Source organism: Spermophilus citellus (assembly GCF_964194105.1).
Source record: "Spermophilus citellus genome assembly, chromosome: 10".
NCBI classification, from domain to species: domain Eukaryota; kingdom Metazoa; phylum Chordata; class Mammalia; order Rodentia; family Sciuridae; genus Spermophilus; species Spermophilus citellus.
Genome location: NC_138197.1, coordinates 61,089,766 through 61,233,944, shown reverse-complemented (window position 1 = coordinate 61,233,944; position 144,179 = coordinate 61,089,766). Strand labels below are relative to the sequence as shown.

General features: G+C 36.4%; 4 protein-coding genes across 4 annotated transcripts; all 4 read right to left on the bottom strand.

Moving 5' to 3' along the window:
* Positions 1-69,973: 69,973 nt before the first annotated feature.
* LOC308658216 (apomucin-like) lies at positions 69,974-80,475 on the bottom strand (the record flags this gene model as incomplete). Its single annotated transcript, XM_081310815.1, has 14 exons — positions 69,974-70,169; positions 70,700-70,808; positions 71,349-71,388; positions 72,484-72,594; positions 73,962-73,999; positions 74,188-74,344; positions 74,433-74,464; positions 75,996-76,025; positions 77,625-77,672; positions 77,847-77,900; positions 78,152-78,205; positions 78,321-78,371; positions 79,934-79,981; positions 80,382-80,475. 14 exons carry the CDS (start codon positions 80,473-80,475, stop codon positions 69,974-69,976), a joined length of 1,062 nt encoding a protein of 353 aa, XP_081166941.1.
* A 90-nt stretch (positions 80,476-80,565) lies between these two features.
* Positions 80,566-116,467, bottom strand: MUC22 (mucin 22; the record flags this gene model as incomplete). Its single annotated transcript, XM_081310814.1, has 43 exons — positions 80,566-80,621; positions 80,924-80,974; positions 81,104-81,154; positions 81,400-81,447; positions 81,934-81,987; positions 82,564-82,614; positions 82,756-82,809; positions 83,038-83,082; positions 83,214-83,267; positions 83,737-83,790; positions 84,187-84,234; positions 84,823-84,876; positions 85,455-85,508; positions 85,753-85,785; positions 87,105-87,158; positions 88,727-88,780; positions 88,911-88,964; positions 89,430-89,483; positions 89,907-89,951; positions 90,972-91,025; positions 91,144-91,197; positions 91,651-91,704; positions 91,846-91,899; positions 92,623-92,676; positions 93,292-93,345; positions 93,552-93,596; positions 97,004-97,030; positions 100,052-100,126; positions 100,657-101,499; positions 104,116-104,178; positions 106,189-106,275; positions 107,306-107,371; positions 107,823-107,918; positions 110,239-110,310; positions 110,536-110,634; positions 110,956-111,030; positions 113,477-113,575; positions 113,887-113,961; positions 114,789-114,866; positions 115,090-115,176; positions 115,813-115,878; positions 116,078-116,176; positions 116,347-116,467. 43 exons carry the CDS (start codon positions 116,465-116,467, stop codon positions 80,566-80,568), a joined length of 3,465 nt encoding a protein of 1,154 aa, XP_081166940.1.
* A 1,855-nt stretch (positions 116,468-118,322) lies between these two features.
* Positions 118,323-134,415, bottom strand: MUC21 (mucin 21, cell surface associated; the record flags this gene model as incomplete). Its single annotated transcript, XM_081310813.1, has 12 exons — positions 118,323-118,378; positions 118,671-118,769; positions 119,083-119,157; positions 120,350-120,412; positions 121,044-121,109; positions 121,309-121,407; positions 121,578-121,673; positions 123,828-123,902; positions 125,096-125,182; positions 125,948-126,013; positions 131,411-131,509; positions 134,340-134,415. The coding sequence occupies 12 exons, from the start codon at positions 134,413-134,415 to the stop codon at positions 118,323-118,325; spliced, it is 957 nt and encodes a 318-aa protein (XP_081166939.1).
* A 1,743-nt stretch (positions 134,416-136,158) lies between these two features.
* Positions 136,159-143,127, bottom strand: LOC308658213 (uncharacterized protein; the record flags this gene model as incomplete). Its single annotated transcript, XM_081310812.1, has 9 exons — positions 136,159-136,304; positions 136,876-136,920; positions 137,130-137,228; positions 137,462-137,551; positions 137,773-137,859; positions 138,423-138,488; positions 138,674-138,772; positions 138,946-139,038; positions 143,100-143,127. 9 exons carry the CDS (start codon positions 143,125-143,127, stop codon positions 136,159-136,161), a joined length of 753 nt encoding a protein of 250 aa, XP_081166938.1.
* Positions 143,128-144,179: the final 1,052 nt, after the last annotated feature.

Below are 144,179 nucleotides of genomic sequence, written 5' to 3'. Positions count from 1 at the left end.
TACTCTAATTCATCAAATTCTTGCCTCAATGGTTTCTCCATATCTTTGTCAACTCACTTGTGTTCTTCTTCAATCCCTTCTCCATTTTACAAACACATCTTAAAACTTCTCCCTGCTGTTGGTAAGTCCCAGTATCCTTCATAAGACTCTAAGGACCTTGTGCAAACCCTCCACTACCTAACTCTGCAGCTTCATCTGAATGTCATTCTTTCTGTCTCCACTCCAGCCCACTGGACATCAAGTGATTCCTTGTACTAATATGCATATCATCTTCTAACTGAGTGACTTTCACATCCTCTTTCCTCTGTCTGAAATGTTGGTCTCTCCTGTTTGCATATCTGATTTCTATTCAGTCTTCAGATCTCAGCTTCATTCCCTAGCAAACCCTCTGCTCTGTGTAAAGGATGTATTTCCATAATTCTTCATAGTACTCATAGTACAACTCTTCATGTAATGTCTTCACCTTCCTGTAGCCTGTGAGGACAACAATATGATTATTTCAGTTACTAGTCACATGGTGTTAGTGCATAGCTAATTAAATGATAATTATTAATTAGATGAATTATCAAATGAAGAACAATACATGTAAAGAATTAAAGAAACTAAAAGGTATTTTTGCCTGAACAGAAGTGAAGGGCAGAAAAGTTTTCAGGAGGAATTATGTTTCAGATGAGTCTCAAAAAATAAGTAGAAGCTTATCAGGTAGAAAAACCTAGTGAAATATTCTCAAATATGGGTCTAGTATGAGCAAAAATGCTGAAGCAAATGAGTGTTTGGCGAATGAGTTCTTCATGACTAGAGTGAATGATGGATGGGGAAGTGACTGCAGTGACTATGGGTAAAGCTAATTAAGGTTCAGAATATTAAAGGCTTTTATGCAGCCTAAGTAGTTCAGTTCTAACAGGGGAACAGACAATCATGATGATTAAGAAAATGACACAGGTATTACTACATTACTATTGAGAGACCCTGATATAGCAACATACCTTTTCTGAGTCAGAATGGTGTCAAATGAATTAATTCAGTTTCAAATATATGTCTTCCTCATTACTTATTTACCTTACTGTAAGATTCTAAGTTTAAAATTGATATCTTTTTAGGAAAGAAAACCCTTTTTTTTTTTTTTTGACAATACTGAGGATTGCACCCAGGGCCTCATGCATACTAGGCAAGTGCTCTATCACTGAGATACATCCCCTGCCCTATCTATTATTTTTACTTACATAAATTTGCAACTTTTTTCCCAAAGATATCCCATTATTATTATTTATTTCTAAAGGGTAGGATTTGTTCAAACGAGAAGAGACAGTACTCCTGCAGGATGAGAGGGTACCCGCTAGGGTCCCATTATTGAGTGGAACTTTCATGCTGAATTTATAAACTTGAAATGTTTCCAATAAATATAAATACCAAATGGAAAAATCCAATGATGCCTTAAGTACATCTGGAAAATAATCATTGTTTAATATATTTAAATGGGGGCAAAATTAAAAGGGACTCATGCAAGAAGAAACAACTCTTTGCTGCCATCTGGTGACAACCCATTTTGTCACCAGACCATTTCTTTGGGTTCTTACTTCCAAAACCCTATGAGGTAATTGGCCCACAAAAGTAAGTGAATCCATGAGAGTCTTATCCAACTGGTAAAAAGATTCTTAGACTGCTAAAGTATTTAAAAATTTCAGTGGTTCTACTACCCATTTAATAACTAGCAGAATTATAGTCAGATTAATAAGATAAGAAAGATAGAAGGAACTCCTCTTCCTGATTGTTTAAACCCAGAACTCCTTAGAAACTGCCCTTGGTCCATTTTCTCAAAGTATTCCCCTATACAAATAAATTAGACTCTTGAATAATTAATCAACTATTTCATTTTAATAAATGGCTGAGATAAAGTAACAAACATAAGAGACATGGGAACTTAACATCATAGTAGAGTAACAGAGATGAAAAAAGAAAATGAGACAAACAACGCTTGAACATTTTAATAGTTTTAGAGGAAGCAAGGGTTGGGAAGAATATTAGCATGCCTGCTTTATCAGGAGTGGTCAGGAAAGGGCTCATGAGGACATAGCACTGATATTGAAACCTAAATCAAGATAATGTGCTAGTCATGTAGACATTTGGAATGAGTGTATTCTAAAGACAAACATAACAGGTGCAAAAGCAGTAAAATAGGACAGAATATGGAGCATTCAGTACATAGAGGACTTTAGAGAGCTGAGGCTGGAGTGTTTTGGGGCAAGAGAATAAAAGATGAAATTAAGCTGAGATAATGCAGAGCCTTCACATCACTGAAAGGACTTTGATTCTGTTCTGAGCTCAATGAATAAACATTGGAAATCTTTAATCAAACGAATAACAATGCAATTTACATTTTAAGTTTACTAAGTGCTGCCAAACAATGTTACGAGGCAATAGGAACGAAAGTTTAAGAAAAGCATGTGTTAGCAAATAAACACTGTGCTATAGAAAATAGTGTTGGTACCTTGTACATTGTGATGGCAGCTGCTTTCCAAAGAAATGAGCAGACTCAAGAAATAATTTAGAAATAAAAAGCAAATAATATGCCCCACAACCCTGTGGCCAGGCAACCCAGAGAGAGGCCTATACGGAGAAGCATCCCACACCTTCCCCGTGCTGGGGGTTCCTTATTCACCAAAGCGTGGCTCCACAGTCCAACATCAGGGTACATATAGGCTTGGGGCTGCCGCCTCCATGAAACTGGGATTTCGCTGCTTCTATCAAGGGATAAGAATAAGGACCTGGTAAGATGTCAGCAAGGTCCCTGTGGGCCTGGCTGAACCAGAGTTCTCTACTAGGGGTGCTAACAGTTATCCTGTTGCTGAGGTAACAGGGAGTCTTGCATGGAGTTGCCTCTCTCTTGTTTCTCATACTAACAGCCAACTTCTTATGATTACCCTCTCACTAGTAATATAATCTAATACCTCCGTATTCTCACATCCTAACTCATAAACATCTCAGCAAACCCCTTCTACCATTAGGAACTGTAAACCAGTATGCAAACCTATTGACTATATGATAGAAGATAACAGAACTCATAATTTCTGATTATAGTGACAAAACTGTAAATGTAAAAATAGAAGCTATTTGATCTATGGTTGTGCATTGGGTACATTGATTGCTGTAATATTCATCTCCCCCTTAAAGGTGAGATATTGGTAACCTGCTGGGACACTATAACACAATAGGGCAGAAGATGTAATACCTTGGATCTACACTGCAAGAAAGGAAGACACATAGACATCATGAAAAAACAAGGGAGAAAAGTGCCCCAAACAAACCAAGATACTGCAAAAATAGAAGTAAAGTAGATGAAATATCAGAAAAGGAGTTCAGAATATACATAAATAAAGAGATCTGGAAATTTAATAATGACCTATGTGAGCAGATACAGGCACAAATCAATCACTCCAACAAAGAGATAAGAGAACAAATTCAGGCAACCATTGATCACACCAAAGAGATAAGAGAGCAAATACAGGTAGCAAGAGATAACTTCAAGAAAGAGATAAATATTCTGAAAACCAACAAACAGAAATCCGTGAAATGAAGGAAACAATAAACCAAATAAAAAAGTCAATAGAAAGCATCACCTATTAGATGCAGAGTCTCTGGTTTAATTTCTAGATCCTTGATCTACTTTGAGTTGAGTTTTGTGTGTGGTGAGAGATAAGGGTATAATTTCATTTTGTTGCATTTGGATTTCTAGTTTTCCTGGCACCATTTGTTGAAAAGTCTATCTTTTCTCCAATGCATGTTTTTGGCACCTTGTCTAACATAAGATAATTGTAACTTTGTGGGTTCATCATCTCTAGCAATTATAGAAATGCAAATCAAAACTACTCTAAGATACCATCTCACTCCTGTCAGAATGGCAGCTATGATGAAGACAAACAACAATAAGTGTTGTCGAGGATGTGGGGGAAAAGGGACAATCATACACTGCTGGTGGGACTGCAAATTGGTGCAGCCAATATGAAAAGCAGTAATATGGAGATTTCTTGGAAAACTGGGAATGGAACCACCATTTGATCCAGCTATCCCTCTCCTCAGTCTACACCCAAGGGGTGTAAAAACAGTATACTACAGGGACACAGCCACATTATTGTTTATAGCAGCACAATTCACAATAGCTAAACTGTGGAACCAACCTAGATGACTTAAATAGATGAATGAATTTAAAAAAATGTGGCATATATACAGAGTGGAAAATTACTCAGCAATAAAAAATAAATAAAATCATGGTATTTGCAGGAAAATGGATGGAGTAGAGAAGATAATGCTAAGTGAAGTTAGCCAATCCCAAAAACCCAAATGCCAAATGTTTTCTCTGAGATAAGGAGGCTGATTCATAGTGGGGTAGGGATAGGGAGAATGGAAGGAATAGACAAACTCTAGATATGACAGAGGGGTTGGAGGGGAAGGAAAGTGGCATGGGGTAGGAAATTATGGTGGAGTGTGATGGACATTATTATCCAAAGTAAATGTATGAAGACACAAATTGTTGTGAATATAATTTGTACACAGAGATATGAAAAATATGTGTAATAAGAATTATAATGCATTCTGCTGTCATATATAAATAAAAAAATTTTAAAAGTTGGTTCTTTGAAAAAATAAATAAAATTGATAAAACATTAGCCATGCTAATGAAGGGAAGGAGAGAGAAAATGCAAATTACTAACATCCATGATGAAAAAGGAAATATCATGATGGACACTACACAAATACAGAAGATGATTAGAAATTATTTTGAAAATTTGCACTCCAATAAAATAAAAAGTATTGAAGGCATTGACAAATTTCTAGAGGAATATTATATGCCCAAACTAAATCAGGATGATATACACAATTTAAGCAGATCAATTTCAAGCAAGGAAATAGAGGATGCCATCAGAAGCCTACCAACAAAGAAGAAGATAGATACACAACTGAGTTCTACAAGACCTTTAAAGAAGAAATAACAGCAATACTCCTCAAACTATTTCATGAAATAGAAAAAGAGGGAACACTTACAAACACATTCTAGGAGGCCAATATAATCTTAATTCCAAAACCAGGCAAAGACACATCAAAGAAAGAGAACTTCAGGCTGATATCCCTAATGAGTATAGATGCAAAAATTCTCAATAAAATCCTGGCCAATCAAATACAAAAACATATCAAAAAGATAGTGCACTATGATGAAGTAGGGTTCATCCCAGGGATGCAAGGTTGGTTCAACATATGGAAATTAATAATTGTAATTAATCACATCAATAGACTCAAAGGTAAAAAACATATGATCATCTCAATAGATGCAGAGAAAAATTTGACAAAATACGGCACCCTTTCATGTTCAAAATACTAGAAAATCTAGGGATATTGGGAACATATGTCAACATCATAAAAGCTATCTATGCTAAGCCCCAGGCCAACATTATTCTAAATGGAGAAAAATTGAAAGCATTCCCTCTAAAATTTAGAACAAGACAGGGATGCCCTCTTTCACCACTTGTATTTTACATAGTTCTTAAAACTCTAGTCAGAGCAATTAGACAGATGAAAGAAATTAAAGAGATACAGACAGGAAAAGACGAGGTCAAATTATCACTATTTGCCAACAATATGATTCTATACTTAGAAGACCCATAAAATTCCACCAGAAATCTTCTAGAACTAATAAATAAATTTAGCAAAGTAGCAGGATATAAAATCAATATCCATAAATCAAAGGCCTTTCTGTACATCAGTGACAATACTCAGAAATGGAAATTAGGAAAACCACCCCATTTATAATAGCCTCAACAGAAAAATAAAATACTTGGGAATCAATTTAATGAAAGAGATGAAAGACCTCTTCAATGAAAGCTACATAACACTAAATAAAAAAAATTAAAGAAGATCTTAGAAGATGGAAAGATCTACCTTGTTCTTGAATAGGCAGAATTAATATTGTCAAAATGACCATACTACCAAAAGAACTATACAGATTCAATGCAATCCCAATCAAAATACCAGTGACATTCCTCATAGAAATAGAAAAAGCAATCATGAAATTCATCTGGAAAAATAAGAGATCCAGAATACCCAAAGCAATCCTTAGCAAGAAGAGATCTTAAACTATACTACAGAGCAATCAATAGTAAGAAAACTAGCATGGTATTGACACCAAAATAGACTGGTAGTTCAATGGTACAGAATAGAGGACACAGAGACTAACCCACAAAATTACACTTATCTCATATTAGCAAAGGCACCAAAAACGTATATTGGAGAAAAGATAGGCTCTTCGATAATTGGTGCTGAGAAAACATATAACAAAATTAAATTAAACCTTTATTTCTCACCATGCACAAAACTCAACTCAAAGTGGATGAAGGACCTAGGAATTAAACCAGAGACCTTACGCCTAATAGACCTTACACCATGATGTCAGATTAGGCCCCAGCTTCCTTAATAAGACTCCTATAGCACAAGAATTAAAACCAAGAATCAATAAATGGGATGGATTTAAACTAAAAAGCTTCTTCTCAGCAAAAGAAACAATCAGTGAGATGAATAGAAAACCTGCAAAATGGGAGCAAATCTTTATCACAAGCACATCAGATAGAGCACCAAACTCTCTAAGATATATAAAGCACTCAAAAACCTTAACACCAAAAAAAAAAAAAGAAAACAAATAACTCAATCAATAGGCCAAGGAACTGAACAGACATGTCTCAGGAGAAGATATACAATCAATCAACAAATATATGAAAAAAATGTTCAACATCTCTAGCAATTAGAGAAATGCAGATCAAAACTATCTAAGATTTTACTTCACTATTATCAGAAAGGCAGCTATGAAGAACACAAACAACAACAAGTGTTGGTGAGAATGTGGGGGAAAAAACACACTCATACATTGCTGGTGGGTCTGCAAATTGGTGTAGCCAATATGGAAAGCAGTATAGAGAATCCTTGGAAAACTTGGAATTGAACCACCATTTGACCCAGTTATCGCACTCCTTGGTTTATACCCAAAGGACTTAAAAACAGTATATTACAGGGATACAGCCACATCAATGTTTATAGCATCACAATTCACAATAGCTAAATTTTGGAACTAATCCAGATGTCCTTTAGTGCTGTCTGTGTCCAGCACAAACAGCTAACTCAAGGTCACTCAGGAGAAATTCCCAAGGCGTTAGAAATAATAACACAGACACAATTTACCTTTAAACCAAGCTCAGGGACAGCTCCTCTGCCCTCGGCCTCAAGCTCTCCAAATGAGGGAGCGAGGAACTACACAAGAAGCTGGTGACAGAGAGCAAGCATGCTTTGGAGTGAGCTTTTATTAGGGGAATCTAAATTCCTAAGAAATCCCATCCAATAAAGGTCAAGGTGGGGGCAGGGTTACAAGGACAGGTGAGATGATTGATCCCTGGGGATGTGGAGAGACACGCCCCTCCACGAAGACACAGTCACTGGCACCCTAGAAGACGGGGCTATCCAGCAGTGTGATCGCTGGATGCCACTCCATTCAGCAGGGGAGTCAGACATGGTCACATGCTAGATCGGCCTCCCACACTTCAGTAGATGAATGGATAGGGAAACTTTGGTGTGTATACACAATGGAATATTACTCAGCAATAAAAGAGAATAAGATTATTGCATTTTCAGATAAATGGATGGACTTAGAGAATATAATGCTAAGCTAAGTGAAGTAAGCCAATCCCCAAAAACCAAATGCCGAATGTTCTCTTTGGTATAAGGATGCTGACTCACATCAATATTTAAATAGGACAAAGGGAAGGGAGGGGAACAGAGGTAGCATGAGAGTAAGAATGATGGTGGAATGAGTTAGACATCATTACCCTAAGTACATGTATAAAGACATGAATGGTGTGACTCTACTTTATGTGTAACCAGCGCCTTGAAAAATTGTGCTATGTAAGTTTAATATAAAACAAATTGTATTCTGTCATCATATATAACAAATTAGAATAAATAAATAATTTAAATTTTAAAAAGTCAGTTTGACCTGCTCCATATTAAACATCTAGCAAAAATAGTTAAAACCAAAACACAGGCATTCCTGGGCATTTAAAATATATATATATATATATAATTAAATGTAACTTAAGATATACATTTGTGTTAGCCTCCCAAATAAGTAAAATTAGAGGCTATAAAAGAGAGATTCTAAGAAGGAATGCCTAATAACTATCAATTGAAACTGCCTAGTCAGAAGTTTTTAGTCAGTTTAAGGCCTACAGATCTTCCTAATATCCTACACAAATAGGATTAATATTTGCTAACATCATTATCTATCCCTAAGTAACAGAAATAAAGGGTTTTCTACTCGACACAGAGGTCATACCAGTAGAAAGGTTATACAAGATCAGATGACATTAACAGCTTACCTACATTTTATGGGGATGGACATCTGTAACATTAAAAGTTAAATGTTGTTTACATTCTTGATAACTCTGGCGATGTTAAAGATTTACGTTCCCAAATAAAGGGGGCTTGTCCATTCCAGTCTTATTATGGGGATAAATTCTCAGCCCTCACACCTCCTGGTGAGAGGTAATATATTGCCTTCTATCATCTTCATGGTATACACTTTCAAGTTCCAGATGCTGCAATATTTATTTTGTACTCATGCCTTTTTGTTTTTTTTTTTTCATAGAAGCATCCATACCCAGATGACTTTACAACTTGTTCTTCCCCAACACCTCACTTTGCCCCTTCTCTGCTCCAAAGCTGCCAGAGTGGTTGTTGCCCCTTTTCCTTACAGCAGTAAGGAGATCCTCAAATTTGAGGGGGAGGGAAATGAAGCCAGAATTAGAAGGCAGACAGTACAGATTGATAAATTGAGTCAGGTGGGATCAAGGAGGCCAGTTTTGAGTGAGTCTGAGAAGTTGGAGACTGTCCCCTGAGGAATTGAAATGTTAATTCCTTCAGAGCCCTTCCTTCACCCTTATCAAGAACCTGCCCCTGCTCCATGCTGGTACTAAGGTAACCATCCCAGGAATTGCCCCTCCCTACAGGGAACTACAAGTTTGTTAATTAATGCTCCATCCTGACCTTTCCCCTTCAGCTCACATGTTTCCCACCTTTTGGCCATCACACTGAGCATTTCCAAGGCCCAGTCAGATAGGCAGGAAGGAGAGAGATAAGGGGAAGAGGCAGGAGAACAAAGGAAGCTGGGACATGCCACAGTCCAGCTGGGCAGAATAACTGGGAGGTGACAAGCAACTTGAAGGTTGAAGTGGGAACTGCTGTATTGTGGGGAAACTCAGCAGGAACTGAGCGGGAACTCAAGGTAGCGGGCACTCAAGGTAGCAGGAGCCGCCTTATTGCAAAACAGCAGAGGTATATATACCTAACTGGTTACACACAGCTTGACTCAATTAGCATCATCCAGTTACGGCAATCAGCCAATAAGGAATATCCATCAACTTAATGGCTCGGTAGCGTTGCTTCACAAATCACTCCTCCACCATCTTGACTTGATTTGCAGTCCCCAACAAGGACATATCAAAAGGGCAGAACACTTTACTTCTTGGGTACCAGGATACCAGTTATGGCCCCCCTTCTCCCTCCCAGGAGAAGTCTATGCTACTCCCTTTTAAATAAAACCTGATTTATATGCTGTTTTTTGAATCTGAATTTTTAAATTTATATATGACAGCAGAATGTGTTACAATTCTTATTACATATATAGAGCATAATTTTTCATATCTCTTGTTCTATACACAGTATATTCACACCAATTTGTGTCTTCATACATGTACGTTGGATAGGAATGATCATCATATTCCACCATCATTAATTATCCCATGCCCTCTCTCTTCCCCTCAACCCCTCTGCCCTATCTAGAATTCATCTATTCTTCCCATGCTCCTGCTCCCTATCCCACTATGAATCAGCCTCCTTATATCAAAGAAAACATTCGGCTTTAGGTTTTGTGGGATTGGCTAACTTCACTTAGCATTATCTTCTCTAACTCCAAATAGTAAAGAACTTACTTATGTGAGCAAAAGGAGGATGTTTTCATATAGAATAGCTTTGCCATCTACTGAGGTGAAGAAGAATTGAGGAGAAAGATGAGTTGGAAAATGCAAGATTTTGGTTTTGAAGTCTGTATCTTTAAGGCACTCTAGTGGAGATGCCAGGTAGGCAGAAACCAGTTAGTTTGCTATTTAGATGGGACATCTGAACAGGAAACATAGATTTAGTAATGATCTATATAAAGATGTTATTTTAATCCAATATAACTAAAACATCATGTAGGGTGAGTATACAGCAAAACAAGACAAAGCAAAAAAGGCTGACTATAGTTATCATATCCAGTTAGATGTTCTTCACAGTTGTTTTTCCTTGTCCCCCACCCATATAGCATTCCAGCCATGTTCTTCCTAAAGTTCCCAGCCCTCTATCAAACTGCAATTTCTATCCCAGTTTGCAGGTTCAACCTTTGGCCTACTATAGTCAGGAAATTATCAGTAGACATTTCAAGTGAACTGGATTTACTTTTGCAACCAGAGTCTTGAACCTAAGCATTCTGGCTTCTGACTGGGAGCAACAAAGCTTAAGTCTGCTTCACCAGCTTGAGTGGCCTGAGATTTCCATGAAAGAAGTTCCATGAAAAATTAAACTTCTCAGGTCCCGTTCTTTGAAGTTGGTTTTCATTTGTTTGTTTGGTTTTGTTTTGTGGTGTTGGGATTGAACCCAGGGCTTTGGCATGCTAGGCAAGCACCCCACCTCAGAGCCACATTCCCAGCCCAAAAGTATTCATTTTAGAAAATAGGAATTTGTTAACAAAAATAAATTAGTGGCATGAAATCTGTGTACTGATTTTAATTTATACCAGTTTACTAATATTTTTTCTAAAAATTAATATCTCCATTACTCTGAAAACAAATACAATTTCTAATTTTATGTTTTTGTATTAGAGATTGAATCCAGGATCACTTTACCTCTGAGCTACATCCCCAGCCCTTTTTATTTTTCATTTTGAGACAGGTTCTTGCTACGTTGCTGAAACTGGCCTTGAACTTGTGATTATCCTGCCTTAGCCTCCCAAGTTGCTCTAATTACAGGCATGCACCACTGCACCCAATTTCTACACCTTAAACTAGAATAATATGGAAAAGAGAAGCTTATTGTTGCAGAGATCACATAGAAAAGAATGGTGGTCTTTTTTTTTTCATTGTCCTCAGGCTGCTTTAGGAAATGATTTCTCAAATTAATTTTGAGTTTTGAAACATTTAGTTGGTGCTGTCAACTGGAGAAATTGATACTAGAAATTGTAAGTTGTCCTGCTGTGTTACTCTAAGAAGTTCTGATTCAAACAACAATTAAGATGAGAGGGGTTAAGTTTAAATGTACATTGAGTTTGTGATACAAAATCCTCATGGACTGTGATTTTTAAACGAAGTGGACCTGACTTCTAAAGCCCTTTGTTCTCTAGCTGGGATAGTGGCACATCTTAGTCTCCTTCTTTTCTGACCGAAACTTAAGTGAAAGAAAAAGTAATCTTAACTAGAAAATATTTTTTTCAATACCAAGGGCTACATTAAATTTCCCAAACTGATCTTGAACTTGGGATCCTCCTGCCTCAGCCTCCTGAATTACAGGTTTGCACCACCACTCCCAGTTTATCTTTCTTTTCTAATGACATTTATTTATATGCTAGTGAAGTTTCTCTTCTGCTCAAATGAGTACTGATAAGTTGGTTTAAAACATTTTGTTTTCAAGTAGCTAAACAATTATTTGCAGCTGAGAAAGCTGAAAGTCACAATGACCTACATGAACGAAAGGAAAATTCATGGAAGTCTTTCAAGGACTCTTCCTTTATGGCTTTGGAAGATATGAGAGTGAAAGTATTGTTTTCTTTGGTTTAACACAAAGCTTGTTTATTATTTCAGGAAAATAAAATAAAATCCTACTAATTTCCACAGTGTGAGCAAATGGCCACAATATAACCAAATGGCACAAAAACAGAAAGAATGACACAGTAAGCCAGAACTAGGTGGAGGAGAGCAGGTGTGTGGAGGCCATGGTACCCAGGCAGGTTTGACTTCAACAAGCACTCCTGCTAAGTCGCACAACTTTGGCATTTCACTTAATCTTTTTGAGCTTGGGAGCACATCTGTTGGGTGTTACATCTGGTTCTTGAGTATTATTATGATGAATATAAACTATTTGGCATGTATGTAATAGATATTCCATAAATGGTATTAGGCGAATGATTTCCTGCTCAGCCTATGTGGGTAAAATGAGCTAAGGATCACTGCAAAGATGTGTCTTTCTACCTTTCAAAGGCAGTCTTTTCATGATTGTGTTTTGTGCTTCTACATAAGAAAGATTTACTACCAGTTCACTTTGAACCACTAAGCCATGACCCAGTTTCTTAAAGGCAGATGGCAAAGCCACTTCCGGTGGGCAGATGGGCCTATTGATTATCAGTTCCATGAAAACATCAGGCTTGAAAGATATCCTGAGGTCCAGCAAATGCACCAAAAAGATAGAAGAATGTCTTTGATATTGGTCTGGGTATTAGGGAAGCAAAAAACTGTCAGAAAGACATGTGTAGCTTATATACTCACACAGTATTGAGGGCATGAAATAGAGCATTCAGAGGAAGCCAAGTTGCCTTCATTTGCGCTAGGGATATTCAAGAAGCTTCATCAACTAACCCTTTTTGTGTGAGATTGCAGCAATGCTTCTGAGTACCAGATGTGCTTGCCCTGAAAGGAAATGGAAAAACTGGACACATTCATATTCATTAATTAGGTAATATCAAAGTTAATTTATAAAAGCAACTATTTTTTGGAGTCACACTGGCAGCAAACATTCAAGAAAAACATTACCGCGATGGGAAAAATTTCAGGGATTATTTTCCCTTTGAAATAAATATTAATTACATTGAAAATAATAATGACCCTTAAATCTAACACCATGAATAGAAAAGCATATCTATTTCTCAAACCTTGCATTTAAATTTCAAGAGAAGATCTAACTTTAAAAGTTGTGGCTACAAAATAGAAGTCAATAAAGCAAAGAAATCTTTGATAGTCGTATATCCTAGAAATAGAACTAATTACCTCAGAAGTTGTGATCTCCCTACCTCTGGATCCTAAATGTATCTAACACAACATAGAGGGTATTAGAATTAGCTCCCTATGGGTAGCTAATAAGCCCACTAATAAGGCAATCCTTGATTTATCTTTCTGTAGGTTGTACTTCATAGTCTTTATTCTTTTTAGGCATCATAAAAATATAGGTATTACTTCCAGTCTTAAGAATAGGAAACAAGAGTTACAGAGATGTTATTAGCATCTAGGTCGAAATCCAAGCTTGCTAAATCTAAAACATTATGATTTTTGAACTCTTTGAGATACAAACTAGCACATAACTATTAGTAATAAACCACTATATATAGGGCATTATTTTAGGCAAACTACAACTTGTTTCAATGAGTAAACTACAATTTATTTCAATGAGTAAACATTAAATACGAAACTCAACACATAATTAATCTATGTGGACATTACCATTCACCTACTCAATATATATTTCTATTTAAAACCAAAGTCCCCATTTTATCTAGGGGTGAAATACTTCCCCATGTTCTCTGGTATTTATGAAAAACCAGATAACCCAATTACAACTACAGATTTATAAATGGAAGTGTACTTGAATCATTGGGTGAAGGAAAATTCACCCAATAAAAATGATAACTTTAAAAAAATTATTTGTGCTTTTTAGATATATGTGACAGTAGAGTATATTTTGACATGTTATACATACATGGAATATAACTTCCCATTCTTGAAGCTGTCTGTACATGATGTGGAGTTACACTGTTTGAGCACTCATATATGGACATAGGAAAGTTATATCCAATTCATTCAACTGTCTTTCCTATTAAAAATGATAACTTTTAATTTAGATTTATATTATAAAAGCAAGTCATACTATTTGAAAAAATAGAGGTATACAAAAATAAAACTAAATTAATCAGAAGTCCTATTAAAAGGTAACCATTGGTTGTCTCTTAGTATATAATTTGTTAGTGTTTTGTACATATGCACAAAAACTCTTTAAAAATAACTTTATAAAAATGATACAAAGTATATATACTTCTCGGCTACTGCTTTTTCTAGTTAATACAAACATTTTATGCCACTGACAGTTCTTGTATGAGATTACATAAATGGCTCCAATATATGCCCTTGTATAATCATAGGCACTCATAACTCTAAGAATGGGAATCTCATGGGAAGGGCAGGAAAGCAGACAGGTGGAATGGTCCTGGGTCCTTAATGAGTACCCTCATCTCCTGTATCAATCACGGATTACTGAATTTCGGACACTCTTTTACATGTGAAAAGTATGCTATTAATTTTAGGATGTTATTAGCTATCTGTACATTATACTGAACTCTATCCCTAAGATGAGTAAGAAATAAGTTGTTGAAGCTAACAAAGAAGAGTTGGTGTTCCAATGATGCAGAAAATTTGTTTTTATCACATCACTCAGTAGATGTGATAATGCAAATAGAAATCATAATTTCTATTACACCCTCAATGCTTGATTTGACAATCAATTTTGCTGAAAGGCAGTCTGTTATACTTCTCCAGCACATTTTCTTTTCTTCTAAATAAAAATAAGACAGTGAAAAATCATAGATTTTGAAAAACAATGTTTCAGTATACACTAGGAATATCTTTAGGCCAAAGAAACTCATCAATATACATAAAAAATCATTAAATATGATATATTATTAATAAGAAAGGGTTACTTTTGGTTTGGTAGCCTCTGTTTAGAAAGTAAGGAAAGATATAAATCAGTTTAGAAAGGTATTACTTGCAAAACATCAACTCAACCTCCAATTTTCTATTAAAAACTGTCTTTTTTACTATTAAAAACATGTAGAGTTTTGCTAAAATGGCGAGAATGAGTTACAAACTGAAAGCAGACTCTGAAGACATGTCATTAGAATGATGAGAGATGTGGTGAGCTCAATTGAAATAATAAAAACAGTGTAGAATTCAATCAATTAGTTAATAGATTAATTAAATTATATAAAGTAAAGATAAGTTTTCATACATGAGCGAATTAGGCAAGTCACCACTTGAACATAGTGGATACATGTTTGCAAAACTAATCATATGTAAAAACTATGCATGCGGACTGGCATTGCAAAGAATCATAAAAAGGGCCCATTGACTTGAAAACAAGCAGTCTCCATTCACGTCTTTGTCTTAATTCACAGACTGATAGGCAATTATGTCAGTAAAATTAATCTTCTTGAGACTAAAAAGAAATATATAACCAATTGTGTGGGAGACCATATTTTCGAACTCTAGAAGGATTTATAGTTAAGAAATGGTTGAAATTAATAAAGTGATAAAATTAATGTAAGTCATCATATGAACATTTTAATGTTAAGTATGGAAATAACTTGAAGTTTTATTAATCTTAGTGACTTTAAACTGAAAAGTTTAAAGAATTGGATTTAGTTGTTATCAGAATTGTAATGATTATAAAAACCTGATTTAATATATCTCTAATTTAACTTTTTTTTAGATGTATTAGAGTTTTTTTTAAAGACCTTTATTATTAGGATTGTCCATTTGTTCTCTTGGGCATTTGAAATTCTTAAAGAAGATAATTTTTTCTCTGATTTACTGAGTGTAAGAGGCAGAATAATGCCCTCCAAAAACATCTATTTCCTCATCCTTGGAACTTTTAAGTATATTATCATATATGTCAAAAGGGATCTTAAAGATGTGTTTAGTCTTCAAATGGGGAGATTATCTTGCATTATCTGCATGCATCCAATATTATTACAAATGAGAGCAGGAAGCAGCAGTCAGAGAAGGAATTGTGGTATTGGAAGTAAACATGAGAGTGCTTCAGGGCAATGAGCCAAAGATTTCAGGTAGCCTCTAGAAGCTGGAAAAGACAAGAAAAGTGATTCTCTCCTGGAGGCTCTATAAGTAATAAAACCTGCTGACACTAGTTTGATCCTAGTTCAGCAATCTTCATTCTGGACAGGAAACTAATACATTGAGGCATAATTTACCAATCATAATATTTACTAATTTTAAGTTTACAATGAAATTATTTTACTAAAATTACAGTGTCACACAATCATAACCCAAATAAAATAAAACTGCAATCTATAATATTTCTTGGACATTTACAGTCTTTCTTTATATCAGTTTTTCATTGTGAGTTTAGAGTGGTTTAGAGTCACTTATTAATCTTCAGTTCTTACAATCAGAAGTCTAAAATGAGTCTTTGAAGACTAAATTCAAGATGTTGACAGGGTTGTTTCCCCTCTGAAAACTCTAAGGGAACAAATGTTACTTTTATAATAAAAAAAGAGAATATAAAAAAAGCAACCCATTAGAAAGCTCCCACTGTTTTGCCCTATTTTAATACAAGTTCAGTATATTAGACAAAGGGGAATGAAGGGAAGGGAGGAGGAAAGGAATAGGAAAGACAGTAAAATAAATGAGACATAACTCTTCTACATTCATATGTGACTACACCAACAGTGAAACTCCACTTTATCTTCGACCACAAGAATGGGATTCTAATTAGAATAAATTATACTCTATGTATTTATATGTTATAATACACCCTACTATCGTGTATATCTAAAAAGAACAAGTACAAATATTTTTAAAACATTAGGCCATTTTAATTTTAACTTTTATAATTTGAATATTGATTTAAATTCTGTGATAACTAAGTAATTTTTTCTATGTGGAAAAAGCTCCACTCAAATATTAAAAACAGACAACCCACTAATGCTGTTAATCAAACATATTGTTTTTAGACTTACATTTGAGAGTTTAGCATATTTTGGAGTAATGACACCTGTTGAATGAAAAGTGGGTTTAGTACCTTCACCTAGAGTACTGAGATTGGGACCACATTGACGAAGTGGCATTGGAACAGCAAACCCCCAACAGAAACCCACCTGGCACGGTGTATCAATGTCCTTTCATCAATCACCTTTACTATTTCCACTAATTTTCTTCATGTTCTACCTTCCAGCACACCTTCCAATAGTCATATCTTAATATGGGTGCACCTCTGCAGTGGACCTCTCTTCTCTTGCAAAAAGGACTTTTTAAAGCCCTCCTATCTTAGACCTAAAAAAACGTGTTCAAAAAGAGAACAATGTTCACAGTGGCAAGGGTCGGTGACAGGCCTAAGGCTATTCTGAAAAGCAGGGCAGAAGTCTCTGAGAGAACTGTTCCTTTCATTGTGGAGACTTTTTTGGCAAAACTAATTTTATAAACTTACATGAAAATTGATATGCTATGCTTGATATGCTGAGAATCAGACAAACGTGTTCAAATGCTAAGAAATAATAATAATATGCTGAAAAGGAAGCAATTACATAAAATTCAATGTGGGGGGCTGGGGATGTGGCTCAAGTGGTAGCGCGCTCGCCTGGCATGCGTGCGGCCTGGGTTCGATCCTCAGCACCACATACCAACAAAGATGTTGTGTCCGCCGAGAACTAAAAAAAAAATAAACATTAAAAAAATTCTCTCTCTCTCTCTCTCTCTCTCTCTCTCTCTCTCTCCCCCCCTCTCTCACTCTCTCTAAAAAAAAAAAAAAAAAAATTCAACTGGCATGCGTGCGGCCCGGGTTCGATCCTCAGCACCACATACCAACAAAGATGTTGTGTCCGCCGAGAACTAAAAAATAAATATTAAAAATTCTCTCTCCTCTCTCTCTCTCTCTCTCTCTCTCTCTCTCTCTCTCTCTCTCTCTCCTCTCTCACTCTCTCTAAAAAAAAATTCAATGTGGGATTCTGGGAGATCTTAAGCTACTATTTTACCCTTAGAAGCAAGAATTTAGATATGAATCTTAAAAAACAGTAGTGTGTACTAATGGAATTTATATATATGAAATTCTTCAGAATCAGAATATTATGTAAGTGTAGGATACAATGTGCTTGCACTATTTAAGGTACCTGGTCAACTCTATATGCTTTCTATAGAGTAAGAGCATTTTAATTGTAGCACTTCTCCCAGCAGCTACAATTCCTCCAGGAATCCTGAAGATTAATTTAGGTGATGATTTTTCTACATTTTGTCATTTTCCTGCTGAACTTCCTGTGCAAAAAGTCCCTAGCAATCTCAAAGCCCCCAAATAAATGCATCACTTAGACAAATGATGATACTTCCTTGTATATTCAGTATTTCTTTTTGTCAGTGATCAATTGTAAGCTTCTGGAAAAAACACAGTTATATTTGTGATTGTCTGCTTAGGACACAAAACTCAGATATAAATATTCAATAGTTATAATTAAAGGAACACAATATCTCACACTTGAATATCATAACTATACTATTAAGGGATAATACATATAGATATATATGTTTTATATTTATACATACATATATATTCATACACACACACACACACACACACACACACACACACACACATATGGATAGTGTCTATTTTTCTTCTAAAAAAATTTGCCAAAACTTGACCCAAAAAATTTTCAACTCTAACCTGAACTTTTCCAGAGTTTAGTTTGGTAGTCCTAACTGTAATTTCCAAGTCAAAGTTAATTATTTTAGGGTTTAGGGTATATTAATGTTAGAATTTTAAATTAGCATTCTTAAACCCCTCTGTTTAATATCCATCATAAAATAATTTTAATAATACAGTTGTTTACCTGACTTGGGATATGAGGAGGTGGTGGGCAATATTGGAAAGTGAACTGTGTACTCTTATAAAAATAATCATGACAGTTACTCTTTTACTTCAGTTTCCTCTCCTATCAATTCTAGGGCATTATTCATCTTTGAATCCCTGTCACACAGCAGAAAACCAGCATATAACTGTAGAATGAAAATAAAATAAAATTTTAGTACTTTTTCATGAGCAAACTGTGATTTTTGGATAAATTACCTAATATTTCTTTACCTGTAAATTACCAGAAAATTTGACAAATTGTTCCCATAAGGTCCCTTTCAGACCAAGAATTCTATAAATACAAGTGCTTATATATTCAAATTCCATGCCCTATTACAGACTTTTCATGATGATATCATTCTTATTTCACAAGAATTCTAACTTTTTTTTTTAACGGATTGTGCCAGAGATAACATTAGAACAGCCATCTGTCCCTGGAACTGATTTACTTTGACATGACAAGGCCATTGTGTCAGCCTCTCAGGAGTGATTGCCTATGTGATATAGTTGAGGCCTGCCACTTTTCTTTAATGTAATAACATTTTATTAAAAGCTCTTTGAAAACCTGCAAAAAACAGTATTATAGGTTTCTGAATATTAGTAGGATAAAAGATCATCATAGGGATATCTCTAAAATACCCATGGTTGAATAATCAAAATGATTTTAAGATAAAAAGAGGACATAAAAGAGAGATCAAAAACCTACATAATTCATCCCCTATTTTGATGTGAACAATTTTAATGAAATTATTTTCACTAATATGCTATCAGGCTGTCCAGGGAAATCCATAAATCCCTAAAACTAGATTTAATTTATATTATAAACCCCCTAATTGGATTTCAAATTTTAAAAATACTTATCTTATCAGATAGTGATACTGGGGAAATATTATCCAGATTTAGAAAAATTTGACCACTCCATGTTGCCCCTGATCTATTATCCACCCTTTCCTTAATTCTCCCATTTTCCACATTGTTTTAGTCATCTTTTTTTCTGCTTTGACCAAAAGACCTGACAAGAACAATTTTAGAGGAGGAAAAGTTTATTTGGCGCTCATGGTTTCAGAGATCTCAACTCATAGACAATCAGCTCCACAACATGGCACCAGGAAGCAGAAAGAGACTAAACTCTGCTCATGAAGTATACACCCAAAAGGCATACTGCCAATGACCCATTTCCTCCAGCCACATCCTACCTGCCTACAGTTACCACCCAGTTAATCCCTACCAGAGGATTAATACACTGATGAGGTTAAAGCTCTCTCGTAATCTGATCATTTCACCTCTATTTTTTTCATTATCTCTCCCATGAATGTACACTTCATATCCAAACCATGATGTACATTAAGCATGTTTCTATGTGTAAATACCTGGGAACTGTTCAGAGACTAGCATGTTATCTCAACTCAGCAATAATCAAGTAAATAACTAGCTGTGTAATCCCTGAAACACCCACTGAACATGGTAGGAGAGTCTGGTTATTGAAGGAATTGATCATTTAAGAACCATTAGAACTAATGATCAGTTAGTAATCAGGAGCTACAGATTTCTTTATTAGCTTTGTGCACTATATACTTTTTTATTTTTTAAATTTCCAATAAGTTAAGGAGAAATAAAGATAAAAAGAAATGATCTACATCTGATGTAGGGTGTGTTGGCACAAACCTATAATACCAGTGACTCTAGAGGTTGGGACAGGAGGATCAAAAGTTCAGCAATTTAGAGAGGCTCTTTTTGTTTGTAAAATAAAATAAAAGAACTGATGATATAGCTCAGTGGTAAAGTATGCCTTTGCGTTCAATCCCCAGTACCTTAGGGAAAAAAAATGAAATTTAAAACTAACAATAAAAAATGAGATGGATATAATTTAAATGATTACCCCAATTTGAGACTAGTGAAAAGTAGGCATTTCTGCTTTGGAGACACACATATGAAATAGATTTGGGGTCTTCTACAGTAAGTAATGTGCCGTTTAACAAAGCAGATTAATTCTAATCATATTCTAATGTTGGCATTTCTTTTCCAAAAGTGGAAATAATATAGTGGCAGAGAGTTCAATCTAGGACAACATAAAATAGAGGGAGAGTTACAGTTTTTCGTCAAAGTATTTTTTTTCTTTTTTTGATTCTAAAAATTTTGACACATTTTAATGCTAATTTTTAGAATATCTTGAACCAAAAAGTTGTCTAGAGAACAAAGATTCCAAAGAGAGATATATTCACATAGTTAAGATTATTTTAAACTACCTGTATGTTAATCAAGAAACATATTATAATTACATGTCTATGCTACTAAAATAAATGTTACACCTGGAATGTACCAACTCAGTTTGACATTATGTAATTAAAAACCAAAGCACTCACCTGCGATCATCCAGAGTGAATGAACCAAACATAATTTTATATTTCATTTTGCTTTGCCTTGCAACATTTATATGAGTTGTGAGTAGAAATCGTGAATTCTAGCTTGACATCTTATGCTCAGCAAGCTATTTTTCTAGACAGGATAGCCATCTTCCATCAGCAAGAAGTCTTTGACCATCATCAATAACTATGGCATCAAAGCCTACAGTGAGATGTATTATAATTGGACATGAAAGTGGAAAGCAACTAGAAGAAAACATAGGGAAAGGAGCTCTTTGACTCTGGTCTGGTCAGTGATTTTTTTTAGGCTATGATCCCTACAGTGTTGGGAACAAAAGCAAAAGCAGACAAATAGGATTGCATGAAACTGAAAACCTCCTGCACAACAAAGGAAACCATCAGCAGGTGAAGAGACTGCCTATAGAACTAACAAAATATTTGCAAACCAGGCATCTGATGAGAAATTGATATCCAAAATATATAAGGAAAACAAATAATACAATAGCAAGAAAATAAACAATCTACCTAAAAATTGGACAAAAGACTTGAATAAACATTTCTCAAAAGAAGGCATAGTAACCACCCATTGGTATGTGAAAGTATGTTCAGAAGCACTAATCATCAGGGAAATGCAAATCAGAAACACAATGAGGCATCATCTCACACCTGTTAGAATGACTGTCCTCAAGAGAAGCAGTGTTGACAAGGACAGGGCTGGTGGAAATGCAAATTGGTATAGAAATGATTTAAAACAGCATAGAGGGTGCTCAAAAATTTAAAAATAGTTCCACTTTCATGTCCAATTATAATGCAGCAATCCTATTTCTGGCTATATATCCAAGTAATTGAAAGCAAGATCTCAAAGATATCTGCACTCTCATGTTCACTGCAATAGTCAGACTATGGAAATGACCTGAAAGTTCATCAATGGGTAAATGGATGAAGAAATCATAGTACACATATGCAAAATACTCTCACTCTGCTATAGCTAGACTCAATCCATAGGTGATCTCATCCACTACCACAGATCCAGATTACCTTAGTTCATGAATGATTCTCTAATGTGCATTTCCAGTACTAACTGTGTCCTAAAATTCAGACTCATTATGACATCTTCATTTGGTTGTTAAATAGGCAACTTAAAATTAATATATGCAATCTTTACCACAGCCTTAAAAAAGGAAATCCTGTCATTTGTGAAACATGGATGAAGCTGGAGGACATAATGCTAAATGAAATAAGTCAGGCACACAAAGATAAAAACTGTATGATCTCACATGTAGAATACAAAAATCAAACAGAGTAGCAGAGAGTAGATGGTGGTTGCCTGGAGCTGGGAAAGGGTCAAGAGGGGAAGTGAGGAAATGTTGGTCAAAGGATGCAAATTTGCACGTGGATAGGAGGAATAAGTACTGGAGTTCTATTGTATAGCATGCTGTCCACAGTTAATAATGATGTTTCACATGCTTGAAAATTGCTAAGAGAATAGATCTTAAAGTTACTCACCACCAAAAAAGAAGGATGCAAGGCAATGGATATATTCATTAGTGTGATTTAATCATTTCACAACATAGTTACACACCAAAATTTTAGTATTTACCATAAAGATATCTCTTTTTTTTTTCAATGTTATCTTAATGTACTGGGAAGGGGTTTTAAACCAACTTGTTAAGCTCACTTCCCACCAAAAGAAAAATAAGGAGAATTAAAGGAAGGATTAAGGTATTAAAATTTTTATCATATTTAATATTCTTTCTACCCTGTATTTTCATATTTCTCTGGGGATACTCTCTTCAAATTAGGTGACTTTAATAAAGCAAGTGACATTTTTGTCAGTAAAAGTAATATTTTCATGAATATTGATATTATTTCCAGGGGAACCCACTGTTCATTTTAAGAGGTTTAATGGCCCTTATGGCTAATTAATTTCTTTCTCAAAATCTTCCTTTTGTTAAAAAAATCAGTTTTCTCTAAAGGACTAAATTAGTTTAATTTTTTATCTCTTCAAGGGAGGTTTGATAAAACAATATTTTTAAAAATAATTACCCTCAATGTTTAGTATATATTTAACCTCTTAAAATCTCTTTTTTTATTAATAAAATTTCTTTAAATCAAATTTAGTACATCTGATGGAAATTACAGAGACTGATTTTGGAGGTAGAGGGACAGTTCAGAGTTTTAAAGGAAAAATCAGGTTTACTATATGCTTTTTAGTTACTCTTTGGAAGAGGGAGATGAGAAAGTTGATATCTCAAAGTTCTTTTCATTATTGTATTCCTAATTATTAAATATGGGTTCATAATGTAGCAATGCTTAGAGAAACAGTGATCAAGTAGCATTCCAGTGATTGAATTTACAGGGCCATTCAAGGCATTTGTGAAGGCACACAGTGGATGCTTAGAGATTCCTCCTGTCTCACAGGGCCCTCTTTCTCTACTTGTTGGGATGCCTTGGGGGCTAACCTCTCACGCTGCTATAGCTAGACTCTATCCATAGGTGATCTCATCCACTACCATAGATCCAGATTACCCTAGTTCATGAATGATTCTCTAATGTGCATTTCCAGTACTAACTGTGTCCTAAAATTCAGACTCATTATGACATCTTCATTTGGTTGCTAAACAGGCAACTTAAAATTAATATATGCAATCTTTACCACAAATTCCTCTTCCAATGCTTCCTATCCCAGAAAATGGATCCATCCAATGATTAAGGACCAAAGCCTTAGAATCAACTGTGCTTTTAGTATCCCATCCTGGCCAGATCTTACTGCCTCTTGCCTCTGATACCACCACAACCAACATCCACTTTTGCCTAAATTACTCAATCTCCAAATGATCCATTTCCCTACTTTATTTTCTGTAGTTCTCATGCAAAGGATTAAAGGATTACTGGTAATTCTTTTAAATCTAATCTAACCTTGTCAATCTCCTATTCTCAACACTCCTTTAGAGGAAAAAAAAAAAAAAAAAAAATATATATATATATATATATATATATATATATATATATATATATATAGAGAGAGAGAGAGAGAGAGAGAGAGAGAGAGAGAGAGAGAGAGAGAGGAAATCTATTCAATGCCTTCTAAATCCTATATGACCAGAACCCTGGCTTTTTCCTGACTTCATTTCCAGACATTTTCCTCCCAGTCATTCCTTTAGTTAACCTAGGTACTTGTGTAAACCTCAATGGTATCCCCAACACATCACCTTTGAACTCGGTTTTACTCAGTTTTCTTTTTCTTTTATATCTTTGTTGTTATTGTTGTTGTACTGGAGACTGAATCCAAGTGCTCTCAACCACTGAGCCACATCACCAACCCTTTTTTATTTTCTATTTTGAGACAGGGTCTCACTAAGTTTCTTAGTGCCTCACTAAGTTATCACACCTGTCCTGGAACTTGGGATCCTCCTGTCTCAGCCTCTCGAGTCCTTGGGATTACAGGTATGCATCATCACCTCCAGCTTGAACTCAGTTTTCATTGCCTGGAATCTTTCCCTTCCTCAACCTCAGATATTTATAAGGCATCTCCCTCATTTTTTTTTCATGTCCAGATTCAAAATCACTTTCCCAAAGAGACTTCATGGAAAGCTCAATCTAAAACAGCCTTTTCCTCAGCCCTCTCAAATCCATCTGTCCCCTTTCCCTGCCTTTTCTTTATTGCTCCTATTACAACCCAATATTGGGTTAAAATATTTCATTTGCTTAATTCATTATCATCTGTACCCTCGAGGTACAGACTTTAAAAAAATTAATCATGAATACTCAGAATAGTGCCTCATACATAATGGGAACTCAATAAATATTTGTTGAAGGAATCGATGAGTTTCTCTAGAATCCAGACTTCTACACTATAACATTAGCCCACACAGATAAAGTGGACCTTCTCAAACCACCAATCTATGAGATTTCAGGAGCATGTATGATAAAGTTTACTGAACACCCAAATCTCCATGAAGTCTCCTTTTGACATATATAGCAAAATTTATATACTCAAAGCAGGGAGATGGCAACAGAAGTGGGGGGGGGGGCAGAAGTGCCCACTTTGAAAGAACAGATATAAAATTTGCTAAGTAACTAAAGTAGTTACTTTTCATGGAAGAAAACTCTGCCAGTGATTTCTAGCTTTACAGTTGCGTTGGCAGGAATATTTTATGTGAGACTACTGTTTTAAGATACCTGAAATCCTTTGTTTTGGTACTAAAATCTCCAAGTTGTGGTTATATTATAGTTTCCCAAGAAGTCTGCTTATGATAAGAAACTACTAATCATGTGAAGTTTGATTATGAAAGTTCCTCTGAAGTTGATTATTTCCAAAATCAGATGGTATTTTTAGAATGTCACAGGAAGATGATGAAAGCACCATCTGAGAAGCCCTAGATGTCCTGAAGAGATCTTGGTGGAACCAGTATGTGTACATGATCACAATACTGCCCCTGAGGTAGTGTCAGACTTCCCTTATTATCACAGGACACAGAGCCTTGAGAACATACAAATCCATAAATAAAGTGCTTACTTGGTTTTAACAGTCCACCCTATTCACAACTTTGCTTCTCTTAATGATAATGAGCTGGGATGTTGGATCATTACTTGAGTTCTGTGGGGCAAGGCTGGAGTTGGAATGCATAGTATTTGGGCTGGGGGGGGTGTGTGTGTGTGCGCTGCAGTGGGTAGAACTAAGGAAGTTCTGAGGACAGGCCTTCCAGGATGAGAGTGAAATTGCATACTCAGCATGAATCTGTAGTCCCTATGCTGCAGGATACAGACCATGAACTTGAATAACATCTGAATTTCCAGGAAAGGTCCCAAGTGGCTAATTGGACCTACATTCAACAGGGAATCTGGTAGTTATTTGCTAAGTGAAGATCACACACAAACTCTGTGTTCCTGGAAGAACCACAATCTGAATTTTGTAGCCTTGCCAAGAAATGCTTCTGTTTTTATTGCCAAGATAAACAGCCTTGGAAAAGTCCCATTTCTCCATCTGCAGTCAAATTTAAACATCAACCAATCAGGACTGAGTGCACTTGCATCCTCAGTTGCCTAGTGAATGGGAGTGGGAACCTGGACAGGTACTGTAAGCTAGCCCCTCTCTCCAGGCACCTTTGTTGTGTAGGAAAGTCTGCATTTCTCTGCTTTGCAAACTGCTTGTTACACTGAAACCTCTCATTTTGTCTTAAAAATTTTCCTAATGAACTTTTGCTAATGAGGGTAATAAAAAAACAAAAACTGAAAATCTGAGCAACAAGACTCAGAGTGGAGGACAGAGGCAGACCTGAACATGTTTCTTGGGTCCATGAATGTGTAGACCTCGTTATGGGGTGCTGCCCATCTTGCCCATGAGTAATAATAGAGGAACAATGCCAATAACAGAGGCACTGAAGTGGCTTCTCGTACTTCCTCCTAAAGATGCAGGTCTTTACAGAACTTTAAAACCAATGTCAGTGTAAGTACATCTGTATTAAGAAACCCTGACATAAATCCGACCATCTTTCTAATAGTTTGTGTGCTTACTTTTGTTTATTCTACCACCTTTATATATTATAATATTGATTACTGAAGAATATTTTCACTGTATTAACAAACTGCTATTTTAGACATGTTCTTGTCAATTTCTTACTGATCAGATCTAACCCTCTTTTCTTAATAATTGCATCCCATGTACATATTCTTTCTTGCAAGACAGTCTAATGCTTCCTTCTTACGTCTTTATGGTCTTGTCCGGTTTGAGAAATCTAATGACCACATTTGGTTTTGTTATGGGCCAGGCTAAATGGTAATTGACCAAACAGACTCCATTTTGTCCTAAGAGTCTGATGTCATGTAAGAAATGCTTCTCCCATGAGAAAACTCCACTTCTGCCATCCCGATCCTGCTTAGCACACCCTGCTTAGAAACACAAATGTGTCTTCTCTTCTTATACAATATAAAATTGTTGTCTTTTTAGTTCCCATTTTTCTTGGATGATGTACCCTGTCAGAAAATGATTGTCTAGACCTTAATAACCCATTCTTTAACTTGTACTCAATTAGGATTGTTTTGACCTACTTCCCCCTCTGCTTCTGATTTTAGATCTCATGATGTTTGTTTATGGTTTTGAAACATAACAATAGCCACTTATGATTAATGTACTGACATGTTTTATTTGTGGTATAAAAGGTGTGCTTTAACCCCTAGAAAGGATCAAAGAGTGTAGACTTGCAGCCTGCCCTTGGCCTGCAGACTGGTGAATAAAGATGACTCTTGTTTCTGCTTTATGATCAACTCAGTGATTTATTGCCATCTCTCCATAGCAGTTTCAGCAGTGCTTTTTGATTAAAGGCAAGAGAGCTTATGGTAAATTATTGTTGGCCCCAGTTCTCCACTCTTTAAGTAAAAATATGTAATCCATTTTTATATCTCTCCCACAAAAGACAAGACTAATTCCCTAACCCTGGAGTTAGGACTTGGCCATGGAATCTCCCTTGGTCGGTGCATTAGCAGACTCCACACGGGTTATGGTTCTCTCTCGTGCCTTCCTCTTCTATGTCTATAGATCCAAGTGATTTCAGCTGATTGGCAACCTTAATCTATCTGCAGCCTTAATTTCCCCTTTGCCATGTGTCTTGACATATTCACAGGTTCCAGGTTTTAGGATATGGACATCTTTGGGAAACTTTTATTTTGCCTCCTGTTATGACTTAGACATGAGGTGTCCCCCAAAGCTCATAGATGTGACAATGCAAGAATTTCCAAGGTGAAATTAAGAAATTCTGAGGGTTTTAACATAAGAGTGGGTTAACTCACTGATGAATTAATTGGGTTGTTACTGTGGGCAGGTAAAGTGTGGCTATAAAGGTAGTCACTGGGGATGTCCCTTTGGGGTTTATATTTTGTCCCTGGAAAATGGAGCTCTCTCTCCCTCTCTGATGCTGGTTACCATGTCCTGAGCTGTTTTTCTCCACCCTTCTTCCATAATGTTCTGCCTCATCTTGGGTCCAGAGCCATAGAGTTGGCCAACTGCGGACTGAGACCTCTAAAATCATGAGCCTAAAAATCCTTTCCTCCTCTAAGTTGTTCTTGTCAGGTCTTCTGATCACCTTCTTCTGATGTAAAACACCTACAATAATATATAAAACTGTATTATATCCTTAGGACAGATGCATTTTGGAATTCATAATTTTCAGGATTTATTAATATCCTCAGTGATTTTTGCAATAGCTTCCCGTATTCTGCACATTAATCTTTTCACAGGAAATACATGAATATTCACCCCAAGTGAGATAAACAAAGACTATAAATAATTTCATGTCAGTTAAGGTCAGGTGTTGTCATCAGATGAGTTCAGTGCAGGTCAGAATTTTGTTGCCAAATGAGATGTTGAAAAAAACCTTGGGTTTTGAACTTTGGAGATTATAGAAGCACAAATAATGTGTGTATGCATTAAAACATGGTTAGAAATTTAAAAGTAGCTTTTAAAATATCCCTTAGTATTGATCTCAGGCTTACTAGGATTTATTTTTATTTTTTTAATTATAGATGGATAAATAACTTTAATTATTTATTTTTATATGGTGATGAGGATCAAACCCAGTGCCTCACATGCAAGAGGCAAGCACTCTACCACTGAGCCACAACCCCAGACCTTCTTCTCTTAAATTTCAAATAAATGTGCCTCAAAATCTGAATGCTGCTCCAATGAATCTATAGGTAGGTTTTTGTCTGTTTTGAACTTTCAAAGAAATGGAATTATATTGAGTATACTTTTTTGTGTCTGGCTTACTTGCCTTAATATTATTTTTTATAACATGCTTCTGCATTATTATAATGTAGTTGTAGGGTTTTTTCCTTTTCATTGCTTTCTGTAGTATATTTTGTAAACCCACCATAGCTTGATTATGTATTCTAGTGCTGATAAAAATTTAAGTTGTTTACATTTAGGAGCCATTAAAGTTAACACACCTATGAACATTCTTGAGATATGTACATTTCTGATGGACACATACCTAGGAGTGGAATTTCTGGGCCATGGAGTTGCTGGTGCTCAGTGTTAGTGGATACTACCAAGTGGCTTTCCAAAACTATCAAAATTCATGCATCACCTGCATGACCAAGAAGTGGATAAGTAAAAATATAAAATAAATAAGAAATTCTGTTATTTTCTTCAGAAGAGTGCAAGATTCTAACAAACTTATGTTTCAGGCCTGTCTTTACCACCAACCCACTAACCTCCTAGGGCTGAGTTTCCCTGTTTTAAAATTAGGTTGGAATGGATAAATATGTAATGGTGAGGGCTGCGAATCAAGTCAAGATGGCGCCTGGCATTTTGCCAGGAGGAGTGGTTTGTGAGGCAACACTACAGAGCCATTAAGATGGTGGGGATTCCTTATTGGCTGATTGCTGTAACTGGATGATGCTAATTGAGTCAAGCTGTGTGTGATCAGTTAGGTATATATACCTCTGCTGTTCCGCAAAAAAGCAGTTCCCGCTTCAACCTTCAAGTTGCTTGTCACCTCCCGGTTATTTGGCCCAGCTGGACTTCGGCAATGGAAGATCCTTCCAAATTCTGAGTCTATGAGAAACAGTGGAGCAAAAAGTTCTGCAAAGTCCACACTCCAGCAGCTCCCTTTCACATCACCATACAGCACCTGCTTCTGTGGCCTGAGACCCAAATGTAGTATCTTGTGGGCTGTTTTGTTATTTTTGGTGTCAATTCCCCGACCCAAGTTTCCTTGGCTTTGCTAGCTAGTACTGAGATTTTGAGGCACATGCATTTGAAGTTTAAGAAAATAAGCCAGAGATCAAGACTAAGGGATATTGAGATGAATTTTTAAAGTAGAAGTGCCTTTAAATCCAACAGAGCAGAGAGGTTCTCAAATGGATAGGGGTAACTGTAAACTGCTGAAAGTAGCACCGGCAAGCTGACTAAAATATGTTATTGGGTTTGATCATGACAGTTCATTCATCTTGGAAAGAGTAGTTTGCCTCCAGTAGAAACAGTCTGAAATCATGTTATCTGAAACCACAAGTCCTCAAACCTTAAAGATATAATATACTGACCATATATATATACCAGTCCCCCATATATTTGAATTTTTTATAAATTTTATGATTAAGCAACCAAGCAAGTACTTATTTGTGCACCAGAATTTGAAAATAATGTTTTACCCTAGAACTTCAAGGAAAAAAAAGAATAAGATGATAACTTGGAGGGAATATACAGTTGAGTCTTTTTCTACTTTATTCATTCATTCATTCATTCATTCATTCATTCATTCACTAATCAACTCATAACCATTGATTAAGCAACCTTCATGGTAAGAGATGTATGTAAAACTACATCTAGCAAAGGTCAGTGGGGATTGTCAAATATGCATGTATATAACTTACGAGTGTCATAAACTTGCTGAGTATAGTTGCTGCCTTGGTATCCAGTTTAGGCCTGATGTGAAACCCAGCATTATCCTATCACTTGTGATTAAAGATACAGCCCACTTGTTCCTCATCTCACTGACTCAATACCCAACACATCTCTCAGCTGCTGCCCCTGATAAACCCTGATGGTTAACACCAGAGTCAAGTCATTAAAAGCCTCTCTTTGCAAGAGTTTTCCTTAAACCAGCTAATCCTCAACCCTGAGGGAAAGCCCAAGGGACACTGTGAGCTTTAATCTCAGGGCAGTAGCGAAGGTCCTCTCTCTTCACGCCTTCTGGCTGAGCTCTCTGCCACCTTCAGGCTTCCTGTCAGCCTCCTGGGCTCCCCAATCTCTCTGGAGTCTGTAAGTAACACATTTTTTGTTGTGTGCTACATTTTGGTTTTACTTTCTCGTCATGTTTCACCTGAAATACACCCAAACCTGACTTCCCCACAGTCAGAGCTGTCCTAGCAAGTGGCTGGCTTGGTTTATGGCCACTCTTGACAGATCTCGAGACAAAATTTAAAAGCAGCCATAACAATAAAAATGACAGCAATGAGGGATGTGAGCATGGGGGGGGGGGGTCTTCCTCTTGGGGAAGGGTAGAAAAAGGTGTTCAGGGAGAGAGGACCCTGGAGCTGAAAGGTAGAAATGCGGTAAATGTGAAATAGGTCCTAAGAGAAGCTTTTGGCTAAAAAGGTACAGAAACACTCTCTAATTAAATCAAACTGAAAGGAAATGGAGTGGGGGGGGGGGGGTGGGGAGGAGCTGGGCGCAGCCTGTTATCCCAGCAACAGAGGAGGTAAAGGTAGCAGGACGGCAAGTTCAAGGACAGCCTCAGCAATCTAGTGAGAGCCTGTCCCAACATAAAGAATAAAAAGGCTAGAGATATAGCTCAGTGCTAAAGCAACTTTAGGTTAAATCCCCAGTACAAAAAAAAAAAGGGGGGGGGGTAGGCGGTCAATATCTCTGCAGGGAAGGAAAACAGAAACAGCTTGGGCTCTTCAAAGTGGTGCACTTACGTATTTTGTCTTTCTCTGACTCTTTCTCTAGGACAGCATGGGTTTTCCCTTCTCCTTTCCAGTGCTCTCCCTTCTCTTTAGCACTTAGTCTCTGCTTTCCCATTATTTCAGCTTTCCTGTGGCTTTGGCTTGCTGGGGCCAACGGCACCTCTTTAATGTGTTCCGTTCCCGTGACCACCAGTGTGTAGTCTCCCTCAGGATCTGCGCTTGTGCTATCTGAAGCTATTTTGCCTAGTTTCTCAGTATCTCAAATCCAAATTCCTGGGAAAGAGAAGCCAACCAGTTATGGTCCCTTTAGTTTCCCAGCCTGATGAAGCCAGCTGTGGCAAGGATGGAGCAGGAAGACTTCTCAGTGGGTAGGACGGTGGGCTCCAGGTGACAGGCATTCTCCTGATAGGCCAGTTGGTGTTTATCACACAGACAAGGAAAGAAAAAGAAATATCAGAATATAGAAGGACATATTTGAGGAAGGGCAAGAACTTTTCAGTGATTATTAGAAAATGCTTAAATATTTAAGGAAAGTAGGAAATACAATATTAGTGGCTTCCCATATTGTGGCTTGAGAAGAATATCAAGCATGAAGAGATTTTTTTTTTTCCATGAAAGGGCAGGCACCAAAAGCAGTATGTCAGTGCACTAAAAGGAAAACCAGAAGATAGGAAAGTAACTTTGAGGGTGAAATAATTTGTGCATCCTACACAAATCCTTCAGTTATTTATATGTGGCTTATGACAACTGTCTGCTAATTCCACCATTAAAATGTCAAAGGTGGAGTGCAGAAAGGTGTTTTTAATTATTTTGGTTTTTTTTCCCTTTTATTATTGTTGTGGCTCAGACCCTGGACTATAAATTACCCTGGTAGTTGTTAATTTTTAATTAGTGTCTTGTTTTGTTAAACTTTAATGAAAATAAGTTTCTGATAATGAAAGCAGATCACTATAGAAATACATGTCAAATATTTCAGAGCATTGTGAAAAAGTTCTGAAGGTGCAAACCACAGGGAATGCCTCTCTTTTAGCCCTGCCCTGCAAGGGACAGGGGTTTCAGTAATATTGCATACATTAGATGCTGGGTCAATGGGAAATGAATTAACCTGCCAAACTCTTGCTCTAGAGAATTCTTCAGCTTGTCCAAATCATAGACAAAATAGTCTCTAAAGTCCTTCAAATGTGCATTCACTGCTCTGCTGTGCTTTTATGGAACTGAATGTCATAAAGGAAGGATCTATTTGCCCATACTTGGTCTTAATTCTTCTAAATGTCTCTTGAGGTCTAAAAATAAATAAACTTAAGTAAGAGCACTCGGAAGTGTTAACTATTGTAGTGGACAAATGGATAAATTCTTCTGTCATGTTTTATCCATATCACTGAATTTAATTAATACTCAGGATTTAATTCTGAGAAGGCATTGGATCCTACTTTCTCTTCACACATGAGTTTAGGTTATTATGTTTATTTAGCCTTTGACATCCAGCTCCTTAAAAAAATGTTTATGAGCCTAATTATCTTAATTTTCTGTTGACTGTATTTTCTTCCCCTCAAATTAAATGCAAGTTAGGAAATAAATGGTTATCTCAATCTTTTTTTGTGTTAGACACCATTTTTGTGTGTTTAAATTCAATTGATATTAGACAATAAAATAACTCAAATACAGAACAAGGAACTCTAAAATATTTTTTTGCTTGTGGACATTTACAATAATTTATGATTTATCCTTGGGCTAGAACAGCCAACTCTATGCCCTTGCCCTTATTCTACATTTCTTCATGACGGATCATGAATAGTCTGGATTGAATGGGGCCAGTTGAATTATTATCAGCTGTATTCCTGAACTAAAGGTGGATAATCACAATTTGAGCCTTTAGAAAAGACAAAAACATATTTGGTCAGTTTGGGGGTTTGCATATTTAACTGCAAGCAACAGTGACTCAGTTGTAATCTGAATCCAGAAATCTACTACATTGTGTAAAAATATGAAAAATACCTATTGTATGTCCATAAATTTCTTCCTCTGAGCACATAAATGTTAGATCAGCATTTTATGTTTCTTCTCCTGCATGTTGCCCAATCCATTCTTGATAGAGAATTAGAATTAAAATTAAAAAGCCATTCTTGACCCATGACACATTCGGCACCTGCCAATTCTCTGGCCTCAACTCAGGACATAGTCTTCCATAGTAAACTGAGAAACAAAGACTGTTTTTCTGTTTGTGTGGCTTCTTCTACATTGCATCTTCTCCCCATGTGCTCTTCTAATTAGTCTTGGCATGGCCAGGACTTTTTCATCTTTGAGGGGAGGTTTAGGTATTTTTATTTCCTTTGTAATTACATTCTTAATCACAGTTTACAACCATCCATAAGTATAGAACATTCTTATGGTTCACAAGACACATAGTAGATGCTCAGTAAAACCTATTTAATGAATGAAAAACTTAATGAATAAAGGCTATTATGATACGTGAATAGAATAAAATGTTCATCTGTTTCCTTGAGGTGTATTCATTTCTATTAAGTATCAGAATAACTTAAGCACAGCTTTTGTACTTAATTCTCTTCATACTGTATACATTCTCCATGCCCATTTTCTTCTTGTAGTCCAGAAGAGGACAAAATTTGTAAATTCTCAGCTCTCTCTCAGGTTATGTTTTATATTAGATGATCAAAGCTACAAAATTGTTTCCTTTTGGTAATTGTCTTAGTCCATTTTCTGTTGTAACAAATAAGTATTACCCTGAGACTGGGTAATTTATAAAAGAAAAAAGTTTACTTAACCCATGGTTCTTGTGGCCAGAAGTTAGTAATCAAGTGGCTGCATCTGGTGAGGGCCTCATGTTGTATCGTCCTACAGCAGGAAAGCAGAAGGGCAAGCAGGTCCTTGCAGAAGAAGAAAAGGGGGCTGAACATGTTCCTACCAGCAAGACATCAATCTATTCCTGAGAGCTCCACCTCATGACCCAAATGCCTCCCACAAGGAAGGCCCCACCTCTCAACCCTGCCACTCTGAGGAATTAAGGTTCCAGTACATGATTTGGGGTGGGGGGAATACATATTCAAACCATAACACTAAAATAAGTTATTGCTATTATTTTCTGCTTCCCCTCTTTTCTCTCCCCTTTTTAGTATATTTTTATATTAATAACCAGACACTTGGTATGTTTTTTTTTTTAAATATTATGGGTAAGTAGACAGGGATTGGACCTCCAAAACTCCAACTTTGGCTCCCTGCTCAATTCTCCCATTGTTAGATCCTCAGTGTTCTGACATGACTGGGTACTAGGAATATCGGAATCTCGGGGCTGGGATTGTGCTCAGTGGTAGAGGACTTGCCTAGCACATGTGAGGCACTGGGTTCGGTCCTCAGCACCACATAAAAATAAATAAAAATATTCTGTCCATCTGCAACAACAACAACAACAACAACCAAAAAGAAAACGAAAGAAAACTGGAATCTGGCTTCAGCCCTTACTTACATTTCCTTTTCTACACCTGCAAGGACCTTCTCCAAAACACAAAAGCGGGTATTTATTTTTTTATTGGGAGCTCTGATAATGCCTCATCTTCATGCAATAATTTTATTTAAGTTTTCTAAAAGAGAATCATTAACTAAAATATTCATGTACACATCACTAATTTAGGCTTCATAGGACATTATCTTCCAACGTATCAAAATTGTTAAAAGAAATGGTTTATAGGATATTCCAAAGAACCTGTTTTGCTTTGACTGTGTCACGTGGTTTATTTCCTTTCCCTATTTTAGTGAAGGGGGAATTGGGAAGTTATACATGTAGCGCTATTGGAAATAATTACCAAAACAGGTGCAGTAATGTGATTCAGGGGCTCCCTCTGTATGCCTCAGACCTCATTGACAGGCTGTCCATTTTTGCTCTGTGTAAATTAATTGAATTTGCATATTGTGATGGCAATGTCAGACAGTGAAACTTTCAAGCTAGCACCAAAATAGACCTCATTTTTATTGAAATATGCAGGAACTTTTGACTGGTGAATACATAAGAGCATGATCAGGGCAACAAACCACAGTATACAGTGCTCAAGGGCAAGCAAGGCAAAGGTGTGACAGCAGCGGATGTTCTCCTCACATTTGGGACTGTTGCCACATGGGGAGTGGATATTCTGTAATGCTTATGGACTTATTTCATGTCACACAGGGTCTTTTAATCCCTCATGTGTGCTGACAGCAATTGCAATATGAGAAATGTGGAATGCACCCAGAAATATTTAGAACCTGATATTACTTTCCTATAAAAAAGAAGAAAGATATGGTCTAAGAGTTTCTCTGAAATGATTCATTTTTTCAAATGTGTCATCAAAGCCTGATATTATCTCCTTGGTGCCTCCTTGTCTCTAGAGAATCTCTTAAAAAAAATCCCAGCATGTGACGAAGAGCATCTTGAGAGTACCACAGCTTTTTGTCTCGGAGTACTTTAAGCAAATCCTTTGACCGGGAAATGCTTGTGCGCGTATTTCTCACAGATAAGGATGAGAGAGGAAAGCATGATCACAGTACCATCATCACAGCCAGTGAAATCAGCATCAAGCTCTTCATATCACTAAATATGCAATGTTTGTTCAGTGTTCCCGGTCTCAAGAATGTCATCTTAATGTTTAGATTGTTTCAATCAGGAACTGAATCACACACATGAATCACATTTAATTCATATGAAACTGAAGTATCTTTTAACATATAATATTTCCTCCTCCTTTTTAATTCTACTTACTGAAAAAACCTGGATCATGAATCCTTGTTTTGACTTTGTATCTTTACAGCGTCATTTAGAATGTTTCTATAATTGTAGTTAAATTTAGATGCATGATTGGATGTAGCTTTAATATTTATGACAAGAATATTTTATAACGGTGCTATTTCGGGGTGGTGCATCAACAAAATTTAATGTCTGATTTCTCTACTGGTGGTAAGATTATTGCTAACAACAACAACAACAACAACAAGGACCAGAAGGTGTCAGTCTTTGAAATATCATCTTCATTCTTTTTCATGATAGTTTAAGCAGCCATTGATTATCAACTAGATCCATTATTTCACTAGCAGATAAAATGACTATCATTGAATCCTATCATTCTTTTTACATTCATTTGTTTCTGAAACTTTTCTCTTGTGGCTTTTAAAATTCTATCCTTATTTTGTACAGTCGGCATTTTCATTATAATATGACTTAGTGTGGATCTGGTGTACTTTTGTACATTTTGTGTTATGTAAGACTCTTGTAATTGATTTTCCAAGTCATTCTTCAAGTTTGGGAAATTTTGTTATATTTCATTGAAGCAATTGTGCATTCCTTTGGTTTGTATCTCTGTCTTCTTCTAACCCAATAATTCTTATATTTGGTCTTTTTATGTTATCCCATAATTCTTGGACATTCTGTTCATGGTTTCTTACCATCTTCATTGTATGGTCAAGTTTATTTTCAAGATTATATATTTTGTTTCTTTTGCCTGAGGTTCTGTCTTCTAAGTGATCTTGTCTGTTGGTGATGATTTCTATTGAATTTTTTATTTGGTTTATTGTTTCCTTCATTTCAAGGATTTCTGTTTTTTTTTCCAGAGTCTCTTTCTTGAAGTAATCTTTTGCTACCTGTATTTACTCTTATCTCTTTGATGAAGTGATCAATTGTTGCCTATAATTGCTCTTATACCCTGTGCTTTAAAGATCATTTTAATTACATTCTGAACTCCTTCTCTGACATTTCATCTACTATGTTGTCAATGAGTTCTATTATTAAAGCATCTTGGTTTGTTGGGGACAATTTCCTGCTTTTTTTATGTTGTTTATTTGTCTTCCTCTCTGGCAGTGCAGATTGGTGATATTACAGTTTCTATCCTATAATCTTGTAGTGTCCCTGCAGGTTACCAGTACCTCACCTCTAGTGTAAGTAGGCCTGTGACCCTCCTGGTCCTGGTTGTAGTCTCTAGATGGAAGTAGATGGCAGGGCTGCAGCATGGTCAGTCTCCTCCTTCTCCCCTGTCAGGCCAGGGTTCCTATGCATTTGTTTCTATAAAAAGGATTCTCTCATCAACTATTTGTTTTCTTATACATAGAAGAGTGACTAAGATAATACTTGATTCTCTCTTTATCAATTTCTCGAAAAACTCTCTCATGTCTAGGAAGTGTTAAAAGAAAAATTTGGACAAAATATTTTATGTGAACACTAAATTACTGATGAATTGGGAAACATTCAGGAGAGGAAGGTTTGGAGAGCTCTGCTTCAGCCATACGTGCAGCGGGCTTTTAAAAGCTGGATGTGGAAGCAAAGTAAATTGTTTTGGGTACAACTAGATATTTTCCCTGTTTTGTAATATGATCCAATGGGAAACCCCTGCTTAGAGGGTAATTGGAAGTTTCTGATTGGTGATGCTTATGTTTCAATTTTTGGGAGCAGTTTTCAGTTTACTTATGAAGGAATCCAAGGCACTGGAGCCATTTAAGCCAGGTGGCCTCTTGATGAAAACAAAAATAACTATTCTCAAATGACTGGAGAGTCTTATTTTCTTTTAAGTACTATGAATTAATGATTTCTTAAAAATATTTGAAGTATTGCAATGCATTTAAATAATTTGTAGCTCAGACTGGTCTCTTTGGTCTATGTGAGCCCTTTCAGGTTGGTTTAGACATGTCTTTATGGCAAGAGATTTTGATATATTTCATCCCTCGAGGCAAGGAAACTATCTACTCTACTTGTACATGTATTGCCCAGATGAGGAATTGTGCTTAAGGAGACCTGGTTTCTTTCAGTGAAAAATGGTACTTGAGGATAAAAATCTGTGCAGTGCAGGTATTTGTTTCTGCTAATTGACAGAGCTTTAGATTATTGAGTGGACAAAGTAGGGAATATATATACATATATGTACATACATATACACACATAATACATATGCAAGATTTCTATATATGCATATACATATATATAGAAAAACTTGACTAGAGAGAATGACAGTAAATGCCAAGTTCACATTGATGGTTCCAGTTAAAAAGAGGAAATATGAGGTTTTTACCTAACTTAATTGATTTTTATATTTGTATCAGATATCTCTTAACCTCATCTCACTTTTTCTTTGGAAATATGATGGAAGAAGGTAAAGATTATATAAATTTCAGGCTTCTGATGTTGTTGGTGTTGCAGATAAATCTGTTAAGTCCTCTACCTGTTCCCTATAAATACCGACCTGTCTTAATCAATGGTACCAAAAATCTTATAACTATGTTTAACTTCTCTTAATGTGTATGTAACCTATTATCAGTTCTTATAAGCTTTATCTCCAGAATCTGTTCTATTTACTTTCCATGTCACAAACTGCTATTGCTACCAACTGCCACTCATTAGTTAGCTTTTACTGTATTTAAAAAAAAATCAAAGCTTAGTGCTTAAAACACCAAAGCATTTACTGTTTGCCACCATTATGTGGGTTGTGTGGGTGGTTCTTGAGGGTGGTCTGGCTCTGCCAGGGCTGAATGGTTAGCATGATACTGGGGCACCTGGGACATCTGGGAGAAACATCATGGCTGTTTATCTTCAAGGATGCCAATCTGTATTTATTCTTCTTATGGTAGAAGCATTCACAGGATAAGCATGGCAAAAGCTTCAATAGACTGGTTCCCTTTTGTATTCAAGCCTCTGCTTGTGCCATCAAAAGTCACCAGTCCAAACTGAGATTGAAGGAGTAGACTCCAGCTGGGCACAGTGGCGCTAGCCTGTAATCCCAGCAGCTCAGGAGGCTGAGGCAGGAAGATAGCAAGTTCAAACCCAGTCTCAGGAAAAGTGAGACACTAAGCAACTCAGTGAGACCCTGTCTCTAAATAAAATACAAAATAGGGCAGGGTCGTGGCTCAGTGGTTGAGTACCCCTGATGCCGTTTTCCAATACGCCACACCACATGAGGCCAACCCACAGCTATTTCTTATGGAGAGCAATATAGTGATACACTGTTTCCACTTTTGCTTTCAGACAAACATTTGTCTCTATGCCTGCTTTTTAAAATGTAAATCAAAACACATCACTTTTCTTTCTGAACATCTTTAATGGTTTCCAATTGTATTTACAATAAAACCAAACCCTTGCTCTTTGTGCCTTAGACTTCTTGTTGGATGTATTATCATTCTTCCCATGGTGCATTGGTCGTCTTTCTGTTCCTATTTTAGGACACTTGCTCTAACTGTTTCCTCTACTAGAATGTTTCTCACATTTATCCTCAAACATATGACTTTGTCTCATCATTTCGGAGAGACCTTCTGTGGAGTAAGTATTGCTAGCACATGCTCTCATTGCCAGGCACATGGATAATTACACTTTCAAATTCTGTCTTAACAATCAGTTTTAGTTTTCTCATAGTTCCTAATATTTATTTCCTGTTATACTCCCATTCAAATAAATATAAGTAAATATAAACTCTGTATATATCTTATTTTCTTATGAATCATTACATAGAATAGTAACCATTCCATAAAGACTTATTGAAGGAGTCAGCATGGGGTTTATTATATAGCACTCTATAGTCTCTCTAGTAGAGCTGATGGATTATACAGCTATACATGATTTGAAAAACATAACAGCAAGTGAATTCTCTGTCCAAAGTTGTAGGAAATATTAGTGTTAACTTTAATGGTGTCTTTTGATAATTTTTTCAATTATAAAAGTATGTTACAACAACTAAAAGCCCATTACATTTCGATTACCAGCTGGACACATAGGCACAATGCGACGTTGGAGTAACCACTCATACTCTGGCAGAGTTTCCCAACACTCCACTTATTTATTTTCTGATATTTTCATATCCTTATCAACCATAGATTTGGTATTAAGTCTACTGAATTAACTAAAAGTGTTTTTTTAAAAATCAAGAGAACATTTTACTCTCAACTGACATCTATTCCCATCCAAGGAGAAGGGAAGATTTTATACATGCCACCAGGACAAATATGACTAATAGTATAACAGCTTGTATCCTACTGTCATTGTTCCTCAGCCATGAATCTTTTTCACAGTCCTTAAGATTCGATGATGCTTTATACAGATCATGGCATCATTTAGAATTCAGTCTTTGATATAATTGAATATAATCCTAACTTGCACAGAAAGATAGATCTGCTCATGAGTGAAGCTCTCATGGGAAGGATAAAGTTCTTTGTCATAAGATTCTTGAGCCCTGTGCAAATCAAGGAATGTGGGTGGACAATTCAGTGTCTGTGGATTATCTATAATAGCAAACAGATTTTCTCAACATTCAATGATAAGGAGATATTGCCTAGTGCAATGTTTGTAAATAAAGGCAGAGAACAAGGAGTTGAAGAGAAAATTGGTAACAAATACTACAGAATCCATGACCTGCATCAAGGAGAGAGGAAGGAAGTGGAAGAAAGGAGAGAAGAAGAAAGAGGAAACACTAAAATTGCAAGGCCATACTGAGATGGTCCTTTGGTGATGGTCTAGAGAGATTTAGGCTCTTGGGAAAGAAAGCATGAGTTCAGAATTGTAGAACAGGATGCATCTGAATTCAGAAACAAGGTAAAGCTCAGCTATGAGAAACAAAGTCCTCATCAAACTGGCAACAAAGGTGTAGATTTGCATGGAAGCTGCTTAGTGACAGACCTCTGAGGTGGAATTGACCCTAGAGACTGTAGGGCTGTGCCTAGAGACGGGCATCAATTAACTCCAGCCCTGGGGAGAGCAGAGAGAGACTGAGAGCCAATCAGAGCTGAATGTAGAATAGTGATTTCTAGGGTTGATAGCGGATGGGGTGAGGGGAGATAAAGGCTAGATGGATATGATCAGTGCATGCTATATGTAAATCAAAATATCACATAGAACCCCATCAATATGTACAATGAATGCAAGTTAATAAAATTATTTTAAACTTTGAAAAGAAAAGCAGGACATGCTATCAGAATTCCAATGGAACTCACCTCGTATAATTAGCATTTTCATAGGAAATCCCAAATATGAAGAATCTCATTTTATCCTCACCAACAAGGCTATGCATTAGCTGGTGTTGTTATGTCATGAATGAGAGGAAAGTTAGCGACATGATGGTGTTCCATTAATTTTATCCAGTGCAGTAACAAATTTAGAATTTCTTTATGGGCAAATTTGTATTCCTACATACATTTATATATATATAAATGAGAAATTAGTTTTTTCTAATCACATAAAAATGACAGATATCTATTCAATATTATATATATTATTTGCTAATTAGCCTAACAATAAAATTAAGATGCACAAAAATAATTTAAAAAACAAATTACTCCAATTTCGAAAATATAACAATAGAATACTATTTATGGGATCACAATAAGTTACTATAAAAATAAATAGTTTTAAAAATATAATGTCATATTTAGAGCACAATGAAACATTTATTGATGTGTTTTTTTAGTTGGCTTTTTCATTGCTGTGACCAAAAGACCCAACAAAAACAAAGAGAGGAAGAAAAGTTTATTTGGGCTCAAGTGTTCAGAGGTCTTAGTTCATAGAGTGCCAACTCCGTTCCATGGGGCCTTAGTCGAGGCAGAACCTCCTGACAGAAGTGTGTAATAGAGGAAGCGGCTTTGGACATGGCCATCATGGAAGCAGAGAGATTCTGCTCTCCAGATACAAAATATATGTCCCAAAGGCACACCCCCAGGGACCCACCTCTTCCATCTACACCCTACTTGCCTTCAGTTAATCCCTACAAGGGATTAATTCACTGATTGGGTTATAAGAACTTTAACCCAATCACTTCACCTCTGCCTTCTTGCATTATCTCACCCATGAGCTTTTGGAGGACACCTTACATCCAAACCATAACAACCTGCATTGCTTTCATCTTCTCAGCTTCTAAAACCTGATTTTTTTTTTTTGAGAGAGAGAAGAGAATTTTTTAATATTTATTTTTCAGTTTTCGGTGGACACAACATCTTTATTTTTATGTGGTGCTGAGGATTGAACCCAGTGCCCCAAGCATGCCAGGCGAGCACGTTACTATTACATCCCCAGCCCCTGATTTTTTTTTTTTAAGACAAAACTTGAATACAATGCCCCTAACTAGTCTTGGATATCCTTACTATATCATGAAATCATCATTTCCTATATACTGTGGAACATCATTCTGTTTTGTCAATTCCTTTATTTCTAAATAGAGATAAAGTAAGCAGTATGCAAATCCATTCCTAGAATTGTTGTCAAGCTCTTTGCAATGTTGAGAAAAGGCAGAGTAGGAAAGCAAAATAAAACTTAGAAAAAATATTTTTTAGGCAATGTGATAGCAAATTTATACATTCTCAAATTTAGGAAGTGGGTATTTTTATTACTTGTGTTTCAAAGTTGTGGGGGGAAACAGGGCTTTAAAAAAGTTAAATAAACCACTAGAATGGCTAGTAAGAGACAATAATAAATGTTGATAAGAGTGTATGGAAACATTCTGGTGGGAATGTAAAGTGAGATTGCCACTTTGGAAAACAGTTTGGCAGTTCCTCAAAATGTTTAACATATAGTTAACACAAGACCCAGCAATTCCACTACTTGAGGTATACCAAAGAAAATTGAAAGTAGAAGTTCACATAAAAACTCATATGGGAATGTTCATTGCAGAATTATTCATATTAGTCAATATATTGGAAACAATACAGATATCCCAAAGTAGATAAACAAAAGGTACTAAATCCCTGAATGGATTATTATTCAGTCATAAAAAGAAATGAAATACTTGTGGCTGGGGATGTGGCTCAAGCAGTAGTGCATTCACCTGGCATGCATGAGGTGCTGGGTTCAATCCTCAGCACCACATACAAATATAATAAATACATTGTGTCCTCCGAAAACTAAAAAATAAATATTAAAAATTTTCTCTCTCTCAAAAAAAAAAAAAGAAATGAAATGAAATACTGATACATGCTGCAATATGGATGAGCCTGGGAAACATTGTGTTAAGTGAAAGAAGTTAGACACAAAAGTGCCAATGTCTTGGCTGGGCACAGAATCACAAGCCACCACACAGCTTTGTAGATTCAAATAGCAATTCTTTATTCCCGAACTCACACAGGCCTCCACACACGTTCTGGGGCAATCCCAGTTCTGCTGCCACCCAATTCACCTACTCCACGAGGCTTTCTTCCCAAAATCCTCTCTGAATCTCATGAGAACTCAAAGGGAGCTCAGGTAGCAGGAACGCCCTATTTCCAGCAGCAATAATCCTCAACATCGAACTTCCCTAAAACCCAAGGTCTAAAACTGGGAACGCCCTTAACCAAAGGACTGGGATACTATACTTCCTCAAACTGCAGGATACACCCTAATCCTGGATCCACCCTCGTCCTTGAGTAGGGTCACCTTTCTCGAACACACATGCAATGTCAACAGCGAAATTAACATGGGGTACGCTGGCAAGGAAATTTCGATGCGTCATTCCTACTTGGTAATGGCCCTCAGCACAAAAGCTACATACTAACCTATTTTATTAGTATAAAATGTCAAAAATTGGCAAATTTATACAAAAAGATATGGTTTAATGGTTGGCAGGGAATAGAGAGAAGAATGGGAAATCGCTGCTAATGGGCATGAATTTTTTTTCCTTTTTACATGAAACTATGGTTTCATCTTCTAAAAAGTTGATAGTTGAATAACCTTGTGACTATGCAAAAGTCTATCAAAATATATGCTTTAAAAGGATGAATTTTATTTTATTGAATCATATCTCAACAAATATGGTATTCTCAAAGTGAGGCTAAGTTATTTTATGTAAGATTAGATGGAGGGTAGCCACAATTGTAACCAATAAATCTGGCTTCAGAGCATGCATTTTCAACCATTTCATATCACATAACCCTAGATAAAATGAAATATTGTTTTGTATATTTCTTTTATCATTGAAGATCTTAAAAACTTAATACACAAAAATATTTTTTAAACTGTACATATTTATGGGCTGCAATCAATTTTGATTGTGTAATGTTTAAATCAAGTTAAACATGTCTCTGAAACATTGTTTTCCCATCTCATTTCCATTATATTTGACCTGACTTAAAAAACATAAAAGTTCTCTATATTAATGGGATGCCATGAAATGTTTATCATGTCAAATCCATCTATCTCCTCAAATATTATTTGTTTTTGGTGAAAATGTTCAAAAATTTTTCTTTTACATTTTGGGAATGGCCGGTACATAATTACCAGCAGTTACCTTACTGTACAATAGCATGCCAGAATTTCACACTCCTACCTAACTATAACTTAAAACCCATGGATCAACTTTCCCCCATCCCTCCCGCTAACCCCGACTCTCTTCAGGCTCTAGTAACCACCATGCTACTCTCAATATCTATGAGATCAACTTCTTGTTTTGTTTTGTTTTTTATTGCTCATCTGAGGAAGATCATGTGGTACTTTTCTTCTGTGTCTTGCTTATTTCACATAATGTAAATATTTCCAGTTCCATCCATGTTTTTGCATTATCAGAATGTCTTTTAAAAGGCTGACTAGTATTTTATTGTGTATATCACCCCCTTCTCTTTATCCATTCTTCAATTGATGGAGTTTTATGTTGTTTCTATTTCTGGGCTATTGTGTAGTGCTGTAATAAACACAGGAGTGCAGAAATCTCTTTAACATATTAATTTCATTTTCTTTGCATATATACCCAGTAATCAGATTGCTGGAACATTTGGTGGTTCTGTTGTTTTGTTTTTAATCTTCGGAAACTCCATACCATGTTCCTATAGGGCAGTACTAATTTACATTCCTGCCAACAGGGTACAAAGGTTCCTTTTTCTCCACATCCTTGCCAGTTCTTGTCATCTTTTGTCTTTTTGATAACATAATTTCTTACTTGCAGTTATGTGAAATCATAATGGTTTTGATTTGCATTTCCTTGATAATTAGTGATGTCAGAAATTTTTCATGCAACAGTTGGCCATTTGCATTTCTTATGAGAAATGTTTACAGAGGTATATAGTCCTTTTTTCCCCCTACAGAATTGTTGGGGTTTCTTGTATATTCTTTACATCAACCCCCCTTGTTAGATTTATATTTTGCCAATATTTCCTCCCATTCTGTAGGTTTTACCCTGAACTTTCTGGCTGTTTTCATTGCTGTGCAGACATTTCCAACTTAATGTAATTCTGTCCATTTTTTGGTTTTATTTCCTTTTGCTTTGGGGGTCTTTTCCTAAATAGTCTTGCCTATTACAAAACTCTGAAGAATTTCTTATGATTTCTTTTAGCAATTTCATAGCTTCAGATCTTTCATTTAAGTCTTTAAAACATTTTCAGTAATTTTTGTAAGCGGTGAGAAATAAGGGACTCATTTCAGGCTTCTGCATGGTGATGTCCAATTCTCCCAGCGCCATTTCTTGAAAAGACTGTCTTCTACAGTGTGAGTTCTGGAGAAAATTTCAATACCTTTGTGTGAAATCAGTTGACTGTATATGTGTGGGTTTACTTCTCAGATCTTTGTCCTATTTCATTGATCTGTATCCGTATGTATGCCTGCACCATGCTGTTTTATTACAACAACTTTGTATGTTTGTTATGTGTTGAAGTTAGGTAGTGGCCTCCACCTTTGTTCTTTTAGTTCAAGATGGGTTTTTCTGTTTGTTTTTTGTGGTTCCATATAAATTTTAGAACTTTTTATTTCTTTGAAGAATGGTATTAGTGTTTTGATGGGAATTGCATTGAATCTGTAGCTTTCTTTAGGTAAAATGGAGACTTCAACAGATTGATTCTTATAGTCCATGAATGTGCTATGATTTTTTTTATATGTGTGTGCTCTCTTCCATTTCTTTCATTGATGTTATATAGTTTTCATTGCAGATCTTTCACCTCTTTGGTTAAATGTATTCCTAGGTTTTGTTTATTTGTGACAGTGTTGAGAAACTGAACACCAGGCTTCACACATGCTAGGGAATTGCTTTATCACTATACTACATGCCCAACACACTAGATGTTATTTTGTAACTATTATAAATATAATTGCTTTATTGATTATTATTTCAGAAAATTGGCTCTTGGAATAGAACAGCACTATACTGATATTTGTATGTTAATTTTGTATCCTGCAATTTTGTTGAACTTACTGTGATAGTGCTCAAAGAAGTCTTTGTGGGTTTATATATATAAGATCATGTCGGCTGCAAACAGTGATGATTTGCTCCCTATTTTCCAATTTAGATGTCCTTCATTTTTTTCTCTTACCTAATTGTTCTGGTTAGGACTTCCAGCAATAAGGTGAATGAAAGTGGAAAAAAATGCACATCCTTATCTTGTTCAACATCTTAGAAAGTTTTTAGCTTTTCTGCATTCAGTGTAGTGTTAGCTATTAGCTTCATAAAAATGGTTTTCTTAATGTTGAAGGATGTTCCTTCTGTTCCCAAGTTGTTTAGTATTTTTGTCATGAAGGGATGTTGAATTTTATTAAATGCCTTTTATGCATATGTTGATATGATGATATGGGTTTTGCCCTTCGTTCTGTTGATGTGATGTATCACATTTATTTTTTTGCTATGTTGAACCAACCTTGCATCCTAGAGATATATCCTATTTATCAAGGTGAACAATGTTTCTCCTGTGCTGTTGGATTAGGTTTACTAGTATTTTGTTGTTTTTTTTTAATTGTTGGTTGTTCAAAACATTACATAGTTCTTGACATATCATATTTCACACTTTGATTCAAGTGGGTTATGAACTCCCATTTTTACCCCGTATACAGATTGCAGAATCACATCAGTTACACTTCCATTGATTTAGATATTGCCATACTAGTGTCTGTTGTATTCTGCCTTTCCTATCCTCTACTATCCCCACTCCCCTCCCCTCCCCTCTTCTCTCTCTACCCCCTCTACTGTAATTCATTTCTCCCCCTTGTATTATTTTTCCCTTTCCCCTCACTTCCTCTTGTATGTAATTTTGTATAACCCTGAGGGTCTCCTTCCATTTCCATGCAATTTCCCTTCTCTCTCGCTTTCCCTACCACCTCTCATCCCTGTTTAATGTTAATCTTCTTCTCATGCTCTTCGTCCCTACTCGGTTCTTAGTTACTCTCCTTATATCAAAGAAGACATTAGGCATTTGTTTTTTAGGGATTGGCTGGCTTCACTTAGCATAATCTGCACTAATGCCATCCATTTCCCTTCAAATTCTATGATTTTGTCATTTTTTAATGCAGAGTAATACTCCATTGTGTATAAATGCCACATTTTTTTTATCCATTCATCTATTAAAGGGTATCTAGGTTGGTTCCACAGTCTTGCTATTGTGAATTGTGCTGCTATGAACATCGATGTAGCAGTGTCCCTATAGCATGCTCTTTTTAGGTCTTTAGGGAATAGACCGAGAAGGGGAATAGCTGGGTCAAATGGTGGTTCCATTCCCAGCTTTCCAAGAAATCTCCATACTGTTTTCCAAATTGGCTGCACCAATTTGCATTCCCACCAACAATGAACAAGTGTACCCTTTTCCCCACATCCTCGCCAGCAGCCAGCACTTGCTGTTGTTTGACTTCCTAATGGCTGCCAATCTTACTGGAGTGAGATGGTATCTTAGGGTGGTTTTGATTTGCATTTCTCTGACTGCTAGCGATGTTGAGCATTTTTTCATGTACTTGTTGATTGATTGTATGTCCTCCTCTGAGAAGTGTCTGTTCAGGTCTTGGCCCATTTGTTGATTGGGTTATTTGTTATCTTATTGTCTAATTTTTTGAGTTCTTTGTATACTCTGGATATTAGGGCTCTATCTGAAGTGTGAAGATTTGTTCCCAGGATGTAGGCTCCCTATTTACCTCTCTTATTGTTTCTTTTGCTGAGAAAAAACTTTTCAGTTTGAGTAAGTCCCATTTGTTGATTCTAGATATTAACTCTTGTGCTATGGGTGTCCTATTGAGGAATTTGGAGCCCGACCCCACAATATGTAGATCGTAGCCAACTTTTTCTTCTATCAGACTCGGTGTGTCTCTGATTTGATATCAAGCTCCTTGATCCATTTCGAGTTAACTTTTGTGCATGGCGAGAGAAAGGGATTCAGTTTCATTTTGATGCATATGGATTTCCAGTTTTCCCAACATCATTTGTTGAAGATGCTATCCTTCCTCCATTGCATGCTTTTAGCCCATTTATCAAATATAAGATAGTTGTAGTTTTGTGGATTGGTTTCTGTGTCCTCTATTCGGTACCATTGGTCCACCCGCCTGTTTTGGTACCAGTACCATGCTGTTTTTGTTACTATTGCTCTGTAGTATAGTTTGAAGTCTGGTATCGGTATACCGCCTGATTCACACTTCCTGCTTAATATTGTTTTTGCTATTCTGGATCTTTTATTTTTCCATATGAATTTCATGATTGCTTTCTCTATTTCTACAAGAAATGCTGTTGGGATTTTGATTGGCATTGCATTAAACCTATAGAGAACTTTTCGTAATATCGCCATTTTGATGATGTTAGTTCTGCCTATCCATGAACAGGGTATATTTTTCCATCTTCTAAGATCTTCTATTTCTCTCTTTAGGGTTCTGTAGTTTTCATTGTATAAGTCTTTCACCTCTTTTGTTAGGTTGATTCACAAGTATTTTATTTTTTTTTGAGGATATTGTGAATGGAGTGTTTTTCCTCATTTCCATTTCAGAGGATTTGTTGCTGATATACAGGAATGCCTTTGATTTATGCGTGTTGATTTTATATCCTGCCACTTTGCTAAATTCATTTATTAGCTCTAATAGTTTCTTTGTAGACCCTTTTGGGTCTGCTAGGTATAGAATCATGTCATCTGAAATTAGTGATAATTTAAGTTCTTCTTTTCCTATTTTTATGCCTTTAATTTCTTTCATCTGTCTAATTGCTCTGGCCAGTGTTTCGAGAACTATGTTGAACAGAAGTGGTGAGAGAGGGCATCCCTGTCTTGTTCCAGATTTTAGAGGGAATGCCTTCAATTTTCCTCCATTCAGAATGATGCTAGCCTGAGGCTTAGCATAGATTGCTTTTACAATGTTGAGGTATGTTCCTGTTATCCCTAGTTTTTCTAGAGTTTTGAACATAAAGCGATGCTGTACTTTGTCGATTGCTTTTTCTGCATCTATCGATGATCGTATGGTTCTTATTTTTAAGTCTGTTGATGTGGTGAATAACATTTATTTATTTTCATATACTGAACCAGCCTTGCATCCCAGGGATGAATCTTACTTGATCATGGTGCACAATTTTTTTGATATGTTTTTGAATCCGATTCGCCAGAATTTTATTGAAGATTTTTGCATCTAGGTTCATTAGAGATATTAGTCTGTAGTTTTCTTTCTTTGAAGTGTCTTTGTCTGGTTTAGGAATCAGGGTGATGTTGGCCTCGTAGAATGAATTTGGAAATTCTCCCTCTTTTTCTATTTCCTGAAATAGCTTGAAAAGTATTGGTGTAAGTTCCTCTTTAAAGGTTTTGTAAAATTCTGCTGTATACCCATCCAGTCCTGGGCTTTTCTTAGTTGGTAGTCTTTTGATGGTTTCTTGTATTTCCTCAATTGATATTGGTCTGTTTAGGTTGTCTATATCCCTCTGACTCAATCTGGGAAGATCATATGACTTAAGAAATTTATCGATGACTTCACTATCTTCTATTTTTTTGGAGTATAAGGATTCAAAATAATTTCTGATTATCTTCTGTATTTCTGAAGTGTCTGTTGTGATGTTGCCTTTTTCATCCCGTATGCTAGTAATTTGAGTTCTCTCTCTTCTTCTCTTTGTTAGCATGGCTAAGGGTCTGTCAATTTTATTTATTTTTTCAAAGAACCAACTTTTAGTTTTGCCATTTTTTCAATTGTTTCTTTTGTTTCGATTTCATTAATTTCAGCTCTGATTTTAATTATTTCTTGCCTTCTACTTCTTTTGCTGCTGTTTTGCTCTTCTTTTTCTAGGATTTTGAGATGAAGTATGAGATCATTTATTTGTTGGTTTTTTTCTTTTTTTAAGGAATGAACTTCAAGCAATGAATTTTCCTCTTATAACTGCTTTCAATGTGTCCCATAGATTCCGATATGTTGTGTCTGTGTTTTCATTTATCTCTAAGAAGTTTTTTATTTCCTCCTTGATGTCTTCTATAACCCATTGATCATTCAGTAACCTATTGTTCATTCTCCAAGTGATGCATGATTTTTCCTTCCTTCTTTTATCTTTGATTTTCAGTTTCATTCCATTATGATCAGATAAGATGCATGGTATTATCTCTACTCCTTTATATTGTCTAAGAGTTGCCCTGTGACATAATATATGATCTATTTTTGAGAAGGATCCATGTGCTGCTGAGAAAAAAGTGTAACTGCTTGATGTTGGGTGGTATATTCTATATATGTCAATTAAGTCTAGGTTATTAATTGTGTTATTAAGTTCTATAGTTTCCTTATTCAACTTTTGTTTGGAAGATCTGTCCAGTGGTGAGAGAGGTGTGTTGAAGTCTCCCATGATTATTGTATGGTGGTCTATTAGACTCTTATACTTGAGAAGAGTTTGCTTGATGAACATAGCTGCACCGTTGTTTGGGGCATATGTATTTATGATTGTTATGTTTTGTTGGTGTATGGTTCCCTTGAGCAGTATGTAGTGTCCCTCTTTATCCCTTTTGATTAACTTTGGCTTGAAATCTATTTTATTTGATATGAGTATGGACACTCCTGCTTGTTTCTGAAGTCCATATGAGTGATATGATTTTTCCCAACCTTTCACCTTCAGTCTATGTATATCTTTTCCTATCAAATGCGTCTCCTGTAGGCAGCATATTGTTGGGTCTTGTTTTATGATCCATTCTACTAGCCTGTGTCTCTTAATTGGTGAGTTTAAGCCATTAACATTTAGGGTTATTATTGAGATATGGTTTGTTCTTCTAGCCATATTTGTTTATTTATGTTACTAACCATGGTTTGTTTTCCTCTTTGATTATTTTTCCCCCTTTACTGTCCTACCTCCCACTGTTGGTTTTCATTGTTATTTTCCATTTCCTCTTCCTGTAATGTTTTGCCAAGGATGTTTTGAAGAGATGGTTTTCTAGCTGCGAATTCTTTTAACTTTTGTTTATCGTGGAAGGTTTTAATTTCATCTTCCATCCTGAAGCTTAATTTCGCCGGATACACAATTCTTGGTTGGAACCCATTTTCTTTCAGTGTTTGAAATATGTTATTCCAGGATCTTCTAGCTTTCAGAGTCTGTGTTGAGAGATCAGCTGTTATCCTGATTGGTTTACCCCGAAATGTAATCTGCTTCCTTTCTCTTGTAACTTTTAAAATTCTCTCCTTATTCTGTATGCTGGGCATCTTCATTATAATGTGTCTAGGTGTGGATCTCTTATGATTTTGCACATTCGGCGTCCTTTAGGCTTCTAGGATTTGGGATTCTGTCTCGTTCTTCAAGTCTGGGAAGTTTTCTCGTATTATTTCATTGAATAGATTGCTCATTCCTTTGGTTTGGAGCTCTGTGCCTTCCTGTATCCCAATGACTCTTAAGTTTGGTCTTTTAATGTTATCCCATATTTCTTGGATGTCCTGCTCATAGTTTCTTAACTGTCTTGCTGAGCTGTCTATGTTCTTTTCAAGTTGAAGTACTTTGTCTTCATTGTCTGATGTTCTATCTTCTAAGTGTTCTACTCTGCTGGTAGTATTCTCAATTGAGTTTTTAAGTTGGTTTATTGCTTCCTGCATTTCTAGGATTTCTGTTTGTTTGTTTTCTATAACCTCTATCTCCCTGTATAGTTGATCTTTTGCTTCTTGGATTTGTTTATGTAGTTCCTTTTCAAAGTGACCTTTCATTGTCTGATTTTGCTGTCTCATGTCTTCCTTGAGACTCCAGATCATCTGAAGCATGTATATCCTGAATTCTTTATCTGACATTCCATCTGCTGCAGCTATTACCTCTTCTAGAGTTGAGTTGACCTGCATTGCTTGTGGTCCTTTCTTTCCTTGTCGTTTCATACTGCTCGCGTTTCTTTCTGCTTGGTGAAACTGTTGTGTTTTTGAAATTTTCCTCCTATGTATTTATATTGCTCTTGTATAGTTAAAAAGTCTCCTTGCAGGGCGGGCAGCGGCTGTGCTCCTCCTCCAATTGGGGTGATCTGTCTACCATGCTGGCGGGCTGCTGGGTCTGTTCTGCTGGTCGGTTGCAGGTCTGCCTACCTTGTAGGCGCGGGCGGCGGCTCTGCTCTGCACCTCCTCCAGTTGGTGTGACGTGTCTACCACGCCCGCGGACCCCTGGGCCTGTTCTGCTGGTCGGTCACAGGTCTGCCTTCCTTGCAGGCGCGTGCGGCGGCTCTGCTCTGCCCTTACTCCAATTGGGGTGATGTGTCTACCACACTGGCGGGTTGCTGGGCCTGTTCCGGGCGCGGGAGGTGGCTCTGCTCTGCCCCCACTCCAATTTGGGTGACGTGACTTCCACGCCAGCGGGCCTCTGGGCCTGTCCCGGGCGCGGGTGGCGGCTCTGCTCTGCCCCTACTCCAATTGGGGTGACGTGTCTACCATGCCAGCGGGTCACTGGGCCTGTTCCAGGTGTGGGCGGCAGCTCTGCTCTACCCCTATTCCAATTGGTGTGACATGACTACCACGCCAGCAGGCCGCTGGGCCTGTTCAGGGTGCGGGCAGCGGCTCTTCTCTGCCCCTGCTCCAATTGGGGTGACGTGACTACCATGCCAGCGGGCCGCTGGGCCTGTTCAGGTGCGGGCAGCGGCTCTGCTCTGCCCCTACTCCAATTGGGGTGACGTGACTACCACGCCGGCGGGCCTCTGGGCCTGTCCCGGGCACGGGCGGCGGCTCTGCTCAGCCCCTACTGCAGTTGGGGTGAAGTGATACCACGCCGGTGGGTCGCTGGGGCTGTTCCGGGCGCGGGCGGTGGCTCTGCTCTGCCCCTCTGGCCTCCACAGTATTCAGCAGGATCTGGACCAAGAAGCAGTTTCCGCGGGTTCTTTAGCCCTGGGCCAGAGCAGTTCTGGGAGCCAGAATTAGGCCGCTCTGGCCTTGGTGTATGTTCTGATAGGAGCAGGCTCCAAGAAGCAGTTTCCACAGGTTCTTTAGCACTGAGCCTGAGTAATTTGTCTGCGAGACGCATGCAAATGGCAGCCTGAAATTACCTGTGCTATAGTTGAATCCTAGTATTTTGTTAATGATTTTTGCATCTAGGTTGATCAAGGATATTGCCCGGTATTTTTCTTTTTTGTTCTTTTTCATTGTGTCCTTGTCTTATTTCAGTGTTAGAGTAATGGTGGGCTCATATAATAAGTTTGGAAGAATTTCCCCTTCAATTTTTTTGAAATAATTTAAGAATGATTCATATTCTTTGAGAGAATAATGGAAATCAGCAATGAATACATCTGTTGCTGGATTTATTTATTTATTTTAGTAAGAGTCTTTCATTATTAACTCAATCTTATTACTCATTATTGATCCATTCAGGTTTTACTTTTCTTCATGTATGAACCTTGTTAAGATACAGATGTATAGAAATTTGTCCATTTCTTCTCTGTTGAAAATGTTTAGTCACGTAGTTGTTCATGATAATCACTAGGGATCTTTTGTATTTCTGTGATGTCACTTGCAATATCTCATCTTTGATCTGATTCTTTTTCTTCATCTAGCAAAGAGTTTGTCTATCTTTTCAAAGAATCAGTCTTTTGTTCCCTTTTTCTGTTTTTTGTTTCCATTCCATTTATTTCTGTTTTTTATTATTTCTTCTATAAATTTTGGTTTAGATTTTTCCTCTACCTGAAATAATTTATAAATATATAATTAATAGGTTATTTCTTTGTGATTTTTCTACTTTTTTTAGTTATATATAATATTGGGATTCATTTTGACAAAATTATGCAAGCACAAAATATAATGTGCTCGAATTCAGTCCTCAATACTTACCCTTTCCCTCCCATCCTCCTTTCCCCTGTACCCTTTCCTCTTCTAGACTATCTCCATTTATTTATATAATTTTTAAAATTAGTGCTTTACGGATATACACAAAGGTAAAATTCACTGTGGCCTATTCATTTACATACACAGATAATATGGTCTGCTTCATTCCACCATTCCTCTTTTCCCATCCCTCCTACCTACCCATTAATTCCCTTCCTTTACTCAACTGATTTCTCTTCTATTTTCTTGGGATCCCCCACTTTGTTCCCCTTACTTTTGTCTAGTTCCTGCAAATGAGAGAAAACATTTCACACTTGACTTTCTGGGTCTGGCTTATTTCACTTATCATTTCCATCCATTTACCAGCAAATGCCATCATTTCATTCTTATTGATGACTGAGTAAAACACCATTGTGTGCATATATACCATATTATCTTTATTCATCTGTTTATGAGTATCTGGGCTGGTTCTGTAATTTGACTATTGTGAATTGTGCTGCTAGAACATTGATGTGGCTGTATCACTGTAGTGTGATGATTTTTAATTTTTTTTAGATAAATACTGAAGAGTGAGATAGCTGAGTCATATAATGTTTCCACTCCTAATTTTTGAAGAATCTCCTACTGCTTTTCAGAGTCTTTTTACTAATTTGCAGTCCCACCAACAATGCATGATGTTCCTTTTAGCCCAAATCCTTGCCAGCATGTAATATTATTTGTTTTATTTATAATTGTCATTATGACTGAAATGAGATGTAGTCTAATATTTTGATTTGAATTGCCCTGATCACTGGAATATTGAACATTTTTCATACATTTATCTGACATTTGTATTCTTTCTTTTGACAAGTCTCTTTAATTTTTTGGCCATTTATTTATTTAGTGTTAAGTTTTTTGTTTTTCTGTTATTGTTTACATTCTGGATATTAATGCCCTGCCTGAGGAGCAAGTGGCAAAGATCTCTGTGTAGGCTCTCTCTTCATGTTCTTAAATGTTTCCTTTGTCATTCAGAAGCTTTTTAATTTGATGCTCTCCCACTTTAATGATTTTTGGCTTTATTTCTTGTGTTTCAGGAATCCATTACATAAATTGGTGCAGATCCCAGTATGTTGGTGTGTTGTTCCTTATATTTTCTTCTAGCAGTTTTACTGTTCCTGGTCTAATTCCTAAGTCTATTTTGATCTGTTTCAAGTTGACTTTTGTACAAGGTGAGTGATAGGGATCAAGTTGTGTTCTTCTACATATGAATATATAGTTTTCCCAGCACCATTCATGTAAAAGTCTATCTTTTCTCTAACATTTATTACTGGCACCTTTGTTGAGTATCAGTTGACTATATGTATATTTTTACCTCCATCTTCTATTCCATTTGTCTTCATGTCTCTTCTGGTGCCAATACCATGCTTTTTTGTTGTTACTATAGCTCTGTAGTATAATTCGAGTTTTGGTATTGTGATTCTTTCAGCATTGTTCTTCTTGCTCAGCTTTCTTTGTTTATTCTGGGTCTCTTATTCTTCCAGATGAATTTTATAATTGATTTTTCTAGTTCTGTGAAGAATGTCATTTATATTTTGATGGGGATTGCATTGAATATAACACTTTTGATAGTATGGCTATTTTGATCATATTCATTCTGCCTTTCTAAAAATATGGAAGGTCTCTCCATTTTCTAAGGTCTTCTTCAATTTAATTCTTCAGTGTTTTATAGTTTTCATAGTAATTTCTTGGTTAGATTTATTGCTAAGTATTTTTTAGATGATTGTGAATAGGATAGTTTTCCTGATTTCTTTCTCAGAAGATTAATTATTTTAGTGTAGGAAAGCAATTGACTTATGTATATTGATCTTGTATCCTGGTAATTTAGTAATTTTTTTATCAGCTCTAAATGTCTTCTCGTGGAGTTTTTAGGTCTTCTAAATATAGAATCATGTCCTCAGCAAACAGATAATTTGACTTTTTCTTTTCCTATTTGTATTTCTTAATTTATTTTTCTTATTGCTTTGGCTAGAGTTGCAGGACTATGCTGAATAGAATAGATGAGAGTGTACACCATTGACTTGTTACTTTAACAGAAAATGCTTTCATTTTTGCTCTGTTTAGTATGATATTAGCCTTGGGTTTGTCAGGTATAGCCTTGAGAATATTAAGGAAATTTCCCTCTATCCCTAGGTTTCCTAGTTATTGAAACATGAATGAGTTCTGGGCTTCACCGAATGTTTTTTTCCTGCATTTATTAAGATAATCATGTTTTTATTTATTGCATTTTGGGAGTCGTTAAGAAAGTCAGTTCCTCAGCCAACATGGTGAAGATTTGGGCCTACTTTTTCTTCTATTAATTGCAGGGTCTCTGTTCTAATGACTAAGTCTTTGATCCACTTTGAGGTGACTTTTGTGTAGGGTGTGAGAGGTATAATTTCATTTTTTTCATATGATTTTCTAAAATGAAAGAAACGAAATCAAGTCTCAATAAGTGGGATGGGTTTGAACTAGAAAATTTTTCTCAGCAAGTGAAACATCAAGAATGTGAAGAGAGAGCCTACAAAATGGGAGATCTTTACCATATGCACTTAGATAGAGCATTAATCATTGGGATATATAAAGAACTCAAAAAACTGAGCACCAAAAATACACACTAACCCAATCAGTAAATGGGCTAAAACACTAAACAGACACTTCACAGAAGAAGAAATACAATCGATCAACAAATGTGTGTAAAAATTTGCAACATCTCTAGCAATTAGAAAAATGCAAATCAAAACTCTTAAGATTTCATCTCACCCCAGTCAGAATGGCAATTATGAAGAATAAAAGCAACAATAAATGTTGGTAAAGATATGGGGAAAAAGGTACACTCATACATTGCTGATGGGACTGTAAATTGTTGCAACCACTATAGAATAGTATGGAGATCCCTCAGAACACTTGGAATGGAACCACCATTTGACCCAGCTATCCCACACCTTGGTTTATACCCAAAGGACTTAAAATCAGCATATTACAGTGATGCAGTCATATCAATATTTATAGAAGCTCAATTCACAGTAGCCAAACTGTGGAACCAACCTAGATGCCCTTCAACAGATGAATGGATAAAGAAAACGTGGTATATATACACAATGAAATATTACTGAGCCTTAAAGAATAAAATTATGACATTTGCTGGTAAATGGATGGAACTGGAGAATATCATGCTAAGCCAAATAAGCCAATCACAGAAAACCAAAGGCCGAATATTTTCTCTTATATGCAGATGCTAATTCACAATAAGGCAGAGCTAGGGAAAAATAGAGGTACTTTGCATTAGGCAGAGGGGAGTGAGGGAAGGTGAGGGGGAATGGGTCTAGGAAGGATACTAGAATGAATTGGACATTATTACCCTATGTATATGTATGATTACATGACAGGTAAATCAACTTAATTACAACCAGAAGAAAGCAAAGTTATGCTCCATTTATGTATATGTGTCAAAATGCATTCTACTGTCATGTGTAACTAATTATAACAAATTTTTAAAATTGCAATGAAAAAAAGTAATTGTGATTCTTATACTTCATTTATATGGTGAAGTACATTTATTGATTTTCATATCTTGAACAAACCTTGCACATAGTGTACTACCTTTTTCATGTTTTTGAATGTGGTTTGCCAATATTTTATTTAGGATCTTTGCATCTGTGCTCATTAGGAATATTGGTCTGAAAAGTTTTCTTTCCTTGATGTGTTTTTGTCTGATTTTAGTATCAGGGTGATACTGGCTTTGTGGAATGAATTAGACAATGTTCCCAACTTTTCTAGTTCATGGAATAATTTGAGGAGGATTGCCACTAATTCCTTAAAGGACTGGTAAAACTGGGCTGAGAATCCATTTGATCCTGGAAATTTCTTTGTTGGAAGACTTTTAATTGCTGCTTCAATTTTATTGCTTGATATTTGTCTGCCTAAGTTTTCTATATCCTTATAATTCAATTTGGGTAGGTTGTATGTGTCTAGAAATTTCTTGATGTCTTGAGGATTTTGTAGCTTATTGAAATGTAAATTTTTGGAAAGTTTCTAATGATCCTTTGGATTTCAGAAGGGTCTGGTGTTATCTCCTTTTTCATCTCTTTTGTTGATTTGGGTCTTCTCTTTTTTGGTTACTTTAAGAGCTAATCAACCTTGTCTATCTATGCAAAGAACCAACTCAATTTCACTATTCTTTGTATTTTTTATTCAAAATTTAATTTTAGCTCTGATCTTATTTATTTCCTGTATTTTACTGATTTGGGAATTAGTTTATTCTTTTTCTAGGGCCTTGAGGTACAATATTAAATTATTTATTTTGTATCTTTCTTTTTTTTCAGGTAGGAACTTGATAGTATAAACTTTCATCTTAAAACTGCCTTCATGTGTTCCAGAGATTTTGATATGCTGTAAATCTATTTTGTGTCTAAATTTTTATTTTATTTCTCCCCTGATTTTTCTGTGATACATTTTTTGTTAAAAAGTTTATTATCTAATATTAAGGTGTTAAAATTTTTTAATTGTTAATTTCTATTTTCATTCCATTGTAATCTGATAAGATACAAGGAATTATCTGTATTTTTTGATATTTGCTAAGATTTGCTGTCTGCTCAAAATTATGATCTAGTATAGAAAAAGTTCCATGTACCACTGAGAAGAAAGTGAATTTGTTTTTTGGTAGATGAAATAATCTATGAACATCTGTTAGGTCCATTTGATTAATAGTACTGTTTAGTTCTGAAGAGTCTTAGATTATGTCTTGATACCCTATCTAACTGGTGAGACAGGTGTGTTGAAATCACCCAATATTATTGTATTGTGGTCTATTTTTTCATATTGAAGGATTTGTTTTAGGTACATGGATGCACCATTGTTTAGGGCATAATATTTGCAATCATTATAACTTCTTGTTGGATGATTCCCTTAACCTATATAAAGTGACTTTGTCTCCTCTGATTAATTTTGACTTGAATTCTACTTCATCAGATATTAGTAGCAACCTCTGCTTGCTCTCAGTTTTTATTTGAAAGGCACATCTTTTCTGATTCTTTCACCTTCAATCTGTGGTTTTCTTTCCTGTAAGATGAGTCAACATATGGTTGGATATTGTTTTTTAATCCAATCTGCCAATCTATGTTTGATTGGAGAGTTTAGACCATTGACATTAAATGTTATTATTGAAAAATGATTTTTATTTCCTGCTGTTTTGATTGATTTGAAAATGCTTAATTCAGACTTGATTCTTCTTTAACTAGTCTTCTAGTGCAATTCATCTCTGTGACAGTTATCATTTTTATTTTTCATTTCTTTTGCATGAAATATTTCATTGAGTATGCTTTGTAGTGTAGTTTTGTGGTTATGAATTCTTTTTGTTCCTATATTTCATGGAAGGATCTTATTTTCTCCTCATTTTCAAGTGATAGTTTTCTGGATATGGTAATCTTGGTTGGGATTCACTTTCTTTCAGGGATTGGAATATATCATTCAATGCCCCCTGGTTTTTAGGGTCTGGGTTAAGAAATCAGTTGAAATACAAATTTACTGACATCTAAATGTGAGCTGTAATTGTTCTCTTGTGGCTTTAAAAAATCTATTCTTATTTTGTATATCAGGCATTTTTATTACTATGTGTTTTAGAATCTTACTTGATCTTGCCTCTTTGGGGTTTCATATGCCTCTTATATTTGGGTTTCTATCTCATTCCTAAGATTTAGAAATTTGTCTGATATTTCATTTAAAAAGTTGTATCTTCCTTAAGTTTGTATTTGAGTTTTCTCTGACAAGGATTCTGATATTTGGTCTTTCAATGTTATGCCACATTTCTTGAATATTCTTTCTCTTAAATATTAACTTTATTCTCAAGATTATATGCTTTCCTTCAAGGTCCGAGAATCTGTCTTCAAAGTGGTCTAATCTATTGGAGATGTTTTCCATTAAATTTTAATTTGATTTATTGAGGTTTTTCATTTCTAGAATTTCCATTTGATTCTTTTTCAGAATTTCTTTGTATTGAAGTGATATTTTACTTCCTGCATTCTAAGTTCATTCCTTAAATCTGTTTTTTTAGCTCACTGAACATTTTAATTATGAGATTTCCAAATTCTTTAACATTTTCTCTACTGTCATATCAATGGAATAATTTGCTGAAGTGTTGTGAGCTCTTTGATGTGATTTTTTTTTCCTTTGGTAGACATACAAGCAATATAAAAAAGCAATCTGCTGGGTTGATTATTGCTTCTTCATTCAAGGAACTATTTAGTAAATTTATTGCTTTTAAGAGCCCTGGGCTGGGGCTGGAGTTGTGGCTCAGTGGTAGAGCACTTGCCTATCATGTGAGAGGCACTGGGTTCAATTCTCAGCACCACATACAAATAAATAAAAATAAAGGGCCATTGAGAGAGAGAGAGAGAGAGAGAGAGAGAGAGAGAGAGAGAGAGAGAGAGAATCCCTGGGCTGGGTGAATATCTGGATATTGCCACTTTCACTCAATGTATCTTTTGCTCTTCCCAGTATCAGCACCACTCTGAGAAAAGACATTAAGCCCTGCTTACTACCATCACTGGAGAGCAAAGCCACATAGTAATCAACCTTAGAAAATACAAAAACATGTTGGTAATGTTCTCCCAAGTTTCTCTAATATAGGTATAAAATTATAGTAATATTCTGGAATACTTTGAGAATTTAGTTATAAAGATAGTAAAATCACTATTACATTATATAAGGACAGAAATGGGGAGGAGAGCAAAATTGAACAAAAGAAAGAAAATAGTACAAACCAAGTTAAAAAGAAGAAAAAGATGGGGCCTGGGCGCAGTGGTGCACACCTGTAATCCCAGCAGCTCAGGAGGCTGAGACAGGAGGATTGCCAGTTCAAAGGCAGCCTAAGCAACAATGAGGCCCTAAGCAACTCAGCAAGACCCTGTCTAAATAAAATACAAAAGGGATGGGGATGTGGATCAGTGGTTGAGTGCCCCTGAGTTCAATCCCCAGTACCAAAAGAAAAAGATGGGGGATTTAAGGCAGTAGCAGGTAATGTTAGCAGGAAAAAGGGCTAAGAGGAGCAAGTATAAACCTAAGCTAGGAAAACAAAGATGGAATGACTCCAATTAGTGCCTTAAAACAGCTGAAGAAACCCAATCAAATGGGTGGAGGACACAATATCTAATACTAGTGGAATAACTATCGAATAAAAATTAAGAGTAATACATGTATAATCAAAATTGACATTAGAGCTATTTATAGTGAACCATGATAAGGTGGATAAAATTCTTATTGTGTTTGCCTGATATGGATCTCATCAGGATTTGGGAACTTTAGAAAATGTCCATCACTTCTAAGCTCTTGATCCTTCTGGAGGTGCTTTGGTACAGGTGCTACTGATTGCTGTGGATTTCTCACCAGCCAGTTCTTATTCATCAGCCCAGGGGCCTGAGACTGAGGGCCTTCTCAGAGGGTGCTGTGTTACATCTGCTGCCTGTTTCTATTGAGTGCAGAAGCACAGGATTCAGGGCTCAGAGCTGCCATTCTGCTGCAGGATGCTGTGTACTTACTCCCTTCCACAGAGTCATCTTTAAAGTGGTAAAGAACCTAGTGGCTCTCTGCAAGCATGGGACCTGTGATTGCCAGCTGTTTGTGGGTGGTCTGTGGTGCAGAAGTATTTCTACTGACTGATATATATCTCCAGGGTACTGTCCTTGTGACTGGGAAAGAGTCAGTTGGCTTGCCTGTGTCTGCCCAATGTTGTGAATCATGGTTTCCATTCCCCTCTCCTGACTGGTATAGAGACAGTTGGCTTGCTAGCATCTGAGTTCTCACTGCCCATGGTTGTGAATTGTGGGGACTGTCCATGGCCTGGGATAGGGGCAAATAACCCACTTGTGTCTGAACTCTTGGTGCCCTGGGCTGTGAATCGTGGATGTCCACTCCTATGTTGCCTGACCTTCTATAGAGGCTGAGTTGATTCCTGTGTCAGAGCTATCATGCCCTGGAGTGATTAATCTTCAGGGACTGCTCCACCTCCACACACTTTGTCTGTGGTTAGGTCTAGGGAGTTTTGGTTAATTTTCAGCTCACAGCAATTCCTCTACATTTCCTTCTTGATGGATTGAGACATCCCATTGCAGAAGTATTCCCTCTGGTTCTTTCTGTCTGTCTGTCTGTCTATCTATCTATCTATCTATCTATCTATCTATTTATTATATGAAGGTGGGGAGAAGTTATATAGATTTAATTTCTCCTAGTGAGGCTGGTTAGCTGTGGCCTCTATGAAATGATGCCATGCCCGGCATGGCTTTTAGTTCACAATTTGGGTTAAACTGCTTGATCCACCTCACCATATTTGCTGTTTCACCTGTGTTTTAATTTGGTCTGCTTTTCTTTCCAGCTGTTGTTAAGAAAGTGAGTATATGTGCTTTTCTTCCTCCTCTGTCTCTGGGTTGGCCCTCACCCATAATTTCACCCTGGTCCAGGTTTGAAGTTAGGGAATTCTGTTCATATTATCTTTTCTGGTAACCAAACTCCAAGCCCCTCCAAGTCTCAGACTGTCCAGTATTGAGTTTTAGTTTTTATTCTGTGACCCACTTCTCTAGTCAGCTGTTCTTTCATTGCTTTCTTTCCAGGCTGTGGAAGGTTTGAGGTTTCCTGCCTAGATCTCCTCCACTGTCTTCCTATGTCTCTTTCTGCTTTCCTGGTATAGTCATTGATTGTTATGAACTTCTCTCTGACCACCGCTTTTCTGTATGTCATAGTTTTGAGCAGGCTGTGTGTGTCTCCATGTTCATTCATTTCAAGGAATGTTTTGGTTTCCTTCTTGATTTTCTCTATCGGTTGTTCAAAGTTATTTCAATTTCATGTATTTTTATACTTTGTGACATTTTTCTTATTAATTTTCAGTTTATTGTGTTGTGGCAAAAAAATATGCACAATATGATTTGGTTTTAAAAATTTGTTAAGACTTATAGCCGGTCACATGAGCTCTCCTGGAGAATGTTGCATGTGTTGATGCAAAATATAGGAATTCTGTAGGTATTAGGTGGAATGTTCTTTAAATACCTACTAGTTCCATTGGGTTTTGGTGAAATTTAACTTTGCTCTTTCTTTGTTGATTTTCTGTCTGAATGATCTGTCCATTCCTAAAAGTGGGGTGTTTAACTTCCCAGTTAGATTGTATTGGAAGCAAGGCTGCCTCTCCCTTTAGGTCTTTATGTATTTGGCTGCTCTGATATTGTGTCTAAATAGACTTAGAATTGTTATTTCCTCTTAGTGAATTGACATTATATTATGACCTTCATGGTCACCTTTTATTACTTTAGATTTAGAGTTCAATTTATCCAATGTAGTTGTAGGTATTCATGCTTTCATTGTATCTTTAGAAATGAAGTAAGTTTCTTATCAGCAACATATAGTGGGATCTTACATTCATTCATTCATTCTTTTTTTCCCTCCATTCAATAATTCTTTGGCTTTTAACTGGAGAATTCAATCCACTTAATTCACGGTACCTATAGACAGGTAAAGTCTTAGAACAGTCACTTTGTAACTTGTATTTTTATTGTAGTTCCTTTCTTTCTCCCACTCTTAATTTTCAGTTGTACTTTGATTCCTTATTATTTTTGATTTGTCCATGATATGTTTTCTTTGTGGTACAATGAGGCTTACACAAGCCATGTTTTGATTATAGAAAGCTATTTTTATATTATAATAACTTATTATAAAGATGGAAAGAGAAAACTCAAAAGTAAAGAGCAAAAGAAAATATACTTAGAAAACTTTATACTTAAATGGCATTGCTCCCTGTATTTTAAGTTGTTTAATATTCCATTTTATATTGCTCTCTATTAACTCTTTCAATATTATTTCACTTATTCTTAATTTTTCAATCTTGGTATTAAATATATGAATGGTTATGCATCATGCTTACAATATTAGAGTCTTATTAAATCATTTGAATATATTTTATCAGTGAGTTTGATACCTTCTGACTTTTTTAACTTATTAATGTTCTGCTTTTATTCTGTAACTGAAGATTATTTTAATAGCTTGGTAACATGTCATTCTAATTCTAGACTTTCTCCCTCTTTCGCCCAACCTCCCACCTCACTCCAGTCCAACATTACTGGATCAGTCTTCCCATGTCTCTGTATTTCACTTTGAAGAATGAATGCTCTGTAGCTATTCTGTTAGAATAGGTCTAGCAGAGAATATCAGCTCTTGTTTATGTGTGAATATTTATGTCTCCATTTCCAAATGATAATTTTGCTGGGTACAGTATTCTTGGTTTGCAGTTTTTTCTTTTCCTTCAGTACTATGGAAATCTCATGCTACTCCCATCTGCCCTATAGGACTTCTGAGAAGTTTGCTGTGAGGTGAATTGGAACACCCTTGTGTTATTGAAACACCTTTATGTGTTATTGGTGTCTTTTCTCTTCCAGCTCTGAGAAGCTTTATCTTTCACCTTTGAGAGCTTGACTGTAAGATGTATTCAGTAGACTTGATTGTTAAATCTGACTGGTGACCTTTGACCTTCCTGTATCTGGTTCTCTCTCTCTCTCTCCAGATTCAGTAAGTTTTCTGTTATCAAGTCTTTGAATAAGCTTTCTACTCCTTTGGCATTTACTAGTTTTTTCTTAATCCCTAAAGCCCCAAATATTTGATTTGTAATACTATCCCCCAATTCTTATCATTTCTATTCATTCTTTATTCTTCATCTTTTATCCCCTTTATTCTTCTGTTTTCTCCTCCAAATGGGCATTTTCAAATAGTCTCTTTGAATTCACTGATTCTTTCTTTGGTTTGGTATATCTTACTATTGATACCATCTATAGTATTTTGAATTTTGCTGAGCGTATATTTCAGCTCAAATATTTCCTATGGATTTTTAAATTTTTTTCTTTCATCTTTTTTTAACTAAGTTCTTCGGTTGTCTGCATTGCTTAATATCCTCTCCTACTCTTCACAAATATTGTTTTACTCTACACTATGCTGAGGTCCAGGTAGTATTGCTGAAAGCAATACCTTGGCCACCAAGGCTGAGGTGCACCCAAGTCTCATAGCTTCAAAAAAATGCAAATTATCAGGGTTGTATACAGGCCCACAGTGCAGCTGGCAGTAATCCACACTGAAACTCAGGTTCATCCTACTGGCATACAAATCTCCTGATGCCTGGGCAGGTGGGTGTAGATGCTCCCTCTGTGAATACTGGCCTGGGGATAACGTGCTGCACAAGGTTGGGATATACATAGTGGAGATAATAGTTTCTTGACCACAAAGGATGACAGCAGGCTGTGTTGTACATGACTTTGACAGCTTCAAGAACCTGCACAATCTTAGAGTAGGGAGTGACCCAAGCCCATTCCAAAACAAAGTGTGTGTTCTAGCTTTCATTCCCTTCATTCAATAGGTAGTAGTCTTATTCCCATCTTCTACCTGAGGTGAGAGGAAGGGTGGTGGAGTAGTCCCTTGGCTACCTGGATACCACTGTTCCTGTGTCTCACCCATGGGTTCTGGCCCACCTTCATGGATTGTGGGTTTCTTCCAGGTCCCTGGGTTTCACCATGGCAGGTGGGTACTGGGTTTCAAGTTTAAGGCCTTGATTCAATTCCTTCTTCATCTCTCAAGTGGGCTGTATCTCTCTAGGCTGCTTGGAGTAGGTGAATGGGTGATGCAGGCACTGTTTTTCTTCTTAACTTCTTTGTCTTTTTAAATTAGTATTATTATTATAAAACCAGGTACTATGGTCTCTCATCTGGTTTCCTTAGCTTTGTGAAGATTGTTTGTAGGTGAATGCCTGTTGAAATTGGTGTTAGTGAAGAGCCATTTCTGGAGGATCTTCAGCCCCATGTTTTGTATTTTCTTTTGTTTACTCAAGGATATAACTTTGTATTTAAGACTGAATGCATACCAGTTTCCATGAATAATCTTTGAAGAATAGAACTTTTGTCATTAGGTATAGTTCATTCTTATCTCTGATAAGGATCTGGAGAGTATATATTTCATTGTAAAAATAAGTGTTCAAAGAATAAGATAAGAAATGATAAGAAATGAGTAATGTGTTGTCTTTGTTAGATTTCATCATTTAATACTCAACAAATGTTTATGGATTACCTACTATATTCTAGATCCTCTAATAGTATTAGGGATAGATCTCTTGAATAGAGATACAAAGTTATTGCCTTCAGAAAACTTACATGTTAGAATATGAAGACATAGCTGTAATTAACATCATATGTAGGGTTACCAAGTATTCAGATGAAAATAATGAGAAGAAATTATTAATATATGGGAGGGGATGGATTATATGTGGAGAGAAGAAATATTGAAATTGTCAGTTATACTGAGATTTAAAGTTATTCTAACATATACTCAATTTTGAGTATTAATTTTCCTTCCCTTCATTAATTTTATGCAGGATCACGTGTATGAAACTACTAAAATGGTATCCTTGACAAATAGGAAACTATCTTTATGACATATAAGAAGTGAACGAATGAGAATGAGAGATGATAGTAGGGGAGGGTTCATCCATGTAGCTCATTTCAAAGCCACCATCAAAGACTTGAAAGACATAAGTAGCCTAATTTCTATATCTGTCCCATTCAATTCTCAGACTCAATTGCTATAGACAGTTGATGGGTTCTAGATAATGCTGCTAAATCTCCAACAATGAAGATTAGGTTTCCTTGGAGCAGACTCTTAAATGGAGATTTACAGGTAGCAAGTTTGTTATGGAATGCTCTTGGAATCCAAATTAATGGAAGGAAGCAAGACTGAGTAGGGTAAGGCAAGGCATTTTGTATCTTCTATGGAAGTCTCTGCCAAACTTGTAGGGAGTTCTTAGGCTCATCCCTCTCACCCCAATTTGAATCTATCTACTAACCCACACCAATCACTAAATGTTCCTCTTTTCCTCAAGAAGGGGGACCTAACATCTGAGGATGTGGTCCTCTTTAGCTGAGGCAACTCCCTAAGAAAACTTATAGCTAAAAGCACTGTCCTTGCATACAGTATCCCTCCAAATAATCTAATTTGGTGATGACTTAAATTGCAGGTGCTTTTCTGGATGTTTCTTTTACTAAATGAAACAATATGGCCCCTAGAACTTGGTTTGCAAATATTTGTTTGGCTACTGGATTTCTGATCTACTGAACTGGACTTTAAGCATGAAGTCTATAAATCTATAGTTTTACAAAGAATTCCAATGATTACTCTATAACCCATCCAAAGACTTACATTTTATAATCTTAGGTGTTCTATGGACAGCTATGGCTCTATTGTGGCCAGTGAAATGTTAATGGAAGTGTGTGTATAATTTGGGGAATTTTCCCTCAAAAGGAAGGAGCATGCACTCCCCTTCTTCCATTCTTCTTTCCAGCTAACTTGAATAATAATGAGATGTTAGGGGATAGAGGGAACCATGAAAGGCCATCAAGATGGAAGATGAGAAATGTGTGTTTAGAATAGAAGAAAAGAAGCTGCTAGGCATAGCCATACCTTTTCTGGATCACCTAACCAGTCATATGTCTGGGAGACAAATTTTTATTTCAGGTTTTCTGTAAATAGCTTAAATCATAATAGTACAGAGATAGTGGCTATCACCTCCCAGGTGAAGGGCAGGCTATTGTACTGTGTTCATCTACACTGAATTGGATTTTGGAAATATCAAGAAATCTATATGTATTTCTTATTTAGGTCTATTCACTGGATGGCCCAAGAACTGATAACTTTGGAAAGACTTTGACCAAAACAAAAGCTGTTCAAATGATCAAGCATTCATTAAAATCTGATTTAACTTTCAATTTCATAATATATGGTGATCTAATGGTTCTGGAAGAATCTGCAGGAGAAAAATGATAATGGAGATAATGACAAGTTTTAATATAATCACAGCAATAAAGGCTTTGTAGGTTTTGGAGCAGAACCATGCCACTCTTTGGAGCAGCTGTTCTACTTCCCCAAACACTAGCTTTCTGGTAATATTGCAATGACAGAGCACCATGAACCAAAGTACATCTTCCTAGACTGAGCACTAGATTATCTACATACTTATGAAGTTAAACATTTGGAAGACCAATCCATTATTCATAAGGCATGCATCTAGCATGGGGCCCATTCAGGTCTCAAAGACAAAAATTGGATCCATGAGATGGTTTCTTATTGCCTACAATATACTGCCCCTATGTGCTGGCCACCTTTCTCTGAAATTATAACTTTTGCTTGGAGAAGATGCTGTGGGTCAAATATGTTTCTCCATTCTACTCTGATACTAGCTGAGGGATACTACCCAGTGAGTTTGGTCTGCTGAAGGAAGAAGGTAAAATTGGTGTGACAAGAAATTAATATGACACTATCTGTCATGGTCTAACTCCCAGCTTGCCACTTGTAGTTTCTCAAACTTCCTAAGCAGGAGAGGCAGTCATGATAGTGTCTGTGATGATCAATTCTGACTATCAAGAGAAAATAACTCCCACAGTAAGGATTGAAATGTAGGCATGCTGATGGCCCTATGTTCTACCATTTCCTGAGGTAAAAGTTATTGAAAAACTCCTACAACCTCACAAATTTTGATTTTTAAGGGCTGAAAACCCTCATAATTCTGCCAACTGATTAACTCTGGTATGTACTGAAAGGGGGAAAAATCTAATACTTGAGACAAAGATGTGAGATCTGTAATAGCCACTTGTGTGGATTTATTATTTGCCTGTGGTGGATACTCTAACAACCAATATTATCCCCAACATTTGATGGACAGATTTACCATTAGTCCAAATGATGTAGAAAGTAGATTTAAAATTATAAATTGGATTTGTATATATGTTGGGAAGGGGATAAATGTGAGTTGCACATTTTTAATATATGTAAAAACTGTTATACAAGGTACACTTGGATATATATGTGCAGAAAGAAGGATGTGTGTGTGAGGCATTAAAGGAGTAGACTATATTGAAGATGACCGTCATGTTAGTCAGCCTCAACTTGTTTTATCATGTCACTGGTATACAAATATAGAGAAGAGGGTCACAGAAAATAGTTTAGGTTTGGTTTCCAGCAGGAGATGTTAAATTCAAAGTGGTATGATGTGTGTAGTGTTGGTGATAGACTAGAAATCCTCAGTGTATAAACACCTGTATTTTTATTGGTGCAATCTGTCAGAGCCTGAGTAAAATAAGAGGAGGAATGGAATACAATTGGAGAAGCAAAGCTATCCACACAAGGGGATTGCTAATTTAAAATGTCATAAGAAAAGCTAGAGAAACCTTTCAAAAAAGGAAGTATAGAAATTTCAAACCATACAGAGAGAACTTTAAAGAGGTATGGTATCCTAGGGGAGGGAGCCAGGGGAGAAGGAGAAGTGGGAAAAGACACCAAAAACTACATTTTCAGTAAATAGTGAGAGGAGGCAATCAAGGAGAATGGCCTAAAGAGATAATAGAAGAATCATGATAAGACTCAGTTTCCACTTGACTCACAGAATTCTTATTGCTACAAAACAAATACACATGCTCACTAATTGCTTGCAAAGTTATATTTATTCTTCAGACCCAGTCAATAAGAAAAAGATGAGAGTTCTTAGAAAATAAATAGCCTCTTACAACTGTCATAATTATCTGGCCATTGATTGAGCTGAAGCAGTCTTAGCCTGTTCACACATATCTAAACAAGAGCAGGTTGTGGTGTGCCTGTATCTGTAAGATAGTGTGCTTCCATCAGGACAGTCGAGAGCAACATCTCTGAACTCATAGTTGTCTTCTCGGCAGCAGTGGCATGAATTTTCCAGCTGAAAAAGATTATAATTGTACCTAAAAGAATAAAATTCAATAATAAATACATTTGAAATGTCATGACAGAAATTCAACATCAATGCTTAATAAGCCTTCCAACATCAATGCTTAAATTGTAATTAATTGGTTGGAAGGCTTATTAAGTCACTTAAAGTACTCTTCTCCTGGACCTTGCATTCCTTATTGCTGTAACTTCTGATAATTGGTACTTAAGAACAAAAGAAAAGAACTCAAAGAGAAGATTTGTAATCATAATATTAAGGTATAAAAAGCAAACAGATTTTAAATAACCTATTTAGGACCACATTAATCTATATATAAAACTTCACATAAAGGAATGCACTTTATTGCTTAAGGTACTGACTGTAATCACTGCAGGAAGATAAATATATTTGCACAAATGTGTTGAGCCTGTTTAGAAAACTTGAGAATTACTATTTAAAAATGTTTGTTTGCTCTCGTGTGGAAAAAAAAAATCTCCACGTTAATGTTTTAAGATCTTGATTTCCTCCACAAAGTCAATGCACAGTACACAAAGGAAAACTCACTTGAGAGTCCTTTTGCATTCACCCATACATTTTGCCATCTGGATTCTTTTCTTGCAACCATTGTACTTAACAGTCACGTTCACAGGAGAAGTTCTGCAATTATCCTTACCTAAAACAAAGAAGATAACAGGCAGGTGTGGCATTTAATATTTTAACAATTGCTTATCTCTATGGTTAAGAAAATGGAGGCTAATTCCATTAGTAATAGTTATTTTTGAGGCCATTAACTATCTCAGTAAAATGCAACTGGTTAGTACTAAGATAAATATTACCTCATTATTGCTCTTATCACAGATGAAAGAGAAAGGGACCAGTGGGGAAAAATAGGGAAATGGATTATTAGCAGTGAAACAATAGTTGTCAAAAATAATCCATCTGTGTGCTCTAATTCACCAATTTACAACACAGCTTGCTGATGTTAAGAGCTAATCTTCTATTTAAAATATCTTTCACTGTAAACATAACTGGTGTTCACAGGGAAGAATGTTACAGCCAAGAAGAATGAGTAAATACATTAAGTATAAATATTAATGGATAGTTTAGGTTGGATTATATGTTATTAAAATTCAGGTAACTTTCTATTAATGATCTTTCATTGTATTTTGAAAATCCTATCAACAGCTTATACTTTGTATTGACGTTAACTTACATGTATAGCAACATTTTCTTGAGTCATAGATTCTGTCTTCCTGTAGGAGTGAGAGAAAACAGATTGGAAAACTTTTTTCTCTAAATAATATACAATTTATAGTTAAGGGGGAACAGAAAAGATGAACATGCTGATGGCAGGTCTGGAGCAGGGGCAAGGAAGGAGGTGAGCTTGGGAATAAAAATCAGGCAGTATTTAGATAGAATTCAAACTTTAAATTAAAGATAACAGCATGTAAACTTATTTTCCGTGAAAAATACTTCAACCTCAGACATTAAGCTTCTCAGTCAGGATCTATACCTGATCTTTGTTGTAATTACTATCCTACCAATGTCTCCAAATAAACTCTCAGTTGAAAACCAATATTGTAGTTTTTAATAAGTTTAAAATTTTGTAACTCCAGAAAGAAAAATGATTAAGAATCTATTCATAGAATACCTTCATTTTTAGATCATAGAAATGAAGATATTATGGCACAAGGGTATAAATAATACATATATTTATGGAAAATATTTCTATTTAATAACTGACATTTTCTGTTGTGGCAGAGGGAAGTGATCCTGGGAATTGAACCCAGGGCCACTCTACCACTATGCTTCATCCTCAGTCCTATTTTTTACTTTTTGAGATAGGGTCTTGCTGAGACTGACATCCAAATCACTATCCTCCTGTCTCGGCCTCCAAGTCACTGGGATTACAGGCATGCACCACCATACCCAGTTTATGATCTACTTTTTCTAAGATAGCACTAAATTAAGTTTTAGAGTGCCTGTAAAAGATAAGAACCTTCCTTGATACATCCACCTTTTTTAAGGACTTTTTTATATCTGTAATCATCTGACTCTTGATTTAGTAAATTTGTTTAAAGATCTATGCAATTGGGGTTGTGGCTCAGCGGTAGAGGGCTCTCCTAGCACATGCAAGGTGCTGGGCTCAATCCTCAGCAGCACATAAAAATAAAGATATTGTGTCCATATTTTTAAAAATCTTTTCAAAAAAGAGCTATGCAATTGATAAGAGATACATGTCTATTGTCCAGATGCAATTTTTTTTTTTCCAAATAAAGAAGACAGGTCAGGTTTGTGTTTAACATGAGAAGTCATCATGCTGCCCACTAATTAAGAACAAGACTTACTTCTGCACACCAGCTCTGCTTGGGGCAGTCTTGGACCACCGAAACAAAGCCAGTACTGTTGCAGGAATAGGAGACACAGGGGTTGGTGGGGTCATCAAATGAGGTACCGATCTGGAAGGAAAGGAGGGGGAGAATTATTATTTGCTTCAACTTCTTTCTGGAGTTGACAGCTAAGCCAATAAGAACAAAAACAAAAAATTCACTATTTATTGACTGTCTAGAGGCACTTTTAGCCATTAGGTTAATAGTGAATAAAGAGTGGTTTGAATGCCTTCTACTTTTATGATAAATCAAAATTCTTCATTGAGAGCATTAGCCATTAGGTTAATAGTGAATAAAGAGTGGTTTGAATGCCTTCTACTTTTATGATAAATCAAAATTCTTCATTGAGAGCATAAAGTGTCTCAATTTTTAAGAGAAAATTCACCGAATTTTTAAGAATTTTTCAAGAAAGCTTAGTGTACAGTGAGCAAGCAGTTCACCACAATTGTTATACTCCAAGTTTGAGGGGAAATAAACAAGATATCCAAGTAAGGGGAAAATGTCACAAAATCAATTTATTATATTAGAACAGATGACAAATCTCCTAAGATCTCTTCTCTCGACTATATTCCTATATGTTTAAAACCCACTAGATTGTTCTAAAGAGTTTGTTAAACATTCTAACTACAGCATGAGAAACATTATTTTAGGGCTTCAGACCATAAGAAGAATTTTGATAAACTGAAATTTTATTATTTTGACTGTTATGCTTAAAGTGTCATCATCGGTTCTAAAGTCAGATCAATGCTGAAAACTAAAAGTTTGAATATGGTAAGTAGGTTGTGAAAGTAAGACTCTCACAAGCTGTTTTATGTATTTCCTACTTTTTTTATTTAGGAACTTACTTGTGGCAGAGGGGAGTGATCCTGGGAATTGAACCTTTATTTTTAGATTTTTAAAATATTTGATACCACCAGGTCAAGTATATAATTATCAATTTGAGAATCATCCAATTTTTATGTCTTTTTGACACTAATTTTCAAAAGTTAAATACTGTCCAAAGTATCAAATTAGTTGTCAAAACCAACCAGCCCTGAATACAGTGTGTCACTAAGTCCACATCGTGGGGTTCTAGTCCTCTGGGTTTTCTCGTTTGATCTCTGACAGTTTGGCCATCTGATCTTTCTGGTTATAATTACAGTTTAACTCTGCTCGTTGATTTGAATGTTAAAAAGTGTGTCTTCTCCATCTGGCAAGACCCATGGGAAATTTTGTTCAGAAGCTCTACTGCTGAGTACTTATTGATGAAGTATATTTCCCCCTTTGATAAGAACCATGGGGAGTGTTACATTTGATGTTCTTCTGAAAATTAATACAGGGACAAAAGAACTCATTCCACTCCATAATTACCATTTTTTCATATTATAAACTGAAAGATCATTGGTGTAGTTTAAAATAACTAACTAAATGCAATGATAGAGAAGAAAAGGCCTTACCTCATAATCCGTATTGTTAAATAAACACGTTTGGGGTTCTGAAAAAGATACAAGTTATTTCATTCCACAACAAATAATAGATTCTTTATCAACCAATTATGTTTCTCCTTATCATACCAAAATATGCATATAACCAGTAGATGAATGGACAACTGTTAATTTTGGGTTTCCCTAAGTTTTACCTATCACATAAATTCAATTCATTAAATGCATTATGAATACACACCACAGTGTCCAATTTCACAGCAGGTATCATTAAACGTTACAAGCTTCTCTCCGGTTCTGCATACAGGTGGAGAAGGGCACTCCTGAGGTTTACAGTCTACAGTCTTTGCATCAGTACAGGTACATTTGTGGCAATTAGAAGTCCATGTGTCTCCAGGCTGCAGGTAAAAACCAAGTTTAGACGTCTATTCAAATGCAGGAATGAAAGCCAATTTGGATAAAAGTAGAGCAAAACTGTGCACTTACAGATTTCTCTTCTCCCAGTGGACCATGACACACTGTTAACACAAAATGATAAATGCTAATTAAATTTGGCAAAATACAACCATCTGTTATTTATAACCAGAAGGTGGCCAATACTGTAATTGCCTTAGGATTTTAGAGTCACAGGATTATGTAGTGCCTTGAGGTAGATAAATCATATCTACCTACTTTAAGCAAACATTCCTTAAAAAGCATCTATATCCTATTTTTATAATCCTCAGTAAAAAGAATATTCTCAATTTTTATTTTTCTGGCAGTAGTCAATAAATCTCATGGCTACCATCTGGTTTCCTGTTTTATTATCTGACACCTGCCTCCACAATCCTATAAGTCAGCAAGACCTCATAAAGTCACACACAAAGACCCTTTCTCAGCTAAAGTTCCTGATATAGTTAACCTTAACAACTTTCACGTTCATAAAAATTTCCTCCTTTCCTCAAATTTAACCCTTGTAAATTCCTGTCTTTACTAGAAGAAGTTCTTATTCTTATTTTATCTCTATTCTGTCTCCACCAGGTCCTCTATAACATCAAGCGGATGCCTGGTCCTCCATTATCCATCTGCAGTTCAGGCCTCTCCTGACTGTGACTCCAGTTCTCATTCCACCTAACAGCATCCCAGTGGACCTACAGGAACCTCAAACTCGAGGTGCACACAGATTATATCATCTTGCTCCTAAAAACCAACTTTCTGGACTGTCTTTTTCCTATTAAGGACCAAACTATTCTTTCAATCATTCAAGCTTAAAACTTATGAGCAATTTTGATTTCTTCCTTTCTGTCATCCAAGCTACTGCAAGTCCTGTATCTCCTACCCTACCTTGTCATACTGGCTGCCAATCTACCCCAAGACTTTACCCCAATACCTTACTATTTTGAATATCCTCCTGATCCAATCAGTTTTCTATACCATAGTTAAAACAATTGCCTTGTGAAAATTCTCCATGTTTTTTTGAAGAGCTTTCTTCTTCCAATTTTACCTTATGGTAAAGAATGATTCTTTTTTTTTTTTTTGGAATTTTTCCTACTTGCCACAAAGCATGCTTTATTATCTCAAGAATAGTGGGAACTTGGGCTGGGGTTGTGTAAATCAGTAGTAGAGTGCTTGCCTAGCACACATGATGCACGGGGTTAATCCTCAGAACCACATTAAAAAAAATTAAAAGAATAATGAGAACTCAATGAAGTCCTTTAAAATTATTGAATCATTTCTTAAGATCAACCCTAAGAAAGTTAACCACTCGATACTGGGCATTTAAAATGCCCACTAAGTTCAAAATATATTTCAATCAAAATACATAAAATGTTTGCCTACTAGTTATTTCAGGTAATGATGTCATATTTGTTTTGTTTGGCTGCACTAGTAGTGAGGATAAAACCCATTATTCATTATTCGTGGTTTATTTGGTGATTGGAAGCTACATTCATCCACTTCAAGTTTGCTAATAACATTTCCATGGCTAGGGACTTTTGTTGGCTCTTGTGAATCATGTTTCAAAGCTATTGCCATTACTGCAGAATGATTCTGCAATGGAGCTGTTCTTACCTGGAGCTGGTGGAAGTGTTGCTGGGCATCCTATGCAAACATAGAAAACTCATTAGTATCTGAAGTTCAGGAATAGTGTTGGGGAGAGTTACTTAATTCATTATTCTATTGCTGGGGGTAAATGGCTAGGTAGCCAGTCTTACAGCTGTATTCTCATCTATTCTATCATTACTTTCTGCTCCTCATGGTATTTGAGAGCCCACCATTACAAAGTGTTTCCTTTGCACTCCAAATTTTAATGGGACAGAAATATGAGAACAGAAAGGAGAAAACATGAAGATAAAATTTGCTTCAAAATTTTCTTGGAAAACAGTTCCAATGAATAAGACAATAAAATAAGAAAAATTCATGTATAGAAAAATCTAATTATTACCTAATTTTAATTCTCTAGGAACTTTTCTCTTCTGGATCCTCTCTCCCTACCAAATGCTTTAAACTGGTCATATTTCTGAATCCTCTGGACCCTTCACATATCACTTATTTATATTAACCCAACAATCCACTCGTAAATCTTAAATTATATTTCAAAATCACAAACATAATTGGTAGGTACAATAAAAATAAGTCTGGACAGAAACAACAGAATACTTTAGAAGAACTTAAAAATGCTACATTTTTAGGTCAAGCAATTCCAACAACTAATAGCTACCAAAAATATAGATATAAGTAAAAGACGTGGAAGTTTCAGGTAGTAAATGTCTCCAAAATGTCTCTAGCTCTTTGACAAGGTAGACTATGCTAACTCCTAATCATAAATGCTTAGCAGAATAGAAACCAGTATTAGGAGAGAGATCAACAATTAGGCATAAGTACAGAAGAAAAGAACAATCTTCTAAACTGGGCATGGTGGCACAGGCCTGTAATCCCAGCAGCTTGGGAAGCTGAGGCAGAAGGATGGCGAGTTCAAAGCCATCCTCAGAAATTTAGTGATGCTCTAAGCAACTCAGTGAGACCATGTCTCTAAATAAACTATAAAAAGGGATGGGAATGGGGTTCAGTGGTTTAGGGTCCCTGGGTTCAATCCTTAGTACCAAAGAAACAAAACAATCTTCTAATCTCCACATTGCTCTTAGAGTAATTTCTCTAAAACCATCTGATCATATCATTCTCTTGATAAAATTTGGAAAAGGATCTCATTACTTAAAAGGATAGAATCTTATTTAAGATTGAAAATAAAATCTTTCTACTTTCTAATCTCATTTCTTCCTTAGGCCTCCTTCCATCATTGCCAATAACTCCTTGATTTCTGAACTCACCTGTGTGGTGTTATGTCTGTTTTCATAGGCAATTGACAGGAATTCTCTCCCTGACCACCCAGTAAACATCTCCTTTCTGAAGCCTTTACTCACAACTATAATAAGCAGACATGAACACTCTACTCTCACCCTGCTCTTCTGGAACCATGTTTTATACATATTTTAGGTTACCATTAAATAGACTATAATGATAAAGTCTATGCCCATAATAATCTCCCTCTTCCTTGACACACAAAAGATCAAAAATGGCAAATGCTATAATCTTCCTGATGGTTTTGCTCTTAAGTCTGCTACAGAGTCTAGCACATAGTGGGCACTAAATAAATATTAGCTGGATTAGTAGCACAGTAATTAGGTCTTCTCCCATACTGACCTGTTTTATTTTCAACTTCTTGATTCTCTGTTGCTACGACAGTGGTTTCTGAAGGGAGATAAAAGGATGGTATCATGATTTTTTAAAATTAGAATACTAAGCATACATATCAAATCTGTGTGTGTGCATGCCCAAACAATGGCACAAATTCATAACACAAGGCACAGTGCTTCATATGGAATAGATAATTCCTTCTAGTTCATTCGGGTCAGTCCATTTTACCTGGCTGAGATACTTGAGGGCCTGTTGTGACTCCAGCTGTAACTGAAGTGGAACCTGCCAGAGGAAATAAATAGAAAGTTTCAGAACTAACACCCTTCGTAATCCCTTTCTCAGAAATCTCAAGCTTCATGAATGTCTTTAGGACAGGAGCCCTGAGAAAAAAGGCCACCCTAGCTGGACTTCAATGTTATGTTCTAATAGGAAGTTTAACTTCATCTTCCTGGCTCCTCTATCCCCACATTCACCTCCTAAAGTGTCATCAAAGCCATCCCAGTTAAGGAAGAGGTTGTATAGCCAACATTCACCTGTTTGCACTGCAGTGCTTGAAGTTTCCTCGACTCCCGTGGAAGCAGTGGCTGCTAATAGAGGAACAAGAGTGAGTGCCAAGGATTGAAGAAATGGGTTCACTTCAGATAATCTTTCCTGTCATCAAGACGCCTCCAAGAAAAGTCCATGTGGGTGCATTTTACTTACCTGTAGTAGTAATTCCAGCAGTAGTTGTTTCAGATGATTCCTTGGGGGTACCTAAAATGAGCAAGGGAAGAACATGCAGGTTTTCTGATCTTCAAAGACCAAGTCTTTTAAGACACCTTCACATGCAGGAAGAGTCTCCAAGCTGATGGAGTGCACTAATGCATCTCACGCGAGTTCAAGCCTTGGCCACAGAAACGGTAAGAGGTCGCCCTCAGTTGCTCACAGAGGTGGATCAAATGTTACTTTGATCCCAATAAGTTTTTTACTTGTAGGTCCCTCTTCTCTAAGTGGCAAGGGCTTTTCTCTCACTTAATTCTTTTACTTCATGTAACTTGGTTTCCTGGTTCTCTTATAGTAGTTTGGCGTGAGGGAGAGAGAAGGTATAAGAGTGAGAGAAAATGGAAAAAAAAAAAACCATCTTGGTAGACCAAGATGACCTCATGTTCCTCTCAGCTTGATTAAACTTTAGGCATATTTCTTCCTAGCAGCAGGCTCCAGACTTGGAAGAGGAGGGGACAATGCGAGGAATGTCTTTTTTCCCCACCTTCAACAGAGACTGTAGTTTAGGACAGATCCATGTGTTTTTGTGAAACAAAGTATTCCTTCTCCAGGATTCCTTGTACCAAGAAGTGAAATGATGTGTTTTCCCTGTTTGGTTATATTTATTTTTTTGTAGTGAACTTTAGTTCTCTGGGATCCTTCTCTTTGAGTTCTTCCCCTGGAGATGGGAATCTTACCCCTGTCCCCCAGCCTCACCTTTTTCAATTCCCCTTGTTGGTCTGATTCACTTCTGAACCTTGGAATCATATTGGTGACACATGAAAACTAAATACTGGGAAGGACTAAGGATCTTGATAGTCTCATGGCAGTAAAATTGAAAGAAGGGAGAAACCATCTTGAAACTAAGTACTCTAAAAAATGAATCTTATTTAAAAATGGGTCCTCAGAAAATTTTTATTGATCTTGTTTAATCTGAGATTCTGAAGCTCCAAATTAGAGGCAGCATGGCCTCCTAGTACAGTATGTACATGCCAGCACTCCAACACTGTTAGGTAATGGCAAAAGCACACTGGCAACTGTGAAGCAGAAACATGCGCTCTCCCCCAGCACCTTTGCCTTGGCCATGCTTTAGGTACTAGTGAACCCAAGAAACTGTTTTCTCATTCTATGTGATTATTTAAAACAAAGTCATCAGCACCCATGGTTTCAAATATCATTTGATTCCTGTCCCCATTGACTATTTATTTCTGGGAAGCTATGTCCTAACAAAGATGTGGTTAATGTAATCTTTAGTTCAGGAAATTCCACAGCATTATTATGACCAACCTTAATTGACTCAATAAAAAGTTATGTCCTATCAGATAGGACATGAGATTGAGAAAGTGAAATGGAAGGAAAGAAAGAGATCAATAGATCACTGTAGTCAGAGTAGTGATTGTTTTGCCTTGAGAATAGCGTGGATTTAGACTAATTCAAATTGTTTCTTATAAGCAGTCTCTTAATGTAAGAGAAACACCATGCTTTTTTTCCCCCCTAAAACCAATAGATGGCAAAATTCTCAGCCATTTGCTATAGTTTAATACTTTGGAAATAAGTGCTTTATCTCTGCTCACCTGTGTTACTTCCTGTGACTTGCTTCCCTGGTGCTTCTGTAGAAACTCCTTGGATTGGGGGGAGGAGGTAAAAAAAATTTTTAATTAAATTTGTTAGGACCTTAATACTAAGGACAAATCCATAGGAATGGCTTTTATACTTAAGAGAAGGCTAAATGGGTGACTATTAACCAGGACTGGAATTTTCTGGGCGCCTAGAAACTGTAGTTGAACCTGAAGTAGTACCTACAAAAGCAAGATGGATTAAGAGTAACACGCTGTATTTAGCTTCATATAGTCACATTTAAAAGGCTGGTGAAAAGTCAGTGTAGAGAGCAAAAGAACCAAGCCTGATTCACCTGACAGATCATCTTCAAGTGAAATACAAAACACTTCTCCAGCCCCCCTCACTCATCCATCATCTACCACAATCTTAGAGCCCAAAAGGCTGAAAGAACAAACTACTCACCAGTTTCCAATTTTACTCCAGTGGTAGTGATGACTTCTGTAGAAGTGGTAGCCCCTGAGAAGAAATAGGAGAAAGTGGTATAGAATATGGACATTGAGAAATCTAACTGTTACTTTATGTAATATGCCTTTGATGAGCTATTCAGTCCTCTGAAGTTCACAGAGACAAACTTCTCCCAATTCTTTCATGACTCACGTGTGTTGGAACCCCTGGGAGCAACAGTTGTATCAGTAGTGGTAACTGAAATCACAAAAGGAGAAGATCACCTTGTTAATTCCCTTTTACCTAAAATTAGGATTTGTTTCAGAATAAATTTGTGAGTTTTTCAAGTGAACTAAAACAAACTTTCTTGCCTTAAGTGGTATATCACATGTGGTCTCAATTATGCCACTTTATTTCAAACAGAAAGGGCAATTCACCTGGGGTAATGTCTTAACATTCTGATAATTTGTACTAAAAGATATCTTGAGTATAATACCTGCTGTATTCATTATAGCCAATATAATTCAAGATGAAGAAAATATTTGATGGTTAGTGCTTACCTATACTAACTTCAGCTTCTGTGGTTTTGTCATGTCTTAAAGTTGTGGCCTCTAAGAATTGAAAGGAAAATCACAGAACTCAGAAAAGTTTGGTATCTCCAACTAGGAATGTGGATGTTTTAGGGGAGGGGTATCTCATTATTGAAGCTCCTTATATTCCTTGTTAGGTTATTGATTTACCTGTGTTGGAACTTTCAGATGGAATTGTGCCAGAGACCACTTCAGTGGTACCTAAAGTAGAAGAAAGGGAGAGAAGGAAAATCAATTTGGTTTACACTTACCATGCCAAGAATGTGACCAACAATGACTAACTCAAAAGCAATAGAAGGCCTTTTTGGGGTTCACCTGTGATGCAAAGTACGTTCTGCATTTTCAAATTCAAAGTCACAATGAACACATTAAAATGTGGTCTAGTCTTAAAGTTTTACTTCCCTGGGGTTAAATGTTAGAGGTCTCAGGGTCTTCCCTACATTTACCTGTTTCACTTTCAGAGCTTGGTCTCTCAGAGTTGCCAGTGGTGGCTCCTAATGACAAAAATATTTGTGTCAATGCATTCAGCAATATTCGATGAATAAACTTATAACACCAAGAGTTATTCCCATCACCTCTGCTCCTCTAATAGAACTCGATGAATATGGATTGCTGCCATTTGGGACTTGGGTAATAGCTTGAATGTCAAAAGGGAAAATCTTTTTGGACTCTGAACCTCTTCAAAATTATAGTTTATGATCTGCCCCCAAAAGAAATGATAATTTTCACAAGCTTCATCTAACAAATGTATCCATGAAAAGGCTAAGGCCAAATATAAATCAGTGGGATCTCAAGAGTTGCCAATTCAATTTTCATTGGTTATGCTTCCTTCTATAGGAGTTGTGCCTTTGTGAGAGTCAAAAGAAGAAAGTAGGGAGGGCTAATGGAAAGTGATAAAAAGCTATAGTGCAATACTTGCTCCAGAGCCAGCGCCACAAAATAAATATGGCACCTGTTCTTCATTAACATTCCTGACTAACCTGTGTTGGAATTTCCAGGTGAGGTGTTGCTGCCAGGAACCGCTCCAGTAGTATCTAAATGTAAAACGGAAGGGTATCATTATGTCAATTTCATTCCTATCAGAAGGATGTATGCTAGAATAGGAGGGAAAAATTATAGAAGCTTTTATTATAGGGAAAGACCATTCTCAGGGAATGTTTGTTCCAAAGTTGTTTTGAGTTTTTGCCTAAAGCTTCATTATCAAAATGAACTTGGTTGGTGGAGGATGCAGTAGGGGTGGTCTCTGTGTTAAGGAAATAAAGTAATCTTTCTTTCCTCTTCTGGCTGAATACCAATTCCTTGGCTACCAAAACTACTTTCAGTAGAAGCAGCAGCAAAGCAGGAATTGATTACCTATTGAGTTTGGGTATATTTGGGTAATATACTGCTGTTATAGAAATTTTAGCATTCTAGAAAAGTTGAGACAAGAAATATTAATGAGCAAGTTAGTTAATATCTCTGAGCCATAGGTTTTCTCATCTGTAAAATCTGACAAGAATCATATTCACCTCACAGTCAAATAACAATGGTGTAGAATAGTTGCAACTTTCGAATAATTTTGTTGTGCATCACTGTTGAAAGTGGAGAGGTTAAGAAGCTTTTATAATCACCTGTATTCTTTCCAATTCCTGTGGTTTTACTGACTCCTGAGGATGTTGTAACTTATAAGAGAGAAGAAAGGTAGAAAAATATAAGGTGACAAGGCTTTAGTATTTAGAGTAAAGAATATACTTTTCTTGAGAGCTATACTATGAGAGACACAGGTCATCCTGTGGGAGATTCTTGCTAATTTGTTCACTCACCTGTATTTGAACTCCCTGGTGCCAATGTGGTGCCAGAAGCTGTCTTCGTGGGTTCTGCAACAAGAAAGAAAATGGCAAGTTTTTCTCAAGTTGGGGAGGGACAAATGTGGGAGGAAACTGGTTAATCTGGTAAGGTTTTTCAACTGGGAGTGAATTAGTTGTTTGCTCATGCATAGCTTTTTAACAAGTCAAAGAAATACACAAATTTCTTAACACTGGGACCCACCTTTTCTGGAATTTAATGGCAGTAAAACAAGTGGCCCCTTTTCCTGCCATATTTACCTACTGTGCTTCCAGTTCCTTGGTTTACTGTTTCTGTGGTAGCTCCTGAAAAGATGAATGTGGGAAAACTTTTCAATACAAAGGTAGACTTGAGTTATAACCTCCACATATTTTAGTCACTATGTGCTTAGTGAAGAATCTCCCATAATGAGGTAAATTTTTTGTGTTCAACTTACCTGAAATAGTACTCTTTGAGACTGTATTTCCTTCAGGTGATACTGTGGTGACACCTGAGAGTACAAATGGAAAAGAAAAATTTCCACATAATTATTTCCCATTTTCAGAGATCTACTTATGTCAGGCTGGGCCATTTCTGCAAAGACTTCAGAAAATCTGCCCAAATTGACTCAAAATCAAGTGACAAAAGAAAGCATTGCTGATGTTAGATGAGAGTTCCTAAACATAACTCTTCCCCATGAAATTATTTCGCCAAAAAGTAAAGAATAATTCTAATTAATCACCGAAAAATCACACACACACACATCATTAATTCTCATCTGTTTTCCATCCTAACAAAGTGGTTCTACTGACTCCTGTGGAAGCTGTGGCTTCTGGAAGACAGAAGAAATGGAAAACGATAAGAATTTAGGGAGATAGGAAACTGTATTGTTATGCTCTTACATGAGAAAAGCAATGCAAAAGATATTTCTGTGACCTTATTTCCAAAAAGGGAAGTTTCTTCTTGCCTTGTTAACCTACCTGTACTAGAACTTCCAGGTGTAATAGATGTGCTTAGGGTCACACCAGTAGTGCCTGAAACAAAAAGGCCATAAAAATCAACATAAGAATCATCCACATTCAGGTAACCTTTTAATAATTGTTTCTTGGGCTGCATCATCCCACAGTCCTGCACTGGACAGCTCTGGGAGACACCAGTGTTCTCTTAGAACACTTTGTCTATGTGGCGGTTCTAGGGGCATGTCCTTTCACTGATCTTTCTGCTCCTGGATTCAATCATGTATTTTGCCTGCATATCAATTATTCAATTTTTCCAGTAAATATTTACTGAGTCCTGTTTAGTAGTAGGAATCAGTGAACAAAATAAAAAAAATAATTTTCTCAGGAACACCATCTTAGAGTAGGCTTGCTTAACACATATAAGGTACAATCCTCAAATGGGAGACAGAAGAATTTGTTTAACAAATTTACCTCTTTGACTTCCAGTGACTTGTTTGTCTGATGCTCCAGAGGTGGTTTCTGATGATTGAAAGAAAATGATTCAAGCATGTTTTGACCTTTAATCAGTGAACCGACCCTTAAGCAACATATTTATAGTTTAAGAAGTCAAATGGGAGGCAATCAATTTTTTATTTCACTTTAAGTCTCCTATTTATCTGAGTCTGGACCTTCTAGACTAGCATTCACTCTTGCTAATACTGCAAAATAATACCTATAATTTCCAATGGGTTAACTGTCCAGCAAATCGCTTCTGCTACCCTCTCCAGAAACCTATACCAAAAGGCCAGGCACTGAAAATGACTAGTACAGAAACTGTCTTAGTGGTGTGTGTGTCAGCAGCATGGTTGGCCTGAGTATGGGCTGGGGCACCTGCCCTTCCTGTAAAATAATCTTTTACATCCAGAAGCAAATTCCTGAATGTTTTCGATGATAGTGCTAACATCTGGGACCTCTAGTTCTCACTGATTTCATCACAGTAGCAATGATGGTTTCTAAGTAAGCTTTGGCCTCTGGAGGAGGAAATGAAGAAGGTAGAAAGCACATTTGGGGATGCATATTTCTCCTTGAGGTTAAATAATTGTTACTATTTTGAAAATATTTGTTTACCTGTAATGGAAGTCCCAGGTGCAACAGTTGTGTCAGAGACTACACCACTGGTACCTGGAATCACAAGGAAGAAGAGATTATCATTTCCTTTATACTTTTTAATATATACTTTTAAGGCCTATTCTAGGATTTCTCATACAATTTCCATTTTTTTTTCCACAAATATATGAGAGGTGCAAAAATCTAAGCTCTCACAAGAGATGTCTCCTTATTCTGAAGTTTGGGAAATATTTGTAATTTTTCATGTTTGATTATCGGAAACTTGATCCCCACATACAGAGTTCTTGACTATTGAAGAAAAGATAATATGTTGAATGTTAATGTAAAGATTTGGGAACAGCACTGATATTCTGAAATTTGGAGACTCGAACAAAAGTTCCCTTAGGTTGAAATAAATACAGAATGATTTCTACCTTTAAAATTGTTAGAAGGAATTTACTAACTGCTTATTTTTACCTGGGACTGTTATTGCTTCACTAATTCCTAAGATAGTTGTGGCCTCTGAAAAAGGGAGGAAATAGTAGTGAGGACAAAGATTTGAAGTATCTGAGAAGTATGATAGGATCAACTGATGAGACAACTTACTGAGAAGCCCTACCCAAACAGTGGTCCTTCCCAGCTTGTTGACTTACCTGAGTTGGAGCTCTCGTGAGCAACTGTTGTAGCAGAGGTTACTATAGCAGTGCCTAAATAGGGAAAAGAGAGAACAAGGTGACATTCTCCTAACTCTTAGGCATATTGTTGAGACATTCTTCTGTGCCTTGGAAGAGCAAAAGATACTTCCTGTACTCATAACTGACATGAGGAGACATCTTCCATGTCTACAAGCTGCTTTTTCAAGACCAAGGGTAATGTAGTGACTAACATCCCTACTGATTATTTCTTTTTCCCAAGCTTGAGGGTTATATCAAAGGCATTTCCCATGTTTACCTGTCTTGCTTCCTGGTGCTTTGGTGGTGGCTCCTAATTTAAAAAGAAAAAAAATGGTAAGAAAATGTATTTAATTTTAATTTTGTCTTTTTCTTTATAAACAATAGTATAAATGTCATTTCTGGATTTTTTTTTCCAGTGCTGAGGATCAAACCATTGGCTTTACATGACTGAGCTATACCCCTAGATGAATTTTTATTTTTATGATAACCGAATGATCTCTATGCTGAATAGAAGTCAGTAATGTTATATAGATAAAGCTCTTTTTAAAGGGGAAACCATTTCAGAGCCAGGACTATTATAAATCTTCTCTCCAGTGATCTAGAACCCTGATGAGGTTAGTCTCCAAGAAGGTAAAGACTTTTAGTTATCTGTGCCCAAGTAGGTCCAAATTAAAAAAGAAATCCTGGTTCCCTTGAAATATAACAGCCTTAAAAAACTCTTCATGTTAAAGAAATTTTCTGCTCCTGTGTCTGTACATTTTCTGTAATTTAAAATTATTAAAAAGATTTTTAAAAATATTAATACCAGCTTTCTCTAATAAATCTATCAACCTGGCATCACACTACAGCAAAATTAATGAAAACCCCATGATTTCACCTGACTTTATTTCTGCTCCAGTGATGTCACTTCTTCCAGAGAAAGTTGTGATCTCTTAAAGTAGAGAATGCCAAATAAACTAGGTACTGAGGAAGAGGAATGAGCTAAGGTGATGTTACCAAAAGCGATGAGCACAATTGAAAATTCCTTGTCATAGGTGAAGTCAGAAAATGAAGCCCTTTTTATTGTAAAAGTGATGTCAAAACTCAATGCACAAGTTTAATTGTCTAAAATTGAGGATTAAATATTTTTGACTTAATAAAAATGTCTTTCAACAAATCATAACCAAAAGCAAATTGATAATTTTTCCAATTTGAGGTATTTCTGCATAGGATTTGATAGAAGGAATACTAAATGCTTTTCTTTAATGTTTCCCCAATTGGTGCAATGATCCTTACTGTACAATAGATAAGTATACAAAAAGTTTAATAAGTGAGCTGAAAACTTTGAATATCAGAGCAAGTAAATTTTTATATATACACATGCATGTGTACTGGTTCCATGGGGTGTCTCCCCCTCTCTAACACCCACACTGAATTCTACAGTTTTCAGCTAAATACTGCTGATTGAGAGTTGTAGCACTGCAGAGAAACTATCATCAGATTTGGAGCAGTCAAGCTTAATGCTTAGATTTTTCAAACTTATTTTGATTCACTTGAAGCAGCTCTAAATATAATACAAACTCTCTCAGGGATTGAGTTTAGAGAGTCCTAATGCCAATGATCTCAAATCACGGGCCATTGTATTCTCACCGGTTTTGAAACTAGTTCCAGTAGTTCCAGTCTCTTCTGTAGATGTTGTAGACTCTGAGGGAAGAAGTAAGAGAATGATAAATCTGGGACTGTGGAACACTAGGAGGAGCTAGTGCCATTTTATCATAGCAACCCTAAAGGAAGTATCATGGCATCTGAGGTTCAATAAAAGGCATTTTCTTCTTGTTAACCTGTGTTAAAATTGCAGGTATAATCTTTTTTTTGTTTGTTTTCAGAAAATTTTCCAGTGATACTTAAAATGCAAAAAAAAAAAAAAAAAAAACAGTAAACCATAAGGCATCACTTCTCCAATTAATCTTGGGAGCATCTGTGTGGCCTTAAAGCACCGGATGCCCTTTACGCAGAACAATTTCTCTCAAAAATTAATGGAAAATAGACAACTGCCTAGTGTTCCATTCCCCAGGCCACCTAAGGGTAGATATACTGCTACTGGGTTTCCCTTTTACAATGCAGCAGGGGGAAGGATAGGACTTTAGATCACTGTTTCACGTCCAGAGATATATACCCTTAGAATACCAGAGGGAGAAAATAAAGTATGATTTTAATATTTGTAAGGGGATTCTAATAGTTCCTTTATGAAGCATTCTAGGAAGAAAAAATAGAAAACAAACATAGAATGAATGAAAAATATGACAATGTGAAAAACTATGGAAGAAAAGTTAAATAGATGAGAACTGGAAGTCAAAGGAATATATACAACATGCTCTCATTTTTTTCAAAAGAAAAAGTCTCTAAGCCAGGATCCTGAGGACAGCCTGGCAGACATTCCCCAGGCCAGGGAATTCCCGAGCAGAATAACTGCTCGGATTATTAGGGCACAATGTGGCCCCAGAGAGAATGCTGGCCCCTCCGGCATACTATTCATTCACTACAACAACCCAAATATAGATATGAGGAGAGCCCTAGACCTCAACCTGGAAAGCTTATCAGACAGATCTGCTCGAGTGGTCCTGTGGTCTCCTGCGAAAGTTGTGGCCTCAGAGAGAGAAAACAATGGAAGTTATAAAGACTGCACAGAATGTAATGGGGGTCTAATAGAATACATTCACCAAAAGGTTATGTTCAGGATTCCTGACCTGTGTTGGCACTTCCAGGTTCCAGAGTTTTGCCAGAGATTCCCTTTGTAGTGACTAAAATAAGAAGAGCATTGTGGTTATTTGGTCTATTCATGATCCTTCATAAAATGGGTATAAATTCTTGAAACAAAACTTTGTTTCTTCAAATATAGCAATACATTTTTATATTTGAGCTTTATATATTTAAGATGTAATTATACTTTTATACACTATTCCCTTCCAAGTTTAGAGAGAAAGTCCTCCGCTACCAGTTCCTTTTGTACAGTTTAGTTATAGGGAGGTGAATTTAGACCCAAATCATATTCATACATGCCAGGAAATGAGCCCTATAATCCCCTTATGAACGGTCCTGAACAAAAGACATGAGAAGGAAATGTTAAACATTTCTGAGCTATATTTATTGATATCAAATGTTGGGCTGATATTTTTAATATGGCAAATGGAAATTTAAAGATATCTGTATGTTTCAGGCAAGATTATTGGAACATCATTAGAAAGTATAGTTTGTGCCTCAACAGAGCTCACCTGTGATTAGTTCCTCTCTTGGTGTTTCACCTTCTCCTACAGAAGTTGTAGCTTCTAAGAAGGGGTAAAACAAGAGATAGATAATTGGGAAGCCATGGTAGTTCTCCCACAGAGGGGAACATGGAAGGAAAAATCTCACTGAAGAGGGACTTGTGGAAGATTCTCTGGCACCTTAATGACTTACCTGTGTTGGAACTGCTAGGGGCTACAGTTGTAACAGGGGTTACCCCAGTGGTGGCTGTAAAACAAAGGGTCTGAAATCATCACAGTGGTTCACTGTGTTTGTCTCCTTAAGACTTGTTTCTAGAAAGAAGCTTGGTGTAGCATTTTCAAAGAGCTCTTTCCTTGCTTCCCAGTCAGATGAGAACTCTGTGCATCTCCTATGACCCATATCATTAAAGCAATCAAAATAGGTAAATCTTCCTCCAAGGAATAGAGTATGCTTTAGCTCCCCTAATACCTTTGTGATATGTATATTATGGAAGACACCCTTCATTCCAACTACACAACCAGCCAAGCTTGAGAAAGATACAGGTTTGAGGCTAGATGCTGGTAATAAGACCTTTTCCAGAATATGTTCTCTATAAGAAAATACCTAATGTAACTGAGAACCATTCTGCAGAAAAGTTTATCTCCAAACAAGTGAGCCTATAGAGAGTCATAATTTATACTAATCCCCCTACAGTAGTCTGTTCAGCTTCACCTGCTCTGGATCCGTTTTCAGAAGTACTGCTGCTTTCTGTTGAAGTTATTGCCTCTAAGGGAGGAAATGATAAAATGGTAAAGTTTGGGAATTTGGGATCCTGAGGTAATAATTATACTAATGTATCATCTGAGCAGGTCTACTATGTTATAAAGTTAAATAAATATGATAGCCTCCTCATTAACCAACTTGTGTGGAAACTTACAAATATAAGGAATGGCCTAGAGAACTCCCCTATATTACCCAACACACACACACACACACACAAAATAAATGGATAACCATAGCACTAAATTTGTGATCAGTATCATAAGTAGCTACATGAGCTGATACCATGGGAAGACCCTTCCTGAGAAAGTCTGCCTCTGAGGGAAGGGACACACGAATAACTACGATTTTATTTCCTAGCCCACCCATCAATCACTGTTACTCTTCCAGGCTCTCTTCGTGCAGCCCACTAAATTATCTCCCCCTTACCTGTTTCACTTCCAGTCCCAGGTTTCCCTGATGTGACTGAGGTGCCTTAAAATAAGAAAAAAGGTAGATGATGGATTCATCTTTCTTATTTTTACTTATCTACTACTTGAAGTATTTTGATATTCTGGTATTTCAAAGAGAACTTCTGAACTCTAAAACTTTCAAATGATGATTTTATTTATTCTATCCTGGTCTAACTTGGAACTCTGTGTACTACTGATGACTCCAGGTAAAATCACAGTGGCATCCATTAAATAGATGGAAAAAACTTTAAAACTGTACATTTTTTAACCATATCTTCTCTGAACTATTGATGTATCATTAAGCAAAATATTCAAATATCTCTTTCCTAATGTAGTTCACATTTTGCCAACTGGAGACAGCAAAGAACAATCATGCATTAGATGTTAGTAAATTCTGGGGGGGAAAAAGGCAAGTTGCATAAAGATGGGGGTCCTGATAGCTAAGGGATGACTAGCAGGTTGCTCTCCTCCCTGCTTTCCAGCAGATAGCTCTGCAAACTCTGGTTCCTGGAAATCCAGATGGAAAAGGACACTGCTGCTAACCCCAAGTGAAACTATGACAGTACCCATTGAAGTGAACAGTGTCACACTCAAACTAAATTTTTTAAGCATTTCCTTAGTGTCTTCTTTCATGGGGAAGAACAAAGATCTGTGTTTCATGTGATTTGTATTTGCAGAGGAAGGAACACAGAAAATAAACAAGCATAATATATGATAGATGGTAGCACATGATAAGTACACTATTCTGAGGAATCATAATGAGCAGAGTGGAGATAATGGGGAGTAGTGAGCAGCTTCTAGAGGTTGGTGAGCCTCATCCAGGTGTCCAAAAAACTAGCTCAAATAGAACACAGAGGAAATACCAACTTAGATAACCATGTTTCTCAAGTTCCTTAGAAGAACTACCTGAGGTTGTCAGATGAAGATATCATGCTTCCTGACCAGATGTAACTATCTTTCTTTAACCCACCTCCATATTTATTTAAGGACACAAAATAGGAAAATGATAAGCTTTGTTAGTATGACACCTAAGAGTTCTTACCTCTTGGTCCTTCAGATTGGCTGGTCTCACCTCCTCCTGTGGAACTTGTGGCCTCTGGGGAAAAAAAACATTATAAAGTCTGGAATATGGGGAAGTACATGGTTATATTACCTTAGGAACACATTACCTGATAAAGCACTTGGGGAACCTCTCACAATTGCTTTTGACTCACCTGTGTTGTGATTCCCAGGTTCCAGAGTCTTTCCAGAGACTACACTAGTAGTAGCTGTTACAGAAAAGTAGTCATGGGTCATTTCCTTCTCATCATAAGGTAGCAAGCAAATATATGAATAAAAATCTACGTAATTGTTTACTATTTCAATAAACTTGGCTTTAAATGACAGAAGATGATCTGTATGTTCTTCATATAATATTGTTCCCACCAAAAATCTACCAAAGGAATTTTTAATTATTGTATCCACTTCTGTAGAATTCAGTAACAGAGACTCTCTCTAGATCATCTGTGTAACTGTCAAATAGTTGCATGATTTCATTCGGGGGGAGGAGAGTCTGCTAAAACATCAGAAATAATGAAATTTTAGTCCATGAACTTTAGTCAATGAACAGTGGCGATATTTTTTATAATAAGGTTGAATAGGGGAGAAGTGAGTGATCTGGATACATTTCACCAGCTTTTGAGTATTATTAGAAATGAATGCAATGGCCTACCAGTACTCACCTATGGCTGTTCCCCCACTTGTTGCTCCGGTTCTTCCTAGAGAAGTTGTGGCTTCTGAAAGACAGAAAACGGGGTAAACATTTGGAAAATATTCCAAGCCCATGAAAAAACATTATTCCTATAAAGAATAACACCAGAGGAGAAATCTCATTATGGGAGGATGACTGAAGAGCTCCCTGACAACCTGAGACTCACCGGTACTGGAACTGCCAGGGGCAACAGTTGTGCCAGGAACCACCCCAGTTGTGGCTGAAACACAAAGAGGACCATGGTTACCATGGCACTCAGTGTTTTGTTCCTAAAGCTCTGCCTCTAGAAAGAGGTTAAGCTTGTCTTCATCATGGCTAGTTGGTTTATTCCTGGGTTCTTGCCCGATATATTTTCTCATTAATCATTATAGTAAGAAAAACAATGAGTGCGACAATTTTCTCAACCTTCCAGGCATTCTGAGTCAGGGAGACAAGGAGGGCTTCTCCCACACACCCGTTTTACTCCTAGTGACTTGACACTCTGATGCCACAGTGGTACTTGCTGTGGAGGGGACACAATGGAAGGTTTCAATGTGCTGAGAACTCCAGACATTGTGAACATATCTGGCTCTTCATTTATGAAAATCAAACATTTGTACAGTGTAGTTGTGTTTCTTGGGTTCTTGTAGCTCCTCTATATTTCACAGGAATAGGGAATTTCATCACCTTTTCCCTTTCAAAAGGTTGTGATATTTGTGATTCCACAACATAAATCACTCAGAACAATTAGTGTGACCATCATATCTGATCATAAGAATTATAACTGTTATTCTGGACTCATATTGAAAGCTTTTCAGGAAAATTTTCAAAATTGAAAAGGAATTAGTTGACCAAAATCTTTAGTAATTAGTAAATATATCTCCAGAAACTTCTCTTTGCATGCTCTCCTAGGATTGCTGTGATTCACGATAACCACAAAGAGACATGAGTTTCTGCCCCTCACCTGTTTTGAATCCAACTCTGGTGGTGCCAATACCTTCTGTGGAGGTTGTGGCCTCTGGAGGAGGAAGTGGGACAACACTAAGTTCTGGGGATTTGGGATAATGGGACAAGTTATTTTGTACTATTTTTATTAGAGTAGCCCTACAAAAATACATAATTTCCTGTGAATGTCTGTAGAGATGATTTCTTGTTATTTCAACTCTGTTAGACATTTCTAATTGAACAGATGTCTCAGAGCCTACTCCAGTGATATTTAAAAACAAGACAAAATAAATACAGCAATCTGTCCCAATCCATCATGGAAGCATAATGGTCTTACAATGCAAGATAATCCATGAGGATTTAATGCTCCAAATGACAAATCAAGAATGTCACATTCTCATGTCAACTCAGCTGAAAATTCATAGCTGCCTTTAAAATGAACATCTCTAGACTCTAGATGTTATGCATTTTTTACTTCTTGTTTCATGTTTCTCTGGAGTATCCAGAGTGACTGTAGAGGGAGGAAAATCGGAGATGAATATTTTTTCTAAATATCACTTGTGATACTTTGGATATTTAACATGAAATATACATCTTGGGTTCTTATAACATGCACACATAACACATGACATGCCCAAAACATTCATTTAAGAGTAAACTCCATATTGGACTTCACTTATGTAACTACCTGTGTTGGAAACTTCCGAAGTGCTTTTGACTTCAGGAAACACAATGGTGGTATCTGTGAAAAGAAATTTCATGAACTAGGCATAGTGAGAAATTCAACTCTGGCTACCAGGATCGGGACTCGGGAATACTGGGCTGAAGCACCCGAATGCAGGCAGATCCAGAGGGATTAACACTTGAGTTTAGCCTAGCATGGGGTGTCCTTGAGAAAACGTCATCAGTCCCAAATAATGGAACCCACAGTCTCAGAACAATGCTTACCTCCTGGCAGTTCTGTTCTAGTGGTCCCTATGCCAGTTGTGGCTCCTAAGAGATAAAGGAAGGAAAGGAGTTAAGAACTAACAATAACTGAGCTACTATATCATCTAAATGACCGCCTCCTGGATTCCTCAGTATGTGGTGATTTACTTGTGATGTAATGTTCAGGTTCCCGAGTTTTACCTGAGACACTACCAGAAGTTACTAAAATAATGAAGAAATGGTACTCATGCCAAGCTTGAGCATTGCTATTTAAAATTCTATATTTCCTACCTGTATTAAGGAGTTCCTTTGAGCTTTTATAAAATTTTATGTGACAGCAGAATGCAATACAATTCATATTACACATATAGAACAATTTTTCATATCTCTGATTATATACAAAGTAGAGTCACACCATTCATGTCTTTGTACATGTACTTAGGATAATGATGTCCATCTCATTCCACTGTCTTTTCTACCCCCATGCTCCCTCCACGACCCTCCCTTCCCTTTGCCCTATCAAGAGTTCATCTATCTTCCCCTCCTAATCACATTATGAATCAACATCCTTATATCAGAGAAAATATTTGGCATTTGGTTTTGGGACTGGCTAACTTCACTTAGCATCATATTCTGCAACTCCATCCATTTACCTGCAAATGCCATAATTTTATTCTCTCTTAATGCTGAATAACATTCCATTGTGTATATATACCACATTTTCTTTATCCATTCATCTATTGAAGGGCATCTATGTTGGTTCCACACTTTAGATATTGTGAATTGTGTTACTAAAAACATTGATGTAACTGTGTCCCTGTAGTAATGCTGTTTTTAAGACCTTTGGGTATAGACCAAGGAGTGGATTACCTGGGTCCAATGGTGGTTCCATTTCCAATTTTACAAGGAAACTCCATACTGCTTTCTATATTGGCTGCATCAGTTTTCAGAATTAATGCATGCGTTTCCTAATTAGCATTTCTTTCCCATAGCAAATTTTCTGATGAAGTTCTAGACTCTTGATCTCTTTCTTTAAGCTTTAGTTCCAGGAAATAAGTTTCTCAGTGTTGTTAAATAATATTTTGTAGGAGGCCTTGGCTTCTAACTGAGCACTTTTATTGGGCCCAACAGAGTAAACCAACGAAGAGTTTAATCACAGTAACCAGTAATGAAATTCTGGTTGGTTGCAGAAGCTTGGTAGTCAAACAGTTGACTGGTTAAAACAGTAACAAATAAAGTTATTTACTATTTCTTTCATTTTTCCATAAATCTTTCTGATTATGTTGTTAGAGTTCTTAGAGTCTGATCTGGATCAGGGAGCTGATTATGTATATTTGGTCAAGGAACTTTTCTTTTCCACAGTACCCCTGTATCTATCTGCCTGCTAGAGACATCATTGCCTTTATGGATTCTCTGGGGTAGAACAAAATTTCAGGGTCCTAATTCTTGTTAACTATTATTCAGTAGCTGTTTGTCATTTACAAAAGTACTTAAGATGGAGGAATAAGATGGTGTGGCTACATTCTAGAAAATAATAATTACTGGGGAAAAGTGCAGTTAATGACTTAAAGCCTCAGTTGGGACTATTCCATTTCCTTGGAGGGATGTGGTAGCCTCTGAGACAGGAAAAGAAAGACATGGTTGGAAAAATGTCAAGTATTCTGGATTAGTATAGATATGATCTGGTCTAGAAATAAAACCTAAGGAAGTATCTCCTTCAGAGAAGTCCCCAAAGAAAAAATCCACCCAGCTTTTCCTCACCTGTGTTCAAACTTCCAGGGGCAAGAGTTGTGCCAGTAACACCTGAAACAAGAGCCCAGTAGTCACTTCAGTGAATCATTCTGCCAGGAGAAGAACCCCATCTACATTCCATGTATGTTTTCCTTTGTTACAACAGATAGCCTTTTGGAGGCACTTTGCAGATACATAATCCTCTGAGTTTTTCCCTTTGGACTGTTCCATCCCCCAAACATATAGAGTGACTTTGTCAGGAGATACAGAATAGGACATCTAGAACAAAGATTAAAGATGATTTTCTCTCATGTTTACCTGGTGTATTATCAGGCTTATTCTTAGTTCCTTAGCTCTCTGCTTCAAAAGGGATTTTGCATGTGCTGACTACCAGAGAAAGTGGGAAGCCATTGAGTATTACTCCTGGTTAGTGGAATCAAGGAATCTGAACAAGATCTTTACCATTGGTTGGGATTTGTCTGTTAGAAATCTAGGAAAAGTCACATCAAGGAGAAGCAAGGTATGGGTAAATACAGAAAAATGTTGCATAAATATAGAATAAAAAATAGCTGTAAAGTTAGCTTGAATTACAAGCTAAATTCGAGAAAATAAATTTCAAATGACTAGTTGGTAAAATAAATTCTTAGAAACTTTATAACACTATCAACAAATAATTCGGTGATGCCAAATATTGGTATGAATATGTGAAAGAACATAATGAGAAATAAGTTGGGGAAGTAGATTAGTACTCAAATGATGGCCTAAGGGATTTAGAATTTATTTGAAGGACAGTGGGTAGCTACTAAAATATACTGATGTTGGGAATGACATTAGCAGAGATAATAATATAGAAACACTGAACACTACTGCACCTGACAATAGAGAAAACTTGCCTCAATACTCCAGAGTAAAGGTTAGTGTGGGTATGGATGCAGTAACTCCTTCAACTATGGAAACAGCAAATAGAAAGAATTCACTGGTTTAAAGCAGGTTGAAATCTCTGAACCTCAATTTCTTCACCACAAATTAGGAAAGATAATGCCCACATGATTCACACAAGATATTGAAACAAGACACCCAAATTAAATTCAGATATATTGTGTGCTTCTGATCTACAAAGTTCACTTGATTGATACATAATAGATGACACATGGTCTTTCAACAAAGGCAGAATCCAGTAGATCAAGTGGACAAGTATGACAGCTGAACACCTCATCAGATAAGGTTCATAATTGTAAAAAAAAAAAAAAAAAGACAAAACTCTGCTTTCAAGGAGCTTATATTCTAATGTAAATGCTAAAAGAACTAGGAAGGCATAATAATTAATAAAAAGTGAGATGTTCTGAAGAATGAACTTCTATTGCTTATCTTTTAAAACTATTAAGTTTAATAAGAGACATTAGAATGCAGTAAAGGTAAATAATTTTCATGATACTAAAGTGTCAAGGTCTCTAGTAGTGCTGCTCTTAAGTTAGGGGGACACTCTTGTTATTTTTGTTGGAACTTGTATACTTATGTACAATAAGTATAGAATTTAATAATTATATAAGGGAACCAATACACATTTATTATGTTTTAAGACAGAGGAACAGAAAAAGCAAAAGCCCTATGCTACCAAAACCTAAGTTGGTATTCTTGTTTAGTTAATATGATAAATTCAGATTTCTGTTACCATGTTTTCTATTCTAGTTAATGTGACCATTTTTCCCCAAATATACATTTATAATCTCATATTATCTCACCTTCTACTGTAGTCTGATTCGATGGCTCTAAAATTTAAAAACAAAAATATATTTATAAATGTCCATTTTTATCTATTTAAATTCAAAATGATCAATTTATGTATGAGGGAAATACAGAAAAATTTATTATAATCTGTTAAGAATGTCATATTCCCTTACATACTTTCAACATTTCAGTTGGAAGAAACTTATTTTTATGTGACTTTCATTTCAGTTTACCTTGAATGTATATACCAGGAATATCAGGAACACCTAATTGAAAGATTAGATTCACGTTTCCATTAGAAAATATACTTGAATTTTATTTTTAAAATTCACTTCAGTGCTTTAAATGTTATGTGAAATTTATATTAAAAAACATACATTACTTCTCTAGTAGACTATCTTAGAAATTTAAGTAGGAATGAGAGATCTTTGGGGGAGATAAACTACAAAGTGTTTTAAAGAATCCTCTATGATTAGAAATTATCAAACTGAAAACAAATAATTGCTTTTTTGCACACATTTAAATTTTATTTGTTTCAATTCAGCTAAACATTAAATCTTGAATTTAGAAAATGGTAAAAGTGATGAAATACATACTGTTCCCCAATAGTCACTCACTTGTAGCTATGGCATTGTATTAAGATGACCAATATATAATAAATACCATGCCAATTCATTTACATTGATAAATATGGCTTGAATAAGGAATCATTATTAATCTAGTTTGAAGTAAATGATCAAATTAACTATTTTCTAGAGATCAATTAGCAATAAGATCAAATTACCTAAGTGGACTTAATAACAGTAGTTATAATAAATACAGAATAACTCTTGGCTAGGAAAATGTGTGAGCAATCTATTCCTTAAACTAATAATGAAAAATTTAGTCCCTAAAGCCTACCTTCTATTTGATACAAATTGAGAAATGACTATGATACTGAGTATAGTATTGTTCCACAAGTTTAGATAATTACTGAAGACTTGCAAAAATAATTTAGTCCATTTATTTAGTGTTAGGAGAAACAAACTGCCCTCTAAGTATCTGCAATTTTTATGTGAGTTTGAAGTAATGTAAAAAGCTATTTTTGATTTATAAAACAATAGTATTACAGCTTTGTCAAATAAAATGCTCCAAATCTTGTTTGAGAATAATAAATGTCAGTTTGTCAGCATATTTTAAAACTTAAATTTCTTTTTATTGCCTGCTTCTGAAGTTCTAGTAGTTAGAAATGGGAAACATTTATGCCTTGCTATTTTAAAAGCTAGATTTATTAATGGATTATTAAAGATAATTGTGCATTTTGCTTTAGAGGATGATGGTATCACACTGAAAAGCCCAGTCTTTAGAGTTAGTACAGAAGTGAAACTATCGTTCCACCATTTTACTTGCTGTAGAACCTAAACCAAATTTCCCTCACTCAACAATTGCACTAGGAAGTACCACTATTGGTAAGTCAGTAGGGGATGTCAGATGTATTTTTTTTTACTTGTTTTCATGCTCATTGGCTAATTCAAATTAGTTAAATAACCTATGGCTTTGATGACATTACCTCATTTAATTCTTTGAATATTCAACAACAACAACAACCCTGAATGGAGGTGCTGTGGTTCTAGTAGCACAGATAATTTTTCATTTAGACCTCTCCTTGATATCTCAACTTGAATTAATTCAAACCTGAACTTGGGACTGTCCTACCATAAACTGCTATTCCTTTAACACTCCCTATTTCAATAATGATATCATCATCCTAAAAACTGAATGGGTCAGCTTGAAAATTACTGCTAACCAAATCCTTTTGATGGTACCCCCAAATTGTGAGGGTCTTTCCATTTCCTTGCACCAGCCACCTTAGTTTATTTGAAACTAGGGTCTCTATGGTGACTCAGCAGTACCCTCCTAACAAATCACTGCTTCCGTTCTCACCTTAAGCCATCCTTCTTCACACTGTATTCTGATTAAAAAAAAAAAAATGTGTTCCTGGAGTCACTCTTCAATCTCAGACCTTTTGATGGCTTCCCTTAGCTCTTAGGAACAAGTCTAAGATCCTTCACTAGGCCTGCAAGGATCTCATGATCAAGTTCCTTCTTTCTTCCATCATGGCCACATGAGACACCAACCATCCTGGCTGCCTTCTGCCATCAACTCTCCAACGGCCTGTGGTTTCCACCTAGAACTTCATTTCCATTTCCCTCTCTGCTTAACCTCTTTATCAGACTGAGGCCTACTCATTCTTTGGGACACCAGGTGGAATGTCAATTTTTAACACACTCACCGTATTCTCAGCAATCTACATAATTCTAATACTACTGCTGATGTACTTCTTTTCTTATTGCTAATCTTTCTCAAAAGAAGGAACCTTATCAAACTCGTTCACCTCAGTATCCACCCACCTATGATGGTACCTGGCACATAGCTGGCAAATAATAAAAATAATTAAATGAAAAAATATGATAAATGGGATTATTTGAGAGAATTCTATTATTATGAAAAATTTCAAACTTTGTCCTTAAGAATAGTTCTGGTATGGTAGCCTTTTTAAATCACCAAATTTTCTTTGAGAGTTTGAATTTGGTGCATCTGAGGATCCTTTGGGGAACACCTTTCTCTTCTGCACTAGCTGGCATCCATTGCCACAGGAGGGAGTATGGTGCAGTAGGTAAGGAAGAGGTCTGGTGCCAGACCTCGAAGCTTCACTTCTTCCTAACTTGCACCTGCTAAACTACTCCTTGACTTCCTCATTTGAAATGTTAACAAAAGCACTTATCTCACTGGTTGGTGTGAAAATTAATTACATGTTGTATAACTTAGAATAGTGCCAGGCTGTCTAATAGTATGCAATATTGTTTTCCTAACTTAGTTTTAAAGTTCATTTAAGATTTGTCTCCTGATGGAATCAACACTGTGAAGACAATTCCTAAACCACATAAAAAGATAAGTCTAGGAACTAGATGATTTTGGTCTAATTTTCTGATTTCCTTACTTACAGAACACTCATTACCATAATTATCAGAAAACCTCATGTTGCACTACAGTCTAGGTCAATAGCGTCCCTTCTTGCTTGCCTGATTTTCCAGGTGTGGTTCCTGTGGTTCTGCTTTCTGCTCCAGTGGTGGATCCATATGGTTCTTCAGTTGTGCCTGGTTAAAGAAGTAATTGATTATGATTTTTGCATGGTTAACTTTTATAAAAATAATAAAACTTTCTGATATTTAATTGTAAATTTAAAAGTTGATGAATCTAGATCATCTCTTGATCATTTTTCCTAAAATTGAAGTCCTTGGTTAAGATACTTATTATCACAGTTTGGGTCTCAGCCACACTTCTGTTGGGCCACTACTAGAGCACCAAGCAAGCCATGTATGCTTTGTTCCTGAAGTAGTAGCCCCAGAGCTTGGTGCTCCAACTGTGCTTCTTGGGGCTGGACCTGTGGTAACACTACCCTGCCCCACAACTTCTGGTTATACCTTTTATTTTAAAGGAACAGGATGAAAACAAACTTCAAGAAGTCTGAGAAATCCATTTAAAATCATAATGTTCTAAAAAGCTCCCATCAATAATTCATCAATTTCAGTTCTCAATACCTTTTTAAATTATGGTCAATATTTATATAGATTCAAGTACTGGGACTCTGACCAAATACTAAGTTATCCAATCTAATCAAACTTGCCTTCTTGTGTTGTACCCTTACTTTCTGGTTCTCTTGTAGTTCTTCCTGCCTCATAGGTGGTACCAGCTGATGATGCACCAGTTAGCTCTGTCACTCCAGGTGACAGCGAGATCCTTTCCGTAACTCCAGCAGATGGTGATATTGTCCCTGATGGACCAGATGTCTCTGTCACTCCAACAGACTGTACTGTTTGCCTAGATGCTGTGACTGATGGGCTACTTCTGACCGATCCTCTAGATGAGGGTCCAGTTGTCTCAGATCCTGTAAATGAAGGTCTGGTTGTTTCTGACCCTATAGTAGATGGTTCAGTTGTCTCTATTGGTCCACTTGTTCCTGATCCTGTAGCAGACAATCCTCTGGTCCCAGTCACCCCAAGTGATTGTCCAGTTGTTGGTGTCACTTTAACTGATGTTTCAGTTGTGTCTGTTACTCCAGTTCTTGTCACTCCAGATGACTGTCCAGTTGTACCTGATTTGCCAGCTGATGATCTAGTTGTCACTCTTACTCCAGATGATTTTCCAGAACTCACTTCAACTGCGGTTGTTCCTGTCACTCCAGTTGATAGTATAGTTGTTTCTGATTCTCTGACTGATGGTTCAGTTGTCCTTGTCACTTCTGATAGTCCAGAAGTCCCAGTCACTCTAGCTGATGATACTGTTGTTCCTGTAACTCCAGATGATTGTGAAGAACTCTCTGTCACTTTAGGCGATGGTCTTATTGTCTCTAATCCTGTAACAGATGGTTGAGTTGTCCCTGTCTCTCCAGCTGATGGTAGAGTTGTCTCAGTCACACCTGGTGATTTTCCAGAGGTTCCTGTCACTCCAGCTGATGTTCCAATGATCTCTGTAAACAAGTAGTAAAAGTAATATGATGTCAAGTTGGTTTGGTCTTTGGTGAATCGTAGTAAGGATTCATGTTGCTTTCTTTCTCCACTATTTCTTTCATACCTCATCTCCATAGCCACCACCTCCTCTCATACTTTTCATTTTGCTACCCTTAACATGTTCCTGTTTGGTTATTCCTTTAAGAATTAATTATTCAATATCTAATGTATATCAAAGAAATTCTCAGAGACTTAGAAATATGCCTTCATTTTTATCATCAGAAAATCCTGAGAGATATGTAAAATTCCTTGTACTGAAATACCAAAATTTATTTCCTAATTTCACTCAAGTACCAGGTCAGTATTCCTCCGAGTTCTGACTGTAGTCTCCATTCAACAATGTTGTCTTTTGCACACACATGCATATATAATGTGTACAATGTAAAACACATATGCATATATGTACATATACCCCTTCTTTTCATAAGGCTACAAATTATATGCATAACTGTTGCTTGCTTTTTGTCACTTATAAATTTTAGAAATAGAGTAAGAAAGAAATCTACATGATGCTCTTTTATTAGGATGACCCAATACAACTTTATAACATTTTATTCAGTGTGTCGTCTTTGATTGGAAGTGTTGTCTCTAATCTTTTAAAAAACAATGCTAATATGTATAGCTGGTCCATGTGTCATTTTGTACTTTGGTTGTACAACTTCACCATAGAGCCCTGGAAGTGCGATTTCTGAGTCAAAGTGTAAATGAATCTGTAATTCTGTTAGATTTTGCCAATCGGCCCTCCTTGGGGTTATAACATTTTGTGCTCCCACCTTCATCATACAAAGCACCACCTGTTTCATTCCAGACCTGTCAACAGGGCTATTGTCAAACTTTTGGATTTCTGCCAATCTAAAAAGTAAGAAATGATTTCTCAGTGTAGTTTAAATTTGCACTTTGTATTTATGTAAAGTTGATCATCTATTTCAAATTTCATGGTTATAATTACTATCTAATCCAGCTTCTTCATAACTTCAAAAAATGTTGAACAGTAAATGATAGTATCTATCCTTACTCTATGTCTACTATCAGGAGAATGGGTATCGTAATTCCGTTTATTCCAATGTTCTTAAGTGGGTATTTTTTTATGCAAATAGTTTCTGAATGTTTTCCAAGTGCCATTTTAGCTTCTGTTTAGATTTTTTTTATTTCTCTTAGGTGTATTAATATGAACTACATTAATGAATTTCCTAATTTTAAAAAATCTTCACTAATATTAGAAATTACTATTAAACATTATTTTCCTCCTGTTTGAATAACTAGATAAACAAGAAAAAATGAGCATTCACTGATGTGTCAATATTACTTTTGTTCTAGCTTTAGAGCTACAGTGAAAAATAGTCAGTGCCACAATCTTTTTGTAACATCTTTTGTTTAACACTCATCCTCCAGTGAATTTATTAGGAGGGCCTCATGGGTACACAATTCTCCAAATTCCTTCATGTTTTAACCTTCATGGAAAAGAGTATGGGAGTCCTCAAAAACTAGAAATAGAATTACTTTATGATCCATCAGTTTCATTGTTTGCTATATACTTAAAGGAGATGAAATCATTGTACCTAAAAGATATTTGCACTCCCATGATTATTGTAGCACTATTCACAATAGTTAAATATGAAATAAACCCAGATGCCCATTAGTAGATGAATGTAAATTACATTGTATTTGAGGGAATTTTTGTGTATTTGAATATTTAATGAGCTTATCAAATAATTACAACAGAGATATAATATTTAAGAGCTTGGATCAAGAAAACTTCTCCACAAATACAGCTGTGAACCCTTTACCCTAAATGCATCATTCCCACAGGTGAATATAGTATGTGCTTCAAGTTGTACTGCGAAATCCTGTTACTTAAGAGCTATTATTAGTTGCACTGAAAACATGAATGAAAGGGGCTATATCAGCTTGGCTCCACAAGAGTGAGATTATCTGTTTTTTTCTATCCCTTAGCAGGCTGTGATAGCACTTCCTGGTTTATGCTTACCCAATAATAAGCCCATTTTTTATTCTATTCTTTGTGGAGAGAGTTTCTGGGTTTGGAGATTTTTTTAAAAAAAAATTCTAATCCCCAACAACTAAAATATTGACAGTACTTTATTCCACAGAAATTGACTATATCCCTAAAAATTTAGCCGGCTTTCCTGGGTTGTGAGGTTTTATTCAAAGTTAAGGCATTTTGGCTCATATTACACAAAGCATAATAGGTACTTTTCAAAATACAATTATTCTATTGTTTAAACCCCAACTAATCAGCTCCCTTATTAGAACTGATCTCAGTTGCTATTTCAACACTTGTCATCGAATGATTCCTTGACTTTTGAGTATCTTCTGCTTTGCCTGGTTTCTGTCTTTGGTATATTACAAATATCAATTCCTCCTCCTCAGAAATAAAGTTCTGTGAGATTTAGTGTCTTTGTCTATTCCTCTCTGGAGCACCTGGTACCTACACAACAAATATTTCTGATATTCTACAGTTTGACATTGTACAAATTACAATGACTAAACTCCCCAGAAATTTGTCTTGGACAAAATATTAAGAAACCACATTTCCTCTGATATTGCTCTTTGCCTACCTGATGTTCCAGAAGTGTTTTCACCAGCAGTAGTGGAGATTATATTTTTTCCTCCTGTTGTTACTAAAAAACAATGGTACTTAGAAAAGTCCACATGGTCTTCCCAGAATTAGCAAATAAAAATACAGACCACCCAGTTAAAAGCAAAACCCAGATAAACAAACCACCATGTTCCAATTATTGCATGGAACATATTTATGTTGAAAAATTATTCCTTACTTAGGTGAAATTCAAATTTAACTGATATCCAGTTTTGTTTTATTTTAACACTGGGAATCAAAACTAGGGCATCCAGCATGCTAAGCACATAATTTACTACTGAACCACATGCTCACCCTATATTTTTTTCTGCCAACCCTAATCTATATAGATGTTTTTGATAAATTGCTCTTGGAAGAAATTTCAGACGTTTTCATTCTAAGGGGGACTCCAGGATTTAACTCTCTATGGTCATCTATTCTAAATTATAGACATGTTTAAATTTGCTTCAATATGAGAAGTTGGGGTCCCAATTAAACTCACAATATACCGTGACTAAAGTGACAAGAGGGCCTAGGTGTGCCCTGCTGAGTTCCAAGGTGAGCTCGAGCTAGATGCTCTAGCAGTGAGGCCACTGCAGGTTCCAGTGGCATTTCCAAAAGACTCATGTATGACACCTGATAATAACACTGTTGGAACAACACACACATTATTGAGATAACTCAGCACTGTAGCGTATGTGAAGGGGAGATGTGGAGGAATCAGAAAATTTCTTAATAATGTTAGTCACTTATATACCATTCTACATCTTTTATTGGATCTCATTTGAGAATAAATATCAAGTGAAATCAGCAGGTTTCTGCTGAAAGTATCTTTTTCTGCAAAAGCTATGGCCTCTGAGTGGCATCCACGACTCCCCTGAGTTCCCTGCAGGTAGCCTCTCTTCAGTACTTGAGGCTCTCTGGTTGTTTTAATAACTAATGCTCCAGTGCTCTCTTTCAAAGTGAAAAATGAATGTATCATGCTCTTTGATTAAGGGGAATAAATTATACTATTTTCTGCTTTCAAAATATCTTAACACATATTTGTTTAAAATTTGTCATTTCAGGTTCAGTCTTTATAAATGCTGATCTTAAGAATCCTATATGATTCTTAGAATCCCTGAGTATTTATTTACTTTTATTCATTAATAGGATTGTTTATCATCTACTTGTGTAATATTCACATATTTGAAGCTAGGCTAACCCAGCTAAGAGTAAAGCAACATTCAAACCAAACTGCATGTGCAAGACCAATGGTGAGGCTTAAAAAAATTATGTATGCTTAGGAGCTTCTTCCAGGGGACAGATTTGATGGATCTGTGAAAGACTCTTCAACAGTTATATTTAAAAATTCTCACTTCTCCTTTGCAGCTAGGATTGAAAACCAAAACCCCACGTTACACTCACACCCTCAGAAGTTAAAGGACAGAAGTTCTGGAACCAGTCTAGTTGTCCAGTAACAGATGAATAAAGAAAATGTAATCTGAATGAAGTTTTATTCAGCTATAAAGAAGAATGAAATGTCATTTTCAGGGAAATTAATGGATCTTGAGAGCATTATGTCAAGTGAAATAAGACTCAGAAATTCAAGGGTTTTATGTTTTCTCTCATATGTGAAAGCTAGAAAGGAAAAAGGAGGGGGGAAGGTTGTGAAGTCAGAAAGGAGACCAGTCGAGTAGAGGGGATGGGAAGAAACTGGGGAGTGAAATTAACCAAATTATATTATGTGCATGTACAAGTATGTCATAATTTATCCCACTATTGTGTGTAATTACAATGAAATAACAATTGGAAAAAAGAGGTTTAAAGGGATTGCTGAAATCATTATAGCCATAAATATACTCAGAGGGCTACTATGAATTATACATGATTATAGATACACCTTCTAATCAAGCTTTCCCATTGCTATCTGTAAATAGTCAGGAATGGATTCTCCTACTCTAATCTTAAACTAGTCCAACATTTCTTTACCACATTCCAAATAAAGGGAAAGAGTATAGACAAAATATTCCATTTGTCCTCTCACACTCATGGATTCCTCCCTCTACCTTACCTAATTTGCTGCTAGCAGATGTTGTGACTGGTCCAACTGAGGTCCCATGGCCAGAAGTAATGGAGCCTGTAGATACTCCTGTTGTCCCTAATAACAAGAATAGGTTTGGAGGGTATATTGAACATGCCTATTACTCCTGAGATTTCCAAACAAAGAAAGTGAAGGACACTATCCTTCTGACTTTTCTTAGGCCAACAATTTTTTTTCTTCTTTTTGGTATCAGGAATGGAACCCAAGGGCATTCAACCACTGAGTCACATCCCTAGCCCTTTTTATTTGGAGACAGGGTCTCACTAGGTTGCTTATAGCCTCCATAAATAGCTAAGGCTGGCTTTGAACCTGCAATCTTCCTGCCTCAGCCTTCTGAGCTGCTGGGATTACAGTTGTGTACCACCACGCCTGGCTTCTAATTGCATTTTGAGTCTGATATTTTAAACCAGAATGTTCTGTGATTGTAGGGCAGACAAATTTGGAGCTGCTGAGGAGGCATGTCCAGTCTGGTGTTGCTTCAGATGAGACCCTAGCTATACCTGATATTTATCATGGATAAAAAGCTATCAGACTAAGAAAATATAAAGCCAGAATGTTCTTTTGAAAATGTCCTGACTTCCATTTTCCTTTAAAAAAAATAGTGGATGTACCTATGCTTTAAACTTCACTAACATGTTAAATCCTTGGTCATGGTAAATTAGTTAAATCAGGAAATTATGTATACTGATGCCATTTTTTAATAAAATGCAATAATCATGTACCAATTCAAGATTCAACATTTAATGATCTTGCTTCTTAGTACCAGACCCTTATGATCCAATTCGCATATTTCCCCCACTTTTTTGTCTTGATGATTGTTTATTAAGTTTTTAAAAATATTAATTTCTCTTTTTTCAAAATGAAATTGAGGGTGAAAATGTATATTGCCTTGTTCTTGTCCTGAATTCTACAGAGCAGGAAAGAAAATAATGGGTATATACAAATCTTTGTTTGCTATATTACTGACCCTTTGAACATTTGGCATCACATACATAACAAGGCTTAGTTTCCCCAGAAAACCATCCTCATTAGCAAACAGCTCTCATATCTACTGCCTGGATTTCATCTGCTTAAGCTCCATCAGTACCTGTCCTCCCAGATGTGTTTTCACCAGCAGAGACAGTGGTGGCTGTGTCAGTTCCTCTTCTCGTTGCTAAGAAGAAGAATGGTGCTTCAGACATATGGATAGTTATGAAGAAAACATTCCTTCAGGACATTTTGTGGTTTAATTCATGTCATTAAGTGCTACAACATTGTATTACCATTCCTTAATCTCATTATTATGCCCTGAAGCTGCTGAAGTTGGTATTGGACCCTAGCACAACCAGTAAGGAGGCTCTGTCTTGCCTGCGGGGCTTCCAGCACTGGTGGCCCCTGTGCCTGATGGTCCAGGTGTGCTGCCTCTGACTGCTTCCGAGGTTGCTCCCAGGGACAGTCCTATTGTACCTGACAAACACAGTAGCAGTGCTTGCAACATATGCTAGTTCCTCTGAAGGAGGAGATTGCTTCCAGTCAAGATAAAATTTCAATCTTGTGCATTTTCTAAGCCTACTGTTTTGATATTTGTACACAATAATCAGGACTCAGTGCACATCCTGACTTACTTGAACTTCCTGGGCTCGTTGCTCCAGTGCTGGGTTCTCTGGATGTGCTGCCCTCCTCTTTGCTAGGTGTTGGTGCAGTAGGGCCTCCTGTTCCAACTGATAAAAAATTAACTTTTTTTTCAAATTGCCCTGGAAAAATCAACTTATTTAACTTTACAAAAGCCCTCTGAGATGGGTAATATTATTCTTCCCATTTATCAGACAAGGTTTAATGATTTCTCCAACTCCATGCAATGGTTGAGAGCAATCCTGGTGCCAAACTCAGTCTAGTGCCAGAAAATATTCTCTGCTTCTCAAATAACCTGTGACAAAGATGGATTTGTAAAATTTCCAGTCTGTCCTAGTGTATGCTTTGAAAAATGCCATTAAATTAATTGAGTTATAAAATTTTCAAAAATACGACCATATAAAACACAAACCTTTATTCAATGGACATAAGATCACTGTGCCAAATTGTTGTTTATAAATGCTTGATCTCTATTTCACTTCTTTCACAAAGGGTACCAAGGATTGAACCCAGCAGCACTTTGCCACTGAGCAACATCTTTAGTCTCTTATTTTGAGACAAGGGCTTACTAAATTGCTGAGACTAACTTGCAATCCTCCTTCCTCAGCCTCCTGAGGCTGGGATTACAAGCATGTGCCACCATGCCTGGCTATTCTATTTCACTTTGGTGATTGAAAATCAAAAGACAGCTGATTTATTTATCTCCCAAGTACTGATTTGGTAATCAATTCATACTAGATTATCACCGTAACATTTGTATCAGTTTAATGGTCTAATTAAAATTAAGCTGCTTCATGTAGATTTTATCTTTCCACATGGTAATTTTAATGTAAACAATCTTATTCCAAAAAAATATGTTGTAAATATTAAATTTAAAAAATTGCTAGGTTTGAAGGTGTATCTCAGTGGTAGATATGTGCTTAACATGAGCACATATTAGCACAAACATAACATGAGCATTCAATCCCCAGAATTCAAAAAAAGAAAAAAGAAAATCACTAAACAAAAATAAGTATAGGAAAAAAATCAATCAGTCCATGGAATACTTAATAAATGTATGAAGAGAAGTTGATGCTTATATTAAAGAAATGGCTTTAATGGTATATAAAGGAATCTCTACCTATATTAAGCAATCAAACTACAGAAAACTTAAGTAGAGACAGGATGACTGTTATGGGGTTTTTGGTTTTTTTTGTTATTGTTGTTGTTCTGGCATGGTATTAACTAAAGTATAATGGAGGGAAGTTGGGAAAGAGAAGAAATAGTGCTCATTAAAGTAGAGAATCACTTCTGTACTAATTGTCTAAAAAATTTGTTAGCACACAAATTTTTCTGGGCTTCACTCCACCAACTTCCACCACTAGGAAGGTGTGGGTCTAAAAATGTGTAGTTCTAACAAGTTCCCAGGAAATGCAGATGCTGCAAGACCAGGAACCACACTTTGAGCATGACTGTATCAATATTAGTGAGCTAAGAAGAGAACTATAGAGAATGGTTCAAGTGTTTTCATTTTCTACACAAAACCAAAGGAGATAAGTTTGAGAAGACAGTTCAGAGGTCATTAAAATTATTGTTTGCCAAAGTGGCAGATTTGAACTAAGGTATGTTTGTTTTCAATCCAATTATCTATGTTTAAGAATGTCAATAATATTTTTTTCATAAACTAACAATAGTTAAAATTTAGTCAATGATGGATGCATTTGGAGAACATCATGTTAAGCAAAATAATCTAGGCTCAAAAAGATGAGTTCATATATTTTCTCTTATATGTACAAGCTTCAGCAGGGGAAAGAATAAAAAGGATGTCATGACAGTACAAGTGTAGAGGAAGGAGACAAGCAGAAGAAAGGAAGGGAAACTGACCAAATTAGTTTATATGCATGTAAGACTATGCCACAATAAAATGCAACACTGTATAATATTAACCAGTAAGTTTTTAAAAATAAAATAGAAAAAAAATTTAGTCAATCATGTGTAAGGACAAGCATAATCACCTTGACTTTTGTTGGACATGAGTTCTTATACACCCATCACTACTACAAAAGCCAGAGATTGCCCGTGAGTTTTAGGAGTTGGAGTTCTACTCCTGCTTTTTCCAGTGTGGAGACTTTAATATAATTTCCTCATCTTGTGGGAATGATACATAATTGCCACAGTATTAATGTTGACTAAATTACAACATACATATTTGAACATGATTTAGAAATGTTAGTGTGCCAGATAAATAACATTTTAATTTAATATATTAATCTTGAATTTTTTTTCAAACTCATCCAGTTGGCTTAGATAATTGACATTCTATTCTCTTACGCTATAGTCAGGGTAAATGTAATGCAGAGCTGAAACAGAAGACTGCTTGTGGAAATATTCTGAGGAAGAGAGAAACTTTGACTCCTTGCTTTGCCTTACCATCTCGGAAGACTGCCTCACTTGTATTCCCATCGTTAGTGGTAGTCCCACCTGGTGACACTCCAGCTATCTCTGATAAAGGTTAAAAAAAGAAAAGAGGACCCAGTAAAAACCATGCATGTATACTAACAATTATGAAGGCAGTGGGAGCATATAATTATAACAAGATTCATTAAGAAAGTAACTTGTAAGAAGGCTAAAGATTTTACATTTTAATTACATACAAAGAATAAGCAGCATTGCCTGAAAGAATACTGCTCGGCTAGAGCAGTATTCTTGGCTCTGAACTGGGCTTACCTGATGTGTCCTCAGGACTGGTGAAGCTGGGGCTCGATTGGGCTGTGGTGCTTGCACTTCCAGCTGTGGAGGTGATGGGAACTGAAGTTCCAGTAGAGCCTGAGAAAAACCAAAGGAACTTCTCACCCAAAGTCTACTTGGACTTTATTATCTAACAGGGAATAGAGGAATTCATGACTTTCTGCCCAGACTTCACTAACATTTGTTCTAATATTATTTTTTAAAGATCTTGGTTTAGTCATTAGATAATTGTTCTACAAATACACCTTTCTTCACCTTGTGCCACAGCAGGTCTTCATACATTTGTATCAACTACTTTGTACAAAAAAAAAATAAAGCACAGTTAAAATAAGCACAGTTCTGATAAATGGCTCACCCTCTGACAGAAGCTGGGACCCCTGAACATCACCCTATACTCACCCGAGTGCCCTTCAGGTGATGTCACTTCACTGCTGGGGGCTCTGGTTGTTTTATCCACTGAAGGTCCAGTAGTACCTTTCAAAGGAAATAGTAAATATATGTTATGATCTGTGGTAAAGTGGAATAAGTCAGCTATTCTCTATTTTAAAAATATCTTGGGGTTGGGGATGTGGCTCAAGCGGTAGCGCGCTCGCCTGGCATGTGTGGGGCGCTGGGTTCGATCCTCAGCACCACATAAAATAAAGATGTTGTGTCCACTGAAAACTGAAAAATATTAAAAAATTCTCTCTCTCTCAAAAAAAAAGCAAAACACATGTTCCAAATGCTTACTCTCGTTTCATTTATCATATCACAGACCATTAAGAAACAATCTGGGAGCCACACATCTGGGCACCAATCTCTATTTCAAACACCTTATTTACTTTTTGATAGCAAAAGAAGATCACTGAATGAGATGTCCTTATTACCCAAGTAATTTTGAGTCAGATTTTCTGAATATAAACAAAATGGTCAACACTTTAAATTTCAATAAGTTTACGGACCCAATGGGAATTACCAAGTTTCTTTATGTTCCTGCTATGTGTAAACTATATGATTTAGCCTAGTAATTTCAATGTAAACAGCAGCTCATTCAAAACAATATGTGTTATGCATTTTAAATAAAAATAGCTTATCAAAAATATTGTAGAAGAAACACAATCATGCAATAGATTCATTAATAAATTCAGAAGTCCTACGCACACCTGAAACAGATGTCTCATAATGCTATATAAAGTTTTGATCTAAGACACTAATTTAAAAAATAACTAAGTAAATAGAAAGATCAGTAGAGTAGAGCAAAGGGAACAGGGCAGGGATGGTAGAAAGGGAGAGTAAGGGGAAGTACTGGAGACTGGATTAGAACAAATTATGTTCCATGCTTTTATAATTATGTCAAAATAAATTCTTTTTATTTGTTCTTAGTTACATATGACAGTAGAGTATATTTTGACATATTATACATATATGGAGTACAACTTCCCATTCTTCTGATTGTTGTGGAATTACATTGGTTATGTATTCATACATGCATATAAGAAGTAACATCTGATTCATTCTATTAGCTTTCCTGTTTCCAATCCCCCTTCCTTCTCTTTATTCCCCTTTGTCTAATCCGAAGTACTTCTATTGTCATATATAACTAAAAAGGACCCCCCAAATTAAAAATTTTAAATTAAAAAAAGCAATCATCGGTATTTAATTACTTTAAATAGTACAGACACAGGATGAGAGTTGAACTTTGGGAAAGTCATTCTGACTTGACATTGTTGAAATGTAAACTGAGAATGTGGTTGAAAAAGAGTGGGAATTGTGGAGAAGTGCTTTTCCAACTTGAGCATCAATTCCCTAAAAAGTTTACTAACAGTCTGCTGGGCTCCACCCCAGCCCTTCCTGATGACAGTCAGGTAGACCCAGAAATGTGCCCTTCTAACAAGATCTCACAGGATTTCGATTCTGCTGGTCCAGGAACCACACTGAGCACCACGGTGTTAGAGGAGGAAGGTAAGCAAGGCAGAGGACTTCAGGGACTGGGAGAAAAGGTTTAACAGCTGAATGCAAGAGGACACTTCAGAGGTCTTTAAAATTTGTAACTGATGGTATGTGGGACCGTTGTAAATTTTGAGTCATGCTTATTTCCAGGGTAAATCATCAGTATTTAATATTATCAATGATATTGCATTCCTGGTCCTAACACTGACTGAATTTAATGAATAATGCACAAGCACAAGCTTATCTCTTGAGTTTTTGTTGGATATGAGCTCTTATGCAGAGGTTATAGAACTGAGGGGCTAGCCAATGCAAAATGAGGCTTTTCAGTACAGGTTCTAAACCAGAATTTCCAGCTTGGAATTTTTTATTATTTTCTTATCTCATGGGAATACTGACATAATGGTGTAAAGGTTGACTATATTACAAACAATACACTTGAGCATAAGTCAGACAATTTAGTGGGCCATAGAACAATGTCATTAATGTTTTATATAACTGCAAATAGTAACTGTTAAATTTTTCCCAAAGTCATAGATTTGACAGGAATAATTCTTAATTGGGCAATTTATCTAAGGCTCTACTCAGAGGAGAGTTATTGCTGAGGCAAAACATCATCAGTTGTATAAATATCAGATTTTCCTTATATCTTTGTTTCACCTGCTCAGAAGCTCTGTCACTTGTACATCCCCTACGGGGTCTTAAATTTATATCTGGTAGCACTCTGCCTGTCCTTGATGAAGGTTTATAAAATTGAAACATCTAGCTAAAAAACTGCATGGGGGTTGCCAACTATCAGAGAGTGGGAACATGTAACTGTAATATGATATCATTTAAGGAAGCAACATGTTGAAAGGCTAATATTAAATTTTAATTATACATGAAGAACAATCACCTAAGTCTGGTATTCGATTTGGAAAAATATTGTCTGAGCAGCATTGCCTGAAACCAGTTTCTTGGCTGAGGCCAACATAATTGCTCAAAATGGGTTTACCTGATGTGACCCCAAGTCTGGTGAAACTGGAGCTCAGTCCTGGTGTGGTGCCTGTAGTTCTAGCTGTGGAGGTGATGGAAACTGAAGTACCAGTAGAAGCTGAGAAAAACAACAAAGGAATTTCTCATCTACAGTCTACTTGGACGTTATTCCCAATAGGTAATTAACTGGCCATTCATACCTAAGAGTTAAAATTTCAATAAAGGCATCCAGCAACATAGTACCCAGAAGTCCTTATGATTTTGTGCTTTAATGTTTTATTAAATATTTTAAATTAGTAATTGCATTTTTTTACAAAGACATCTTTCTTTGTCTTGAGTTGGGTCAACTAGTTCTTTTTAGATTTATCTCAATTATTTTGTTTCAAAGTAGGACAAAAATCAGAACCTCTGAAATCATTCTCTACTTACCTGAATGCCCTTCAGGTGATGTCCCTTCATTATTTGAGGCTCTGGTTGTTGTGTCAACTGATGGTTCAATGGTACCTTTCAAAACAATGGAAAATATAAAGATTTTTGATTAAGTAGATTATGCTGATCTTTTTTTAAAATACCTTTCACTTTTTTTCTATATACTTCTCTATTTCTGTTCCAATAACTACAAATTTGAACATAAAACCTGTATGAGAGACTCCTTTAGGGAGATTAATAATATTAGCTTGCAATTAGGATACCTTATTATCTTTTTTTTTTTTTTGATACCTGAGATTAAGCTCAGGGGCACTCAACCACATCCCCAGCCCTATTGTGTATTTTATTTAGAGACAGGGTCTCACTGAGTTGCTTAGTGCTTCACTTTTGCTGTGGCTGGCTTTGGACTTGCAATCCTGCTGTCTCAGCTTCTGGAGATAATGGGATTACACTCATGGACAACAGCACCAGCTACCTACTTTTTTACATTCACTTGTTTGAGTAATGGTTCTCACCAAATGCTGAACATTAGAAGCAACTGAGGCTTTAAAAAAAAGGTTTTTCCAAGATTTCACGTTAAATGGGTCTATGATGAAAAATTTTCTCAACTCAAATATGATTTTTAAACACCAAAGCAAACTATATCTTCGCTACAGACTCACAGCATCAGAAGCTCCAGGTCAAGTATACCACGAACAGGGACAATTGTGTGATACTATAGAAAGACCATCTAATCCAGCTGACCCACTGTTACCTGAGAAATTCTTGGTGAAGTGTTTTGACCTCACATGCTTCATTCCCTACTACCTCTTTCTAATCTTCACTACATTCCATAGAAAAGAACTGGGACACACACACTCCATCTTACTCTTTTAAAAGCATGGACTGTACCCTCTACCTACCTGATTTGCTGCTAGCAGAAGTTGTGACTATTCTAGCTGAGTGTCCATGGCTAGTACTAGCGGGGCCTTCAGAAACTCCTATGGATTTTAGAGCCAAGAACAGTATATGGGGTTTGGAGAATACATATTATTCCTGCAAACCCTATGAGTAATTGAGGGTCTCCAGATTTAGAAAATGGAGAAAAAGATCCTCATAAATTTTCTTGCTCCTCCAATGAAATCCAAGTTAGGGCCTGATTTTACAAAAGGAGGGCATGGATGATAAATGCATATGAATCACAACCAGAACAGTGGACCTCACCTGAAACAGTGGATGCAGTATCTGCCTCTCCAGGTGTGCTGCCACCTTGAGCTTCAGGGGTTGCTCCAGATGATGCTCCAGGGGTGCCTGAGATTTATCAGGGAAAAAATAAGTCAGCTTAAGAAACCTAAAGGAGGGACTTCTTATCAACAATGATCTGGAATATATTTTAAAATAACAGATGGATTTACCCTATAAAATTCACTGGCATGGGATATTCTTTCTCAGGGTAAATAAGGTAAATCAGTTAATTCTGAGAATGTACTCTTTTAATTAAGTTATTATTGTTAAAAATAGCGTAATTGTATCAATAAATCATGATTAAAGCTTGATATCCTTTTCCTTGTACACTAGAATTATCTTATGATCAGTTTTCATCTTTTCCCCTCTTGATTGCTATCGTACTTGTTGTCTTCATTGCTATCTTAACTATCCTCTTAAACTTATTACTTATTGTACCTAGATGGTTGTTAATTTCTGTTTCCCACTTGGCACAGGGTGACATCAGTTAGATTTCCCTAATCTTTCACCATAATCCAGAGTGACTCTAAGATGTATTAAGAACAAAACTCAGACTAGATATATTCATGATTTTCTGGAGAATTGGCTACACCTCGACCATAATGGTCAGATGCCCCAGGTAACACTCTCTCTGAATAGGTTTGGGGCAAAAAGCTCTCACATCTACTGCCTGCATTTCACCTGCTTATGCTCCTTCAGTACCTGTGGTTCCAGGTGTGTTCTCACCAGCAGAGACAGTGGTGGTTGTATCAGCTCCTCCTTTTGTTGCTAATGGGAAGAAGAATGGTGCTTAGTCTACACAGAGAGCTAGGAAGAAAACACTCTTTGAAGGAAAATGCATACTTTCAATTTTGTCATAATTTGCTATTCCTATTGTTACCTTTCCTATATCTCATTGTCACATTTTTGGATCTCATACAACTTGTATTTGACTTCACCACAAGCCTCTAAGAAGTATCTCTCATACCTGTTGGGCTTCCAGTGCTGGTGGCCCCAGTGCTGGATTGTCCAGTTGGGTTGCCCCTGACTGCTCCTGAGGTTGTTCCCAGAGACTCTCCTGTTGTACCTGACAAACACAATAACAGTGCTTGCAATATATGCTTTCTCCTCTGAAGCAGGAGATAGGAAGATCCAGGCAAAATATAATATTTTTGTACATTTTCATGGTTTACCCAACAACCTCATGCTTTGATATTGTATGCATTTCATAGACACTAAGCACACATCCTGACTTACCTGAAGTTCCTGGGCTTGTAGCTCCAGTGCTGGGTTTGCTGGCTGTGGTGCCCTCCTCCCCAATGGGTGGTGTTGTACTAGGGCTTCTCGTGCCTCCTGATTTTTTTTTAAAGCATTTCATATTACCTTACGCATAAATCAAACTTTTAAATCTCATAAACATCCTCTCAAAGCAGCTACATTATTCTTCTCACTTATCAAAAATGGTTAAGTGATGTGCTCTCGTCACCCAGCTGGAAGCTACAATTTCAGACAGCCAAACTTCAATCACCTATCCCTAATTTCATGCTGTAACCAGTGCTGCTCAAAAGATCTCTAACAGGACAAGTTTTATATTCTAATCTCTGCCAAAAGCATGGTTTTCATAGTATTATAAAATGAATGCTAATATAAAATCTAAGTAAATAAGACCATATAACATACAAATTTTTATTCAACAATAAAATACTATTATGTTAAAATTCTCTGTTTGCAAATGCTTGCTCTGTGTTTCACTTCTGATCACATCATCAGCTGTTAACAAACACAATAAACCACACATTCATGGACCAATGTTGAGTAGCCTTGTTCAAATACTTTACTAGCTGATACTTGTGAAACATCTCTGAATGAGACAACCTTATTAACCAAGTAATTCTGAGCCAGACTTTTGGAATATAAACAAAATGATCAACACTTTAAAATTTCAATAAATTTACTGATCCAATGGGAATTGCCAAGTTTCTTTTTTATTATTTTTATGCATAAGCTATATCATTTAAATCAGTAATTTCAAAAACTACAGCTTATGCAAAAGGCAATTCATCATGAATTTTAAATCAAAACAATAGCTACCCAAAAATGAATGTGTGAGAAACACAACAGGCCCATAGATTCTTGAATAAATTTATAAGACCTAATATGCATACATGAGACAAAGGCCTCCTAATGCTTCATAAATTTCTGAATTATCTTAAAAGAAATCAGAACTATTTAAGTACTCTAAATAATGCAGACACAGGATGAGAGGTGAGCTTTGGAAAAGCCATTCTGACATGACATTTATGGAGTGTAAACTGGGAATGAAGTTGGGAAAGAGTGGGAACTGTGGAGATTTGTTTCTCTACCTTGAGCATCAATTCCCTAAAAAAAATTGAGTGGCTCCACCCACCCAGTAGACTTTCCAATTCTCTGCTAGTGAACTAGGAAATGTGCACCTTTAATAAGATCCCACAGGATTCCAATGCTGCTGATATAGGAACCACACTGTGAGCACCATGGTGTTAGAGGAAGGAAAACAAGGCAGAGGACTGCAGGGACTTGGGGAAGGGGCTTAACATGTGAATAAAACACAGAAAAAAAATGGGCTACAAGGGAAGACACTTTAGAGGCCCTGAAAATTTGGAATGGATGGGATCAGAGAGTTTGAAATTGAGTCATGTTTGTTTTCAATCTAAATTATCTATGTCCAATATTGTCAATTGTATTGTATTCCTGGTCCTACACTAACTGAATTTAATCAATGCGCATCCACAGCATTTTCTGCTTGGCTTTTGTTGGAAATGAGCTCTATATATTACACTGGTCACACCATTGAGAAGGCAGCTATTGCCCATCAGGTTCAGAGTTCATGTTCTAACCAGACTTTGTAAGCTTAGGAACTTTTATTTTCTTGTCTCATGACAACAAACACATATAATGTGTTAAGTCTGACTGTGTTAACAAAGAATATACTTGAAAGCAAATCAGATATTTTAAAGGACAAAAATGTGTATCATTTATGTTTCATATTCAAGTGCAAATACTTATATGATTTGTACAAAGTCATGGAATTGACTTGTGCAAATTTTAAATTGGCCCCTTTGTTTTAGACTGTACTCAAGAGTGGTGATTGCTATGGTTAAACAGGTGTTGTTTGGAATATTGTGTTTGACTTATATCTTTGTTTCACCTGATTGAAAGCTGTGTCACTTAGACATTCCTATGGGTTCTTAAAGTCACACCTGATGACAGTCTAATTGTCCCTGATGAAGCTTGAAAATAAATGATACAACTACAAATGGCAAAAAAGCAAACAAACCTGTATAAGGACTGCAACAATCAGTGGGAGCATGTACTTGTAAAATAATATGGTAAAAGGAAGCAACATGTTGAATGTCTAATGATATTAATTTTTAATTATATATTAAAGCTAATGATATCAAAATGCTAATGATATTAAATTTTAATTATATGAGGAAAATCACCTAAGTCAGGTATTCGATTTGGAAAAATATTGTCTGAGAAGCATGCCTGAAACCATTTTCTTGGCTGAGGCCAATATACTTGCTCTGAACTGGGCTTACCTGATGTACCACCAGGACTGGTAATGCTGGGGCTCAGTCCTCCTGTGGTGCCTGCACTTCCAGCTGTGGAGGTGATGGGAACTGAAGTTCCAGTAGAGCCTGGGAAGTATACCAAAGGAACTTCTCACCTACAGTCTACTTGGACTTTATTACCAATGGGTAATGTAACTGTCCATTCACAACAAAGAGTTAAAATTCTAATAAATGTATCCAGTGACTTAGTACCCAGAGTTGCTTATGACAGTGCTTTAATGTTTTCTTAAATGTTTCAAATCAGTTTATTGCATTTTTTTAAACAAAGACATCTTTCTTTGTCTTGAGATGAATGAACTAGTTCTCCTTAGATTCATCTCAACTACTCTGATTCAAAAGAGGACAAAAATCAGGACCACTGAAATCATTCTCTACTAACCCGAGTTCCCTTCAGATGATGTCACTTCATTGTTTAAGGCTCTGGATGTTTTGCCAACTGATGTGCCAGTAGTACCTTTGAAATCAAAAAATGAATAATATTAAGGTTTTTGATTAAGTAGATCATGCTGATCTGTTTTTAAAATATATTTCACTCTTCTATATAATTCTCTGTTTCTGTTCCAAAAATTCCAAATTTGAACATATAATCTGTATGACAGACTCCTTTAATGAGATTAATTATATTATCCTACAATTAGGATACCTTATTATCTACGTTTTTCTTTTTTTTTTTTTCTTGATACTGGAGATTGAACTTAGGGGCAGTCAGTCACATCCCCAGTCCTACTGTGAATTTTATTTAGAGATAGGGTTTCACTGAGTTGCTTAGTGCATAAATTTTGCTTGGGCTGACATTGAACTCACAATCTTTTTACCTCAGCCTCCCAAGCTTCTAGGGTTACAGGAATGGACCACAGCACCAGCTATCTATATTATTACTATTCACTTATTTGAGTAGTGGTTCTCACCAAATTCTGAACATTAGAAGCAACTGAAGCTTTAAAATATATGATTATATGAACTTTTTGCCAAAGTTTCATGTTCAATGGGTCTATGATGGAAAATTTTCTCTACTCAAATATTATTTTTAACCACCACAGCAAACTATGTTGTTGCTACATGCTCACAGCATCCGAAGCTCCAGGTCAAGGATCCCATGAACACTATGGACCATAGGCACACACAGGGACAATTGTGGGATACTATAGAAAGACCATATAATCCAGCTGACACACTGCTATCTGAGAAATTCTTGGTAAAGTGTTTTGGCCCCTCATGCTTCATTCCCTACTACCTCTTTCTACTCTTCACTACACTCCATAGAAAACAACTGGGACACACTTACACACTCCATCTTACTCTGAGAAAAGCATGGACTACACCCTCTATGTTACCTGATTTGCTGTTAGCAGAAGTTGTGGCTATTCTAGCTGAGTCTCCATGGGTAGTACTGGTGGGGCCTTGAGAAACTTCTATGGTTTTTAGAGGCAAAACCAGTATATAGGGTTTGGAGAATCATATTATTCCTGCAACGCTCATAAATAATTGAGAGTCTCCAGATTTAGAAAATGAAGAAAAAGATCCTCATAACTTTTCTGGGTCCAAAAATAAAATCCAAGTTAGGGCCTGATTTTACAAATCAGCATCTGCTGCAGGAGGGCATGGATGATAATGCTTATGCATCAAACCAGAACAGTGGACCTCACCTGAACCAGTGGATGCAGTATCTGCCTCTCCAGGTGTGCTGCCACCTCGAGCTCCAGGGATGCCTGAGATTTATCAGGGAAAAATAAAAAAGAAGTCAGCTTAAGAAACCTAAAGGAGGGACTTCTGGTCAGTATGATCTGGAATATGCTTTAAGGTAACAGATGGATTTACCCTATAAAATTCACTGGCATCTAACATTGTTTCTCAGGGTAAATAACGTAAGTAATTCTGATAATGTATTGTTTCAGTTAAGTTATTATTGTTAAAAATAGCATAATCATATCAATAAATGATTAAACTTTGATGTTTTTCCTGGTACACTAGAACTGTCTTATGATCTAGTTTGCATCTTTTCCCTCTTGATTGTTATCTTACTTATTGTCTTCATTGCTATCTTATTATCCTGTTAATCTTATTAATTTGTGCACCTGGATGTTTATTAATTTTTCTGTTTCCCACTTGGCACTGGGTAAAATCAGTTAGATTTCGCTAGTCTTTCACCATATTCCACAGTGACTCTAAATGTGTTAACAACAAAACTCAGACTTGATATATTCGTGATTTTCTGGAGAATTGGCTACACCTCGACCATAATGGTCAGATTCCCCAGGTAACACTGTCTCTGAGTAGGTTTGGGGCAAAAAGCTCTCACATCTACTGCCTGGATTTCACCTGCTTATGCTCCTTCAGTACCTGTGGTTCCAGATGTGTTCTCACCAGCAGAGACAGTGGTGGTTGCATCAACTCTTCCTCTTGTTGCTAATGGGAAAAGAAATGGTGCTTAGTCTACACAGAGAGCTAGGAAGAAAACACTCTTTGAAGGAAAATGCATACTTTCAATTTTGTCATAATTTCCTATTCTCCATTGTTACCTTAACTGTATCTATTCTCACATTTGGAGATCTTACATAACTTGTATTAGATCCCAGCACAAGCCCCTTGGAAGTGTCTCTCATACCTGTTGGGCTTCCAGTGCTGGTGGCCCCAGTGCTGGATTGTCCAGTTGGGTTGCCCCTGACTGCTCCTGAGGTTGTTCCCAGAGACTCTCCTGTTATACCTGATAAACACAATAACAGTGCTTGCAATGTATGCTACTTCCTCTGAAGGAGGAGATAGGAAGATCCAGGCAAAATTTGATATTTTTATAATTTTCGTGGTTTACCCAACAGCCTACATGCTTTGTTACTGTATACACTGCATAGACACTAAGCACACATCCCAACTTACCTGAAGTTCCTGGGCTTGTAGCTCCAGTGCTGGGTTTGTTGGCTGTGGTGCCCTCCTCCCCAATAGGTGGTGTTGTACTAGGGCTTGTGGTTCCTCCTGATTTTTTAAAAAAGCATTTCATATTTAAATCTCATAAACATCCTTTCAAAGCAGCTACATTATTCCTCTCACTTATCAAAAATGGTTAAGTGATATGCTCTCGTCATCCAGTTGGAAGCTACAATTTCAGACAGCCAAACTTCAATCACCTATCCCTAATTTCATGCTGTAACCAGTGCTGCTCAAAAGATCTCTAACAGGCCAAGTTTTATTATTCTAATCTTTGCCAAAGCATGGTTTTCATAGTGTTATAAAATGAATGCTAATATAAAATCTAAGTAAATAAGACCATATAACATACAAATTTTTATTCAACAAAATATTATTATACTAAATTTCTCTGATTACAAATGCTTTCACTTCTTATCACATCATGGGCTGTTAACAAACACAATAAGGCACACATTCATGGACCAATGTTGAGTAGCCTTGTTCAAATACTTTACTAGCTGATAATTGTGAAACATCTCTGAATGAGACAACCTTATTAACCAAGTAATTCTGAGTCAGACTTTTGGAATATAAACAAATGGTCAACACTTTAAATTTCAATAAATTTACTGATCCAATGGGAATTGCCAAGTTTCCTTTTTTCCTATTATTCATAAACTATATCGTTTAAATCAGTAATTTCAAAAACTACAGCTTATGCAAAAGGCAATTCATCATGAATTTTAAATCAAAACAATAGCTACCCAAAAATGAGTGTGTGAGAAACACAATAGGCCCATAGATTCTTGAATAAATTTATAAGACCTAATATGCATACATGAGACAAAGGCTTCCTCCTAATGCTATATAAATTTCTGGATTAACTTAAAAGAAATCAGAACTATTTAAGTACTAAATAATACAGACACAGGGTGAGAGGTGAGCTTTGGACAAGTCATTCTGACATGACATTTATGGAGTGTAAACTGGGAATGAAGTTGGGAAAGAGTGGAAACTGTGGAGATGTGTTTCTCTACCTTGAGCATCAATTCCCTAAAAAATTTGACCCAATAGACTTTCCAATTCTGTGCTGGTGGACTAGGAAATGTGCACTTTTAATAAGATCCCACAGGATTCCAATGCTTCTGGTACAGGAACCACACTGTAACCATGGTATTAGAGAAGGTAAGCAAAGCAGAGGACTGCAAGGACTTGGGAAAAGAGCTTAACATGTGAATAAAACACAGGAAAATGGGCAACAAGGGAAGACATTTTAGAGGCCCTGAAAATTGGAATGGATGGCATCAGAGTTAGTTTGAAATTGAGTCATTTTTGTTTTCAATCTAAATTATCTATGTCCAGTATTGTCAATAGTATTGTATTCCTGGTCCTACACTGGCTGAATTTAATCATGCATATCCACAAGCATATTCTGCTTGGCTTTTGTTGGAAATGAGCTCTATTACACTGGTCACACCATTGAGAAAGCAGCTATTGCCCATCAGGTTCAGAGTTCCTGTTCTAAGCAGACTTTATAAGCTGAGGAACTTTTATATTCTCATCTCATGACAATAAACACATAACTTGTTAAGCCTGACTATGTTAACAAAGAATATACTTGAAAGCAAATCAGATATTTTAAAGGACAAAAATGTGTATCATTAATGTTTCATATGCAAGTGCAAATACTTACATGATTTGTAAAAAGTCATGGAATTGACTTGTGTAACTGGTAAATTGGCCTCTTTGTTTTAGACTGCACTCAGAGTGCTGATTGCTATGGTTAAAGGGGTGTTGTTTGGAATATTGTGTTTGACTCATATCTTTGTTCCACTTGATTGGAAGCTATGTCACTTAGACATTCCTATGGGTTCTTAAAGTTATAACTGGTGACTTGCTAGTTGTTCCTTAGGAAGTTTGAAAAAAATTGATACAACAGTACAAATGGCAAAAAACAAACCTGCATGAGGCCTGCAACAATCAGTGGGAGCATGTACTTGTAATATGATATGGTAAAAGAAAGCAATGTTGAAAGTTTAATTATTTAGATTTTAATTATATATTAAAGCTAATTATATCAAATTAGTTACTGCATATTTTTTAACAAAGACATCTTTCTTTGTCTTAAGTTGAGTCAACTAGGTCTCCTTAGATCCATCTCAACTACTTTGATTCAAACCAGGACCAAAATCAGGACCACTGAAGTCATTCTCTACTAACCTGAATTCCCTTCAGGTGATGTCACTTCATTATTTGAGGCTCTGGTTGTTGTGTCAACTGATGGTTCAGTGATACCTTTCAAAGCAAAAAAAAAAAAAAAAAAATGAATAACATCAAGGTTTTTGATTAAGTAGATCATGCTCATCTGTTTTTCAAATACATTTCATTCTTTTCTATAAAAATTCTGGTTTTCTTTTCCAATAATTCCAAATTAGATCATAAAACCTGTATGAGAGAATCCTTTAGTGAGATGAACTATACTGGCTTACAATTAGGATACATTTTTATCTGACTTTTTTTTTTCATACCTGGGATTGAACTCAGAGGCACTCAACCTCTGAGCCACATCCCCACTTGATTGTGTATTTTATTTAGGGACAGGGTCTCACCGAGTTGCTTGGTGCCTCACTTTTGTTAAGGCTGGCTTTGAATTCACAATTCTTTTGCCTCAGCCTCCCAAGTTGCTAGGATTACAGGCATGGACCACAGCACCAGCTATCTACATTTTTAATATTCTCTTATTTGAGTAGTGATTCTGACTCAATGCTGAATATTAGAAGCAACTGAGATTTTAAAATATATTTATATATGAATTTTTTCCACGGTTTCATGTTCAGTGAGTCTCTGATGGACAATTTTCTCAACTCAAATATGATTTTTAACCACCACAGCAAACTATGTCATTGCTACACACTCACAGCATCAAAAGATCAAGATCAAGGATTCCACAAACATTATGGAGCTTAGGCACATACAGGGACAATTGTATGATACTGTAGAAAGACCATCTAATCCAGCTGACACACTGTTACCTGAGAAATTCTTGGTGAATTGTTTTGGCCTTTCATGCTTCAATTCCTACTACCTCTTCCTACTCTTTTCCACAAAGAACTGGGACACACTTACCCACTCCATCTTATTCTGATGAAACAATGGACTACACTCTCTACCTACCTGATTTGCTGCTAGGCGAAGCTGTGGCTATTCTAGCTGAGTGTCCATGGATAGTATTGGTGGGGCCTTCACAAACTCCTATGGTTCTTAGCACCAAGACCAGTATATGGGTTTTGGAGAATACATATTATTCCTGCAAGCTCTACAAATAACTGAGAGTCTCCAGATTTAGAAAATGAAGAAAAATATCCACATAACTTTTCTTGGTCCAACAATATAATCCAACTTAGGGCCTGAATTTACAAGTCTGCATCTCCTACAGGAGGGCATGGATCATAAATGCTTATGCAACAAACATGAACAGTGGACCTCACCTGAAGTAGCGGCTCTAGTCCCTGCCTCTCCAGGTGTGCTGCCGCTTTGAGCTTCAGGGGTTGCTTGAGATGATGCTCCAGGGGTGCCTGACATTTATCAAGAACAAAAAGGAAAAAAAATCAGGGGCTGGGATTGTGGCTCAGTGGTAGAGAGCTCACCTAGCACATGCAGGGCCCTGGGTTCAATCATCAGCACCACATAAAATAAGGAAAATAAAGATGTGTCCAACTACAACTAAAAAATAAATATTAAAAAAATAAGAAATCAGCTTAAGAAACCTAAAGGAGGGACGTCCTATCAACATAATCTGGAATGTGCATTAAAATAACAGATGGATTTACCCTATAAAATTCACTGGCATATGACATTCTTTCTCAGGATAAATATGGTAAATCAGGTAATTCTAATAATGTACTGTTTCAAGTAAGTTATTGCTGTTAAAAATAGGGTAATCATGTCAAAAAACCATGATTAAACTTTGATATGTTTTTTTTTTGTACACTAGAACTGTCTTATGATCCAGTTTGCATCATTCCCCTCTTGATTGCAATCTTACTATACTCTTAAAGTTATTACTTATTGCACCTAGATGGTTGTTAATTTCTCTGCCTCCCACTTTGCACTGGGTGAGATCAGTTAGATTTCCCTAATCTTTCACCATATTCCACAGAGATTCTAAAATGTATTAAGAACAAATCTTAGACTTGACATATTCACGCTTTTCTGGATAATTGGCTACACCTGGACCATAATGGTCAGATTCCCCAGGTAACACTGTCTCTGAATAGGTTTGGGGCAAAAAGCTCTCACATCTACTGCCTGGATTTCACCTGCTTATGCTCCTTCAGTACCTGTGGTTCCAGATGTGTTCTCACCAGCAGAGACAGTGGTGGTTGCATCAGCTTCTCCTTTTGATGCTAATGGGAAAAAAAAAAAGTGCTTAGTCTACACAGAGAGCTAGGAAGAAAACACTCTTTGAAGGACAATGCAGTTTTAATTTTGTCATGATTTCCTTCAATAATCTCCATTGTTACCTTAACTGTATCTATTCTCACATTTGGAGATCTTACATAACTTGTATTAGATCCCAGCACAAGCCCCTTGGAAGTGTCTCTCATACCTGTTGGGCTTCCAGGGCTGGTGGCCCCAGTGGTGGATTGTCCAGTTGTGTTGCCCCTGCCTGCTCTTGAGGTTGTTCTCAGCAACTCTCCTGTTGTACCTGACAAACACAGTAACAATGCATGCAATGTATGATAGCTCCTCTGAAGGAGGAGTTGGAAAGATCAAAGCAAAATTTTGATTTTTTTGTACATTTTCATGATTTACCCAACAACCTACATGCTTTGATATTTTTATGCATTTCATAGACACTAAGCACACATCCTGACTTACCTGAAATTCCTGTGCTTGTAGATCCAGTGCTGGGTTTGCTGGCTGTGGTGCCCTCCTCCCCAATAGGTGTAGGTGTACTTGGGCTTCTCGTGCCTCCTGATTTTTTTTAAAAAAAAAAAAGCATTTCATATTGCCTTATGCATAAAACAAACCTTTAAATCTCATAAACATCCTCTCAAAGCATCCACATTATTCATCTCACTTATCAAAAATGGTTAAATGATGTGCTCTAGTCATCCAGTTGGAAGCTAGAAAACCAGGCAGCCAAACTTCAATCACCTATTTTTAATTTTATGCTGTAACCACTAGTGCTCAAAAGATCTCTGACAACAGGCCAAATTTTATTATTCTCATCTCTGCTAGAGGTATGGTTTTCAAAATGTTATAAAATAAATACTAATAAAAAATCTAAATAAATAAGACCATAGAACATACTAATTTTTCTTCAACAGTAAAATACTATTATGTTAAAATTCTCTGTTTGCAAATGCTTGCTCTGTGTTTCACTTCTTATCACATCATGGGCTGTTAACAAACACAATGAGCCACACATTCCTGGACCAATATTGAGTAGCCCTGTTCAAATACCTTACTGTCTGATAATTGCGGAAGATCTCTGAATGACACAACCTTATTAACCAAGTAATTCTGTATCAGACTTTTGGAATATAAACAGAATGGTCAACACTTTAAATTTCAATAAATTTACTGATCCAATGGGAATTGCCTAGTTTCATTTTTATCCTTTAATGCATAAGCTATATCATTTAAATCAATAATTTCAAAAACTACAGCTTATTCAAAAGACTATTCATCAGAAATATTAAATCAAAACAATAGATAACCAAAAATGAGTGTGTGAGAAACACAACCAGCCTATAGATTATTAAATTCTTAAGACCTCATATGCATACATGACACAAAGGCCTCCGAATGATATATAAATTTTTGGATTATCTTAAAAGAAATCAGAACTCTTTAAGTACTCTAAGTAATACAGACACAGGATGAGAGGTGAGCTTAAAAAAGCCCTCTGACATGACATTTATAGAGTGTAAACTGGGAGTGAAGTTGGGAAAGAGTGGGAACTGTGGAGATGTGTTTCTCAACCATGAGCATCAATTCCCTAAATAATTGGTGGACTCCACCCACCCAATAGAATTTCCAATTCTCTGCCAGTGGACTATAAGATATGCACTTTTAATAAAATCCCATAGGATTCCAACGTTGCTGTTCCAGGAACAACACTGTGAGCACCATGGAGTTAGAGGAGGAAGGTAAGCAAGGCAGAGGAATCCAGTGACTGTGTAAAAGGACTTACCATGTGAACAAAACAGAAAATATGCTACAAGGGAAGACAGTTCAGAGGTCCTTAAACTTTGTAACTGATGGCATCAGAGAGAGTTTGAAATTGAGTCATTTTTTATTTCAATCTAAATTATCTATGTCCAGTATTGTCAATAGTATTGTATTCCTGGTCCTACACTGGCTGAATTTAATCATGCATATCCACAAGCATATTCTGCTTGGCTTTTGTTGGAAATGAGCTCTATTACACTGGTCACACCATTGAGAAAGCAGCTATTGCCCATCAGGTTCAGAGTTCGTGTTCTAACCAGACTTTGTAAGCTTAGGAACTTTTATTTTCTATCCTATGACAAGAAACATTTATAATGTGTTAAGCCTTACTATTTTTTACAAAGAATATACTTGAAAGTAAATCAGATATTTTAAAGGACAAAAATGTGTATCATTAATGTTTCATATGCAAATGCAAATACTTACATGAATTGCACAAAATCATGGAATTCACTTGTGTAACTATTAAATTGGCCTCTTTGTTTTAGGCTATACTCAGAATGGTGATTGCTATAGTTAAATGTGTTGGTTGGAATGTTGTGTTTGATTCATAACTTTGTTTCACCTGACTGAAAGCTGAGTCATTCCTATGGGTTCTTAAAGTTACACCTGGTGACACTGTAGTTGTTCCCTAGGAAGCTTGAAAAAAATTGATACAACTGTACAAATGGCAAAAAAGCAAACAAACCTGCATGAAGCCTTCAACAATCAATGGGTGTATGTACTTGTAAAGTAATATTGCATAAGGAAACAACATGCTGAAAGTTTAATGATATTAGATTTTAATATATTTTAAATCTAATGATATCAAAAGGCTAATGATATTAAATTTTAATTATACATGAGAAAAACCACCTAAGTCAGGTATTTGATTAAGAAAAATATTGTCCCAGAAGCATTGCCTGAAACCATTTGCTTGGCTGAGGCCAATGTACTTGCTCTGAACTGGGATTACCTGATGTACCACCAGGACTGATAATGCTGGGGCTCAGTCCTCCTGTGGTGCCTGCACTTACAGCTGTGGAGGTGATGGGAACTGAAGATCCAGTAGAGCCCGAGAAGTACATCAAAGGAACTTCGCACCTACAGTCTACTTGAACTTTATTACCAATGGCTAATCTAACTGTCCATTCACACCTAAGAGTTGAAAATTTTAATAAATGCATCCAGTGACATAGTATCTAGAGATGCTTATGACTTTGTGCTTTAATGTTTTCTTAAACCTTTCAAATTAGTTACTGCATTTTTTTTTAACAAAGACATCTGTATTTGTCTTGAGTCAAGTAGGTCTCCTTAGATTCATCTCAACTACTTTGATTCAAACCAGGACCAAAATCAGGACCACTGAAATCATTCTCTACTAACCTGAATTCCCTTCAGGTGATGTCACTTCATTGTTTGAAGCTCTGGTTGTTGTGTCAACTGGTGGTTCAGTGGTACCTTTCAAAACAAACAGTAATATGAAGATTTTTGATTAAGTAGATCATGCTCATCTATTTTTAAAACACATTTCACTCTTTTCTATATAATTCTTTTTTGTTCCAATAATTCTAAATTTGAACATAAAACCTATATGACAGACTCCTTTAATGAGATTAATTATATTAGCTTACAATTAGGATACATTTTTATCTACTTTATTTTTGATACCAGGGATTGAAAACAGGGGCACTCAGCCCTATTGTATATCTTATTTAGAGACAGGGTCTCACTGAGTTCCCTAGTGCCTCACTTTTGCTGAGGCTGACTTTGAACTCCCAATCCCCCTGCCTCAAATTCCAAGCTGATGGGATTACAGGCATGGACCATAGCACCATCTATCTACATTTCTACTATTCACTTATTTGAGTAGTGGTTCTGACCTAATTTTGAACATGGAAGCAACAGTGGCTTTAAAATATATGTACATATATGGTCTTTTTTCCATGGTTTCATGTTCAATGAGTCTGTGATGAAAAATTTTCTCTACTCAAATATGATTTTGAACCACAACAGCACACTATGTCTTTGCTACAGACTCACAGCATCAGAAGCTTCAAGTCAAGGATCCCACAAACATTATGGACCATAGGCACATAAAGGGACAATTGTGTGATACTTTAGGAAGATCATCTAATCCAGCTGACACACTGCTACCTCGGAAATTCTTGGTGAGGTGTTTTGGCCTTGCATGCTTTACTCTTCACCACAAAGAACTGGGACACATTTACACACTCCATCTGACTCTGATGAAAGCATGAACTACACCCTCTAGGTTACCTGATTTGCTGTTAGCAGAATTTGTGGCTAATTCTCCATGGCTAGTATTGGTGAGGCCTTCAGAAACTCCTATGGTTTTTAGGGCCAAGAATAGAATATGAGGTTTGCAGAATACATATTATTTCTGCAAAACCTAAATATCATTGAGAGTCTCCAGATTTAGAAAATGAAGGAAAAGATCCTCATAACTTTTCTTGGTACAACAATCTAATCCAAGTTAGGGCCTGATTTTACAAATCTGCATCTGCTGCAGGAGGGCATGGATGATAAATGCATATGCATCACAACCACAACAGTGGACCTCACCTGAACCAGTGGTTGAAGTCCCTGCCTCTCCAGGTGTGCTATCACCTTGAGCTTCAGGGGTTGCTCCAGATGATGCTCCAGGGGTGCCTGAGATTTATCAGGGAAAAAAAAAAATAAGTCAGCTTAAGAAACCTAAAAGAAGGACTTCTTTTCAACAATGATCTGCAACATGCTTTAAAATAACAGATGGATTTACCCTATAAAATTCACTGGCATCGGACACTCTTTCTCAAGGTAAATAAGGTAAATCAGTTAATTCTGAGAATGCACTCTTTCAATTAAGTTCTTGTTGTTAAAAATAGGGTAATTATGTCAAAAATCATGATTAAAGATTGATATCCTTTTCCTTGTACACTAGAACTATCTTAAACCAATTTGCATCTTTTCCCCTCTTGATTGTTTTCCTTCTTATTGTCTTGATTACTATCTTACTATCCTCTTAAACTTATTACTTATTGTACCTACATGGTTGTTAATTTGTCTGTTTACCACTTGGCACTGGGTGACATCAGTTAGATTTCCCTAATCTTTCACGATAATCCACAGTGATTCTAAAATGTATTAAGAACAAAACTCAGACTTGATATATTCATGCTTTTCTGGAGAATTGGCTACACCTGGACCATAATGGTCAGATTCCCCAGGTAACACTGTCTCTGAATAGGTTTGTGGCAAAAAGCTCTCACATCTACTGCCTGGATTTCACCTGCTTATGCTCCTTCAGTACCTGTGGTTCCAGATGTGTTCTCACCAGCAGAGACAGTAGTGATTGCATCAGCTTCTCCTCTTGTTGCTAATGGGAAGAAGAATGGTGCTTAGTCTACACAGAGAGCTAGGAAGAAAACACTCTTTGAAGGACACTGCATAGTTTCAATTTTGTCATCATTGCCTTCAATATTCTCCATGGTTACCTTTCCTATATCTCATTGTCACATTTGGGGATCTCATACAACTTGTATTAGATCCCAGCACAAGCCCCTTGGAAGTGTGTCTCATACCTGTTGGGCTTCCAGTGCTGGTGGCCCCAGTGCTGGATTGTCCAGTTGGGTTGCCCCTGCCTGCTCCTGAAGTGGTCCCCGGCAACTCTTCTGTTGTACCTGACAAACACATTAACAGTGCTTGCAATAAATGCTAGTTTCTCTGAAGGTAGAAATTGGGAGGTCAATGCAAAAATGTGATCTTTTTGTATGTGTTCATGATTTACCCAACAACCTACATGCTTTGATATTTTTATGCATTTCATAGACACTAAGCACATATCCTGATTTACCTGAAGTTCCTGTGCTTGTAGCTCTAGTGCTGGGTTTGCTGGGTGTGCCAATCTCCTTCCCACTAGTTGTTGGTGCACTAGGGCCTTCTGTTCCTACTGAAGAAAGACAGCATTTCAAATTGCCTTATACATAAATCAAATCTTTTAACCTCATAAGCATACTCTGAAAGAGACAACATTGTTCTTCTCATTCATGTAAAATGTTTAAGTGATATATTCTAGTATTCCAGGTTGCAGATAGAAAAATCAAAGAATCAACCTACAGCCCTCAACCTCTGATTTATAGTCAAATCAGTGCTTTTATCCAATCTATGGCAATCAACCAACTTGTAATATTTCAATATATGCTAGAGACATTCTTTTTTTAAAGAGAGACAATTTTTATATATATTATATATATATTTTATATATAAGTTTTCGGTAGACACAACATCTTTTTATTTTTTTATTTTTATGTGATGCTGAGGATCAAACCCAGTGCCCCATGCATGCCAGGCGAGCACACTACCACTTGAGCCACATCCCCAGCCCATAGAGACATTCTTATAAAAAATCCCATAGTATTAATATAGAATTAAAATTTAAATAAACAAGGTCATATATTATCCAAGCTTTTATTCAACAGTTAAATGATTTTTGTGACAAGATGCTATATTTTCAAATGTTTGCCCTCAGTTTCACTTCTCATCACATCACAAAATTTGAGCACACACTCTGGAGCCACACATTTGTGCACCAAACTTCGAGTAGCCCTTTTGCAAATCATTGTACTTACTGTATGATGACCAGGAGATTACTCATTGAGACCTCATTATTACCCAAGTACATTTGATTCAGATTTTTGTGAATATAATCTAATTGGTTGAATGTTTTCTCTGATATAAGGAGGCTGACTCATAGTGGGGTAAGGAGGGGAAGCATGGCAGGAATAGATGAATCCTAGATAGGGAAGAGGGGAGGGAGAAAAAGGGAGGGGGCAGGGGATTAGCAAGGGTGGTGGAATGTAATGGACATCATTATCCAAAGTAGATGTATGAAGACTCGAATTGGGTGTCAACATACTTTATATATAAACAGAGATATAAAAAATTGTGGTTTATATGTGTAATAAGAATTGTAATGCAAAAAAATAAAAAACAAAGTACATGTATAAAGGCATGAATTGGTATGAACATACTCTATAAAAGATATGAAAAATTGTACTCTATATGTGTAATAAGAGTTGTAATCATTCCACTCTCATGTATTTAAAAAAATAAAATCAATAAAACAAAAAACCTTTTAAATTAAAAAAAAACTAATTGTAATGGGGTGTTATTGGTGGGATTCTAGAATAAAAATGGCTCTTATGTAAAAATCTAAGGAAATATAAAGAAACTGTGTATTTTAGTCAATAAAAGAAATTTTAAAAATAAACTAACTTGTCCAGTCTGAATTTCAATAATTTTACAGACCTAATTGGGATTAACCTATTTTTTAAATACCCCTGTAATATATAAATTATATATTTTAATCCAGTAACTATAATTGAAAATGCAGTGTATTTAAAACATAATTTAATCCCTAAAATTTAAATCAAAACAATAGCTTGGCAAAAATAGAGGAACTATAGAACAATGGTGTGCTCAGTTAATAAATACATAAAGAGAACACCAGTGTAATCATGAAAAAATATGTCTCTTGACAATAACAACATTTTGATTTACCTTGAAAGCAAGCAGAACTATTGAAGCATTTTAAATATATCAGAGAGAAGCTGATTCTTGAGATTTTGGAATGTCATTCTGAGATGACATTGATGGGCATAGAAACTGGAAAGGAAGTTGGAAAAGAGGGGAAAATGTGGAGAAGTGCTTCTGCAACTGAGCATCGATCCCCAGATCCCCAAAATACTTGTTAACAAAGTCTGCTGGGCTCCACCCCGATACTTTCTGATTCTAGGTTGGTGAACCCAGAAATGTGTACTTTTAACAAGTTTCCACAGGATTCTGATGCTGCTGGACCAGAAACTATACTGTGAACACCATAGTATTAGAGGAAGAAGAAAAGCTAGGCAGAGGACTGCAAGGACTGGTGAAAAGGGTTTAACAGTTGAAAACACAGGAAAATGGAACGCAAGGAAAAGGCACATTGAAGTCTAAATGAGTTTAACCAATGGCATGAAAGACATTTGTAAAATTTAGTTGTTTCAGTTTTCAATCTGAATTATCTACTTAAATACTGTTAATATTGTATTCCTGGACCCAATGATGATTGAATTTAATCAAGCATGCACAGGCATATTCCTTGTTTATTGTTGGGAGTGAGCTCTTACGTATAGGTCACAGAACTGGGGAGCCAGCTAATGCCCAATCCACATTTGAACTAGGCTTTGCAAGCTTGAGAACTTTCGTTATTTTTTCATTTCATGGAAATAACAACAAATAAAATCAGTAGTGTTAAATTTGACTAAATTACAAAGAAAATATTTGAGAGTCAATCAAACAATTTAATGGGCCACAAAACTAGATCACTGATGTTTCATGTAACTGCAAATACTAACTACTGAATATTTCCAAAATCATAGAATTGACCAATGTATCTAAGGCTGGACTTAGAGAAGAGTTATTGCTGAGGTGAAATGTAAGTGCCTACATGGAATATAGGCTCTGCCTCACATCTTTGTTTCACCTGCTTGGAAGCTGTGTAACTTCTTAGTCTCTTGTTGGTTCCCAAAGTTATACCTGGTGACATTCTAGTTATCCCTGATGAAGTTCAAAAAAATTGAAATACCTATCTAAAAAAGCTTTACTGGGGCTTCTAGCTATCAGATAGTGGGAACATGTAACTGCAACATGATATCATTTAAGAAAACAACTTGTTAAAAGGCTAATGGTATTAAATTTTAAATAAAAAGATCACCTAAGTCTGGTAATCGAGTTGGCAAAACATTATCTGAACAGCATTGTCTGAAACCAGATTTTTAGCTGGGGTCAGTATAATTGCTCTGAACTGAGCTTACCTGATGTATCCCCAGGACTGGTAAAGCTGGTGCTCAGCTGGGGTGTGGTTTTTGTACTTCCAGTTGTGGAGGTGATGGGAACTGAAGTTCCAGTAGTACCTGAGAAAAAAACAAAGGAACTTCTCACCTAAAGTCTACTTGAACCTTATAATAATTGGGTAATCCAACAGTTCTTTTACTTCTAATATGTAAAAACTGAATAAATGAATCCTGTAACTTATTGCCCATAGTTGTATATGATTTTGTTCTATGATTATTTTCTTGAACATTTGGTTTTCTTATTGCATTTTTTTAAACAAAAATATCTTCCTACATCTAGAATTAGGTCAAATAGGTTTTCATATTTTTATCTCAACTACTTTGCATTAAAATAAGCAGGATTCCCACAAATGACTCTTCATTTTGACCAAAGCCAGGACCTCTGAACACCATCCTCTGCTCACCTGAGTGTACTTCAGGTGAAGTCTCTTCATTGCTTCGGGCTCTGGTTGCTGTACCAACTGATGGTCCAGTAGTGCCTTTCAAAATAAACAATAAATAATATCATTATCTTTGATGAAGTGGTACAGAACATGCTGCTTCCTACTTTTAAAATATCTTTCACTTATTTGTATATGTTTCTCCATTTATGTTTCAATCATTTTAAAAGTTATCATAAACCTTTTATGACTAGAATCGTTAGGTGAGGTAAATCACTTTAGTTGCAAATGATATTGCTTATTATCTACTTCTTCAATGTTCACATATTTGAGCCCAGTTATTCTGATCTAGTCTGTATATTAGCACCAACTGAGGCTTTCCAATATATGTATGCTCAGGCCCTTTCTCTGTGATTCTACATTCAATGAGTCTGAGAAGGAAAAGTGTTAAAAATTTCTGTATTCAATTCTAATTTGTAGCCAGTAGAGTAAACCTTGGCCCCACTCAAAAATCACAGCCTCAGAGGCTCCAGATCAGAGCTCCTACAATTATTATGAAACGTAAGCACAATCAGGGATTCTTACAATTATAATTCAGTATAGAAAGATCATCTAATCCACTCTGTACACTGCAACCTGATAAACTGTTGGTCAAGAATTGCCCTCCCATTCTTCATTCCCTTCCTACCTCTTTCTACTCAACCACATTCCATAGAAAATAACTGGGACACATAAACACATTCCATTTTATACCTGCACACTCATGGACTTCTCCCTCTAACTTACCTGATTTGCTGCTAGCAGAGGTTGAGAAAGGTCTAGCTGAGTCCTCATGACTGGCAGTGGTGGAGCCTGCAGACACTACCGTGGTCCCTGGAAACAAGACTAGGTGCATGAGGTAGAAGTATATTATTTCTGTAAACTTGAATGATCGAGTCTCCAGAATTAAAAAAAAAAAAAACAAAACCAAAAAAAACAACGAAGAAAATATCCTCATAGCCTTTCTAGGCCAGCAACATAATTGCAATTCAAGCCTGATTTATAGACCTGCATCTGCTACAGGAGGGCATGGATCATATCTGCTGATATATCATATCCAATCTGGCGGATCTCACCTGAACCTGTGGCTCCAGTGCCTGCTTGATTAGGGGTACTGCCACCTTGAGCTTCTGGGGTTGCTCCAGATGATGCTCCAGGGGTGCCTGATATTTAATGAGAGGGAAAAAGGTGAAAAATTAAAAGAGGGTCTTACAATTATGTCTTGAAATATGCTTTCTTGTTAAATGCATTCATCTATCCTATAATCCTCACTAATCTCTTAAATTCTTTATCAAGATAAATCAGGTAACTCCAATAATGTACTGTCCCATTAACATATTTGTCATTAACCAATACAATAATCATATAGAAAAATTATGAGTAAACATTGGTGTTCTTGTCTCTATTTCCTATCATTTTCTTATGATTCAGTGTGCATCTTTTCTCATTGATTGTTGTCCTACTTATTTCTTGTCTTCTATATCTGCACGGTTGTTAATTTCACCCTTCACAGATTGACTTGTGTGGGATCAGTTATAGTCTACATTTCATTAATTTCACAGTGACTCTAAAAATATATTGAACACTACAGACCTGCTTATCAATATATTTCTGAGATTTGGCATCGTCTAAATGATAATGGATTCCCCTAGAAACCTTGTCTCTGACTAAATTTGAGCACAAAGCTCACATGTCTACTGTCTATATTTCACACTGGTTATGCTCCTTCAGTACCTGTTCTTCCAGAAGTGTTCTCAACAGCAGAGGCAGTGGTTGTTGCTAATGGGAAGGAGAATGGTGCTTATTAATGTATGAAGAGTCTAGGAAGAAAACACTCTTTGAAGGAAACTTTGTAGTTTTATATTCTAGTTATTAGTTCCTTCAATGTTCTCCATGGTTACCTTTCCTTCATCTCAATCTCACATTAAGGGATCTAAACAAACTTGCATTAGATCCCACCATAACACCTTAAGTAGGCCCTTTCTTACCTGCTGGACTTCCAGCCCTGGTGGCCGCAGTACCTGATGGTCCAGGTGTGCTCACACTGCCTGCTCCTGAGGTCACTCCCAAGGATTCTCCTGTTGTACCTGATAAACACAGTAGCAATGCTTGCAACATATGCTAGTTCCTCTGAAGGGAAAATTTGGGATATCCTAGATAGAAATGTTCAGAAAGATTGAAATTTTATCATTTATCCAGCAGTTTCATGCCCTAACATTTGTACTTTCTGTTTGTTAACCCAATCCAGAGAATAGAAATTGGGACATACTTATACTCTCCATTTTACATTTTATTTACAGACTTTGCTTGCATATCTTACCTGATTTGCTGCTAGCAGAGGTTGAGAAAGGTGTAGCTGAGTCTCCAGGGCTGGCAGTAGTGGATGAAGCTGAAGACACCCCTGTGGTTCCTGAAAACAAGAACCAGTGCATTGGGAGCAGGGGTCCACATTATTTCTGCCCTTTGCATGGATATTTGGATCTTCCCAGAAAAAAGAAAATGAATGATATGATGTTTTCATCTTTAAGCTATATAATCCCAGTTGGGACCTGATACTAGCGATCTGTATGTACTGCAGGAGAGAATGGATAGGAGTTCCTGAGGCATTACATCCAAACTGGTGGGCCTCACCTGAACCTGTGGCTCTAGTGCTAGATTCTTCAGGGGTGCTACCTCCTTGGGCTTCTGGGGTTGTTCCAGATGATGCTCCAGGTGTGCCTGAAATTTATCAGGGGGAAAAAAGTCAGCTTAAGAAAACAAAAAGAAGGGTCTTTATGAATAGGGACTGAAGTATACTTATTGCTTTTAAAAGAATGGGTATGTATACCCTACTAATTTCACAGACATCTTAAGTCTTTCTCCAGGTAAATAAGGTAGATCAGCTAACTTTGATAATGCACTAATTTGGTTAAGATACTCATTATTAATAAAATGTAACATTTATGTAGAAAATTCAAGGTTAAACATTCAAGTCCTTATCTCTCATTATTAGAATTGTCCAATAATAAGATCATATTTGCAACTTTCCCCTCTTCATTGCTGTGCTACTTATTCTTTGAATACATATGCTTCCCAATCATATCCTATTTTCCACAAACCTTCTAATACAATGGTAATTACAAAACAAATATCTAATAGCCTATTTCTGATCTTCTGGATACTTGGCATCATATAAATAACGAAGATCAGATCCCTAAGAAATCCTGTCTCTGACTAGGTTTTGAGCAAACAGCTCTTATGTCTACTGCCTGGCTTTCATGATGCTCATGCTCTTCCATTACCTGTTCCTGCAGATGTGTTCTCACCAGCAGAGATGGTGGCAGATGTTTCTGTTCTTCTACTTGTTGCTATTGGGAAGAATGGTGCTTAGTATACAGAAAGTCTAAGAAGGAAACACACTTTGAAGTACACTTCATTAGTTCCTTCACCATTCTCTATTTTTAAACTTTCCTTCATCTCATTCTCTCACTCAGGGATCCTGACAAAGCACGCAACAGACCCACCATAAACCCCTAAGTAGTTTCTGTCTTACCTGCTGGGCTTCCAGCACTGGGGGCCCCAGTGCCTGATGGTCCAGATGTTCTGTCCCTCACTACTCCCGAGGTCACTTCCAGGGCCTCTCCTGTTGTGCCTGATAAACACAGTAGCATTGCTTGCAACATATGCTAGTTCCTCCAAAGAAGGAGATTGGGAGATCAAGGCAAAATTTTGATCTTTTTGTACATTTTCATGATTTATCCAACAGTCTAGATGCTTTCAAATTTGTACCCATTTCATAGGCATTAAGAGCACATCCTGGCTTACCTGAACTTCCTGTGCTTGTAGCTCCAGTGCTGGGTTCCCTGGGTGTGCTGACCTCCTCCCTACTGGGTGTTGTTGTTCTTGGGCCTCCTGTTCCTACTGATAAAAAGAAATAGCATTTCAAATTGCCTTATGCATCAATCAAATCTTTTAAATCATAAATTTTCTTATACTCTAACTGATGCTTCTCAACAGATGTGGCAAGACACCCATCTATATTGTTTTCCATTTATGCTAGAGGCTTTCTTTTAAAAATGCCCAATATTATATATAATTACAATGTATTAATAAATACATAGAAGTACTATGAAATAAATCCAGGTGTAAAATTTTTTTAAAAAATCATAAAATATAAAAGCCTTGTTGAGCTGTTAAAAGACTATGATGTTTAAATGCTACATTTCTATATAACTGATCTCTATTTCACTTGGTCTGGGAATTTCAGACATTGAATAAGCTGTTCCAAATCACCAGACTTACTGTCTGATAACAAAATAGATCATTATTGAGATGTCATTGTTAGCATGTAATTCTGATTCAGATTTTTGTGAATGTAAACTAAATGGTAAACATTCTAAAATTAAAATAAGTTTTTTGATCCAATGAGAATTTATTGGAGTTTATTTTAAATTAAAACAATAGCTAAGCAAATAGGGCAACATCACCCTGATGCTGAAACCAGACAAAGACACCTCAAAGAAAGAAAACTACAGACCAATATCTCTGATGAACCTAGATGCAAAAATCCTCAATAAAATTCTGGCAAATCGGATACAAAGGCACATTAAAAAAATTGTGCACCATGATCAAGTAGGATTCATCCCTGGGATGCAAGGATGGTTCAATATACGGAAATCAATAAATGTTATCCACCACATCAATAGACTCAAAGATAAGAACCATATGATCATCTCCATTCGACAAAGTACAGCATCCCTTTATGTTCAAAACATTAGAAAAACTAGGGATAACAGGAACTTTCCTCGACATTGTAAAAGCTATCTATGCTAAGCCTCAGGCTACCATCATTCTAAATGGAGAAAATCTGGAACAAGACAGGGATGCCCTCTATCACCACTTCTATTCAATATAGTTCTCGAAACACTGGCCAGAGCAATTAGACAGATGAAAGAAATTAAAGGCATAAAAATAGGAAAAGAAGAACTTAAATTATCACTATTTGCAGATGACATGATTCTATACCAAGAAGACCCAAAAGGGTCTACAAAGAAACTACTAGAACTAATAAATGAATTCAGCAAAGTGGCAGGATATAAAATCATCACACATAAATCAAAGGCATTTCTGTATATCAGCAACAAAACTTCTGAAATGGAAATGAGGAAAAACACTCCATTCACAATATCCTCAAAAAAAAATAAAATACTTGGGAATCAACCTAACAAAAGAGGTGAAAGATTTATACAATGAAAACTACAGAACCCTAAAGAGAGAAGTAGAAGAAGATCTTAGAAGATGGAAAAATATACCCTGTTCATGGATAGGCAGAACTAACATCATCAAAATGGCGATATTACGAAAAGTTCTCTATAGGTTTAATGCAATGCCAATCAAAATCCCAACGGCATATCTTGTAGAAATTGATAAAGCAATCATGAAATTCATATGGAAAAATAAAAGACCCAGAATAGCAAAAGCAATTCTAAGCAGGAAGTGTGAATCAGGCGGTATAGCGATACCAGACTTCAAACTATATTACAGAGCAATAGTAACAAAAACAGCATGGTACTGGTACCAAAACAGGCGGGTGGACCAATGGTATAGAATAGAGGACACAGAGACTAATCCACAAAGTTACAACTATCTTATATTTGATAAAGGGGCTAAAAGCATGCAATGGAGGAAGGATAGCATCTTCAACAAATGGTGTTGGGAAAACTGGAAATCCATATGCAACAAAATGAAACTAAATCCTCTCCTCTCACCATGCACAAAAGTTAACTCAAAATGGATCAAAGACCTTGATATCAAATTAGAGACTCTGCGTCTGATAGAAGAAAAAGTTGGCCCCGATCTACATATTGTAGGGTCGGGCTCCAAATTCCTTAATAGGACACCCATAGCACAAGAGTTAATAACAAGAATCAACAATTAGGACTTACTTAAACTAAAAAGTTTTTTTCACAGCAAGAGAAACAATAAGAGAGGTAAATAGAGAGCCTACATCATGGGAACAAATTTTTACTCCTCACACTTCAGATAGAGCCCAAATATCCAGAGTATACAAAGAACTCAAAAAATTAGACAACAAGATAAAAAATAACCCAATCAACAAATGGACCAAGGACCTAAACAGACACTTCTCAGAGGAGGACATACAATCAATCAACAAGTACAAGAAAAAATGCTCACCATCTCTAGCAGTCAGAGAAATGCAAATCAAAACCACCCTAAGATACCTTCTCACTCCAGTAAGATTGGCAGCCATTATGAAGTCAAACAACAACAAATGCTGGAGAGGATGTGGGGAAAAGGGTACTCTTGTACATTGCTGGTGGGACTGCAAATTGGTTCGGCCACTTTGGAAAGCAGTATGGAGATTCCTGGGAAAGCTTGGAATGGAACCCCCATTTGACCCAGCTATCGCCCTTCTCGGACTATTCCCTGAAGACCTTAAAAGAGCGTACTACAGGAATACTGCCACATCAATGTTCATAGCAGCACAATTCACAATAGCTAGACTATGGAAACTACCCAGATGCCCTTCAATGGATGAATGGATTAAAAAAATGTGGCATCTATACACCATGGAGTATTATGCAGCACTAAAAAATGACAAAATCATGGAATTTGCAGGGAAATGGATGGCACTAGAGCAGATTATGCTTAGTGAAGCTAGCCAATCCCTAAAAAACAAATACCAAATGTCTTCTTTGATATAATGAGAGCAACTAAGAATAGAGCAGGGAGGAAGAGCAGGAAGAAAAGATTAACATTAAACAGAGACATGAAGGGGGAGGGAAAGGGAGAGAAAAGGGGAATTGCATGGAAATGGAGGGAGACCCTCATTGTTATACAAAATTACATATAAGAGGCTGTGAGGGGAATGGGTAAATAAACAAGGAGAGAAATGAATTACAGTAGATGGGGTAGAGAGAGAAGATGGGAGGGGAGGGGAGGGGGGATAGTAAAGGATAGGAAAGGTAGAAGAATACAAGAGTTACTAGTATGGCATTAGGTAAAAATGTGGATGTGTAACTGATATGATTTTGCAATCTGTGTTTGGGGAAAAAATGGGAGTTCATAACTCACTTGAAGCTTATGAATGAAATATGATATGTCAAGAGCTTTGTAATGTTTTGAACAACCAATAAAAAAAACAATAAGTTATTCTGTAATTGGAATTAATATTTTTTTATTTTTCTGCAATATGTAAATCTTATCTCCTAACTCAGTAACATTAATATAAAGAATAGCATATATATAACACTATGTTATAAAATTAATCACAAAAATTGTTAAGCCAAACCAAGTGTAGGAAAAACAAAAACAGGCCATGGATTCATTAATTCATCCATAAACAGAATCCAGTGCATTCATGAGCAAAAGTACTCTTAATGGTAACAAAGTTTTCATGTATTTTCAAAGCAATCCATAGTGTTAAAAGTATTTTAAAGGAGCATAGACAGGATCATAGCTGAGCTTTGGAAATGTCCTACTGACATGGCATTGACTTCTGTGTAAAGAGGGAGTGAAGCAGGAAAAGACTGGAAGTTGTAAAGAAGCTGTTTTCTAACTTGAGCATTGGTTTTTCTAAAACACTCATTATGTTAACAAGTTAACAGTCTGCTGGCTTCCCCTTCAACACTTTCTGATTCTAGGCTGCTGGACCCCCAAGTCACCAAGTGTAACAAGTTCCCACAGGGTTCAGATGCTACTGGCCAGGAGCCATACTGTGAGCACCATGGTGTTGGAGGAAGGAGGCAAGCTAAGCAAAGGACTGCAGGGACTGGAGGAAGGACTTAACACTTGAATAAAACACAGGAAAATGGAACACAAGAAGACCCTTCAGAGATCCTTATGATTGTAACTGATGGTTTGAAGGACAGTTGTAAATTTTATCTTGCTTCTTTTCAGTCTAATTTATCTGTGCTTAAGTGTGTCAATAATATTTTATTCCTGAATCTAACACTGACCTGAGTAAATTACGAACAGGTCAAGCATATTCTCCTTGGCTTTTGTTGGTTGTGAGCTCTAGACACAGGTCACAGACCCTTGGGCATTAGCTATTGCCCATGAGGCTCAGCACTCTGTGCTCTATCCCTGCCTTGCCGGCTTGGAAACTGTCTTATCTCATGGGAACAATGTCACATTAACACAATAGTAGTAAGATTCATTGCCTTAAAATGAAAATATTTGAGAGTAAATCAGACATTTTAAATTGTCATAAAATACATCACTAATATTTTCTATACCACAATATTAATTGTGAAGTGTATCCCAAAGTCATTCAACAGATCTATGTAACCTATAAATTGACCTTTTTTTCCTAAGGCTCTCTTCTGGAGGGTTATTACCAAGGTGAAACACAAGACTGACTGAATATAGGATTTTTCTCTTTTTTTTTTTTTGTTTCACCTGACTGGAAGCTGTGCCATTTGTAATTCCGTTACTGTAATTCCCTTATTTTCAAAACTATTTCAGTATCTACATTTAGTATTATCAAAACCAGAGCTGGGGATAGTGGATAATGGGATAGACAGCAGAATACATCAGTCACCAGAAAGGCAATTTGTAAATCAATGGAAATGTAACTGATGTGACACAGCAATCTGTATACGGGGTAAAAATGGGAGTTCATAACCCACTTGAATCAATCTGTGAAATATGGTATATTAAGAACTATGTAATGTTTTGAACAACCAACAATAAAATAAAAAAAAAAAAAAACAGAGCTGGCAGTGGTATAGTCTGCACATAACCAATGTCGTTCCTGGAAACAAGAACCAGTGCATTGTGGAGGTATATGTTACTCCTGGACCTTGATATGAGTAAATGGGTGCCTCCAGAATAAAGAAAAAAAAAAAGGATATGATTCTTCAATCTTTCCTTAGTCTGGCAATATAATCCCAGTGAAGACCTCATTTTACAGACCTGCTGCAGGAGGACACAGATGACCATCACACCCAAACTGGTGGACCTCACCTGAACCTGTGGCTCCAGTACCCACTTCCCCAGGGGTGCTGTCTCCTCTAGCTTCAGGGGTAGTTCCAGAT